This window comes from Aythya marila (assembly GCF_965140915.1).
Source record: "Aythya marila genome assembly, chromosome: 11".
In the NCBI taxonomy this organism is placed as follows: Eukaryota; Metazoa; Chordata; class Aves; order Anseriformes; family Anatidae; genus Aythya; species Aythya marila.
Window position 1 is genome coordinate 11,818,523 of NC_139052.1, and position 144,179 is coordinate 11,962,701.

At 40.7% G+C, this 144,179-nt stretch overlaps 6 protein-coding genes across 13 annotated transcripts in view; 2 read left to right on the forward strand and 4 right to left on the reverse strand.

The window, feature by feature from the left end:
- The first annotated feature begins 5,477 nt into the window (after positions 1–5,477).
- Positions 5,478–9,763, forward strand: RAMAC (RNA guanine-7 methyltransferase activating subunit). 4 transcript variants are annotated; one of them, XM_082769558.1, is made up of 4 exons: positions 5,566–5,706; positions 5,810–5,908; positions 6,752–6,916; positions 8,535–9,763. In XM_082769558.1, exons 3-4 carry the CDS (start codon positions 6,753–6,755, stop codon positions 8,722–8,724), a joined length of 354 nt encoding a protein of 117 aa, XP_082625684.1. In that variant the 5' UTR covers positions 5,566–5,706; positions 5,810–5,908; position 6,752; the 3' UTR covers positions 8,725–9,763. The 4 variants fall into 4 exon arrangements, with proteins under 4 accessions (XP_082625683.1, XP_082625682.1, XP_082625684.1 ...); XM_082769557.1 differs by lacking the exons at positions 5,566–5,706; positions 5,810–5,908 and adding an exon at positions 5,478–5,501; XM_082769556.1 differs by having other exon boundaries at positions 5,564–5,908.
- Positions 9,764–28,097: 18,334 nt separating this feature from the next.
- LOC309882388 (UPF0235 protein C15orf40 homolog) lies at positions 28,098–32,896 on the reverse strand. 2 transcript variants are annotated; one of them, XM_082769456.1, is made up of 4 exons: positions 32,789–32,896; positions 32,367–32,490; positions 31,021–31,148; positions 28,098–28,969 (listed from the first exon to the last, which is right to left on the reverse strand). In XM_082769456.1, exons 1-4 carry the CDS (start codon positions 32,879–32,881, stop codon positions 28,877–28,879), a joined length of 438 nt encoding a protein of 145 aa, XP_082625582.1. In that variant the 5' UTR covers positions 32,882–32,896; the 3' UTR covers positions 28,098–28,876. The 2 variants fall into 2 exon arrangements, with proteins under 2 accessions (XP_082625582.1, XP_082625583.1); XM_082769457.1 differs by lacking the exon at positions 32,789–32,896 and adding an exon at positions 32,558–32,749.
- A 23-nt stretch (positions 32,897–32,919) lies between these two features.
- On the reverse strand, positions 32,920–47,380 carry BTBD1 (BTB domain containing 1). Its single transcript, XM_082769447.1, has 8 exons — positions 46,892–47,380; positions 40,553–40,709; positions 39,880–39,985; positions 38,294–38,491; positions 37,828–38,020; positions 37,141–37,228; positions 34,091–34,237; positions 32,920–33,867 (listed from the first exon to the last, which is right to left on the reverse strand). Exons 1-8 carry the CDS (start codon positions 47,347–47,349, stop codon positions 33,709–33,711), a joined length of 1,506 nt encoding a protein of 501 aa, XP_082625573.1. The 5' UTR covers positions 47,350–47,380; the 3' UTR covers positions 32,920–33,708.
- Positions 47,381–55,706: 8,326 nt separating this feature from the next.
- TM6SF1 (transmembrane 6 superfamily member 1) lies at positions 55,707–76,598 on the forward strand. Of its 4 annotated transcripts, XM_082769450.1 has the most exons (11): positions 55,707–55,976; positions 58,000–58,103; positions 59,091–59,188; positions 60,168–60,271; positions 61,119–61,201; positions 62,582–62,703; positions 67,250–67,354; positions 69,567–69,659; positions 70,662–70,781; positions 71,812–71,882; positions 76,220–76,410. In XM_082769450.1, exons 1-10 carry the CDS (start codon positions 55,885–55,887, stop codon positions 71,860–71,862), a joined length of 972 nt encoding a protein of 323 aa, XP_082625576.1. In that variant the 5' UTR covers positions 55,707–55,884; the 3' UTR covers positions 71,863–71,882; positions 76,220–76,410. The 4 variants fall into 4 exon arrangements, with proteins under 4 accessions (XP_082625576.1, XP_082625575.1, XP_082625574.1 ...); XM_082769448.1 differs by lacking the exon at positions 71,812–71,882 and having other exon boundaries at positions 55,711–55,976; positions 76,220–76,598; XM_082769449.1 differs by lacking the exons at positions 69,567–69,659; positions 71,812–71,882 and having other exon boundaries at positions 55,709–55,976; positions 76,220–76,598.
- A 2,408-nt stretch (positions 76,599–79,006) lies between these two features.
- HDGFL3 (HDGF like 3) lies at positions 79,007–115,703 on the reverse strand. Its single transcript, XM_082769455.1, has 6 exons — positions 115,570–115,703; positions 93,336–93,412; positions 90,370–90,508; positions 88,896–89,054; positions 87,154–87,300; positions 79,007–79,171 (listed from the first exon to the last, which is right to left on the reverse strand). Exons 1-6 carry the CDS (start codon positions 115,651–115,653, stop codon positions 79,166–79,168), a joined length of 612 nt encoding a protein of 203 aa, XP_082625581.1. The 5' UTR covers positions 115,654–115,703; the 3' UTR covers positions 79,007–79,165.
- A 28,067-nt stretch (positions 115,704–143,770) lies between these two features.
- Positions 143,771–144,179, reverse strand: part of BNC1 (basonuclin zinc finger protein 1) — a gene marked incomplete at its 3' end in the record, with an annotated part of 18,371 nt that continues 17,962 nt past the window's right edge. Inside the window, exon 5 of the mRNA XM_082769446.1 lies at positions 143,771–144,179. This exon is cut by the window's right edge and continues 273 nt beyond it. Coding sequence (XP_082625572.1) covers positions 143,771–144,179 — 409 coding nt within the window.

A 144,179-nucleotide genomic window follows, 5' to 3' on the forward strand; every position in this document is an offset into this window, starting at 1 on the left:
TGATTTAAACACAACACAAATCATTACCAGATGTGTGTGTCAGGGCCCTGAGTACACTGACAGGCCTAAATTCCCCTGACCAGCCCGCCCCAGTGCCTCCCCCGTGCCCCTGCCCAGGGCCCAGCTCAGCCCTGAGCTCCGGTCCCCTCACAGCGGTGCTGCAGCACCCAGCTGGCCTTGGGTTTGTCTTGTCCCCACAAACATCTTTGTCCCTCTTGGCTGCTGGGGGGCTGTGGGATGGGCCCCTGCCACACTGGTCATGCCATTGTGCCCAGTTCCTGCTCCCTGTCCCTCACTGCCCCCTGGCAGTGAAGAGGAAATTCTCTTCACCCACCTTCCAAACAGCCAGGTGCTGCTAACTCGTATCCGATCTACTTGTTGGCATTTCACTGCAGCAGATTTAAATGTATCAGACTGGAGAGGAACACTAGAAATGAGCCCAAACTAAAAAGAAATAGCAAAATACAACAGAAAATTGAATATGAATACAATTCAGTCCTAGAAACTTCTGCAAGTACCTCCTTTACATTTTGCAAGTATCTTTACAATAGGCAAATCCATGGCAGCACTGATTCATACCTCCCCACTCACAGGATTGCTTGACATCTAAAAAGCGGCTGGGTTGGAGTTTAGACAGCCTGACGATTAGGATGAGCTTGATATCTTAACATTTGGCGATGCCATTTTCTGACTTTCAAACAACTCCACACGAGTGTGCTTTCAGCATCTGAATATTCCTCCCACCGTTCTCCATCCGCGTGGTACCTCCGTCTGGGAAAGAACATAACCTGTGCACCAGATGTGCTACACAAAACCCCCCTGCCTGCCCTTCAGCCGCAGCATGCGTGCCTCCACGGGGTCTAACCCACCTCCACCTCAAATGAGGAACATATGGAGCACCATGAATGGCAGGAACAAGACTTCGCTTTGAACTGCATTCCTCCTATCAAAGGGCCCTCTGTCTTGCCTTCTCCTCGTCCGTTCCTCTGGGTAATCATAAGGAAAGAACTGAGCGTTTGGAAAAGCCTCCTGGGGACAAATTCATTTCTAGTGTAACTCTGCTGAAGTTAATGGTGTTGCACCATGGATTAAAATGGCACCATAATATTAAAAAACAGAGACAGCATACTACTCTGTAATTACTGTCTAAGAGAGCGAAAATAATAAAAATGATTCATTCTTATAGACCCCAAAGGGCACAGCTGGCTTAGTCAGTTTAAAAGGTGAAGATAAAAGAAGGCAGCTAGAATGTAGTGATTTTTAATTTGTATATATATATATATATGTATAAATGACAGTCAGATAACACCACCTCTGCACTAATTTTAAGAACAACATGCTAGAAATATAATTTAATGTAACTGCAAGTTTTAAAAGACTGATAACAGAAATAGCTCTTAAGAAAATTAAAGGTCTCCTTTCATACTGCTTTAAATTAGGAACAAATTCCTTTTAATCAAGAGTTACGCTGTTGTAAGCTTAATGCAAAGGAATTGGGCCCCACAGCACCAAAATGGCTATTCTGTAACACAATCAAACACCAGGACTCGCATTTTACCATTCTTATAAAAAAAGGACAATGTTATTTTTTTAGGCAGTTAACATTTAAAGGTCATTGTTACAGGAAGAAAACATTTCTTGTATTAAGTTTAGTAAAGTTGGCAGAAACGGTGAAGTCTGTTCCTTCATGGACTTCGCTTTACAATACCATATGGAGGTGTGTGGAAGGCACTCTGAAGCTCAGTGACACTGCAATATAACTGCAAAGGCAAGGCAGAGATCTGATAGAATTACTGCAAGGGCTTCAGAGGCATTTGTCAGCAACAGCTGTTATATCTCAGTCTTTCTTGTTATTTAAGTGAGATTCATCTAGGCAATAATCCTTTCCAGCCACAGGAATAATACCCCATGATGAGACTTGATCTTCCAAGCACAGGAGGTTCCAGAGAAAGAGCACAACTCTGAATATTTCTAGAGATTGGCTAAGGAGCATCTCTGCTCACCTATTTCCCAGCACAAGGAATGATCCAGCAAATACCTGACCGTCATTGGTTACTCAGATGTCCCCTGGTGGTCTTACGGCCTCTTACACGCACAGAAACACAGCTTTCCTTTGATGTGTAATCAATAACAAGGCTGCCACACACACCCTTTGTACCTGCCTTTAGCCAGAACACAAAGTCTTGCTTTCTCTAACAGTGCCAGACATCACCATTTCCTAGAATGAATTATCCGGGGAAGTCAGTTTTTATTGTACAAACAAACCTGGCTTTCAGTTACACTGAGAAAATAAAGGGAAAAAAAAAAGGTGGTGGTGTGGAATTAGCTAACAGGAAATCACTGAACAGATTCAGCACACACGCACGCACACACACACACAAATTAAAAAAAATCAGAGTTTTGAATATAAATTTTCACTAAAATGTTACCTGATATAAGATATAGAATGTTGTTTAACAACAAACACGCAGAGAGATAAAACCAGCAGGATCTATAACAGTGTACAGAGGCTTCTCTTCCTATTTGTTTATAGACAAAAATTTCCTTGATCAGACAGGCCACAATTACAAGGGATGTTGGTTCCTTAGCTGATTTCTCCAGGTAGATATTAACATTGAATTAAAAGGGTTTCTCCTGTTTAAAGATATAGAAATGTTCAAAAATGTAGTTCTCCTTTTTTCCTGCTACCAAGATACAGGCTAACTTTTCATTAAAAATGCCACAGCTGTCAACCTCTACTGAGATAAAGCAATCAACCTAGTCATAAAGAAATGAAAATTTGTAAAAAATGTAAGACTTTAAACAAATAAAACTTTAATAATGTTTTCCTGTTCTCTTCTTGCTATGGGCTGGTTCTCCAGTACAAAAGACTTATTTCTTTTCCCCAAAAGTGACCATAATAACAAGGGCTAGGAATAAACTTTTAAATGAAAGCTGAATATAATGAAAACACGAGAGTCCCAATGCTGGGGATTTATGTAAAATGTCAATCACAAAGTCTTGTGACAGAACAGTAAGAGTTATCAACACTAAACAATTATAAAAAGAACTGCAATTTCCCATTGTTTCAGAGCAGACAAGAGTCTGCTAGTTTTAGTGTACATTTCTTTGTTCATCAGAAAGATTCACAGTACAAAAGCTCAAGTAATTTCCAATAGGCTGAAAGGAACATTTCTTAGTTTAAAAATTAGGAGATAAAGCTTCTTCTAACAGTACAACATTTAACATAATGAAATCGATAGAAAAAAACAAAACCTTTGAGGCTTTATCACACTACAGTAGACTTCAGAGATGCTGATTACAAGATTGTGTTTGTACTAAAACAACACATTAATTATCCAGAGAGGCTTGAAGTGAGGAGAAAGATTGCAAGAGTGGATTATCAAGCCCTCAGTCTTGACAACACTTGGAGCTAGACCTTTGAAGTACCTGGCCACCTATGTAGGTATGTGTGATGTGAAATTCTTAGTGGGTGTTGAGAGCCCTACTTGGTGCCAATATTCATTTTTGTGTGTCTTTATTCTTTTAAAAATCACCTGTCACTTTGTGTTTTTTTTCACATGCAGTTTGAACTTCAGTATTCTACAAGACATCTTAAGAAACTGCCCAGATCATGGTCTCCTTGATGTTATAACCTATAGCAGGCAAAAAGGCATGTCATGAAAAATACCCAAAGCACAAACATCTTAAGTTTATATATATATATATATATATATATATATATATATACACATATATATGTATGTATGAACTACTCTGATTTAGCCATTCCCTGCAAGTGTTCTCCTATGTGAAGTATGCTGATCAGAGCACCTTAGCAAAATTATAATTTCTGAAGTATGCTGCTCACGGTGTTTACAACCAGTGCATGCTTTCAAACCATTTATATATGCTTAGATTATGCGTGTATGGATGACTCAAGTCTATAATTAAAAGTTTAATATTAAAATAAGTTTTCTCTTTTAATGAAAAATGTAATCCGTGAAACAGCAGACTAGAATCTCAAAACCATATTACCATTGTATTAAGGATCATCATATTAATTTTATGCATGAAATCCTCTGTAGACACACCTGAAATTGCAATATCCAGTGGTCAAAATGAAACATGTCTGGGGAAGAAATAAAACCCCACTTATTTCTGCCCAGCTTAAAAGGGCAGTCAGTAGAACAGGGATTATATGGGGAAAACATAAGCTAAAATATATTATTTTTTAGCAGCAATGACAATTAATTTGGCTTAGAACTAGGCTAAGATATTTGCATTAGGCTGTTTGGATTGAGGTCATCATTTCTATTCCACAAGAGACAACACACTCCTGCTATAGGTCATGCAGGAGGGCAGACTGTAATTATTTCTGTTTATTTTAAACAAAGGGCACTTATTTTGGTCTAACAATTTTGGAGAATTGGATGCTGCTATCACTGTTGCTGGGGTATTTTCTTTAAAGCGACGTACTTGATTATCAGTATCTATGCTTTGCTAGTGCCTGTGAGCATAGTGGAGGCCCTGAGCTTATACAAAAAAAAATACAATAAAACCGTTGTTATCTTAAAGGGTCCTACAAAACGTCTTTTTTTTTTTTTTTTTTTTTTTTAATACAGAGCATGAGAGACAATGTGCTGTTTGAAAAATCTAAAAATTACTGGCTTAGGAAAAGTGGAAAATAGTCAGCAATGTAAAGACTTGTAACATCTACATCATGGAAACAGTGCCAGTAGGGGAACAGGGACACAAACACCATTTATTCTACAGGAAGGCCTGAAGGACTGGTGGCATTGAGAAAAGGGAGGCAACACAGCACCCCTGTACTGTAAACCCTTGGGGCAGCGAGCTGTTTATAAGCGCTGTGTTTATAAGCCATAAATCAGTAACAACACCCGGAGCCGCAGAGGTATGCGAGCGGAGCTGCAGTTCCTGCTTTGAGCCATTCACCTGCCCGGGACCTTGCTGAGGAAGGTTTTGAAGCCCACGTGTAACTTGGTGTGGGGAACGAAGCCTGCAGCACTGGGTGGGAGCACAAATACTCGGCTGGAGCCAGGTGCCAAAACACCGCATGAAGAATATAACTTTTATTGGGTTGCACGGAATTATTCAGCTGCCAACAAGGCTTCACTTAATCTTTCTTCACTTAGAAGTCAGTGCATCTCTGCACTTTTTAAGTCCTGACATACACTTATATGGCATTATCAACCCTCACAGGGCTATGTCTGTAGGCACCGGGTCGGTTTCACCGCCTTCAGTTGTCCCGACCCAAACTGCCTCCCTAAAACCTGCCAGGACAGGGCCACGCCAATCTCTACGCTATTTACATCAAGGCACTTTGCCCAAATCCCAATTTCGGGGAACCTGCCCTCCGCCCACCACTACGAGCCCTGAGGCCGGGGCTCCGTGAGGGGCCGGCGGCCCCGGGAGGGAGGCACCGCCCCGGCGGCGGCGGGAAGCGGCGGGGCCCGGCCCGGAAGAGGAGGGCTCGGGGCGGCGGCGGCTGGCGGCACAGGGTGAGGGGAGCGCGGCTGCGGGGGGAATGGTGCCGGGGAAGGGAAGGGAAAGGAAGGGAAAGGAGGCGAGACCAGGCCGGCCGCTCCTCTCAGCACGCTCCGGCGGAGCTGCAGCAGGGGGGAGGCGGCTCTGGCCCGGCAGGGAGGGAAGCGAAGCGAAGCCCGTCCCTTCTTCCAGGCTGCGTTGGGCCCTAGGCGAGGGAAGGTGACTGGCCCCCCTGTTACCAGCCCCAAAGGCTGTAGGAGCCCCTGAGATACGTTTTCGGTCTCAGGGTCCACAAAACTCCCATCTCCTTCCTTCCCTCCAGTTTGTAGATCTTCAAGGAGGCAGCAGAAGACCTCGATGTGGAAGTCGGAGACAAGGACCTTTAATGCTCTAGATCAGGCAGGGCCTGTTAAAACAGTAGGTGCGGAGCTTTTCTCAGCATCTCCTGTTAGGGCCAGACTGTCACTGATGGGCAGCGCTGGGTAGCACCAACTTCTGCAGGGCAAATTCATATATAGGCAGGTAAATAAGTAAACTAAGACCTTAAATACAACTCCCATTTGAGAAGTGTATTATGAGGCAACTTAAGATCATCTTGGGTGCTGTTCTTTCTTTGAATCAAATTATTAAAACAAAAATCATTGTAAATAAGTAATTATTTTGCTTTGCAGGCTATAATTATCTATTAGGCCTGCATTATATTCTGCTGTAGCAAACTTCTCAAGTTGATCGTAGTAATGTTCTTCCTGCAAGGAATGGATAAGGAGTGGCTTGGAAGTGCCTTCTGAAGAAATATTTTTTTTCTATAGCTAACCTTCAGAAACACCCCATTTCTTTCAACCAGAATTCATCACACTCAAAATTGATTCAAAAGCACTGCTGTGTAATAGCTGACTATATTAGCTGTTAATCTGAGTTGACCTTTTCCTGCATGCATGGAGTCCCTTAAAACCAATCCCAGAGTTTGGACAGATCAGTGTTTGCATATCCAGTATATATGTCCAAAGACCGGACGTGCAATTGGAATTGATCTCTGTAAGGCATGTCCTTCATTGGCTTAACTCTCCAGAACAGGCTATTTTGTTTGTATTTGCAGTCTTAGGTCATCAAGACAGGGAGCATCAAGTCGTCTGTGCTATTGTGCTCACTCGACAGTGTAACTTTTAATTGTCCTTTACTTGCCCTAAGTGGATGGTGGTAGTTATTACAGTAAGTCTCAATACATCATTAAAGCCTCTTCTATTGTGTTTATACAAATTTTCAGGATGACTTCGCTGGTAGACATGCCCCTGGATTATGAAAAGATGTTTGCTCATCGGTTCACATCAGATGATAAAGAATACCAAGAATACCTGAAACGCCCTGCAGATCTCCCTCCTATTGTTGAAGAATGGAGAAACAGATCTGGTGGCAACCAGAGAAGAGAACGGTACTGATGTCTATTTTTTTTAAATGTTGGTAGTTTCACAAATACATGATTAAACGATCACTTATTTATTTCAAAATAAAGTTAGGAATTTGTACTGTTAATAGAAGTATCCTTCATAGTTATGTATGTTTAAGGTGAAGAGTCTTATTTGAAAAGTAGTGAGCTTTTACATTTTCTCTCTACTGATATTGAAAGCTTTGATCTTTGTATAAAAGTATAAACTGAACTGCTTTCCTAAAAGGAATGAGCTGGAACCACTGAACCCATTGCCTTGGGGTTTGTTCCTGCTCAGTCAGGAACACTTTCCAGAGGGGAAAGATGGGAGTTCTGCAAAACAAAGTAGCCTATTTTCTGTTGGATAATAATCAGCAGGAAAATATGTGAAGGAACAGGCTAATAACGTGATTATCTGTCGCTAGCTGTCCAAAAAACTTTTCATTTGTAACTTAAGTATTTGTTGCACTGTTAGACTAGCCTGCATTTCTTTCATTAGAAATATCTGTAAAATCCATCATGTCTGCCTAGCGAGTGCAATATTAACCACCTACTGCAAAATATTTTGAATTATATTATTTTTCCAGAATGTAATTGTAGCTTTTTATTTAGCCCTGGACAGTAACATCTGACTTTCACATGACCGAAAAGGGACAATTACCACATGTAGCACATTTGGTAATACTAACGTCAGAGTTCATATTTAAGTAAACTCCTGTGTACCTAATAGTTATGAAGACTTCTAAGATAAATATCTAAATAAAATTTGTGCCTTATCTGAAGCAAAGGACATTATTCTAACTTTTTATTACTCTAGAAAGTTGTCATCAAGTTAAACCCCAAATCAGTTTATACAGATTTAAAAATAAATAAATAAAATTAACAGAGATGTACCTTAAATGTGTACAAAATTTTGTTCTTTGAACTGATGAACTGTTGCACCTACTCCTTGTTCACGAAACAGACTTAATGTAAATGTTGTCTATGCTGTATTTTACCACACCACTGAGATGTCCAAACAAAAATGACTGCCTGGCAGCTCAGGTGTCCATAACAATAGTGCTACAGCGGAACAGCCACAGTTTAGCCTGAACAATACCTAAATACCACTGATAAGGAGCTCCCTGAGTGTAGTTAAGTTATGGTATATACTCACACTCTGTCAGCTTGGGAATCAACAGGAGACTATGAAACAATTAGTAATATGTGCTAGGGTATGTGCAAATTCCAGGGGTATGCTGTTAGGTAACTGAATTGTATGTAAGCCTGCTTTGCCACAGCTTTCAACCATGAAGCTAGTAGACTGAACCTTGCTTCAGTACAGCTACAGATGAACCTTTTGGTTGTTTTTTTTCAGTATATGGTCCGTTAGAGTATTTAAAGTTCCAGCAGTGGCTCTGCTGCCTATAGAATGCTTTGTGCTGGGAAACACTGTCCTGCCACTGCTCAACAAATCACGTATTGAGTCGTAGTAAGAAATTAATTAATAATCTGAGGTGACTGTTGATATCTTTTTTATGACAAACAGATGAAAATGTAAGTGGTTAATTGTTACGTAACTGTTCATATACTCAGTTTTAAAAGTTTACAATTTGTGCGAATCCTTTCTTTCTTTTTATTGTAGGTTTCAAGATGGCAGATATTTTAGAGGGGACAGATACAACTGGCAAGGTGACCACAGATCTAATCAGAGGCCAGAAAGAGGTTGGGGTAACAACTACCAGCAGCACAGACAAGGACAATCTTACTCTTCCCACTATGGACAATATGGCTACAACTCCTACAACCCAGGCCCTCGTTACCATCCCTACTGATGGTACTTGTGGTTGGAAAGTCCAATAATACTATGTGATGAGTTAGATTTTTGACTTGTCTCCTGTTTTCTTATTTTTCACGGTTTACAGATAACTGAAGAATCCATATTCAAGTCCATTGTTGTTTATCTGTAGCAGGAACTGAAAAAGGGAATACCTTTTATTAATAATAAAAGCATATTCTACAATTTGTTTAGTCTGTAGATCTTAGATTAAATTTGTCTTATATTCTTTTGTCTGCACCACTGAGATCCTCCTCTCTGTTACATTTTAGAAAATGAGGCAGGTCAGGGGAAAATGGTTGTAGCTTGTCTGCAGCCTGTAGAAGCTTGTTACATTGTCTTAAGACGGTTCTTTTTTGAAAGTGACATGCTGTGTCTTTCTCTGGAGAGAATTTTCTAGTTTGACTTTTGATAGTGAGAAAATTTCAGATGCCTTAAAAAGGAGAAGAAAGATACTATTACAGAAATATTTTATGGGGTTGGTATTTATGAAAACTCAAAAGAAGAACTCTTTAGGTATTTGATAGAGGTGTGATATCTCAATATTTAATTTATTGGGATAAAACAACTGTAGGAAATAAGATCTTGCATATAAGATAAATTCCTGTCTGTTGAGTCAATGGGTTAAATTTATGTGCAGTATTCCTCTTAAAAACATGGTCTAACAATTGGAATAAGAGTTAAGTAGTTTAAATATGTATCTTCTTACTCTAGTAGTTCAGTGGTACTCAAGTTTTACCTGAGAAGTGATACTAGACTTAGATTAATTTGTAACATCTTAAAATAATTTTGGTATGTGCATAATGTATTTCGGATTTACATTTCAGTAAAGCTGTAAAACTGTGATGTCTGTTGTTAATTAGTTTGTACGAGATACTTTGTGGATGTTATAGAAGAAAGGAACCATAATCAATACTGTTTGTATCATACTTTGTTTTATGAGAAAATAGCATAAGCAGTGAACAGTGGGTTTTTTGGTTCATGGCATTTAAGTTCCACGTTTTCTTTAACTACTCACGCAATAAAAGTATTTCACGTTAAAAGATGTTTCTGAATATTTCTGAAATCTACTTTTGAAACATTCATCTAGGCTGACAGCTGCTCAAGAAGCAGTACTAACAGATAAGTGTTAATACTGGACAGCTGTTGGTTTAAATTAGATGAGTGGCCTACTCAGCTAAAATAAAGAGGATGAGACACTGTGATTAATTAGAAGTCTGGAGTGTTAATCCTCTAACTTACTTTTGACCATAATAGGGTCAAAGTTCTCTATTTCACCATTAATATGATAAGCTAATTTGTCTTAGGAGAGCAGTGCATTTCTTTCTACTTGACATCTTCAACTGTTGTACAGAAACACAGAACCATCCCTGCTGTTGTCTAAGTCATGACATTATGTGATAAGTTCAAATTACTGCATCTTCCTTTAAAAACAAAAAGTAAATATAGCAGTCAAAAACACTATCTCAGCTCAAGGTGCTTTTGAAAACTAAAGAGACTGCTTACTGTTGATCTTAAAAATGTCCCGTGTGCAGCTTCAGCGTGGAATCATTTAGCTTGGAAAAGACCTCTAAGATCATTAAATCCAACCATCACCTAGCACTACTGAGTCCACCACTAAACCACATCCCTAAGCACCATGTCCACACATCTCTAAAATACCTCCAGGGATGGCAACTCTGTGACTGCCCACTCCAGGGCAGCCTGTTCCAGTACCTAACCATCCTTTCTGTGAAGAAATTCATCCTGACATCTAATTTAAACCTCCTCTGGCAGAACTTGAGGCTGCTTCCTCTCATTTGTCACCTGAGAAAAGAGACCAACACCCACCATACCACAACCTCCTTTCAGGTATTTGTAGATGACAGTGAGGTCACCCTTCAGCCTTCTTCCAGACTAGAGCCCCAGTTCCATCAGCTGCTCCTCTTGTCTCATTTTCTAGCTCCTTTGCCAGCTTCATTGTTCTTTGCATTCCAGCAACTCAGTATTTTGTGGTGAGGGGCCCAAAACTGAACACAGTACTTGAGGTGTAGTCTCACCAGTGCCGAGTACAGAGTGCACAGTCTGTGAAGCAAAAGCTGTAGTGCTGAAAAGTGGCTCCACCTACCTGTTCTTTTGCTTTCCCCTTTTCAGACAATATTAAGAGCTTTGATATAATATTTAATATCCTACTCCCTGATGTACCTGCCTTGAATTCAGTTGTTTAACCTTAGAAATGTTACAGTGAAAGGTTCATTCTTCCTTGAGAAGTTCTACAGGATGAAATGCTCTTTTAACCCTTGATAATTAACCCCCATTAATACGGAAGAGCTGTTACACTAGGGAATATAAGCTTATCCAAAGTTACGCTCTGTGCACTATCAAAAACCTGCAAAGTGGTTTGGTGGAATTCCTTTTTAACACAGAATAGCATGCAAGGAGCCAGATAACCCAGACTCCTACCTCCAAGAAAGGAGCGCATCTCTTTCTGCAAAGAGCTTGATACTGCCTGCTATGCCAGGGAAGCCAGGCTGTGCCAGGATATTCTTCCTCCTTACCATCTGGAGTAGCATCTCAGGTTGAAATAAAACCTGGCAAAAGGAATGGGTTCTCTCATCTGTTGCTTATCCTCAAAAGCCCAATAACTATTTTAATTTTAGTGTCTTTCAGCTAATGAATGAAGAATCTACAACACTGTGGCCAAGCTGTAGCAGATAATATTATGGTGGCCTAAATGGACACTACAACTTTAGAATCACACATTGCACGGCCTCAGGTGTCATATTCTGAGTTTCTTGACCAAGTGATCAGGAGAGACACCAAGGCCAGTGCAGCTTCCTGGTTTCTGTCTTTCTTTACGTCCTTGACTCCTGTTATTGACCACTTGTCTCACCATTAAAACTCTCAATTCAACTTCAAGGGATTGTATGATTTACAAAACTTGTAATAATTATGGCAAGAATATATATATATTTTTTTTATGAATGCATTTCTAAGTAAATGCATATTTTGCACTAGACAAAAAGATAAACAAAATTTAATGTATATTGTCCCTGAAAGTTTCCATTTAAATGAACTTGTATCTATGATAAAGTCCAGTCTATTGCTTCTGTCAAGCTAAATAATACCAGTAAGTACTGTCTCCAATCACAGTTTTTGCATTATGGTGTGTTACAGATGATAAAACTGAAGCTACATTAATTTTAACATTTGCAACTTCAAACACTGCAGAAATTGTTTGCTTTAAGTATGATGGAGATTGCAGGGTAAACATTAAAATTCAGTGTCTGGAATCTGACTTTAAGAGAACTTTTCCCTCTGACATTTGTTCAGACATCATTATTAATGTGAATAAAACAAAAGATAAGTGTTATGTATTAAAAAATGACTGCCACGTTGCCAAGAGTTTAATAAATGCAGAAGTTTGACTTCAGCAGTCCTAAATCCCTTCCTGAACATGTAAAGCAATTTTGTGCAGACAGTTAATTCATGCTGAAGAATTATCACGCTAAATTACAGGTGCTGCAGCAAGAAACTTCCAAGAAAACTCAGTAGCTTTTGTAAAATTTCTTAACTAGAATTTTAAAAAATGCTAACCACTAAGCCACTAGCTACTTGAAGCCAAGAGAGTGCATAGAAAAATTCTTAGTATGATTTGTGAGATACAATTTTCCAAGTGTTCACTGCTATTCAACCTCTATTTTATCCTAACTCTTCAGCTGGGAATTGAGATGTGCCGACATGCTTCGAAAGGTTAGCTAGAAGCTGAAATACTTTCAAGAGGCTCTTTAAAAGATATTTCAGACAGTGAAGACAGTGTCGTATTTCTGATATACGTATAATTATCACTCAACTTCTAGAAAAAAATGTATTTCATCTCCTCCTGTTCAAATATATCTGAATGTATTTAAACTCCTACTATTAATTTGCTACTAAATATTCTCCTTAACCAAGAAACATGGTCACATTTACTTCTTATACTGAGATGCTGGAAGGAAAGTTCTTTTTATATCAAATTTAAGCTGACATTTCCTCTCCACTATCATTCCTATTCCTTACAATATCTCTGAATTACACAACTTTGGGTGAATTTTCTTACCTGATCCAACTGGTGCAGTCCCACCTCCTCTGGCTCTGACAAACAAGAGGGGTTAGGAATACGTGGCCCAGGAAGGGAAAAAAGGACTGCTCCTTACAGCAGCGGCGGGCTGCCTTCGGAGTGTTTTTATGAAACTGCACCTCCCTTATGTTTCATTTGCCAATCAGGAAAAGTTACTATAATTTGTCTCCCGTATGTTAGAGGAAAGCTACATAATCCCACTTACATTACGCACAGCACTAGTGTTCTCATGATCAGAAACTAAACAAGATTATGGGTCAGATCAGGTTTCCCTAAAAGTACCTAGGGAGTATGCAGCCCGATTCAAGACACACAGACACAAATCCTAGAGATCAAAACGGAGTCCAGTGGCTCCAGAACTGCCAGGATGGTAGATGGCAACTATAATATGGTGGTGCACAATGATCTTTCCTCTCAAGATGATTATTTTTACATTAGGCCCTGCAGGCTGTAATTTATTTTTGTTTACCATGGCCTATATTCTTCCTCAATAGGGCACGGGCTGCACTCAGTGGTTGTCAGTCCTCATTTGTTTATGTGAACAGCAATGCCAAAATGTTATCTCTCTGCAGCTCACCCCCTTATTTTCTAAGTACTGTTCTATTAAAATGCAAATTTATTACAGAAGAGTTGGCAATCACTACATTTTCCTGCAAGTCTAATAACACAGGACATCATTTGTATTGGTTACCTTCTCTGATATTTCCAGCAAGTGGGAATACAAATAAGTGTTATCTTTTTCCTAACACACTATTGCTTCTTTTTCTAGTAATATTTCAGCAGATGGATAATTTTTTTCCACAAGTATGGAGCAGTGTTTTTATTTATTTATTTATTTTTAATGATTACTTTCATATTCTGTAATTCAAAACTTGCTTCACTAACAAAAGATCTATTAATATCAACTATAAAAGCTGCTCCTGCTCATCATTTGAAGAAAACTTATCTATTCAAAAGATGAGTTAAAGTTCAGGAAGCGACTTAGCTATTTGTTATAGAACTACAAAAGCAAGCTTATTTGTGAAAAAAATCTAAAGGGAAAATCTTCCAACTGAAGATTCAAACAATTTTCAAAATGAAACTTGTTACACCTTAAAAGAATGACAATAAGTTTCTTCAAAGCTCTTTTACACGGTTAGAGAAGATGATTTGGTAGTTATATACCTACATAAATTAATAAATTAATACTATTTCTAGTACTGTTTAGATAAAGGTTAAAAAATATCTCTCTATAAGCATACACAAACACATAAGATGTTTTATATAGCTTTTGGCCACCCTGTGCCAAGCATTTAGCACAATCAGAGCTGATCAGAAAGTCCAAAGTCATGTCCGAAGTTCGTTTCTGAAGAAATGCTTGAAGACTTTATTTTCTATTGTAAAGACTTATTTCCTATTGAAAAGGCCTATTTGCTATTAAACATGTGATCAGTAGAAATAAGTTAATAGTGATAATTACCAAGTGCAACCAGCCCCAAGCTATTACATAATCATTTTACATAATAAAAAGAAAATTAAATTTTCCATGGCAAAAGCTTTCTTTTTTATATGCTTTAAGTTTTTCCCTTTTGTAGTCATCAAGTAACCTTGATGTATGAATCCCACTGAGCTCTCAAAACAAAGTATCTTTAAGAATAAGTTCTTATGTGCTGCAGTGTTTTTAATGGCACGAGCACTTGAATACAGCAAATGAAACCCTTGGAGTTTAGGTTTAGAGCAAGAGCTCTGCGTGGATACATGTTCTCTTCAGACCAGTATTACTCATGCAGATGCCACATGCTCACAACACCCACCCTGAAACAAATGGCTGCAGCATCAGACTTGGGGTACATACACCCTCCTCTAATCCACAGCTGCAGCTAAACTGCTGCAAGAACATAAAGGAGCTTAACCTTAAACTGCCACAGGGGCAAATCCTATTTCTCCAGTCCTGCAGCTCAGAGGATATTTCCATCAGCAGAACTATGCTTTTTTGTTGTCCTAAGGTAAGATGGGACTGGGGAAGGTACCTTGTACAGCCCAGGCAGAGACTAGAAGGAGCACTGCTGAGCTGAAGGAACAGTTGTTTCATGGCCATTTGCTCTTGTATACTGAACCCCTTAGGGGAAAATATGTTTTAAGATGTAATTATTGGTTATCAAATGACTTTAATGTCCCTCCACAGCCTGGGAAAAAGAAAAAAAAAAGAGAGAGAGAGAGAGAGAGAGAGAGAAATTCCTTCTTCCTCCAGACTCCAGGGATCTCCGCAGTCTACACCAAGCTGGCAGAATATGGACTCAGGAAGCAGTTAAGCAGCTGGCTCATTATACTGGCAGAGTTTTCAAGCCCTTAAGTAAGGTGGGTAGATCCAGGGAACGACAAACAATCAGCTATTGATGACTTATCCTGCAGTCTGCGTAAATCCCACTGAAGAGCCTTTCTGGACCTCACCAGCAGGATTTTAGTTTTTAAGAGACAAAATGGATTTAGTGCTAACTAATAAAAGATCAGCCTAATTCTACTTCCCTCCATACCTGCATTAGATATATTCTTATTATTGGCCTACATTTTTTTTTCTTTTTTTCTTTTTTTTTTCTCCAGTCCCATGCTCTTTTTACTCTTCCTCTTGTCATTCCACAGGCATCAGGCTATTCCATGTCAGAGATCCATTTTAGCAGTTCCTCTTATTCTTGAATGCTCTTAAAGACAAGACCTTCTAAAGCTACTGAGTGTAAAATTTGAAAAAGACAGCTTTGCCACAGTGCCAGTCATTCTAAAAGGAAGTTAAAAGGAAAGGGTATTTTCAAAGACAGAACCAGATGTGTTAATTCCCAGCTCAGCTACTACCACTTTTAATGCTTTTGTGTCTTGATTTCCCATCTGTAAAATAGTGGTTAAATCTGCCCTGTTTCCCTCCTGTCTGCTACATATTTCAGCTACAAGTCTCCTAGGCAGGGGCTGCTCCATTTAAAGTATAGTTATGGTGTACAACAATCTCAGCTGGGTCTGTATGTCCTGGTAAGAGGCACTGGGAATGGTCTGGTGGATGAATCGATCTATTTTCTGACCATTATTTAAAACAAAACAAAACAAAAACATGTGATAAACGCTATGCAGGCAGGGCCAATCTAAACACTGCCTTTATTTCTCCATGCAGTTACACAGCACGCTATTTACATGTGCACAGCTGGGATGCTGGGGCCAAGCAAGCTCTCAAAGCCAGACCTACACTAAAACGATTCTAACTCCTATGGGTGCAGTAGAAAAATGCTTAAAAAATATAAGCAGCATAAAGGCAGCATCATCATAGCTAATAGGTATGGATAGTCCCATTTGACAGTTAGTCCTGAATTCAACCAAGGTGAATTAGAAATGAGGGGGCAGTCTATGCAAACTTGATTCCACATCAATAACATTTGTGCTGGTTACTGTGTTGAATGTCCTATTCATTTACACCTAATTGATTTCAGAAACATTTTCTCTCTTGTACATGCACACCATAGAATCACAGTACGAGTAAAATTCTGACCTCATGGAAGTATTACAGCACTTTTTTTTTTTACTTTTTTTTTTTTTTAATCAAGCTGTTTTACACCTACAGCAAAGGAAGAGGAAAGAAAATACAGTGGGGAAAGAGGAGGAGTGGAAGTCTACTAAGATGAAAGAGGGAATGCACTGGTGCAGGCAAAGGAAGAGAAGTCTTCCTCCAAAAGAGTCTATTGAAAGGTCAAAGAGAGTGTTCTTAGCATCTGAGAAGATGAAATCATTTCATTGAAGGTAAAATGCAAGGCTGTTTAAAAGCCATTTGTGACTGATGAGAACTGGAAGACAAAGATGGCATCACAATCTCTTGGCAAGAAAATTCTTCCAGATGGCATCTCTTTCTCATTAATGCTCTGGGGGAGGATCCTAGACAGCCCAGCAGGTCCCGTCGTGACTTTGGATTCGAAGCCATCCACAAACTCAGCTGCTCTTTGGCTCAACTCCACTTCTGCTGCACATGCGTGTGGCACGCAGCAGTGCTACAGGACATTAGCTGATGAATGAAATTAACTGCCTATTTTTACCTCTTCAGATCACACCTCCCAACTGTGTTCTAAAAGGCAGAAACCTGCCCATAACCACGTCTCCCACTTTGTGGCTCAGAGAACTTTCTCAAGCTCTCCAAGTCTTCTACTACTAGTATAGTAACCTTAAGGATTGCTAGAAAACACAGATTTTTAACACAAAGAAAGTTGACCTGTTGAAGGTCAACTCATTTTTTGAATTCATGCCTCCCAAAGTGGGCATCAAGATGATCAAGATTTCTATGCTGAATTAAGACCAGACTGAATGCCTGCATCTTGGCTTCACTGGGCAAAATCAGAGCAAGGCTTTAAACAGGCTACACAAAGAGCAACGAAGTGTCAGCACTGCCTGGTTACTTACAGACTGGACCAAAGGCACCTTATTCAGAGTAAGCCAACTCACTTAAAACATTTGTGGTATGCTTATACATGAGGCTGTGGATGTGCTGCTTTGGTTTAAAGCAGACTTGTTACAAGTTACAAGCAAGATCAGATGAAATGGAAATAGGACACTAAGGAAAGAAAAAATGCAAAATGCAAAAATTTTGACTTAGACAACTAAAACAGTTCCACTCAACCCATGCAAACCTGCGGGCAGAGCAGTTCTTCAGGGGGGTACAGCAATCTACTAAGGGCTTTCCAGGCTCCTTGTCAGTAAGAGCCAGTCCCACACAAACAGCACATGCAGCCCTTACAGTTTTGTTTTTGTTCGTTTGTTTGTTTTTCCTTAAGGTATGCAACCCTTTCAAATTTGCACAGAGAAACATAAGCAAAAAAAAAACAAACAAACAAGCAAAAACAACAACTTTATTGTTGCCACAATCCAATGGGTTTAGGAATCAACATTATAGCCTTCAATGCGAGAGCTCTTTTTGTTGTGAAAAAGATTCATCAGTGGCCCCCTGCAGAACACCATGAAGCATGAACATGCTTCCCACTGCAGCTAGGCCTACCCAGACTGCCTGCCAGAAGCATTTTCAGGTTCTTATTTAGACAGGAGGAGCTCCAGTTGCACTGAAAACTGTCAAACTTTCCCTGATGAAAAGCTTTTGTCCCTATCATCAGCCTCTTTGTTGTCCCCAGCTGTCCCCCACAGAATATTTGTATTTTTTCCCCTCCAGTCTAATTGTAGATGAATTGAGGGACAGACTTCCATACTTCCCTCTGGAAATTCTCCTGTAAGCCTGTTGGAGCTCGTTACCTATGCCTTCTTTCTGAACTCTGGCTGAAGTACGTGACCTCTTCCTCCTCTACAGTGTTTGTCATCAGCTCTGAATTTGCTACCTTGGGTCAGATTCCTTGTGGAATGGTGTGGGGCAGTGACTTCTTGGTATTTTTGTCTGTGCCACACCCAGCCCATTCAGGGATCCCAGCTGAATTCAGGAGAATCCAGGACCCTTACAGGGCCAAGCACCTATGGAAATCTCTACTGAGCGAGCTCCCATACAATTGTTCATAAGAAACCCAAGGAGAGTTTAATATGGCAATCTCTCACTGTACAAGAGTGGCTCAGTTTCAACAACTGAAAGGAGGTTATTTAACAACAGAAAATGACCGTATGTACCAAAAAGTCATTTACACATCACTAGGATTTGTCTGGATTAACAGAGAGCAACGGACAATGCTACAGACCTCAAGCAAGCTAAGGGTCAACAGGCAGAATTTATTTGAATTCCTACAGATTAAGCTGCTAAATAAAACACATTCTTTCCTGTGAGCATAGCAGATATAAATATATAGGAGCAGTCAGTCCCTGACTGCACGCTGGGAACCTAAACAAATGTTATAACGCATGAAGGATCTTGTGCATGTAACATCTGCACCACGACTGGGTGGGGAGCGCCACGCTGGGCCCGTGCTGCTCCTGAGCCTGGCAGTGCCTCACTCGTCCCCATGACATTGCTGGCCCGCAGGCAGAGCTGCAGAGTGCACAACGTGGTAACGGGGCTGAGTATCCGCAGGCAGATGATAAACTGCAGCTTCCCATGCAGGGACAGCCAGGACTTCTATTTTAACCAGCAAAACACTGATCTGGAGATGGGATTTCATTAAATGCAGTAAATTGTTTACCTGGTTTCCACGCCTTACTCAGTTTCCATGTCAAATTAACACATCTCATCAGGTGAAGGCGAGCACGCCATCCTGAATACTGATCCAGGCCAGAATGCAATTCCAGTAAAAATTAGTTTAAGTCCTTTCCATTGGCCCTTTGTCAGCAAACTTCATGGTACACAAGACAAAGAGGAGGTAAAGGAATAAAAGAAAATCAAACACAATATACTTAACATATTGGGAACAATTAAAATGGGCTTTTTAATTAACCTTGGTAACCTTCTAGGAGCTTTCAAATTGGTATGGCTTTAAATGATAATGATTTCAACAGAAAGCATTTTTGTTTCTCTATGAAAGGTATTAGTAGGAAATTGAAAAGCTGCAGGAAAATTAAATTGCATTTTTCACATTTGTTATGAGCCTGCTCTAACTGTGCCACAGGAGAGGTATTTAATCATGCACCACTCCTTGCTTTTGGATGCTCTCTTCCTATTTGGATTGGAAGGACACGTATTAAAGGGTCATTAACCAAAGTCATGTACATCATCTCTCCCTCACAAATCAACACCATAAACACTGCAACAGCCACAGAGCCGCTGTATAATCAGGGCCCAATGCAGGCTTTGCGGCTCATACAAGACTAAGTGGACAGACTAAACTACCCCAAAGAAACCTTTTTCCCTCCCAAAGAAAGGGCAAAGGCCTCACAGCTGCTGGAAGACTTCTTAGAGCTATCTCATGTGCAAATGACGGAACCTGCATGTGCGACTCCGGTCCCACAAGTACCCTGGCAGCTGAAGTCTCAGTACAAGCAATCTCATTACCTGGTTTCTACATAGATGGTGCACTTACCCCTTGTATTAACACAAAGTTTTAAGCATGTGACAAGAGCTTTACACTCTGAACACATTATGAAAGAAGATGAGAGACAAATACCACATTGCACTGGCTTATACAAGTCACGATGGCGGTACTGAGCACAGCTGCACGGAACAAAGGGCTGTGTCACAGAATCATATCATGCAATGTTTTCACATCAGTACACTCCATAACATTTTTAAATAGAGTCATACCCCTGGCTGCACAAATTCATAAAGCAATGAGATGCCGTGGTGAGATGTATACAGAAGACTTCCCTTCTTCGTAGTTACATTCCTGTCTCTGTGCACTGAATGCAGTACCTCTGACTACTAAATGCAGTGAGATGCAGTGCACTTCCAAAAAGCACAGAAAATTAATTTTGAGGCTGAGTTGATTCCTGCTTAGTTTATCCCACATAAGCCTGTCTTTTATATGGCATACTTTGTCCTTAACACACAGGGGTTGATTTATGCCTCACCATTTTGGAAATTATTTCAGGATGGTCTTTTTGCCATAAAAGACGTGCACAGGAACACAGTGTCTGGCTTACTGAAGAAAACCGAGCAGCATTTCATCTCCTTCAAGGAGTCTCATGATCTACTTTCTTACTTTTGTCATTACTATTTAATGATATTATAATTACTATAAGCCTCTAGTGTTCAGAATAACCACAAAACAAATACAACCTTGATTATGCTCTTATTATTATTTGTATTACAGTGGCAATTAGAGACTTGAGCTTTACCCAAGGAAAAGAGGAACGTGCATCTCCAAGAACCTGCATCTAATCCACAATGAGAATTACAAATAAGAAAAGATTAGGGGAAAAGGACAAAACACAGAGGTTGCTATACCTAGATCACATGCTCATATTGTCTTGTTTTAGAGGCCTGACATTCTTCTTTAGAAAAGATTCTGTCTCTCATGAAACTGGACACAAAGATAATCAGCAGTCCTAGCCTCTAAAATTGGCTCACATCTTATTGTTTAGTACATGTTCCTTACAATGCTCAGATACATCTTGCTCTCCCCTGCTGCCAGTTCTAGGTTCACAACAGTCTCGATAGCTCATTGTCTGTTGCCACACCTGCTGTCAGTCATGCTTTTTTTGTTGCGACTAAGTCGTCACAGATTGATTTACCCTTTAAAACTGTGGGCTGTATTTATCCTCTAAAACAGGCATGTAGCAGAAGACCAAAGGCTCCTTTGTGGAGAAAGCTTTTCAATGTTGAAGATGTGTGTCACTTCTGCTTGACACTGTTCACAGGCAGTAAAGCAAAAGAAAACAAGTGCTTGATTCACCCTCTCACATACTACACTGTCGAATGAGCCAGTTAATCAGAAGACCTGATTTCACCATTCTTAAGTGATTTCACTTAAACCTTGACATGTCTTCCCCTTTCGGTATTTGCTCTCCTTCAACAGTGGAAATTAATACAGCAGAGTCATTAGGTCTAAAATTCAGACTTGATGATTGGTACGAATTTCTCTGAGTTCAAATTTCTCTTCCAATTAAGCCTTAACGCTTTCCTGACAGAGAAAAAGAATGGAGTGTCTCATCTGGAAGCAATTTTAAAGACAGTCCACAGTTATCATCCCCCTGCAGAGCAAACTTGCGCCTTAGCCACTAACCTGAATGAGCTCTTCTGGCACCAGCTCCTCCCACCGCAAGAGGCTGGAAGCTGGCTCACAGGGCTGCCAATTTAGCATGACGAAAACCTGTGGGAGCCTTCTCTTTACTTTGGAGGAAGCTCTGCAGATGAGGTAAGACCCCAGGAGTTGCAGTTGGCTGACTCTGGTGTCGTGGGGATGTGCCAGCCTCTCAGAGTCATTACAAATTGTTAGTCCCGACTTGCTGCGAAAGATAATAGTTCAGTCACCAAAAAGAAAAAAATACTGCCAGACTGTAGCTGCCTTTGTAGAACCAATTTACTTAAATGAGATGAAAAGGCAGAACAGATGAACTAGTTATAATCAGCACACAGACTTTTCCATCTAAATTTGTATTTTAACTCACAAATGTCTCTAAATAACAATAGCACCAGTATAGCACTCTTTCTATATTACACATGGGTATGGCCCTTGCATGGATCTATGATTTCAGAAGATGAATCTTTCCTTCCTGAAAAAAATCAGTTTGGCATTTAAGGGCTCACAATTCATACTAAAAGGGCCATAGAAAATAGCCTTTTCCCATCTAGATTCATAGATTGTAAGTAAGCAAATAACTGTGAAAGATGGGGCAAATTATGTTGCAAATTATTAGATTTACAGTCTTTGAAAACATGACAAGGAAGGTATTACTCTTGTGACAGTTTTTCCCCATTCTGACTTGAGTGCTAAACAGCAGAACAGATGCCATAAAACATCTGGAGCCCATCACATCGTTTATTCTGTGCATGCTTCTCCCCAGTAGAGCTTAGGACATGCTGCAAATACTTCCAACAAGCCAAAAAAAATTGCTATTAGTTCAATAAATTACCTTTAAATAATGTAAATTATTCTCTATTCTCCCCTCCCTACCACGTTTTCTCTTCTTTGTTTTCTGATTTGAGAAGTTTGCCCATTACTCAAACCCAGGAATCAAGCAAACAGGTACTGCTTCTTCAGAGTCTAATCAAGGTACCTCCCTATGGACACCTGGGGGACAAAGCCTAGAACAAAGCATGTAAATAGCTAAGATCTGAAAATGAACTAACAAAATTTGTTTATTTAAATTTGTAATCCCAGGCATGTAAAAGTTGAAGCACTTCACTACATTATTTCCCAGGTAAAAGACTGAGTAGGTCCACTGAATGAGCAGAAATCACATGCAGCTGAGAGACCAAAGGTTTTCTATATAAGGTTGTTAAACATTCTTCAGAAAACACATCTTTAATGGAACTTTTCTTAACAGCCTTGTGATATAAACAGTGGTGCAAGAAAAAAAAAGCATTTCTTGTAGAAGTTTATCTTCCAGAAGATTAAAGAAAAAATACTTTCAAATTCACGTGTGATGGCAACCCCAATAAAAGAAAGGCTTATAGCAAGCTCTGGCATTGCATGTTCCTCTGGTCTTGTTTCCCTAAGTGCACAACGTGTATACCTACACCTCCACAGACAGTTTTACTTATTTTTTGTAGATTTAGGGTTTATATAGGTTTATATACTTCATAGACTACTGAAAAAAAAATGTTTAATTAGATCTTATACCTTCTCTGCTTTCACACACCCAGACATTTGGAAGACTAGTCTTGCTACATATACACAACTTAATGACAGCTATTGTCAAATCAGTGTTTTCAGATGCTCTGATTTCACATTTATCCTTTCCCAGAAATATCACCTAGTGCTTCATTAAATAAAGACTTTTTTTTTTTTTTTTTTTTTTTTTTTTAATTCTAGCTGATAAGTGACAGCAATCACAGCAAAAAGAAGTCTGACAGTTTGAGAATATCGTTATGAGCTGATCACCTTTTAAAAATATTTGACCAAAAAGCTCTTGGGTCTGCTTTGGTAGCTGAACCTGAACTCAGTGAGGAAGTGACTGAGCAGAATCAGACGTCCTCATTAAGTAAAATTAGTCAAGTACAATTTGCCTGGCTGATCCCCTCTATGTATTAACCCTGATTTTCAGACATTGATGAGCTTAATCAGGATTTTCAAACAAAAAGAAAAAAAATAAAAAACACTCATGAACCTAGCAGGTTTATTGGGAACAGATTGCATTTTCACTGTCAAAAGGCACCAAAGAATCAGCCAAAATACTGAAGAAAATTCTCTGTTCATAAGCGCATCCTAATAGCTAATAGCAATCTTTCCTCATAGCACGAACATGACCTCAAATATGTGCTAGCTGATTGCTGTCAGATTTACTGAAGACAAAAGGAGACATTTTATTAAAGGGCAAATGCCAAGAGGCTACACAGAGCTGCTACAGGGCTTCACTAGAAGGGACAGGTTTGCCCTCTGATTGCAAAGATTACATTGCTAGGGCTTTTTCCCCTTCCACAACGAATATATCTCAAAGTGCTGTCAAGCCCAAGAAATGAAGAAAAAACAAAATACTGTAGCAGATAAGGAGATAAGTGTCAGCAACAATGCTGATGTAACAAATAAAGAGCAGAAACAACCCCAGAGAGGCTGGTCCTGCTTGAGGGCACTTAACCTGAAGCAGTGGCAGCAGAAGTGAACGTGAGAGGGCAGCAAGAGGGCATGTGGACTCAAGGGAAGGCAGGCAGCTGCTGGAGCAAGGCTGGTGATACTGCTACCAAGTTTACCCCACAGACCTTCTGAGCATCAGAAAAGAAGCAATAAACTTTGTACATGTTAAGACAATCTATTGGAAAGGGCATCAGAGAAAAAAAAAAAAAGAAAAAAAAAAAAGGTTCTGTAGAAATATCTCATTTTATACAGTTTATAAAATTTGACTTGCCAATGCCCCTTTCAGACAGATGGGCATTATAGAGGTCCTAACATGTTTTGAGGGTCCTGATGTTTTTTTCCCTTAAATTATGCCTTAATGCATCCTGCTTTGCAAGACACTGCAGCAACAACAGCTGGCCAAAGGAACAACGTGCTGCAGCCCTCCCAAGAGCACCGCACACATGCTGGGTAATGGGAAAAAGGCAGCTTAATGACAATTATCCCAGAATTACAATTTGTAACTCCAGTTGTTCTCTTAAGGCAGACTGCTTTATCTGAGCAGCACAACGTGAAACTTTGTGCTCATTTCAACACTCTTTTCTCCCTAAGTTCATGGTCAACTGTTTGCTTTACAGCATGTTTCAATAGTGACCAACTGTTACAGCAATACTCAATTCATTTCCTTTTCCCCGTGTTCTTTCAACTCAAAAACTCAAAATGTTATTTAAACAACATTCCAAAACCTGAGCCTCAAGCTGCAGTAAGATGGTATGGTAGACTACTCTGTCACTCTAGCTTTCCCAGCTCTTGAGACAATAAAAAAAACTAATAAATGCAGTATTTATAGAGGAAAGCAAAATTCTTCATGGCTTACTGACAATTACTTGAAAAGCTATACATAAAGGACTAGGAAGAAATGAATTCCAGTACCTTAGAGAAGCAGCAGACTCCTCCTTTCAGGCAAGTATTTCATTTCTTCAGCAGCTTTTTGACTGTTTATTGTGCCTTGGTTACATTAACAGCGCTTTAGAAAGGCTGCTGCACTCAGGGCAGAGAATAGTAACGGAGCTAAGCTTTACATGCAGGTACAGCACCATGTTCCCAGACGGAGCCAGGGGAGCACATTTTCACACTAGCTAATATGGCAGTGAATCACCCTCCCGAGATAAAGGCTAAAAACATTAGGAGGGGAATATAGCAGGCTGGAATTCAGGGTACAAAAAAAAAAAAGGGATTCAGCTGGTTCACGTTTACATATGCAAATAAACAGTATGAGAGGGGAAATACTGAGAGAGAGATGTGAAGTAATGAGGAGAAAGAGCAGGTGTATCTATCTTCCTGCAGGCTGAAGGAAGGAAGATATTAAACGGTGCCTTCTGGTAAATTGCCACTGCCAGTTATTGACAAAGTTGTCAATTATACGGGATTATTTAGACTGATGATACAGGAAGAAATGGGGATTTAGAAACACATGGGACTAAAAGCAGAGATGGGGCTGTGCTGCAGATGATAAATGGAGTGGACTGAAACAAAAAGAGCAAAGAGGCCAGTTTCAGAGGGTATAATTAAATATCCTTAATTAGCATATTAGAATGCTGCAATGAAACATATACCTACTTCCAAAGTTGGATTTTAGAAAATAAACATTAACTGAATGGAAGAAAGAGCAAGAATATTGTCTGCCATAAGACTGCTTGACATAGAATATATTCAGTTAACTTTTATTTTGCTAATGTTTAAATAACTCAATTATATAAAAAATGCACTGCCTGCCCACGTCTATAACCACTAAGATATTAAACCACCATTATACAGATCTTACTGAAATTGGTCAGACAATGCATTAGGAAAAGAGCACTGAGCTTGAGTAAATAGTAGGATTTCAAGTCACATTGCTAAAGAAAAAAAGATGTTCTTATGCACATAGAATAGTTAGATGGGGACCATCATGCTAAAGGAGCCACTGCTTTATTAAAAATATATGCTGCTGAAAAGTTAGGGAATATTTACTACCATAATTTCCTAAATAGAATGGAAGATATTTCATTGTGTTCACAAAGAGAGTTGATGGCAAGGAGCTAGGCCTAAATCACACTTTTGGCATTGATGTCTTGTTTGGTCATGTAAGCCACTTACCTTGCTGTGCCATACATCAGCAATACCTTCCTGCCTCCCAGGCACGTCACAAGAATAAATGTATCAATGACTATTATAGGTATATTATAGATATAATTGGGAGACCACATGAAACCATCAATACCCTTCTGAAACATTTTTGGTTACTGATATCAAACAAATTCTCTGTTTCCAGCACGTAAAGACTTCATTTGCCACACTGCTCACTCATCCACTGGGTGAATCTTGAGCAAGACAAAGCACTACTACCAGGATAACTGAATTTCCACTTCTCTGTTTCCATTGCCATCACTTTTTCACATCTGCACTGAGGTCTCAACTAGTTAATGCCTTGAGCAACAGAAATTAGGGCTTGAATCTAGGCCACCAATAATATTTTTGCTTCCTGAGAAGCAATGCTGAAAAATATAACTGCACTAACTCTTGGAAAAATACCTATGACAACTGAACAGGACAAACTGAAGTGAGTATCAAGTGCTGTATTACAAACCAGACAAAAGGAAAAGTACTTGGCTTGGCTAAGAACAAAATCAGCTTTATATACGGGCCCCAACACACTCACAAACGCGACAGGAAGCAGAAATGCAATAGGGAAGAGGGCACAGTGGCTGTCTACCCAAGGACTAATAACTTCCTAGCTGAATAGGACTCATCTTCTGATTGACAAGGATGATGAATGTGACTGTGCCTGGCTCAGATTACATAAAAATGGCAGCACAATACACTGACAGCACCCCATTTGTCTTCATACCTTTAGTGCTTCGGAAGAAAAGATGCAGAATGTTAGCTGAACTAGTCTGAGAAAGGTAAAATCTCTGAAGCAGAAGCTGGCAAAGAGATTAAGCAGAACACGTTGACAAGACACAGAGGGAACTGAAAGACTAAATTGGTCACTTTTGTAGACAATCATCACCAAAGACGAATGTACCTCAGAGACTGCACTTGCCTACCTACCTCCTACCTCAGTCAGGGTCTGAAGTCCTGGTAAAGTGTAATACGTTGTTTTAATATAGGATAAAATATCACACATGGTATCAGCTTCCTGGGAATTATTTATAATGCCTGTTGCAGCATCCATCTCATACAGCTTATTAAAGCAGGATTCCTCAATCTTTGGATTGCTGTTTCCCAGTCATAATAAACAGAAAGTTGGAGAATAGGATAAAAACAAACGAACAACAACAACAACATACCCAATAACCAACCAAACATGAACACTTATTTTTTCTTGTTCTGCCTTAATTCTTCTGCAGGACATGGTACCCCTCTGCTGGGCAAGAACAGATGTAACGCCAAGGAGCTACAAACCAGAACTGACAGACCGGTAAATGGAAACTGGCCCATATGGGCTGAAAGTGGTAAGGGAAGACGAGTGAGGCAATGTGTAGCTGGCCACAAGCCTGAGAACACAGGGAGTCACACAGGGAGTCCAGATACAAAACAAAGCAAATACCAGTCACAATTCAGACTTAGTTCCCTAAACGCTGTCCAAAATACAGCTTAACATTTTTGTAAAATCTGTGAAAATGAGTCACCTTGAAGTCTAAATAAAATTGTTGCAATATTTAGGATATCAGGAAGAAGAAAGAATTTGGTAAAATGAGATTTTTGATCATGAAAAAAGGATTTGTGAGCTATAAAATCTGCACCATGTGATGCTGGTAATGGAATTTAGCCCTAACTTTTGCATCCATAACTTTTTTTTTTCTTTTTTTTACTTTAGGCATTAAATATATATACGTATGTAAACATAAGTAATTGTAAAACATGACAATCATAGTAAAGATAAGAAATTCGGGCATTAGTAGTGACTGTACTAAGAAGTAAATTCCTACCAGAGACCTCTGAAGAATACTAAGAAGAAAAGTCAAATCTTCTTATTACCCGTGAGACTAGGAAATAGTTGCCCATTTTCTATGGGTTGGGATAGTAAACATTTTTAAACCAAGGAATGATCACAAAAAAAGTCATGTTTAAAAATAACATTCTAGTATGTGACATCAAGGAAACCATGTTTCTGTTAAAAATATAAACACAAAGCAAAGTTTGGTAATATTTTTTTGCCCCTTTTATTAAAAACAGTCATTACATTTGACATACATTTGGCACAGCTTCTATCATTGTATCTCTGATTTTCAGGCAACCAATTGCAGGCTATCACAAAGTGACACTAGGAACGCCATTGCTGAGTTTGGGGTCAGAGCTACAAACTTCAGATTTTGCTTCATTTATGCTGTTGATTCTGTTTTTAGTTGGTCTGTGTGATGATCAAGAACAGCATATTGCCTTCAAATACATTCATATTAGATGTACATATGTGAACATGGTGTAGAACTGTACCCTATACCCGCCACTAGATATTGAAGAGAACACTCTTCTAGGTTTTGCTGTCCAGAATGATTTATAATTTTGCACTACATTTCTTGTCACATTGTCCCAATGCCTTTGAAGCCTATCACTCCAAGCCTTTTGCTTGGTGAACCAAAGTTTGTTGCATTCAGAAACAATTTTCTTAAACAACTTTTTAGAGTCCATGAAAGATGACAAATCTTACTGACAGGAAACTCTCCAGAGGGGAAAAAGCCTGTGGTAGTAACAGAAGCTGATACAGAGCTTCAGTAAAGACAAGTTTTTCTAAGCAAACCTACACACACACACAAATGCTTCAACTATACAGCAGCTATATTAACACAGGGAGAGGGAGGACAGTGGAGATTATCTTCTCCTAGCCATTATCCAAATTCTAAAAAGGACTAGATTTACATAAAAAAAACCATCAGTCCATTTACCAAGACACATTACATTGTTCCATTTGCTGCTTGTGTTTTAGGTCACGTGGAAGCTTCTTTTTTCAGTTTTTCTAATATCTCATCTGGTGTCACCGATACCAAAATCTTCACCACTTTATCACGGGATTTACCACCCTGGTTCAGACACACAAAAAAATTATCTTGCAGAGAATCACCGCTACACACACATTGCCAAAAAGCTCATTGTGATGCCAATACATCAGGTATTGAAAAATTATACGGGTATTGTTGAAAAATAATTCTTAAGAGTATAGGTATGCAGAGTTAACAGCAGTAAGACGTGGTTCATCAGTGTCCTTTCTAGTTATTTTAAAAGTGGAAAGCAATGCCTCATCTATTCTGCTTTTAAAATTGGATAGAGCTCCCAGAGCATGCCCTGAATTTTTGCCCTTTTTATAGGCTAGAATAAAAAGTAAGGTATGTTTCCATAATTCAGCTGTATCATCTAGAAGAAAGACTGCAACTGCATTTGCGTTTTATTTTTTTAAAGGTTACTGTATATAGTTGATAGATGTAGACTTTTAAATCTTCCTTCAACACTGTTTCCCACAAACTATTAGTTACTCTTAAGCTGAATTCCCAAGTTGATAATAGCAACAAAATGAAAATAAATTGCATTGTATATAACCTGTAAAATACTCAGATTAGTATGGCAGTTATTTTAAATATTGTTGACTTGTTTTTGTATTACTGACAAAATTGCTATTTTACATAGGAACTGGCAAATTTGCAATTTCATTTCATTTTGCCTGAAGCTACAACTTTGCCCGTATTCAGTAAAAATGTGAGAAACAAATATGTTGTATTTTAATCTGCAGCCTGACAAAAATCTTTAAAGATCCAAAAGGACATCCTGAATAAGGAAAATGTCTTAACAGTGCTATACAGAAATATGGCATGAATTTTAAAATTAAAAATAGATTTTTGAAGCAGACTAGCCAGCTGATGATGAAAATCAAGCCCCTTGGGTAGAAATATTACCATATTTCCAAAACCCTGTTTTATACTGGATTGTTTCCCACTTAGATTAGTTTTCGTGGCGTTATCGCTTATCATAAAACAAGTAGCACATAAGAGAGAGCAAATAGTACAAAAATCACTCGGTGTGTACACCCAGCAGATCAGGATGGGAAATCCAAGTCACAGATAAAATACTGACTTTACCGCAGTGCTTCACTGAGAACAAACAGTGGTTTGTGAAAAACAACACTAGCATGCAATTATTTGGACATTGTAGGTCAGATCAACTGAGTCAAGAAGGTCAGGCAACACTGGCCCCTTTTATGCTCAACTCTGCTTAGCACTTAGGAGAATAAACTAGTTAAACCTAAACAGCTCTTTAAGACAGGAGAGTGTTATTGTAAAATGTTGATTGAATTAAGGAGTTTGCCCAGGAGTCAAGAAAACATGAACCAAGCCTTAGCATCTCTACCTTTCATCAAAGCAGTGCTCAATTCATTGATTGTATTCCATTTATAACCACTATCTTTTAACAGACTTTTACAGCTACATTGAAGAAGCACAGAAAAATAAAGAGCACAGTTTTTCATTGTGCTCTCATGCTTACAAACTGTAAATTAACATGGTTGGAAAGACTGACATATGAGTTCAATGAGTTAATAAAACAAATTATTTATTCAGTGCAATGAATAATACAGTTTCCACATGCCAAGTCAACACACACAAGTTCTATTAGTACAAAGAAACTGTTAAGGCCCAGATAGAATGGATGTGTTTACAGATGCTTTTACTTATATGCAACAGTTACTTTTCAGAAAATTTTTACTCAAATACAGAAGTACCTTCAAAAACCGAATGCAAAGTTATTAATAAAATGCACACTTTTCTGCAAAGCACAAATTATGTGTATTGAATTTGAAATGAAAACAGAAGTATATTTAAGGGTCACAGAAAACATGAACTTCATAAACTTTTGGAAATATATCATGATAAGAAGTACTCTGACTACGTACTCAAGCTGTGGTTCTTCTTGTGTTAGGTTTTTCCTCAATGAATCATTCTATTAACTCAAACACTTTTCAAGTGTCTTTTGGACTAAACTTGGAGAGTATCTCCAATGACTAACTCAGTGAATAACAATTCAAGATCTTGAATTTAAAGTGCAGTAAGAGAAGACTGAAATAAAGAAGAAAAAAAACAAGTACCTTTTCTAAAATAACTTCACTCTTCTTCACTTCTAGCACCTTAGAGAGGTAGCGACACAGCTCTGCATTTGCCTCCCCTTCTGACGGAGGCGCAGCAATAGCTACACCTACTGCCTCAGCTGTCACATCTAGAACAGATATTTTAAAGAGTTTATGCTCAGAATATTCAAAACGTCTTGTTATCATTTCCTAAAAATGAATGCTTATGCTTCCAAAAGCATTTCAGTTTACAACCAAATGACCTCCTAGATCAGGAGGTAACTCTTAGATCAGCAGGTAACTCAGTATTTTTATACTTCACTAATTCCCTTAAGTTAACTGTTAGCCAGTGCGAATAACAATAACCTTCCAGCACAAAGAACAGCAAAGCCTTTAGACCCGTATCATTGAACAGCTAATGAATTATTGGCTTTTACACTCTAGTAGTTGGAGCACTATGGTAATGTGCTCTGTATTGCCCATTCTGCTGCTGGTGTACTCCGGCTCTCCAGCTTGGCTCTGTGCAGCATAATACAAATCGTATTACCCCCAATATGCAAAAAAAAAAAAAAAAAGCATGACCAATAGGCTGGCCCCAAGATCTTTGCTATCATCACGTTTTCTCTGGCTCAAGCGGCAGCACATCTAAGTGTGCTAATCCGTGCTCAGATTTTACTGACCCCATGTAAAACTCAGCCAATAGATCAGTGTTTCTTGGATGTAACGACTGAAACGTGATATTTGCATTCGCTTCTTGTCTGCTCTAGCTTTTAGATTTATGTTTGCAAACAGTAACTATTGTGGCCTAAAACTGCTTTTAGTTTTAATCCCTGTTGAAACAGGGAGAGCTCAGCATCGCTCTTCTCAGAGGGGGAAGGCCCTCAGCAGGGAGTACGCCCCTGTGTCAGGCTCACACCTACCAATGTAAAAACCTGCTCTAGCTTGTCCAGAGTTGTAGCAAGGGAACAGATTTTGCACGCTCCATCTTTTACAGCAGGAGGAAACCTCCACAAGCCCTTGGGATCCAAGCAGCTGGCCTAAAACTGAAGCGCTGCGCCCGCGTGCTTGAAGGAAAGCCCACAGAACCACTCAGGCTGGACGAGCCCCTCAAGGCCAGCTGGGTCGCTGTCCCTCCTTTCACAAATAAAATAAAACCAGAGGTGTGTTGGGCATTCACAGCGTGAGCACGGGGGGGTGTGGGGGGGGGGGACGAGGGCTCCTCCGGACTGTTGCCGCGCCCCACAGCGGCAGGATGGCGGTTACAGGGTTACACGGTTACGGGGTTACATGGCCCCACACCGCCTGAGCCCACAGGGCCCCCCGGGTTCCCCCTGCCGAGCCCGCCCCGCTCCCCGCCCGCCGCCCACCTGTGACGGCGCTGCAGCGCGCGCCGGGCTTGGCGCGAACCGTCACCCTCACGCCGCCCTCAGCCGCCACCACCGGCCCCGCGGCCGCCGCCTGCCCCGCGGGCTCCTTCGCGGCTCCTCGGCTCTGAAAGAGAGAAACGCGCCGTCAGCACCGGCACCGGCCTGGCCCGGCCCCGCCGCCCTGCACGCACCTTCCCCGGCATGGCCCCGCCGCGCCGCCGTACCGCCGCCAGCAGCGGGCGGAAGGCGCTAGGGCCCCGCATGGCTCCGCGCTGCCCTTCCGCCAGCACTGCCCGGCCCCGCCCGCAGCTCCACAGGCGCCGCCCCCGGCCCCACAGGGCCTGGCCCCAATGGGAAATTTCTAGGAAAGTCCCAGGAAATAGGAAAAATGAGCTGGGGGTGGGTCTGTCCCCGCTTCTCACCCCAAAATCGTTCTCCAAGCAGTGCTCTCGTACACCCTCAGGGAGGGTACAGAGTTCTGCACGGGAAGAAGCGTAAAACGACACCGACTGCATCCCATTACCAGAGGCAGAATGAGTGGCACACACACGGCCCTGAGCTCATACTAATTCTTTAGTATTGGGTTATCCAGTCAAAATAGCATCATTACAAGTCCTGTACTCCCGTTTTCACATTATACATTTTCTTATAGGCACATATGTATATACAGTGGCTATGTCCATAACCGGTTCTGTGTTCCAAAACAGCCCTTCTAAATTAAGAGATTCGGGAAAGATCCATTTATTGCAGAGTTAGACTTCATCTTTCTTTGCTGCAGCTGCTGTCTGGAGTGTTAAGTCCATTAATTCTCCATGGCTCATCCAAAACGTCTAGATGATACTAATACGAATCCAGCTTTGCTGATGTACTTCCAAAACAAAATAATATACATACATAGCAGTAATTCGTGTCCTTAGGGTCATTCCAAGGTTATTTTGGAGAAGTGCAAGCTGGTAGTAGAGCAGCAGAGTTACTTTTTAGGACAAGTTGGGGAAAATGTACATGTGAAGCTCATAACTAGTACAGATTTTCCAGTTCAAGAAATGAATTCTACTAGGTGAGAAATAAAGGGTTCAAAATACAAAGCCATTAATCACAACATACTATTTAAAACAATCTTTTCAATATACAGAGTACTTATTCCACTTGATGCTTCATTAAGAGGAAAAGCTAAATTACATTCTGCTAACAATGACGCAGAGAAAATAGCTTTCCCGGTACCTCTCAAACAAGTTAGTTTTGTTTTAACACATTCATGTCATTTCACAGAATTGTCTTACTGTCACCAACAGTGAGCTAAAGTCCAATGATACACTGACACATCCAAGACGATTGTGTGAAATTATGTATAAAATATTATTTCTGGTATCTGTCCATCTTCTATTGATGTCCCATTGTTGTTACCCGGCGAACTATAAAAGACAAAGCACGTTTTGCTAGCAGTAGGAGATTCGTGGATCACCTTCTTCAATCCTTTTGTTCCATAGTGGGAATCAGGACCCTGAAAAACACCAGAAGACATTAGCAACTGAATGAAAATGTGCAGCAAGACCCATAAAATTTTGAAGTTCAAACACTATTTAATTATTTTAACAGTAAAACAAACAAACAAACAAACAAACAAAAATCTGTATTTATTTATACACTTTCCCATCAGAAATTAGACAAAAGACAAACCCTTGGATGAAAACAGCTTTTTCTTCTATACTGTTGAGCATTCTTACTTTTAATGTTGCACAAGCTGTGTAGCAAACTGTTGGCAGAATCTCTATAGGTTCTTTGAACATGACTCTGAATGTACTGGCAGTTCCATCGCAACTAAATCCAGTATCATTTTGTCCCAGTGTTTGATTCTTCTCATAATCAATTATCTGCATAAAGACATGAAAAACATATCTTTAGATTTATGAGCTTGAGAAAGATTCTTACTGTACACACATTGGAGTATTACAAGCGAAACACTTGCCTACTCCACCCAGTTTAATTGCAACAATAGTGCAGTTTCAGAATTGAGATAAGTGCAATTTCCTAACAATACTGTGAGGGCTGACCCTGCGGTGTGGTGAACCATGGCTTTTGCATTTTCGCACAGGCTGTCCAATCTGTGCACTAAACTCAGCCCACAGCACTGCTCCAACCAGGTTATAGCTTTGCCTGAGAGGAGATGAATAGCTCAAACCTTCAGCTTTTGACCTTAATAAACTACGTATGATCCTATACTTAGATTTGCTGATCTTTGTACACCTACACAGCCCCCATGAGGGAAGCACATGAGGCTGGACCCACATGCTTCACAGGCTGTGGATCATTTAGAAAACAAGTTTTTACAGATAATGTGAACAGTCAATGATATATTCTTAGAAGAAAACAAAAACTTGTGCTTCGATGTTTTATACAATTTATTTCTATTTCACATTCAGTATAAAAATTACACTCAGACCACATATTTCTTTTGCCTTCAGTTTTAGTGGCAAATAGGAATCTTTAGCTGAGATGTCAGAAATAGCACGTATCATACTTCTCATTTTGGATAGCAATTTCTGATCCACACTGCTAAACATCTCCTGCAGAAGTAGGATACCACAGCTTTAGAGGAACACAAATACTGCTCATGATTACTCCACTAACAACAATCCTAACAATTTTATTAAATTGCTATATAATGTTATTACTGCACCAATGAGAGCATACTTTGCCTCAAACAGGGCTTCAATTTTTTTTCCAGTCACAATCAAAAGAAATACTAACAATTCTAATGTTGAAGGCATATGCCCCTTTAACATAGTAATGTATATTGCAAATACATTGCTTACTATTTTAAGGTGAGTATAAAATATTTTTTTTTTTTTCCTGAAGCTCTGCTAGTATTGTATGCACTTTCAAAATGAAAGGTGCAGAGACAACTTAAATGGCTGCCTACAAGGACAAAATTTCGGGTTCATCAGGAACTGGAGATAGTTTCAGAGTAAAGAAAATCCATAGAGGATGGGTGGCCTTCATCTGAACCATGAAGGTGCATTAGCCTGTCAGTTTGGATCAGGAGTGTTTCTCAAGTGAGTCTCTTGATCATTCCTACTTAACATGCTTTGGTTTGCCTTGCAAGAACTAAATTCTTTTCAGATGAAATAAATCCAGCAAATATATTGAGGGACCACACAAAATGCTTTCATCTGCTAATAGGAATTTAGTGTAAGGGAATCAAACAAGAGTTAATGAAAAGTAAAAATCCCCCAGTAAGTATAGTGTGGTACTGATGACCTAGCAGCTAAATTTTTCGTTCTGAAGATCCACCTGAGTGCACTATACTACTCATTTACACAGATGTATAGTTTGAGAAAAACAAATTGATAAAGTTTCAAATCAAGGGATTTGCAAGTGAGTTTTTAAACTGAGGAATGTGGAAAAGCCAACAAATTCCTTCAAAATCTCAACCCAGATAAACTCTCTTTGGAACATCATAAAAGGAAAGATTTTTTTTCCCCCTGCAGAAGACAGGCACAAAATTCCTATACTTAAGTACACAATGGTCAGAGAACAGTAATCATCAAATGGGAAACAGAAGACAAATAAACTGCCCTTTAAATGGGATGCCAAGAAAAAAAAACTGGAACAGCATTTCCAACACATGCTAGAAGTCTACAAAATAAAATGGGGACATCTGTCCCCAAATGAAGTCACGGATTCTTTCCCAAAACATTCCACATACCTAGTAAATCAACGTGATATTGATTTAACGTGATGTTGATGAAGTAGCGGGTTATGAAATACACAGCACCGAGTAACTGTGTCAGCCACAGAATGTTAATACCTTGCTAGAAAGCTTAGAAACAAATCAAAACTAAACTCAATAAGAGAATTCAAATGGACCGAAATTCCATACTTAAAAAGGGAAAGATACAGTGATGGATCAATATTACTAGAAGACAATCCTAATCACACATGCTAACAGAGATCAGACAGGCTACAGGAGCAGGAAATACAATTTTAGTGGTGTCTTCAGTTACCCTCTCAGACTAGGCAAGTGTCATATCAGGACACGAAGCAGGGGTGACATTTTTAGATACTATCACTGACCATTTCATGAGATTGCTAACCAATTGCTCAGTAGGAAGAAACGCAACCCTTGATTTGGTACTGAGTGATTAGTAGGATCAGATTCACAATTTCATAATGGAAACACTATGTAACACTGTCTATAATATACTTAGAGTCAGCGTTCCTACATGAACAACAAAAGCAAATCCACCACAGCTGTGCTAAACATCAAAAAGAAAAATGGGGAAGTTTGTTCAAAAGAAGCTAAAATAAACAATTAAGAAAATCAAATCCTTTTACGTAGCATACTACTAAAAGACATCACACTCTTCAGTACAGTACTGGTACACATCACCTATTAGAAAAGCTTGAGAAAAGGGAAGAAAGCTGGCATGACTAAACTGCACAGGGCTATTACTGTAAACATAAAAAAGGGCATCCTTACAGGAATTCAAGGTTACACTGGACAAGTGTTAGGGAGTTACTAAACAGAGAGACCAACTCAGTCTCAGGAAAAGCCTGTTCTGAAAAGGATTGAAGGACAAGAGACTAGAGTGGATAGGAAGAAAAGTTTCGTATTGTACTTACTTTTCCCTAGTCATCTGCTTATGACACTGTTGGATATAAAATACAGCTTAGATTCCTGCCTATCAGACTGCTATCCTATTTAGATATACAGCAAACCTTTTGTATTAAGCACAGTTTCTGCATAAGCCTATTTCAACAGAATATACTGTACCTGGATATTGACTTGATAGTCTGTAGGTCCATGAATAGATCCATATAATCCAAATCCCACTATTGAAATTCTTCTGTTAACTGTGAATCTAGTAAAACACAAGCCAAGAAAGGAATTGAAACAACTGTGATGAGTGTGTTACCTTCTTCCCAGTCAAGGAAGAAAAAGAATCCCATCGAAGAGTGCAAAACCAAACTGAAAATGACATTGCATTAATATTTTTCAATAGTGTTTTCTATTTAGATTTCAGTAGTAAAAATAAATGTCTTTTTTTATTATTATTATTATTTTAATCAGTTTTATAGCATAAAGCTTTGTGAATCCACCAAATCGTATATAAATACATATATATAATATTAAGGATTTCTAAATGAAAAATGACCAGATTCTTGATCTGTTTTTATTTTAGAGATATTCAATATCCTTTGTAACTTAAAACTGGATATGTAGCGAATACCCCACCCCTCTAGAAAGTACCCAGGCCTTTTGAACTTTGTTCTTTGCTCCTTTATATTTCATCAGTGCAACAGCCTAAGTCACTTTATAAAAGGAAAAGATTAGATGTGCCCAAACGGTACCAGCTAGTCTGTTACTGTATCTTATGCCAAAAATTGGAAGTTGAATAATATGACTGCCTTTCTTCCCACACTTCTCTGTTTCCCCTTCAAATAGTTTCCAAAGCCATACCTAATCCGATCACTTGTTCCACTGTAGCCCCAGCGACTCTCCACTTGCTGGAACCTGTTAATGCTGCATTCTTTTCCTCTAAGGCAACATCTTGGTCGGTCAATGTAATCTACTTTTGGCTTAGGATTGACAGTAAAATGCAGAAAGAGATTTACTACTTCCCGATCTGACAAGATTCCAGACTGAGCAGGGCCTATGAAAAGAAAAAACTTCCAAGATAATTCTAAAACTTAATTCAACTGTCATATTTAAACCACGTGCATTAGCACACCAAGGATGGCAATAACATTTTCCAATGGCCAGACCATGTTCTGCAGGATATTTGCTTTCATTAAGACTGAATCACAATGTTTATTAGTACAGTATTAATAATAACAGGATAGAGTGTTAAGGATCTCAGCACTCACAGATGAGCAGTGCAGAACTATTGTGCAGAACTAGTAGGACAAAGAACCCCAGAACTCACCTGCTGCAAACTCTTCAATAGTCATTAATGGAAAACGAATTAAGGAAAGAGCTCTTCCAAGGACTTTCTGTTTGTTTCCAAATGTCACAGGCAGTTGTTGTCTTTGACATTCAGCTTCTGCCCAACGAACAACAGCTCCAAAGAGTCTACTTTCTCGAATACTAAGGGTATCTCTTTCTAGAACTGCACACAATGTGTCTGTTATGTGAAAAAATATTAACAGATTTGAATCAATATTAATCCAAAACAATTCTACACATTTTAAATAAGCTTAAAACATTAAACAAATAAACACTCAGAACTTTTATAATACCACAAAACGTGTCTTATGACTAGAGAAGTCTCCCAATAGTGTGCAGGTGTCCAAGCTAAAAAATAAATAAAATAAAATAAAATAAAAAATAAAAAAATAAAATAAAAATAAAAATAAAATAATACTTCCTCTTTCTGCCACGATGACAGCATATAAACTTTTTTCTTGATTCCTAAGAGTGTGGCTATAGACAATCTATATATTAATGGTCCTATATATAGGATATATAGGGGTGTGTGTGTGTGTATATATATATATGTATAATGTATGTACATATATGTATATATATATACTACATAAGCTATGTAGTGACAACCAATAAATACCCTAAAGAATTTCCATGGCTATGGCAAGATCAAAGCTGGCAGTGATCAAGTACAGTGCTGAATGTACAATACCACTCCAGTTATTCATGACAACACAGTCACGTTCTCAGCCGAGTATCCACCTGCCAATCTCAACCAACTGTAGACACAAGAAGCAGCAGTACACACAAAACCAGTTTAAACATACATGAAAGTGATCTTAAACATTGACGCATTTGCCTCCCACAAAGTTTTAAGGTGGAACACAGGATGTCAGGCAAGCTACTCTCACTTGCATTTTACAAAAGCAACTTCTCCTGTATTTCTAACATGTTCTGACATTTTAGGAAGAGCATATGCAAAAAGTCTCTACTGATTATTTAAGGTTTAGTTTGCTCAACTCTCAGTTTAGCATAGAACATGAGCTGTAAAAAAAAAAAAAAAAAAAAAAAAAAGTGTTTTTTCACATTCTGAATCTTCTGTCTTCAGAATTTTTTACATGCCCTGAATTTGAGCGAGGCGTGTTTGCTGTCATAGAAAAGTCACAAGTCAAAACAGATTGAGATTTATCGAGAGTAGATATTAATGTTCACAGTTTGGGTCTAAACTCACTGAACACAAGTTAACAATGACTTTACAATTTCTTTAAGCAGCTGGAATACCTTTCTTCAGTCTGAGTTTGGGATACAATCTAGCTGATCTGGAGTAAAATCGTAGACATATATAGTAACAATCAAGTTTAAGTAACCAAACATAACAACTGCTGGCTTTTGGTAAAGGAAAAAGTATAGAAAGCAGAATTACCAGGAGAATTCTAAGCTAGTTTATATTTAAAAAACAAAGAAAAAAAACATTCTACACATTGTACCTGATTTGTGCAACCCTGAAGAGAGAGAAGTATCACACAGCAATAAAACAGTATGATTCCCTTTGGAAGTCTAACACTTAGGACACAAGAAGGAACTTACCTATATCAATATCAGTAAAGCCTTCTGCACTTATTGCATCCATGGTACTTTTGTCTATTGTGTCGAGACACAGACTAGCAAGCTGAGGTTCGTCAAACAAACGAGCCTGAGAAAGTAAAGTAGTATAGCTTTGGTTACTGCGCTGTTGCAAGCATCAAGCTGCTAAACCCCTAATTCTAAGAAGCAAGTATTTTTTAACTCAATGTAAGTCTAAATTAAAATAGGCTGATTTGTCTAAGTATGCCCGGCGTTTATACCTTCTAGAGCACTTACATTCTCAAAGGAGAATATAATTGAGGAGAATGCACTGCATACAAGGTTTCCTTCATGCTTATAATTTTAGTTTTGAAAATATAACTTTAAAAAGTACATATCAAATCTACTATAGTGAACTATCTCATAAAGACAAACAAAAAAACAATTAGGATATTCACTGTAGAATACACAGGTCTCACCTGAAATGTCCCAGTACACTGTGTATTAAAAAAAATTCCTCTGCATTACCAATAAAAGCCAAGACAAGTCTGTAAAAATGCTAACAAAGCAATAAGGTATTTTCAGACATAAATTAAATGATGCGATGGCAGCCCCCCTGTGAAGTAATATTATTTGGTTATTCCCATCCAACTACCAATTTTCATGGTAAACCAAAACTAAACTTAAAATCACCTACCTGAGTAAGCAGCATAAAGGCATTATCTGCTCGGAGGTGCTTCGTCAGAAAATCCACACAATGTGCTTCCAGGGCTGGGACTGCATACTTCTTAGCTGTGTAAAGAGTAGTCATGACTGTTTCTGGACCGATTTGAACTTCATCTGAATAAAGAAACCTAGAAATCAATACACAGATAGATATAATAAAAACATATCTTGAAGTGCCGTCAAGCACAACATAATCTCTTTACATTTACAAAGCAGGTAAAAGATTTGCACTGCAAACATGTAACAGTTCACCATGTAGCATTTTTACAAATTAATAAACTAACTAAAGGGTTGAAGAAAGACTATTACATTAACCTAATGGCATACATTTGTTTTAAATACACATTACTCCCTAAGACTGATCTGGCTGTGCTAGTTATACATAGCTACCAAACTGTAAACAACAGCTGAGCTGCAGAATTGCTTAGCGTATTAATGCACGCTCTTTTGATTCACTACTAAAAGCTGTATTCCTAAGTATCAATACACAACCCTCTATGGGTGTATTACTGATTTTAATTTACTGAAAGTGCATACTAGCTTCTTCACAATAAGGAGAAGAGCGTCAAGGACTTCTACTGTGATAACATCTTGTGTGACAGTCACCATTCTCCAGCATTCAGAGGAGAGGAAAGGGAGTAATATTCTAACAGATGACCTTGACTCTATTCCTGCTGCAGACTGACATAGGAAAAAAAACCTGGCTTCTCTCCACTGCTTGAGGTTATATGATTGCTTGAGATTTCAGCATAAAGCAGTGAACCAAACCATAAAAGTCTCCACCAAAACCAGGAAAAAAAAAAATCTCTTTCCTGAGCAGCTGTTACTTGAAACCAGACAAGATAAGATTTATTTTGAGGTTCTGCATGGAAAAGATGACTTTTTTAAAAAAACACTTTTCTTTCAGATGACATTGAAGATAATCTTATCGTTATTTCACCAGGTTTTCAGATAATAATCAAGATTATTCTGTCATTTACAGAAATATATCTGTACTACACAAACACGTTCCCCCCCCCGCAACACACACAGCTGATTAAATATAATAAACCAGGGCACATTTGCAAATGCAGGAATTGTACAGGGAAGGACAAATCTTTTAAATTTCTTAGTATTTTTTGTTTGGACCTCCTGGAAATGAATGGCAAACAACACATTGAGAAGGAAGGCATGATTAGAAGGGTTTTTAACATAATAATAACAATCAGTTTGTATTTAACAGAAGAAACTTGTGAAAGGAACAGACTCAAACTTGCCTGCAACATTGGGAGACCTAAGTAATGGGAAGATGGAATAATAGTTTCAGATAAAATTATTCACTGTTTTTGTTTCTTGTAAGAAAACCCTAATTCTTAGTAATTGCTAACTCTTCAGTTGTATATCAGTATGAATGAATATTTATAACAACCTACAACTGAATTCACTGCCACTTACAGGTATGTGTTTATCATTACAATAATCTAATCCATTCAAATGGCCAACTTTCACATAATTTAGGAAATCTGAACAAGGCTCCAGATTAATCCTTTAAACTGAATTTACATCAAAGCTTTTTGAAAGGAGTTTATCTGAACGCTGAACTTGTCAGTACAAGTTTCATACAGCTCATGTAGAACTGATTTATGAAAGCCATAAACTATTAGTTGATGAAAATGATAGGCTTTTTTTGCCAGCCACAATCACTGACAAATGTAAGAAACTCAGATGTAGTAGGTACAGTTTTCAACATGCAGTTCTGTATACCAAATTGACAATTAGCTCATGAAAGCACAGAATAGCACATTATGATTTTGGTTTTAACATTTTTAAAAGTCCTTTTTAAAATGTCCTAAAATTCCTTGTATGATTTTAGAGAGCTTGGAGGCAAAGATGTCATAAGTGTCAAAAATTAAGAGGCTGTTAAAGAGTGCCATTACCACATACAGACACTACAAGGTTTTACTAAATCCTACCCCCCAAAAAAATAAAATAAAATTCACCAAGTTGTTTTTGGAACACAACCTTGATTTTATTTCGTAGATGTGTCCAACCTGTGGCCAACAAACAGACTGGTTCACTTCGTACACTTTATAAGAATCAGGGCGCAGTTCCAAACTGTACTTTTCTCTGATGCTTCTTTGCTCAGCTTTGTAGGTTTTTTTTCCCCCCCATATGATCAAAAATCAATTACATGGCCAAAATTTTTCATTCGTGTGACTTCTGTTAGCTGCAGGATGCTTTTTCATTCCATGAAGGACATACCTGAGGCTCTCTGCTACGATCCCTTCCCTGCTGCACGCCTGGACGTACATTAAGAGACACTCCCCAGCTGCGCGCATGTCAATGACAAAAGTGAGGGGACTTCCAACGGTTAAAGCTCTGGCAACTAAACGTTACCCAGCATCAAGTCCATCACCTAGACTTCATGATGCACCAGGGAAGGGTGTGAGGACGCATAGCAACAGGACATGTGATACAGTTACATACTTTTAAACTGAGTAAACTCCTGATAAGGAGTATCCAAGTATATTAAGAATGTCACATAGTCAGGTGTGTTTGCGCATTCAGTATTCCAAGTTTTTGATAACATCAGTATTCTCAAAGCCAACCCATAGTCTTTTGCAAGTACTAAAAAGTGTGAATTTGCAAAGCTGAAAGGTAGCTGTAAGCGCTACAAAAATCGTAATAAAGTGCGTTGTTCTAGGACGTTGTATAATCCTGTTTCCCTTTAGCATACGGACGGACGGTCATGATGCATTCACCTACTCATAAAAGAGGAACTCTAGGTGTGTCTTCTCTCTAAAAATCCCTCTGCTCCTGTGCCAGGAGCTCTGTCTCTGTGCTGCCTCTCCCACTTGTGGCACGCCTGAACTAGCACTCCTTTGTGTTCACACTACTGCTCTGCCTCCACTCAGCCCAGTGGGGCTCATGATCACTTCTCCTCCTCCCTCCTCTCAAGACTTACAGAAAATAACCTGCACTTTAGATACTGACCAGTTGTGCCGCCATCCAGGATGGCAGATGGCTGCATAGACCATTTTTAGTGACCCAAACAAAGAATTTTCCAAGTGACTACTTCAGCATTCATTTTGCCTAAGTATTCAAGTTTTACACGACTTCTTTACTCTCAGGTTAGCACTTCTTTATCCCCTAGTCCCAGCATCTTCCCAACAGCTGAAGTATTTTCACCACTCTAAAAAACACAGGAGTCTTCTTCCAGTTGGTCATGATTAACCCTCTATTTACTGCTTGCCAAAGTCCTCAGCAAAGACATTTGGAAAATGAACTGCTAAATTAGTGTCACGTTGTCACTTTCCTTTATACTATGACAAAGGACAAGTTAAATTATTTTAAAATGTATGTGAACGGAAACAAACAAAAATAATCTGACTACAAACCCAAATCTACACCACAGTACCCTAGTACGAGTCCACTTCAATGTCCTGGATCACTGCAATTCAATCTGTGCAGGTCAAACCATACAGGGGGAAAAAAAAAAAAGTTTATCAATTGTGAATTAGAGAAAGCAGATTCAAACTTTGGCACTCACATTACTTCACTTCTTAGGGATTTATCCGACAAATTACTGAAGCAGTCAGCTGCTTTAAAAAAAGCTTCTATGGCTCATGTTTGAAAACTCTTCAGGCAAAAGGAATACTGGGTGGCAAGCCAAAACACACATCAGTCATTTCTACGTCTTTGAGCTCAGCCAGTTATTTTCTATGAACGTTCTTGCTCCTTGCCCAGTCAGTTCTCAGTCTCCCTTTTTGCCATCTTTATAATCAAGATTTTAGCCAACAGACAAGAACTACCTAAATTTCTCAAGGGGAAGGAAAAAAAGAAAAGGAAACCCTAGAATTTATTACTGAAATTAAGCAGTACTATCAATTAAAGATACAGTTCATTATTTTTAAATAACTTAACTCAAAAAAAATCAGTATTTTAGAGGCTGATCATAAAATAGAAGCAATTGTAGCCATTTTAAAAGAGGATATGAATATATCCAAAAGAAAAATTGAAAGAGAGAGATGTCACATCAAATTTGTGACTATCTGGTGTTTAAAATGTTCACTATCTAGCTCCTTTTTTCTTCCCCATAAATCTAATTCAATCCACAATCTATTTCGTAACACAACACTAACACTGAGGAACATTTACATCACAGGACAGGGAGACACCACTCTATTTCATTGGATGTGGAATGAATTTAAGAGAATCTGAACTTTTTTCATCACAAACATCTCTGCCTTTGGCTTTACACTATAAGAAGCATTGGTCAATAGATCTTTAAGAAACATAACTACAGATAGAACAGAACAAAAGACATATGTAAACAAAACCAGAAATTAGCTGTGAAATGTTAAGTAATTAGCAAATTATCCCTAAAAGTTTTTGCATCAATTTGATGTTTCTTTTATCCTGATGTTCATTTGTTAGGAATATAAATGTCTCAATTCTATTCCTAGCTATTACACTTCAAACTGGTCTTTGCAAAGATTAAAGAAGTGCCCAATAAAATACAACCATCATTACCTGACCAATTTACTAATGACAGATAAGAGGCCAATAATGCAAGGTGCAAGTCATGAAAAAAACAAACAGGGTGTCTTATAGTTGAGGGACCTTAAATCTGTGTATAAGAGCATGGAAGAAGTCTGGTACTAGTCTGTACTAAAGAAATTCTCTTTAGATATGTTTCTAACAAGGTGTTGCAACTTATACCATTATAAGCTCGGTGTACACATATCAGGGTTTGATTCTGAAGAGGGAGCTTGAAGGGATGCTACCAGATCCAAGGAAGGCAGCAGGCGTGCAGGTTACCTACTCCTGACGTAGGGAGGTAGTGACAGAAAAATAACAATACAGGACTGTTTTGAGGCCTTGTAATTGGAACAAGTTCACTCTAAATACATATCTATAATATAGGAGAAAGTTCTAAAAAGCTGCCAACTATTTCATACATACATCAAACCTGACACACTTCAGTTCAGTCTGGTGATATTTAGACCAGATACAGGTATAATCAATTTACTTAAGCAAGTGCCCTGGCCCTTACGTACCAGCAGCTCTACAGACACAAGGTGGCTTTTGTTTGCTTTGCTTACTTCTACAATTTTCAAACACCACCCTTCTCACCCTCCTGCTTCTGCATTTGTATATTTAATCCAAACAAACTTCTCTCATCATAACCATTTTTCATTGCCTGGTGTTTTTTCTGTATCTGTATACAGACACACGTCTCATTCATTTGCTATTAACCTTTGTAACAATTTTTGCTTGAAAGACACTTCCCAGCATGCTACACAAGCACTTCACCTTACATTTTTACCACTCCCTGTTTGCTGAGAAACCAGAAAATACAGTTTATTTGCTAAAGAGCCACACAGAGAGTTGCTGCTGTGTACTTTTTATAGCAAAATCAGTTGCTGTAGCTCCCGTTTCCATGATTACTAAAAGGACTCCCTGATTCTTCTCAGCCTCCAAACAAAAAGAAATTGTTAAGATTTGGGCCCTTATTGCATAACAGAAAGCTCTAAAACACTACAAATTCCCTTCCAGGCAATGACACTTGTCTTCAAAATGTTCATTACAGATACCTGTTCAATACATTTTATAGATGTTATGCCTAGCAGAGGAGTTTCTTGTGAAAAAAATCTTAAGATTAAATAGATATTAGACATCAGTAGCCCATTTTGCATATGTTTTCCCCACCACTGCGCTCGTGGTCTCCCCTGGGTGGTTTGCGTGTAAGCTGTGAGCTAACTGCATGCTGCTGCGCTCTCCACCCAAAATATCTGAAATGTGTGCCTGCAATAGGCATTTCTCTGGTGAAGGGACACAGTTCGCTACCACTGCTGAAAAAGACGAGAGAACTGCAAGACGAGTAAGTTGTCAAAGTAAATTATCAAATGAAATTAAAAGCCCAGTACAGCCTCGGTTCCTTCTCAGCCATCAGTAGGTGGATGGGTGGTTGCGACACTCTGGGATTGCTGAACCACCAATTCCCATCACCTTCATTAAAAGACGAAACCAAAAAGCCAAATCAGCCCCTCCCCGTCCCATCCTGAGGGGCCACTGGACCCCAAACCAGGCTGGGAAGGGATGCGCAGGGAAGCGGCACGGAGCAGGACGCCGTGACCTTGGGTGCAGCCCCCGGCTGCCGGGCGGCCCCTCGGCACCTCGGGGGGGGGGACAAACGGGATGGGGCTCAGGGCACCGACCCCCGGCAGCGCACGAGGCTGAGGGGACGGAGCTGACAGGGGGGGAGCCGCCGTGTGGGGGCCACCCCCACCCCACACCTCACACCCCCACCGCCCACCCCCGTCCCGACCTGAGCAGCGCCAGGAAGGCGGCGGGCTCCACGTCGGGCAGCTCGATCTCGGCCGAGGTGGTGGCCATGCCGCCGTTGAACATCGCGTCGAAGACGGCGCTGCCGGCCGCCAGCACGAAGCGGTGGGCGGGGATGCGCTGCTGGCCGGGCCCGGGAGGAGCCCCCCCGCCGCCGCCGCCGCCCCCCGATCCGCCGCGGGGGCCGCCCTTGCCCACCACGAAGTGCACGTCGCTCAGCAGCTCGTTGGAGAAGAGGAAGGCGAAGCGCTCCCGCAGCGAGCCCTTGGTGGCCTGCCAGTTGTACAGCGGCTCCCGCTGCAGCACCGCGCCGCTCTCTGGGGAGGCGGTGGGAACGGTGGGGGCGGCGGAGGGGGCCGAAGCTGCGGCAGCGGCGGCACCGGGAGCGGCGGGAGGCGCCTCCCCGGGAGCCCCCGCACCGCCGCCACCGGCGGCCGCCATCGCCGCCCTGAGGGGGCCGCGCCGCGCCGGGCCGGGCGCTCAGGCAGCCCCGCCGCGCATGCGCCCCGCGCAGGCTCCCTGTGGGGCCGTGGGTATCCGCTGGCCGTGCGGGTGGCTGAGGGGAGCAGGGCACAGCCCGCCGGTTCCTTCTGGCACTTTGTCACTTCTGTCACTTTTTGTCACTTTTTGTCACTTGTCTGAGGGAGTGCGGTGTCCCCGCGTGCAGTGGGAATGCAGTTCCAGTGGGGAGAGCCGGCCTAGGCCGTAAAAAGGCAAAAGGCGGCTGTGCAGTCATGGAAATTTATTTCTGTGTGTGGCTGAGTAAAAGTTAACGGCTCTCCGGTTAAAGCTTGTGAAAGGCAAATTAATTTTTACAACACCTGATTCCTTATAATAAAACTCAACACATATATGGATGCCCCTTTAAACTATTTCTGAGATAACTTGAGAATATGAATGACTGTTGCTATGTGCACCTTAAAATTTTTACACAAAGTGGTCTATTTAAAGTGTGCCTTCATGTCTGACATTTTAAACTTCCGAGGAGGTTTCCAAAGCAAAACTTACTAATAGTGAATGTAGTAGACAGCACATTTTTTTCTCTCTAAATCAGCGGCCATCAAATTCAACATCCTTGGGCCAGGGACTGGTCGTCTGAGGTCACTAAGTTGGTGAATTAATTCGGCAAATACTGAAAAAAAAATGATCTATTTTATTTTATTTTTTACTTTACTACGTTAGTAGCTTCTGGAAAGGGAGGAAAAGGTTTGCGTTGTCACAGTCCTGTCAAACCGGGCACGGTCAGCTGGAAAGTAAGGCGGATCCTTTTGCCATCTGCTGGAGCTCTGCTGTAAATGCAGCACGATGTAAATCACGGAGCTGAGGGCTGTTTATCAGAGCTCCTGGCTTGTCAGCATTTATGGAAGCGTGTGGCTAAAAGAGGAATATAATATGTCACCGCTCTGCGTTTAGGTTTATAATTAGGACAAAACTGAGACCGAGCAAATGTGGTCTGTTTCGCAGAACAAATTTTAGAGAACCTTAAGCAAGATGGAAGCAATTTCAGCGGGGCAAAGGGCACAAGAAGATATAGTATACCAACCATAAAGCAGCAAGCAGCTTTGCACACAGGCTATATTTAAAAGTAAAGTCATGCTGCTGACTTGGGAGAACGAAGCTAGCACCTCTGCACTTTCCTGGTCCCAAGGTGGACAAAGGGAGGAAAGGGGGAGAAACCCAAATTTCCTCTGCTAGGTTAGGGACTGGAAGCTCAGGAAGCTGAGATGTACCGCAGCTTGCTGCTTTGCTGTCTCATACCATTTCCATTCTGGGGAACCCCAAAGGATCATCTTGAGAATCCATTCTAGGGGGAGTTTTTAAAAAATGAAAGGAATCACTTGTCACTCAAAACGGGCAAAGGAAAAAAAAAAAAAAAAAAAAAAGGAAAATGGTGACAACATGGACCATGGACAGAAAAAAAATATTTTCTGGGAGTATATATATATATATATATATATATTGTTATGGGATGATCTGGACATTAATGAGTTTCCTGCATTGTTGTCTTTCTCCTTTTACCTTTCTGTGATCACTGACAAGTTAGCTTGTCAACTGAGAGCCAACAGACACAACTGTCCTGCTTATACAGAACTGTGAAAATGCACACATGCTGTCATTAACACACCAGAGAATGTTAACAAGGCTGGAAGAGGGCTGAGGAAAAAAGGGGGAAAGGTAGGCCAATAAATTAAAAGAACAGTGGCTGGGGCAGACAGAATACGTAAGATCTTCAATCATAGAAAGAAAAAGCTATGCAAGAAAAAAAAAAAAAAAGGAAAAAAAAAAAAAAAAGAGAGAGAGAAAGACCCATGAAACAGCCTGAGAAAGAAAGTTGAGAGTGAAAATGAGGAAAAGAACAACAATAAAAATAGTATGAAAGAAATCCAGTGTCTAAAAACAAAAACAATAAACGAACATGAAAAGAGACAAAGGAAAGGAGAAATGTGACCTTGATACCCATCAGATTTGTTCAGCTAAAAGCTAAATGGACTAATTCAAACAGTTTTGGAAGTGAGAGCTAAGAGAATATTAAATAACAAATTTCCCTTGAAAAGTTTTTTTTTTTTTTTTTCTTTCCTTCATGTAGCCTATAAGCCTCAGACATTTGTTTCACCTTGTAATTTTCATGCTATTTTCCTTTAAAAAAATCATCTGGCTTTTCTTTGGCATTATCAGTAGGTAGATCATAGCCATTTTTAAATATGATGTCACAGGATTGTATTCACTGGTCCAAATCAGAAATAATGCACAATGCTTTTCCCCAAAGGGGTTACATATGAAAGTTGCTAAAATGCTGCCCCATTTTATTATTATTTTTTTTTTTTTTGCCTTCTTATTATGCTCTGTTTTTATCTAGGAAATATTGTATAAATTAATACAGAGAGAAAAAAAATAACATAAGCAGTTGCAAATTGGCCCAAGCAGAACTTTTTGTTTGATCTCATGTAACAGAATGGCTACAAATCAAGGGCTGCAGACAAAAGTTCAACAGTATTATATTATATACTGCGAAGGTTGTCTTGATCACTGGCCAGCAAAACAGAAGGTCAGGGAGTGTCCACGCTTTTGAGCAACACACTTCCAAGGTCTACGTAATGGCCTGAGATAGTTCAGGCTGTGTCTTTTTGCTATGGAAATTCATAGAGCTTCCTAAATTATGATCTTCCTTTACCCATCATCAGGAAAGTAGAAGAGAGACTGGATTTACATACACTGTAGAAGAACTGGAGAATCTGGTGATCAAACTGCAGGGATTTCTGAGATACTTGTGATGCCAGGGATGTCCCAGAGACACAGGAATGCCTGCCCAGAGGCCCTGTCCTTCCCTGCCAGTTAAACCCGGCCAGTTCTGTGAGAGCCATCAGCAGGGTTTGGGTTACAAAGCATATTGTTTTCGATCATTTGTTCCTGAGATTATTTAAATTCTCCTCCCTTTCCTTCGTTTCCCCACATGAACTCAGCTTTGTGTATGTTCTAAGTCCTTGTTATGATCTGAGTTTTTGAGCTGGCACATATTTTTACAGGGATTAGTAATTGTTCTCATAAGCAGCTCGCATCCCTTCTCTGCTTCATGAGGGAAGAGAATAATTCAGCGTAAATCATAGGTTTGTTTCTGATTAAACTTCCTGGTTGGGACCATTTGACAACTTTTCCTTTCTGTGCTCAGTTAGATTCTTAAAAGTTGTTACCATGCCAGTGCTGTGGATGCCACACATACATAGTTCCATTCCCATAACTGAATCACTATTAGCTTTAAAATTATTCAAATGTGTAAATTTGTAGCAACAATGCCTTCAAATAATAACAATGAAGTTATCTCTGGACCCATGCAAGCACAGAAAACAAAATCTGAGTCTTACATCTGAGGACCACTAAAGGTCAGGGAATTTTTTTCAATAATTCTTTTCCCTATCATTTCTCCAAGTACTTCTTTTATGTGAGCATTTAAATGTGCATTTTCTGCTGTGCTGCTTAGTTGTCCTGGAGCATTAAGGTTTTAATGTACCTTGTTTCCCCAGTTATATTGATATACTCCTCCAGTTTTTAGTGATAATACTCATAATTTCTACCTAATCTCTGTTAATATATTGTGATTGTTGCTTGTAGTGCATCATTGCTATAAACATTCCCGCTAATAAATATAGTCCTGGAAATATTTTCAGAATCTTAACTGAAAGATGTGTATAAACATCTGGCACAAGCTGGCACAAACATTACATGGAAATTTTGCAACACCCCAGCTGCGGAGACAGCTTTCATTCTGCACATCTTCATTCCACACATTTTCATTCTGCACATTTATACATTCCAAAGATACTCTACAAATAATATTCTTTACATCACTTATCTGAAAGTGATTTATGAAACCAATTAATTAAGCCTTAGAGGATTCTACTCACCACATATCTATTTTAAATAGCATTTCAAATACTGACATAGCTGGCTCTATGAAAACTATTATACTATGCCATATTTTTAAAATATGTACGTATGTTCTGTTACTGCATAGCTGGGGAAGCAAATGAGGGAAAAATCTCTTATTACTAGTTATTAGCAACATATCTTTATGATCGAACAGTGAATGTTTTGTGAACCTATTTACTTTTCAGTCACTGATAAGTACATGCAGTCTGTTAAGGCACAGTAGCATTTCAGACAGCACACACAGCTCCTCCACTTCTAACAAGGTGTTTAGTTAGCACTTTGATTTCCACATGATTAACAAGATTCTTACTGAGAAGCCACACTCTTGCCACTTGCAGTTTAAGTCAAATAGCACAAGTGACATACATACTCCTTTTACTGTAATGCCTATTAAATTTATTCTGAAATATCTCTTTCCCTCTTAAGATTATTCATTGGTTAGTAAACAGCCTATAGCACAGAACGCAGCTCTATTTTGGGGGTACTGATACTGAATTTTGCAAATGAAATAAACACTGATCACTAACTCCTTCTTGCTTGCTTCTGTACTAGTGTGATTGCTGCTGGAGAATCCCCCAAATCCTCAGCAGATCATTAGCACGTGCCCTCCTGATCCCCAGTGCGTACCATATGAACTACATTATATTGCCTCTGGTGCACCATGCACTCTGTGAGTTACAACAGAAATTCAGAAATAGAATAGGTTGGATTTAAGGAGGTTGCAGTTATATGTGATCTAAGCTGCTCTCTCAGCAAATGAACACATGGAACAAAAGTCCCAAACATGAAGCTTTTAATTCATCTTCTAATTCATCTTTCAATTCATCTTTCATTTCATTTTTTCAATCCATCTTTTTCTGGAGAATAGGCTACTGACTTCTGCCTTAAAAATGTAATTGCACTTACAGGAAGTATACTGTAAAGAATTTGTCAGCTTAGCTCAATAGAACTGAATGACACAAGTCGTTTTGTACCAGGATGGTATTTTGTAGCTGGCATCATAATGCAATGAAAGTTTGCTGCTTGGCAGAGCCATATGCGAACACATGAGCAATGCTTCCATGAGCTATAAATAGAGTCTCTTAATCCTTGCATTGATCTTCATGTGCTTGCTTAAGGTTCACCTACCTATATTTGTATAGATTATTTTCATTCCTTTGATTTAAAATAAAATCAGCTATGTCTCAATATAATGTTAAGCTCTACAATTTGTTCTGATTTAGGAGGCAGTTATTAAAGGTAAGAGCTGTTTCCCAGACTAAAAGTAGACACAAAGACCTAGTGGTCAGTTAGTCTCCTATTTTGAAGCTGACCATTAATAAATAAGCATATTTATGTCCTCCACAGTACTCTTTTGCTGGCACACTTACAAATGCCTTCTTAGTACTGACATCAAGACTGATCTACTGCCATTTAGTAGAGAGACTGAAGAGAAACATCTGTATTATAAATATAGACTATTGATCCAGCAATGGTCTAACAAAGAAGCTGACAAACACCAGCCCCAGTTTATGGCTTGTGAGTTGAGTCTCACCAGTCTGGTGGCCACACACGTGGCTCTGGTCTATTGCTGAGGACAGGATTACCAGCGAGGAATCCATCATGTGGCATAAGGCTGGTGATCTGAGAAAGAGTTGGGCTACCTATCTGAAAATGACCATTTGGACAAAAAACACGTAGTTTCTGACACAGGAATGTTATCGTGTGGTGAAGGATCATTGGTCTTGACACTGTGCTGCTGAAGAACTTGTCTTTCAGATGAAACACAAGACCAGAACCCTAGAAATCACATGGGACAATACATATGATTCTGTGACAACTTCTGCACGGGAAGGAGTCTATTTTTTCAAGTTTTTGTTAATCCATTTTGCTTTGCTATGCTTAGCTGCAGCTTAAGTGGGGTGTACTTGTTTTTCAATCTCAAACTGATATCTTATGTTGCTAAATAGTTGAATACTTGCATGAATTTCTACAAGCAGTGGCACACACATGCCTCATAAAGACGTTACCGTTTATAAAATTCAGGAAAAATAAAGAAAAAATGCTTTTCCAGCAACAAAAAAATGAATATAATTGATTATGTGACAGGAAGCTGAGAGGTTATGCTTATTCTGGTGACAGCAGCTTATCAGCACCACTTTCTAGTACACTGATTAGTAATTATGTTGTTAAAGACACCCTATACCTACCTTCATTTTTATATTGATCTTCTGGTACATGGGGTTTTACATACAGTTGAAATTCTTTTCCCTTCCTCCTCCACAAGAATACTTTAAGCTTTCAGGACATACATGTGTTGGAGGACTCCTGCTTTTAAACTGAAGGTTTAAGCTCAGTAAGATACTTTGCTCTTTGACTATATATATATTTTTTTTTGACATAAAGCCAAGTTTTGAACTCTTTGCTGTTGGGGAAGTTGGTCAGTGGTTATGGGCTGCACTAACTGAACAAGTCTCTAGAACTGGTGTCTGTTATACAAAATATCACACTACAATATACTCAGACTCAAAATCACATTTTTTTCCCCTTTGAAAAGCTAAAATTCAGGGTCTCACACCTGACCCTCTGCTTGATGGAAAGTTTTTAGACACTGCTGTTGGAGGAAAAGGTCAGTTTTGTGGCTTTGAGTTGCTAGAGCTCCAAGAGAAACAAGAATGCTGGAGATGTTATTTTCTTTATAAAGACTGAAACAGAAGCCAGGGTACTTTGGCACAGAGAAGCAAAGTTGGAATGAGAAGTATCTGTAGCTATTAGAAATAAAGATTTCTGTAGTGGAAAGGGCAGAATAGCAGACTTCACATGTTCAGTACAATTATGGATGGACTTGGGTGTTCCTCTGTCCAAAATGGAAAGGAATAATGGAGCTGGAAGGCTTGGTAGTGCTTTGTTCACAAGGTGAGAGATGAGAATGTAAGGAAAAGAACATGCCCTTTTGAACAAACACTTCAAACATGCCATATTTTAGGGGTCTTTTCTGCCAGCAGATGCTTATAATTTATTTTTTAATCAAAATTTGATAGATCTCAATACAATAGATTCAAGCAGTGAACCCTTCTACTGACGTTTATGTACCACAAAAAATATGCCCTGACAGTTCCTACTCAGAAGCTGAAAGAGGACTCAATAAACAATCATGGTGCGAATCAGCACTGGAATATGCTGACAGAGTGGTAAGGAAGAAGTTTCCCACATGGCATTTGGCTATATGGACGCAGGCACCAGGAGAAGTTTGAGACACGAATCTTGAGACTGCTCTGTGGCAGCTGCATACAAATGAGCAGCCTATACATTTGAAAGCTTGAGAAGTAAACCGGCTGTGCATTGAAAGGTAGGCATTTGGAGGTGATAAATTTAGCCCTGACTCATCCAATGGCAATTTTGACACTTGCTGTGGACTAGATTACTTTTAGGAGTTGCATCATGTTTTTACCAGATAGTTTGATTGAGCATGGTTTAACCTATTCGTATTCCTATGGCCAGATTCTAGACCTTTCTCAGCTGAAATAACTATGCAAGAATTAGTTTGTGTATAGTACGTAGGGTGTAGATATGTTCTGGGTCATCAAGTTCCTTTCTCTAAGAGGCAGTCATATCAGTTGATCTCTTGAACTTAAACTTACCAAATGACATCTTAAGACTTGACTTGACTTTTTTTTTTTTTTTTTTTTCTAAATCACTACTCTTGCCGTGAAAGATTTTGAAAACCCTGTAGTGTTTACAGCTAAAAATCAGTTTCCAAAAACTACCGTGGAAGTTTCTTCACGGCTTTGTCCTACAAATTAAATAGTTCTTTCCTCTCCCTGGTGCTAACTCCTCAAGTATTTACTGAGATGGTTTGTGTGCCAAGCTCCTCAGCCTGCTCCTGACGGACAGGTGCCGTCTCCCCAGCCGCCTCACTGCCCTCCTCCTCCTCCGTCCAGGGCGAGTTTTTTCCCCTTTGCGGTGCAGGACGCCCGTTTTCTCCTGCAAATGCCCGGTGTTTAAACGTTCACTGAACTATGGAAATAGCGGTTTTCCCTTCTGCCTGCCTCGCACGCAGACTCCCCCCACCTTTGTTTGCACGGAAAGTTGATGGCATTAACACTCCCGCACGGAACACGCTCGGAAGCCAGAAAACGCGCTGACGGCCTCATTCCTGTTCTTTCTCGTTACTTAAACGCGAAAAGATGAGTTCGGAATCCGAACTTTTCAAAGCTTTCCCCGGCCTCCCGGCTCCTCCCGGCCCCTCACCGCTCTGCCCCTTCCGACGGGGCTCCCTCAGCCGAGCCGGCAGCGCTGAGGGGACGGCGGCGACCGGGCTGAGGCTGAGGGTCAGGCCCGCCCGCCGCCGGGGGAACAACGGGCGGCTCTGGTTTCTGAGGCGGATTTAACCTTCCCCGAGCGGGGCGGGAGGGGGCGGCCCGCCTCGGGGCTCGGGCTGGCGATGGGGCGGGCGGCGAGCGGCGGGCAGAGCCCGGCGGGCCGCGGGAGCCTGGCCCTCGGCGGGGCGGGAGGCGCTGAGGCGGCGCGGACCATGCGCGGCGCTCGCTGAGGCAGCCTCCGGCCGCGGGGATGAGCGCCTCGGCGGCCACCGGCGTCTTCGTCCTCTCCCTCACCGCCATCCCCGTCACGTACCTCTTCAACTGCCTGGCGGCCAGCGGCAGGTGAGGCGGGCGAGGTCGGTGAGGGGGGAGGCTGCCGCCCGCGGGGAAGGCTGAGGGAGCCCGACGGGTATTTTTAGCGGCGGCGCTCGGAGAGGGCAGCGGCGGCCGCGGGGCCGAGGAGGGTCCGGGTCGGGCCGGCGGGAGGCGATGGAAGAGCTCGGGGTGAGGGCAGAGCGGCGGCGGGAGGGGAGCGATGCGAACGGGGGGACAGCGGCTCGGCCCCGCCTCGCCTCAGGCGGGCCCCGCGGCCATCACCTGAGGGAGCGATGCAGGAGCGAAGCCGCCCCGAGGAAACCCTCACGGCGCCCCGAGCCCCGAGGGCTGCTCCGGGGGCACTGCCTCAGCCCAGCCCCGGTTCAAAACGAGAGGAAGGACTCACCCGGCTCGCCAAACTTGAGAGCCGCACGCCTCAGGCAGCCCCCGGAGTCGTGCGGGGTTTGACTGAAAGAGACAGTTCTCCCCCCGAAAACACGGGAGCCCGGGATAAACCGCACGCCTAGGGAAGAAATGTCCTCCCTCGTGGGGAAAAATCACCAAAACAAACGCGAAAACCGACGTACTTAAGGGTCCGTGTGGTATTTTGTGGTCTCACAGCCCGGGGTGTTTTGCAACGTTATTGCTTAAAAATATATTGCTCGTGTTTCTAAGGCTTTGCCGCATCTGTGCCTTCCTCATTTTCCTTCACCAGGCCGGTAACTTTTTTCATTTGTTTGTTTGTTTGTTTCTCACTGCTAGAGAAATACTGGCTTACTTGACTCATTGCCAATATTTGTTTCAAATTGACAAACCGCAGTGAAAAGTCACTGCAATATCATCAGCGGCTGTAATGGCAACAAGAAACCCATCACCGGTAAAACAGGCTAGCAAAAGGTTCAAACCATGAGCTAAATCCATAGGCTAGCGCTGCTCATCGTGACTGAGCACGTATGTGTCTGTACCCCAAAACAGGGGATCTGACAAAGTTTTTCCAGTAATTTCAAATAAAGTTTCACTAAGGCTGAAATTGTCACTGTCCATATTATTTGATGGTACATAACTTGTTTTCTTGATACATAGACATAGAGAGGTACTCTGTAAAAAATCATGTGAAGTATTTTTTAGCTTGTGCTTCTGGAGTTTACCTAAGTTTTCCCTCCTTTATATATTTATTTATTTATTTTTCCCCTTGTGCACAAGCACAAAAGTGAAGACTGAGGAGTCTGTCTTACATAGAACTAGATACAATTTACACCCTTAGAGAAGTAAGCCAATTTCAAACATTTTCTTAACTCACATTTCTGTGGGGGAGGAGACAAATTTGCTTTGTGCCGAAGACTTTGGTGCTTTCCTGCACTACCTCTTTCACGCACTAGCATTAGAGCCGCAGCTTCAGAGAACAGGTCTCTGCAGAGCCCACCTGTGCTACTGCCAAAGTGCTGATTCTTAACCACCCCAAGCCACCCTGCCTTACAGGGCTCAAGGGACCTTTGGTAGCACTTCCAAAACTAGACATTAGATCCATTATAGGTGCTCCACCCTGCTACTCTGAGACCATGAGACTGATGTCCTTTATTTGCAAATATGTATTTTCGACAGTAGATAATTTATTGCTGAGGTGGGACTAAATGTCCCTAATGATCCCTTTTGGCCTTGAAATCTCTGCATTTGTGACTTTCACGTCTCATTGGCCCTTAAATTTTCCATCATCTTTGTTTATTTTTACAGATACCAGTATGAAAACTGATTTTAGTCAGACAAATCTAGACTCCTGGATATGTTGTTTATCTAGCTATTTATGTATTTTCTTTTTTTAGATGATCACATATAAAAAGGCACATTCTGCAAAACTACCAAATTAATACTATGACAGCCTATGCAATAGATTTTAAAAACAAGCCTTTTCAGTATTAGAAGTTACTTGAAGAGTACGTACATGTGAGAGTGGGCTTGTCATTTGAAGATAGCTAGTGAGGAAAATTGAAGAAGCACGTTTCTGTCTCTGCCTTTCATTTAAATCACCTTTCTTTTTTTAATGCTGTTACAGTTCCTGGTCAATTGTTGCAGTTGGATTTCTGGTTCTGGTTTTTATTGCTCTGTTGGCTCGTGTTCTTGTCAAAAGAAAACCACCAAAAGACCCACTGTTTTATGGTATGTCTTTGTAACATGGAAGCTAAATTAGAATGTATTAATTTTTGAAAAGGATGATGTATGATGGTTATTTCATATTGAACATTTACGGCATGGCTTCAGAAGCCATTCTATCCATACCTAAACTTACACTTTGCCTTAAAGGCGTACAGATATTCATTACTTTTTAAAAGGAAACCTTAAATTTAGATTACCTTATAGCAAAAACATAGAAGAAAAAAACAAAACAAAACAAAACACTGCAGTTGTGCCTCCAGCTGGCCCAAGTTGGAAATTTTACAATGTGGAACCACAGGCAAAGCAGTATACAAACTACCTGTATTTGCCCTCAGTCTTCCTCCTCCTTACATCTTATAAGCAGCTGTCCTGCAGTGTTCTGAGTTAGGCTGGGATCTCTCAATTCATGCAGAAGTCAAAGGAAATAGATAACATAAACCTAACACAGATAAATTTCCTGTCTCAAATGAGTGACTCACTACCTTGCCCAATAGGTCTCCCATGGACTGCAGTGGCTAATGCAGTTTGCATTGCTCACCTTCAAAAATGGCGAGTTACATTTTCCTCTCATCTTCCTTTTTTTTTTTTTTTTTTTTTTTTGTCCTTTCCCCTTTTCAGGAGATAGTTACATTCAAGGTTATGTACTTTATGTGATTAAGATTTTTGAAAGCCTACACAGTGCCTTCTTTACTTGCTGATTTTCCATGGAGATTAATGGAGGCTGTGCCTACAGCTCTACGGGATTTCACATTTCTATGAAAAGCTTCCTAAAAACTTCCTGATTCCTAACTAATAGTTAAAAAACATTAAGCTACATGAGAAAGTCATATTACATGTTAAACGTCAGTTAAATGGCCTCAAAGTAGATGCATCTAGTTCAATAGATCTCTGCTTAACTAAATTTGTCAGACTGTGAAGTGACTGCATGATTTCAAGTCTTTAAACACTTATGATTTTTAAAAAAATTTATTTTGCTTTATCTTATCACAGTTTATGCAGTATTTGCCTTTACCAGTGTAGTGAATCTAATAATTGGACTGGAACAGGATGGAATTATCGATGGATTCATGACCCATTACCTGAGAGAGGTAAACAATTGTTTGGCTTACATGTATAAATAAAATCTTCACTATGAATAACTTGTTGCAGTATTTGTCACAGAAAAATAGCCATTTACACATGCAACAGAACCTTCTTGAACTTGGTCACTGACCTGTTCAATTATTGTTATGGACAAAAGTTTTGTGGACTTGAAATCACTGATTCATTTGGAAGATGAGCATCCCTTTCAAGCTCCAACATTATGTAATTTAGTTGAAGTAATACTGTTCTGTATTAACATCTGTGGTAATTATGTGGACTGTACACATTTGCAAAAAATCCATAGTCAGCACTCAAAAGTGAATGAGTGTTGCTATTTCTAAGTGCTTTACCAAGAAGGAAACAAAATTGTTCCTTTATTGTTGCCTGATCACTTTAGTAAATATAATTACAGTAGAGTTAAAAAATGATGATGCCAGATATCTAGTCTGCAGAATCTGTTGGCTGCTGAATATCAACATCCACCAAAAATAGCTCAGTAGGAGCTTGATTTGAAAGTCACTGAAGTCATTGAAAACATTCCATGAACTTTAATGTGAAATGAGTTGGGCCCTACAAGGTTATATGTTGTCATGATCAACAAATTCTATCCCACTGATCTCTAGGTTGCTCAAAGTATCTTTGTTACTTGTTAAATATATCTTTATTTCATTGCTTCTATCATTAAAATACTGAAAAGTAATAGTTCCATAATATAGCAGAACAATGGCTGATAGTCATACTCAGGTGTTTTCCCTTCCATCTTGCACCCTGTTTTGCAAGTATAAAACTGATTTTATTATACCTGATCCTGTCTAAATTAGGTTTGTGCTTGGAGACATGTTTATTGATAGTTAAAAAATAGATTGACAAATCATCAGTTACTTTTCTCAGATTGTTTCCTGCTATTTTTTTTTTTTTTTTTTTTTTTTGTTATTCATTATTCTCTCTTATATCATTATGTTTTTATTTTTTTTTTTCCTGTAGGGTGAACCATATCTGAACACTGCTTATGGCCATGTGATCTGCTATTGGGATGGCTCAGCACACTATCTGATGTATCTGTTGATGGTTGCAGCTATTGCTTGGGAGTAAGTAATTTTGATTAATGTATCTTTTAATTTGCTTGCATTCTCATATAACCTATAATGGGGTTTCTTTCCTATGCAGTATTTAAATTTTCCTTTTAGGACCATTTTATGTTGTAGGCTAAAGCAACACTACTAAAATTTCTTTATTTTTAGGAATTGTACCCCCTCCAAGTTGCCCTTTCTCTCATCTGAGTAAGACCAACAAATCAATTGAACAGTAGTCTCTTTTCTTCACCCTGAGCATAGCTCTGCATGCTTTGTGTTAGTTAAAATGAAAACTTAAAGACGATGCATATTAAAACCATGTGATGCCCCCTTCTCCCATAACATATTTATGTTAGGATTATCATTATTTAGCGTTATGATGTTCTCTGTTTTAGAGAGAATCATACAGTTTGAAAGGCAGTGGCTCTTTCTACAAGTTCTTATCTTTTTTGCTGTTGAAGAAAGTCTGAGAAGATAAGTACTGAAAGTCCAGAGGCTAATGTATCCTCTGGTAATAGAAACACTACAGGAATCAAATTAATTATTAATTTTATAGTCTCGTACAATATATGACATGCAAAATCATGCACTCAGCCTTTCAGTGAGTGAAACATAGTGGCAAATAACTAAGGTTCATATGATAACCCTCTCAGACAGGAATGTAGAATTTTTCCAAGTCCTCACCTCCGAGTAATAATCCACTGTTGTCTTGTGATGCAGATTTTAAAATATTTGTTTACTAAGATACCACAGTGACAATCAGGAAAATATTTGAGGGTAATTTGGTGTAGTGGATTTTTAAAGAGTGCAATAATTTTATTATTATTTTTTATGTATGTATTTATTTATTTATTTTTAACAGACAAAGCTATAGATCCATTGGCCTCTACTGGCTGGGTTCCATTATCATGAGCATCATTGTCTTTATGCCTGGAAACATTGTGGGTAAGGACATGCTTTATATGACTGCATTTTTCCTGTGAAACATTCTCAAAAATCAGCAAAAGACTATCTAATTTTACAGCAGTATTGGTTCCTTTCTGCAATAAAGCAGAAGAGGAACTTTAGAATATCAGTAAACAGAGGCAAGATGTTTCAAAATTTAAATATGAGGAAGGAAAGACTGACACTAGGAAAAGAAATCCTTTTGATTTACATTCTCAAGATTAAAAAAAAAAAAAAAAAAAAAAAAAAAAGATTATTATATTTTGCTATGCCCATAAGGCTTTCATCCAAAGTAGGTTTAATTTGACCAATAAGACAATAACTGTCTCCTAGTAAAAATATAATCTTATTTTGTATGAAATTAGTAAATTGCTTACTAGTCTGTCCTTCAAGCAGCTTAAGAGGAATCTGAATCACCTTTAAAAGTGAAATCTGGAAGTTATTTTATTTTCAAAATAATTTAACACTCCCAGATTTCTATGATAAATCAGTGAATAGCTGTGCTTCCAGAGGCTGAGAATTGTAAATTAAGAATTTACATCATGTCTTTCTGATAGGTGGTCCTTTAGGAGTGACCACCCTGCCTATTTCCCAGCTCCAGTTAAAGATTTCCTCATTTAAGAAGCTTAAGTTGATGCAAAGTTGACCAGGATGCAACTGAAAATACATTCCTGCCTCCAAATCCTGCTGTCAACTTTAAAAAAGCTCAGTATGGTAGAGCTTTTCCTAACAGTTCATGGTGCAGTCTGGAACCAGTCCAGTGCCGTCTTTTGTTGAAACACATACACCACAGAGAAGACTGTCACAGTAAATCTGCAGGCTCTCTCTTCCTCTTTCCTGTGGGGAAGGCCAAGAAACTTGTTTTCAAGAGCACACCTTCTCTTTTCCTTTCTGACATAGGGAACAGCTAGTATAAAAGACACAGTTTTCCTGATTTACCCTGGCTGAGGTCTCTACTTATATTTTGTTCATAAGTATTAGTACAGGCCTGTAAGAGAAATCAGGACTTTGGAAAACAAATGCAATACCAGGTCTTAAAAAATATTAGACATTTTTTTTTTCCTCACTCCAAAATGCCATCTCTATTTGAAGCAGTGTAGAGTGACTGAGGTAGTTTCCAGGCCCCTCAAAGAACGCAGATTTCTGAACTGCCTCCCTGTCTGATAGTTTCTGTCTCATCTGGGACTAACACTAATGGGTACATGATTTTTAACAAGGATTATGTGTTGCTTTAGCAGCCATTTCTAACGTTTTATCATAATGTCAAACCTGAAGCAGCTATGATATTACACAGGATTATATATATATTTTTTTTGCTCCACTACAACACAACTTACAAATTTCTCATACATCTTATGATTTTATTATTATTATTAACAGGAAAATATGGAACAAAAGTGTGTCCTGCCTTTTTCTTAAGCCTACCATATATTTGCCTTCCTATATGGGCTGGGTTCCGAATTTATAACCAACCTTCGGCAACTCATGACACTCCAGTCAAGGTAAAATTGTTGTATTTAAGTGTTGGCTACTGTTTGGAAAACGAAAATATGCTTAATGTTCCTACTGAGTTTTATAGGTAAGAGTGGAATGCTTTGTAACTGTTCACTGTTATGACAATTGCTGCCAAGCTGTGTAGACACTGTAAAAATACCTGTGCTACAAGAACATTTCATTATGGTGGGATAAGGGAATAGCAGAAGTTTCGCATGTTTAGAGCAAAGGACTCATTTCTAGAACTAATCTTGTGGCCTTCTTCTATTTTTTTCCAACCTTAACTGATTGAAAAACTAACATATACCAGCTTCATAAAGCACCACACAACCCCTATAAAAGCTCTGCAGGAAAGTAGTAGTCATCTGTCTTCTACAGATGACTACAGATTTCATGTAGTTAAAACATTTCTTTTTCCGTATGCCACAATATTAGATTTTAGAGGTAAGACATTAGCAAATTGATAGGAAAATTGTTTATGCGTTTTTTACTTATTAAAAAAAATGTAAAAAAATTTACAAACTGCTTAAGCTATTTGCTTTGAATTTAGTAGCTGGGCTGAAATAAGATCAACTGAGCAAGCAAAAACAATGCAACAATGGATTAAGCACTGTTTTATATATATATTAAATATATATAAAAAGCACAATCCTGCATTACAAAGCACAGAACAGATATTTAACACTTTGTTGCCATAAGCAAGCTAGTTTACCGCCACAGCATAGCATGATCAATTAACAGTTTTGCATCGCAAGAGCTCCTGAGTCCCAGTCAGGTTTATTCCATAACTGAAAATAAAGACTCTGATGAAGGAGAGTTCCTATTCTAAAGCTAATAAGCAGCTAGCGTGCAAGGGGCATGTTCTATGGCATAGAATAACAGCAGACAATGCACTGAAAAATATTCCCAGAAATGCATGAAAGACAACATTCAGCCATCTATCCATTCATGACTCAGAAGTAGGAACAAGGTGCACAGATACTCGTACCTTCTGACGTTTGAAGACATGCTACAGAATCAGAGCTTTTAGAGTGAATCCCTGTTAAAAGTGAATGAGAGAAGATTTCAAATAGCAAACCCTTGTCTACCCTCCTGCATAGTATTTAGAAAACCACATCCCATCCGATAGAATTTTGAGCCAATTTATTTAAAATCATCAGTAATTAGAGGCCAGAAATACATCTGATAGTCATTAGGGTAGAGAGGTTAAGCATAGTTAGAGGTGGTGATGATGATTTTTGCTGTATGTATTAGTGAGAACATTCTTTGTATTGAGGATGGGTAAAGGTTTCAGTTTGTCTTGTATAGAAAACACCACAGGAACTGCTACTTTAGAAAATGTACTGCCTTTCTACTTTAGAAAATGGACTGCTTATTTGCTGAAATATAGCCATGTCTCCTGTGATCATGAGGAGTTAAGCCACTTAACTAGGTTTGATATTTTACTTTGTTATATATTCCAGAGAAATACAGTTTTTAAATTTTATTTCAAAAAGCGGGTGAATAAGAAGTTGGTGACCTGGAAGTTTAACATTACACTTTTAGGTAAATCCTTTCTTGTAAACCTAAACTTCCTTTCTATAGAAGGCCATAAAAAAAACTCTTGATCCCTTTCACTAGGGCCACCCAGCCTTGTTCAGTCATTTCTTTTTTAGAACTCATATTTTATCTTCACAGCTAATTTATGCTCTGTATCAAATGTTTGGAGCTGGGAATTTATACCTGGGTCCAATAACAGTAAAAGTTAGAATATCTTTAAACCATAACAGGACTACTAATGACTTTTATTTTTTAAATAAAACTCTTGAAATCCTAAATTAAATATTGTTTTCAGGAAACAATTGTGTGTAGTGCTGCTAATCAGTTTAAATGATCATTATAAATCCTGAAAATAGTTAGTCCTCTTTCGAAAGAAAATCTGCAATTAGCTGAAAACTTAATTTCTTTTAGCTATCTTTTATTTGGAGTCAGTATTAATAGACTTAGGAAGAAAATGTACTAATGCCTTTAAGCGTTGTAGAAAGAATACTTACATGAAAGCAACAGATGTAATGTATGTTATGTTGGCCAGAATAGTCATCGCTATAATGTTGTTATAAACTGTTTAGTTAAAAACAACAACAAAACTGACAGAGAGGAGATGATCAAGTTTTGGGTGTTTTCTGATAGAAGTGGATGCATAGGAAAGGAATGGAGTTATGTCCTCAGTTTGAATCAAAGCAAGCTGTGCTAGTGTTTTACAAAGCCCAGCAGATTTATCTACAAGTATTACAGCGCAAGAAACAGTTCAAGGTAATTTAAACTTCATTAAAAATATTAATATGCATAAATTCAGATTTGCACATGAATTCTGAAGGGACTGAATTCTATGGACAGCACACATGATTATCCCTGCTGCTTAAATCTGACCATGTAAGGAGCCTCTAAGAAGCTATGGAAAATAGCTTTTCCCTGGAAGTGAGAGAAAATGCTAAGTGTACCCACACACTTCCTTACTAAACAAAAGCAACAGCAGGATTGGCAAGATGTGTGCAGAGTTCAATGTTGCTTTTAATAAAGGGGAAACCTGTAGCAGGTTCTCTCTATTCAGCCACTGTACTTAGCACATAATTCATCTCAGCACTTACTGAAGTGACTTTGCCATGTAAAAAGGAGTGTAAGGCAAAATTACTATGCAGTTAAGGTCTGACAGTAAAGTCACAGTAAAGTGCCTATTGTCTTCCTAATTCTTGTTCTTTTTTTATTATTATTTTTAAAGCTTTGCATTTTCATTTTGTTTAGTGTACACAGAGAGAAAAAGGTGTAAGTTGCCAAAATGCCTTGGCAATTTCATAAACTAGTTCTACACAAATTTTGTTCCTACTATTACATTGGCTCTGTCTCTGATACAAAGTTATATTGTAGTTTTGTGGTCACAGTGAATATGTACATTCATTTAATATACCTTTTGACAGGAAGGACTGATGCATATATGTATATAGACATAAATGTGTGCTTCAAACTTGGACAAAGTGGAAAGAAAATATATCAACCCTCAGATTTTCTAATATCCTTATGTGGTTTATATCTGATAATGACTTGCAACTCAGTAGCCATGGAACTCTTTGTCTTTCATAGGAATATTAGAAAATATATGTAACTTGCAGGTAGTATTATAAACATTGCTACATTAATGCTTTAAATACTGTGAATTAACAGATTTTTCTGAAAAAATATATTTTAAAAAATAATTTTATGAAAAGGATTATCTCTGTATATAAAAGCCTTATTTTTATTAAACTACAATGCAGGTTGTACAGTTCTTATTCAGGAATTGTGCTTGCAAAGTGCTTCTCTTGCTTCAGTGACTTTATTGTGATCTTAAGTGCTTTTAACTGTGCCTCTACATCCTAATTATTGTTTTGTGCTTTTGGAGACAATCCACAAGTATATAACAGGAAGGAGATCAGTTTTTTCTTTTGCTGTGTGCATGCCAACACACGGCTAATAAAAAGGAAGAGGAAATGAGTAACACGTATAAATGGGGAAGTTCTCCCTCTGAACTACAGGAAGGTATTCTGATGTGCCTATAATTTTGCCTGTGAATACAGTGCTGAAAGTGTACCTAGAAATATTTCCATGGGTCTAGTAAGTTTTAGCATGTAGACAAAGCAATCACTTTGGTTCCTCTAAGCCATGCTCCCTGTTAGATATCTTCATGGCCTTTGTTACCCTACAGTCTGATCACCTCACATCTGCACACATGGTCCTGGAGGGAGATTCCTGTTCTGAAGAAAGGAGACAGAACAGATCAGACCCAGAAGTGCTTCGGTACCTGCCAGAGGAATCCATGGCACACAGCAATTAAAGAATGAATAGTTTTGTTCCACCCCCCCACCATGTGCTCTACAAACTCTCTTCATTCACTGTTTCTGCATTACACATTAGGATAAATTACTTGCCCACTGAAGTCAGCAGAGATCTGTTAGCCACAGACAAGTTTTTATTTTATCCCTGTTCCATTAATTTTAATAGTAGCACAGGCTGCTGAAAATTAGCATTCACTGTCAATAATGATGAGCCCTCATTTTAATGTCCCTCCAAAAAGTCCTTTTAAAGCATATTGGAAACAACTTCAAATGCTTGAGATAAATAAACCCACATTTCCAAAGCTTTTCTACAGACGGACATTCAGGAACATGAATTCATTTAAATTAACAATAGATGCAGCTTTAAAGGAAGTTAGTTATACCGCTTTGAAGCCTGGCATGATTTCAGAGTTAAAGTAGTGTTAAGTTGCTTTGAAAGTAGACTAATCTGTATTGAAATGGCTTTAGTTGGATCCATCCATTTCTAGAGTTTATTCAGACTAATTTTCCTGACTGCATACTATAAAGACCAAAGTCGTCTTTTTAGATGCAGAAATCTTTCAGTCCCCAAGGTCAGTGGGAAAAAGGTAACTGAAAACTGCTTCTATCATGACGTTTCACCACTTGAACCTTCTTGTAGTGACTAATCTGAGGTTAAACCATGTTATGCAGAACTGGGATGTACTAAACACATTCTGTATTGCAGGTAGTTCAGGAAGTTCAGAAGAAAGGACTCTTAAGACGACCAGTAGATTTAATGTTAGCTGCATACCTCATACTAGCAACGGGGTTTTGCATATTTAGGGGCATGGTAAGTTGAAGATAATTTAATATTCTTGCCTCTATTTTTCAGAGAAAATTTAAAATTTGTTTTCCTAAATAAGATATTGTAGCAACATTGTGGCAAAAAGATATGTTTAGTCAAGGGAAATCCTTTAATTTTCAGTGTTGGAATGGGCCTTTATATATATTTATGTATTCATATATTTATTCTGTGTATAGGACAAATTGATATTTAGAATAATTGTTGGTGCTTTGCTTTGTTTTTCTATACGTAAAGGCTGGCTTTCAGAAGAGACTTGGTACACAATTACAAGAGCAAATAGCACCCCTAGGGGCCTAAATATTGCTTTCATTGGTCAATTGTTGAACTTATGTCCAACTAAATTAAGTTTGCATTTGTGTTTTTCTAAACAGAGATACATAGTTAAAATTAGGAAAACAAACTAACTAACACTGCATGAGAGAAAGGAGAAGCTTTCCACCTGGAGAGGGGGAAAAAAACAAACACACAGGATTTGTTCATGTTACCTGAACAACACACATTGATTCTACTTAGCTAGAATGATTTTGTTCTTATGTTTGCTTTTTATGCACAGGTGTTTATATTAAAATTTCAGAGGAAATGAGTCATGAGTCAGTATTGAAAATGCTTGTTGAAGCAGATAAATCCAGTAGTAGGTAAATCTAGTCCCCTGTCAGCTGTAAAGCATTTTCTGTCTTAAGCAGAAGGGAAGCTGCATATCAACCAGTGATCAGAGCTCAGGTGTTTAGGTGTTTTACACAACTGTCTGCCTGTTTGATTTGTAGATTTGATCCAGTCTGGAATAATTCAAGTAACACATGATAATTATCCATAGCAATATTTTATTCACCTAATGCAGATTGCCTTATTCTAGTTCTGTTCCTCACATTACTCTCATCTTCTGCTGTTTCTCTAAGAACTAGCCTCGCAACAAAAATCTTTCTTTTTCCTTCTAACTTGTTGCAGTCCACTTAATTCCTTATAGATCACGCTACTTCAGAGTACTACTCATGCAGGTTAATCAGCTTTTTACCTGTTGTTTTGCTGTGGGAATCGTTATCTTATGCTCTGACATCTAACTTTTATTCTGCAGCCCCACTTCATTTCTCAGAGGAATTGTTTTGTGTTTTTTTTTTTTTTCTTTCTTTTTTTTTTTTTTTTCTTTCCCCTAAATGTGTGGTGATTTCCTTACGTATTTCCAGTACCGAAGCAGGAAATGTTTACTGGCCTTACTTCTACATGCAGAGAGAGATTCACTGAACGTCTCTGTGTAAGCTGCAGTAACCATGATTTTGTGAAAAGGCTAATGAAACACAATCTTTTATACTGCACCCAGATCTTCTTCTTGGATCCATATGTTTGAAAACAACAGGGAGGAATAGCCATTGCTGGTAAATCTTTGTATTTCCCCCTCAAAGTCATGCAGCACCTGAAATTGGGTTGTGCAAAGCAATGTTCAGCCCTGCTATTAAATGGGCATTGATGATGCCGTGCTACAAACACTGAGTGTGACAGCTGGTGATACAGACTGCTTACACATTTTGGAATAGTATTTTCATAGTAGTCCTTTAAACTCCTAATATAAAAAAGTAACTACTTTTGGAACTGGATCTTTTCATGTTTATTGGGAACTTTATTCTCTCTGTAGGAATATAAAATCCAATTATCTCTCCTCTGCTATCCCCTTTTAGAAGTCATTGTAATTGTTTTTAAAAAACACCTGTTTTTGGAATCTGCATCACTCTCCATTGCTACTTTTCCACAGTGCAACTCTTTTCTTGGACTACATCCATAGCTTGCTATCCTAAACTTAGGTGCTTAACCTGAAGTTCCCACTGTTTGAACAATTTTCCATTCAAAAGCTCATTTCCTGCTATCAAAGCCTGGTTATCAGGCCAAATCAATAGTAATTATAGTTTTTACTATTGCATAGCCAACTGACTGAAATCTTTTCCAGTCAGAATTTTTGAAGAAGGCTGTTTGCATTTCGTTGCAACCCCTCCAAGCAGCAACTGAAAGGAGGCTGCATTTCAGCCTTTTTGATTTTTTTTTTAAATTGGTGATCAAATGGATCACCTTTGCAATAGATTTTCACCAAGCCTCCTGTGTATCAGTGCTGCAGAACACTACTGAGTAGCTAGGGCAGGTAACAGGTATCAGGTTAGCTCATTTTAGAGAAAATTCTTTGTTCACGGGAAGTTTTAAAAATTCTTCTTAGATTGCTCTGGATTGCCCTGCTGAACTCTGCCGGCTATATATTCAACTTCACGAGCCTTATATAAAAGATCCTGCTGCCTATCCTAAGCTTCAGGTAAAGCATTGACTGTGGAGCGTAGAGTGTTATGAAGTGATTTGTTACCTGGCGCAAAGATGAAGCCATGGGTTGCCACAGATGACAACATCAATAAGGGAAGTATTTGTTCATGGCAAGTTAACCAGAATTCCATATTACCCACTAAACAGCCTTACAGGGTACCAACTCTTCATGGTGATAAGTTTAACTTTGATTCAAATCAGTTACCTAGAGTTACACATCCTAATTACTGAGGATTCTATTAATATATTCCATGAAATAGACCGCATACTTTTTAGAATAATTGCCTTTCCTTAGATGGGCAAAGCAGACTTTCAGTCTGGAATAACGGAGCAAGGGGTGCAGTAGAACTAGATTCCTTAAGCTCGCGTTGTGCTTCTGTCACCAGTGACACTCCTTGAGGTAGGATGCTTCTTACAAACCCTATTTACATAAATATTACAGAGAAGGGAATGTTTTCCTTTAGTTACGTAATATTTGCAAGGTTGCCATTCTTTTGCAACCCTGGCTACTGCATAGGGGCAGGGCCTGAAGAGATAAGAGGATTCACTAGTGGGACAATGACCTGTTCTTTCTGGAAAAGGGGGTGGCTTGGGTATATCTCATATTGCAAAACTGAAAGCACCATGGAGCTTGAGAAATGGACACCCATATTATATTGGATAATGAGTTAGGACAAGTCATACTTATTAGATTGGTCCCAAGATGGTAAGCAGTAGGAGGAAGGAAAATATGTCCTGGGACAAACAGAATTTGGAACAGGTAAAGAGGCAACAGCCATCAATACTAGTGGAGGCCTCGAGATAGCTAGATCCGGTGAACAGCATCCATGTGTGAAACTCTTCTCACAAAAAGCTTATAACTACAGAAAGGCCTGGGAATCATTGCTCCGAGGAGTTTAGTTGTGAATAATCTCAAATCTTCCGTCAGCAGCTGGCTAGTTTTTAAATGCATCTCCCTCATATTGCAAAGCAACTAATATTTGTGTTTAAAATGCAGATGCTGGCATACATGTTCTACTCTGTGCCATACTATGTGATTGCTCTGTATGGACTACTGGTACCTGGTTGTTCCTGGATGCCTGATTTAACCCTTATACATGCTGGAGGACTAGCTCAGGTATTTCTTCGTAAAATGTTTACTTTTGAATTACTGGTTAATAAGTAGAGAACTATGGAATGAGTAAGGGGACCAGAACTTGATCTTGCCATGCTGATTTTACACCATTGTAACACAGATCACCTTTTAGATCTGTGAAGAACTAATTTAAGGGAGTGGAGAATCAAACTTATTTTTTTTTTATCAGGCTGCATTCTTGCTCTAGTAGACTTTTCTCTTTCTGCAATATCTTTTCATTGGACTCATTTAAACCTTATTAAATGCCATTAATTCTTTAGCTGACACCATGAAGGAAGGCTGTTTCACAGCTGAATAGTGGACCACATAAAAGAGAAAAAAACAACAATGAACAACAAAACATAATGTTTCCATAATATGTGCTGGCCAGCTAGGTGATCTGGGAAAAACAAAACAAACAAACAAACACAAATGGAACAAGAATCTAACAGTCACACGACAGAGATATTATCAGTTGAGGATGGTGAGGTAACTCTGGGAACCTCCTGGTCCACAAGCCGCAGTAACATTAAGATATGCTCCTGTTGCCAAAGGCATATGCATGATCACACCTAACTCATTCTGTTCTGATTCTCTTGAACATTTCCAGTTAATTGCTAGATGGTGCTGATGGTTATAAGAACACTGACCAAAACAGCAACAAAAGTTGACAAGCACTAGTAAACTACCTCTCATGTCACACAGATAAACACTGAACAGTTGAGACTGTGACAAGAATTGATTTGTACTGTATGTAGGGTGTGAAATGTGCTGAGTATTCAGACAATGCAGAAAATACGCACATAATCCTGTAAGAATGATGAAAACATAGGGACACGGAATAAAGGCAGTTAAAGTATTGCTATTAGACAAACACAAACCACTACTTTGTTCCCTATGCATGAGATAGCATTCACAGATACTAACCATAATTCAGTTTAACTGTCCAGTAAAGATGGGGAGAGTTTATTTTCTATTTGTGAGCAATGATTACAGAGATTAACTTTTTTTTTTTTTTTTTTTAATTATAAAGGATCTTGAATCACCAAATTATATTGAAACAGAATCTGGCAAACATTACTGAAGAATTTTAGATGCTCAAAGGTATCATAAATGTTATACAACTGTGTTCGGCCCAAATCTAATCTAAAAAAAGCACAAGGTAGCTAAAGTGGGCAAGTCCGTGTCAGGAACCTCTCTCTACTGACAGATTACTCATGTTTCATGAATTCCCCAGGCAGTAAGGAAAGAAACTGCTCCTTCAAGGATTATTTAGCACTTCATGAAATAAACCAGAAGTCAAAGCATGCTGACTGTCACAACCATACAAGTTTACCAAAATCTCAGACCCCCCAGAGACTGGAGGTGTTTCAACAAGGTTGTTTATGAGAAACAAATGTTTCTCATAACATATGCTGACTTTTTTTATTTTTAAGTGGCACTTTATACTCAAAATTTCCCATTTTCATCTTTGAAGCTTATCCCAGGCACAAGCACAAATTCTGTAGGTTGACAAAAGCTAATTAAGTGAACTGTATATTGCACACTCCCCCTAATTAATTTTATCCCAATTCAAAGACATTTTGTATAGTTTTTGTGGTTTTGACTTTAATGTACTGCACAATGAACTTCAGTCATCCCACAACTGAGAATGATTTACTTGATTTGCCTTTGTGCAACTTAGGAAGAAAAACATGTGATAATGGTTTGAGGGCTCTTTTTAAAAGCTGTTTTGTTGTTGTTTTTATTTGGAGCATAAAACACATTTCCAGGTTTGTCTACTGTCAAAACAGTTGCAATTGGTAATTAAAATAAATGTAGTACTGAAACACATTTTGCTTTCTGCTATGCGTAAAGGTCCAGAAAAGGTAAACATCTAAAGATGAAAATGGAGCATTGACCCCTGGGAATAAACACTGCTCCTACAGATGGGGGATGTTGGGATTTTAGTTATTTTTATTTCAATCATTATGAAATACATACTTTTGTTTTGGCAAAAACAAGTCTGAAAATGGCATGTGATGCATCCAAACCCTTTACAGGTGCCTAGCCCTTCATACACAATAAGAAATATTCCGCTCTATTTATTGTTTCTAGAATTACACATAGCTCTCAGCTTGGATTATTTGGTTACTGACATTCAGACTCCAAGAACAGGTTGTGACTCTTCTCAGACTTTCTGAAGCTGCAGGAAGAGCTCTTTAAATGCCACATGACTGAAGTACCAGGAGCTTTGATTATAAGGAAGAGTTAAAGTAGCCTCTGTGAACTTGATAAAATTGGCATTCACCTATGCAAGTGAGCCACACGAGAAGTGATTAAGAGCCATGCCCCCGCTACCCACAATCACCTGTCTCACTAGCTCTCCATGGCCTTCTTCCCTATGCTGAGATGCAGAAACTTTTTCTTTACTCCTTCTCCACATAAGTGTTTTCCTTAATCCGGCAATTTTTGGTGGCTAGTTTCTGCAGTGCCTCTGATCTACAAAAGAACCTAAACCCAAGGAACTTACTTCTCTAGGTTACTGTCTTCCCACTCCATTTGATGTCTTTCCTTAGGCTCTTAAGACCTGGTCCAAACCCTTACAAAATCAGTTATGATTTTTTCTGATTTTAATCAGACAAAGAAGGCACAGAGTGAAGACTCCTAACCTTTTTTCCCAGGTTCTTCTTCTCTGACTGGAGGACTTTCTTGATTGCAGAGTAACAAATACTATGATTAGTCTACTAGCAAAAAATAATGTTAAAACAAAAATGCCAAACAAAGAAATCCCCACTATTTCATACAAACAAGAAACTTAATGAGTACTAGGTATATGCAAATTGCAGCTGTCAAGTTGAGCAGTGCCACATCCAGCACCAGGCACCTTCCCGTTGCTGTGGAATGGCCTCGTGAGCAGACTGGTCGAGGCTTTGAGGCCAGTGAAGGCTGTATGTTAATCAGATAAGGCTACCTGAGAAGTTAACCTGCTGCGTCTTATCTGGTTGATTCCTCAGCCAAGGTTTGGAGTTTTGTCAAAATTAACCACTTAAAGAGGGTTCAGTAACAGAAAGCTTAGTCACTGAGAGGCTCAGATCACAGCAAAGTAACAGAGCAGACTCAAGGTTGTTCCCACTTACTGAAATGCCAGCCTAGTGCACAATAGGCAGCACAGTGATATGGAATCACCACCAGCTCCTACCTTTCTAGAAATTAAGGATTTGGTAGGAGTCTGCCTGGCACTTGAAAGAACAGGATTAGGATATTGGTGAATGAGAGACCTGCTTTAAAACACACCCACCCTGCCCTCAAGGGGAACAAATAGAAAAACAACAAACAAAAAAAAAACCTAGAAGCTGACTACATTCATGGAAAGGAAATATGTTAAATTAAAAACACAACAGTTCTGTGAAGGCAGATCAAACTTCAATAAATACAAACTGATTTTAACAGACCTAAATATTCTCCCTGGTAATGAGAAGAAAAACATGTTATATAGAAAAACATGTCTAGTAAATAACAACTTCATTTTATGGTGCATCATTAGCTAGTGAGAATCTTCATAGGCTACAAATAGAATACACAATAACAGTCAAGTGTTTCTGCTTTTTCTTTTGATAGCTCACTAACATGCCACAATTCTTATAAGAGACAAAAAACACAAAATAAGGCTTAGATCTTCAAAGGCATCTAGGAGGCTTTGGAGTTCTGGGTTTCAGAAGCTCTCTCTTACAGCTCTTTATGACAAGGTTCTTGAACTTATTATGATGCATGGCTGGACACAGCTGCAGAGATAAACAGGAGAGCCTTGCAGCCCTCCACAAAGAAGCACGCAGCTCAGCATTTTGCGCACCCCAGAAGTTCTAAGACACCACAGGGAGGGTCTTAGCGCTTAGGTAAAAATTAGACAGCCCCAAACTTCCTACACAAAGCCTAGTGGTGGCAGCTGGGTATTTTCTTAGGAAACTGTTACCTTGTATAATGGGAGGTCTCTGCTCCTGAGTGCTGGCTGCTTGTGCTGTGTTCCCAAGGTAAGGAAAGGCAGCAGGTATCTGAGCAAGAGCACCCAGCTGCCAAAGGCAGTTCCCATCTGAGACAGGTGAGAACAAACGGGCTGCAAGAAGTGGCTGAATTATTCAGCTGATATAAAAAGGCTGCTGATAGTGTGCCCCTGAACATCTGTTTACTGTGTAATAGCTATTTACAGAAACTTGCTAAGTGGCACTCTGCTGAAGTGTGTTTGTGTTTGATTTCTTTGATTACCCTGTTTCCTGACTCTGCTTTGCTAGATCAGTGCTCCCTGTTAAGTGGAGGTGGTTATAATCTCCTGAAAACCAATTTCCTTTTCTGTTTTGAAGTATGGTCTCAGCCTAACCTTTTGCCAGAGGGGTGTGTATTAAAACACCTGCACTGTGTTTCACTTTCTAACTGTGAAGAGAATTGTGTTCTCTGTGAGTCCAAAATAGCTCGGGCTGAAGCCAGAACAGAGGGCGTGATTTGGCCATAGTGTACTCCTCTGTTACTGAAATGCTGGTGTCCCTTTCTCCTGCTCTGCTTAAGATCAAATTGATGTTTATCTTCTCAGATCTCCCCCACTGCAAACTAACTAAATAAATAAAATTGGACACATGATAGTTAATGTGAACGAGCTGTTGCTTGAAATAGCAGGTAACAGATGGAGACAAAAGACAGCAACTATCCTGACACTTCTATCTTTAAATGTTTGTTTATGCTAAAAATATGCTTCAGCTCAGCAAGCCTGCCTTTGCATATAACCTTCACCGTAAACGTAACCTGTACCTCAGAACCACCCCCAGCCCAAAGGCCAAATTTTACCAACATTTTCTGAAATCATCAGGAGTTCTGGGATTTGTATTTGTAAAACTGGGATTAAGAGTTAAACAAACAAACACCAAACCCAAAACAAACATAAAAGAAACTAACATAGCTTCCAAGTTTTTATTTTCTGACTTTATTTAGAGTCAGCGTCTGTCTGCTTACCGTTGATGCCAAACACAATGTTCCTAGGTAGGTGGGTGCAAGTCCTACCCCCCTTCTGGGCTGAGACTTAGCAGAGACCTCTACAGTGAGTAAGCTCCAGTGGCCATCTGCCTGGGGAAGGATCATGGGCCCTGTTGCATGAATAATCAGCCATAAGCCAAGGGTGAAACCCTACACCTGATGTAAAGATCAGTGCCACCATGCGCATAAAGTACTCCTCCTACCGTGACACTGACAGATCCATTTACGGCTCTTGTACCAAGATATGAATGACCTTAGTTCAGATTTTGTTTTTGTTTACTGCTGTGCTGTTTACTGCTGTATGAAAGAATTCAGGAATAAATGGGTTGGCTTGGAAAACGTCACTGGAGATGCATACTTGCATGCAGATTATGCTGTCTTTCCAAAATATACATCAACTTTACCTTTTTTTTAATATATACATTATATACACACCACAGGCTCAATTTTCCCATATTGGTGCTTCTCTTCATGCTCGAACTCCTTACATCTACAGAGTCCCTGAAGAAGCAAAACAGTTTTTTCTGGTATTGAACATAATGTATGGGATTCTTCCCCAGCTGTTGGCTTACAGGTGTGTCAACATGCCAGAGTTTTTTATGAAAACAAAACAAGAAGAAAAAACGGAATAGCACAACAGTTTTCGGCTCCTCTTTTTGGCTGTGTATATAATTGGGCTTGGAAGTAACTGAACTGCTCAGATGGAACCCAAATGATGTGTGTAAGATGTGTAAAATTGCACAATTGTGTAAAGATGCATGATCTGTTTTGTTTATCCTACTCAAAAAGGGAAAATAAAGACAACTGCCTTCAATATCACTTCTCAACATTCTGACTTAATGCTGTGGTGGGGTTGGTAGTTCCCATATAGTTCATGCATTTTTAAAGCAAGCTTCCTTGACATCTTCAGAAATCCTGCATGGAGTTAAATAATTACGATGTCAGTGTTTTGCCTCTACACACTATCAGTGTTAGCAATCCCTATGCAAAGCTACTGTACAACATGAAGGTCAAGATTTTGAAATGTCAAAAAGTAACGTACATAACTCTGTAACATGCACACGTTTTATTTGTCAAAAAGTATGTCTTGTGGGTCAGCCTCGTTAAAAATCCCAAGAAATCTTTTAAGAAGCAATCAACTGTTATGGTAAGACTCCATATGCAAATCATATAATTTTGTTAATACTTTAAAGGATTCACCTCTGCAAGGACTACTCATATGCTGGAAGTTAAGCATGTGCTTACCTGCATTTCTGCACTGGGCACGGAGTGCTCACTGCTGTGAACAATCAGGCCTGACAAAACAGCATGCGTTTCCCAAGAGGTTCTGCTGCTGTGCTTCTCTGTGCAGCTACTTTTGCTAATGGTGTTAGGTCACGAACAAGTAGCAGCATACACAGAGACCTCGCTTTGTGTGGTTTATGTTTCCATTTGCAATTACAACTATTTATACGACTTCTATGTGTATTTACACTAAAAGCAGTACACTTAGTGCCTTTCTTGCAGATGAAATTAGCTGATACATTTTAGCTGCAAACACTTTATTTTGGGACACTGAATTTTGGGTGTTTTGATTTAGAGAATTTCAATTTTCTTTTTAAATCTAATCAGTAACAAGAAAGCATCAGCTCATGCGCATGCATGTTGCACTCTATACAAGGGGACTGTCAGAGCAGCAAGAAATTCATGCTTTGATGCTCTCCAGCTCAACACTGAGGTGTAGCCACAGCAGTGCTCAGAGGAGAGAACCCATGGTGTTATATCTCCAGCCAAAGGGATAGGTCCAAAATAACCACAACACATCTCAGTCAATGGTTCTTGGTAAAAAAGAACTTAAGCAAGGGTTTCCTTCAAGCACCCTCCCTGGTGTGGACTCCTTCCACATATGTTAGAATTTGGGCCAGCTCCAACCCTGTACATCCTCCCAAGAAACCCCCCGAGCTATTGGGCTGTAACAGGACATGCTGTCTCACAGATATTTGAGCCTCCGATGTTACTTCTAATGTTTTTAAAGAAACTTTGAATACATTCAAGGTGAATTTAATAACCTCCTGTTATCCAGAAAAGGCAAAGTACAGAAAAAATAAAGATCTCACCTGCACTTGTATCTATTATGGTCAACTCATGTTAACAGAATGTTTTGCTTTAATACTTGACTTACATTAATACCTCACATTATTACACGTATGAAGCCAAATATGACGCTAACTTAGTTGCTTACAACCTCAAACCTTACTCCCAATACACATTCCAATAAATTTATTCTGTAAAAACAATACATTTTTTTGTTTTCTTTTTGTTTCATTTTATGTTTTTTTGTTGTGTTTTTTTTTTTTTTTTTTAGTTTTTTACAGTAAACTCGTCAACTACAAACCTTGAATACGCAAAAGATGTTCCAAGGACAAGCATAACAAGGATTGATAAAACCAGACTAAATATGTTTCCACAATAAAAGCTGGCATAAAAATAAATAAAAATCTCTATTATCACAATAGCAACAATAATGTACACAGAATAATGGATTTGGAATGCTTACTTACTAGTCTAGTTCTATTTCCAAAAGGAAAAAAAAGCCAGAATGACAGCATCCTTTTTTAAGCCTTTCATTAATTAAAATTGATGTTTTCTTTTGGTTTCCCATAGGGTTCTATATCACAGTAAGCTTAAAAATGGAAAGCATCCAAATGAATGATTTCAAATTGTGTTGGCATTGGAAAAAATCCTTGTATTAATCTAAAGAAACACAAAAAGACTTTCACTAACTTCACATATAGGAACTAAGTCAGATAGTGTACATTACATCATGATTTTGAGAAGTATTAAGAGTATAACTAGCTAGGTACTTCTAATAAGGAAAGGTATTTTATTACATTATTGAACTTTGTGGTGATCTCAACTGAAAAAGATTTTTTCTTTTATGTTGTAAACTCATCAAAAATCAAGAAAGTATGGATTACAGGGAAATTTAAAATTATGTTTGTAGGTGGAAGAGATTGTAGTATTGTATGAAAGGGACTCGTTTCTACTTGTTTTTTAAAAATGCTGATTTAGAATGATACAATTTGGAGTTACACCTTTTCTGTTTAGAAAAGGAATCTAAACATGTTCAAGTATGCGATATCTTCAAAAACCTCAGCCACTGGTAAAGGGCAACTTCATGCAACCAAATAATATGAAAATTGTAAAGTAACCCTTAGAAAAAAGGGTAAAATGTCATTTCTGCAAACACAACAGATAGGAATGTGAATAATGTGCATACAAACTGGGATGCTGCTGATGATACTAATGAACAGATGTGGTGACTCATATCAAATCCAAGAATATTAGACAACCAAACATGGAACCTTCTTGTGTTTTCCCTTAATATTCAGCAGTCATTATGTTGGTTAAGTCTGAAAGAGAAAAAGAAAAAAAAAAATCACATTTAATGTAAGAAAAAGCACACTGCAACAAACTTGAATATAATTAATGCCTTATTATTCTACTTCAAAGTCACAGGTACAAGCAGTTGCCTGGTCTGTTTAAACAGAACTTTTTTTCTAGAGAAAACTGCTTATGTTACATCAACTAAACATACCACTCCAAGATATTAAAAAGCACAGTTTAAGAGTAAACATTTAGAGCTCTATTCAACTAAGTAACTCAAGTCATGTATGTGAGTTGTTTTTTGGCTTCCTCAGTCACTTAATTGTAAATCTTGTAGGACACTTCACACGCACAACCGAATCTCTCATTTTCCCACTTGGCTAGATCACTGATATCGACAGGCTTCAAGCAAAAGCTCTGGCACTGAAGACCTTGTGATGAGAACACTCTTGTTCAAACAAACGAACACTTAACAAGCAAAAGGAAAGGTAAACAGTTTTCATAGCTAAGATGTCTGAACGTTACTTCTGAAAATGAAATAGTTTGGCTTGAGTTCACTGTAAGGTGATGACAGAAAAGGAAGAAGCTCCCCCTTTATGACCAAGTCAAGGTCAGCTCCTGCTTCCACTGACATCGATTAGAATGGGATCAGACTGTCCTCATGGCAAGTGTCTCCCAGTCTCAGTTTCTTCACATTAAACAGAGGCAGCCAGACACCTACAGGCGCATGGACCCACTACTTTTGCCGAACAATGTGAGGTCGCACAATGCCACGTGACTACCCAGCCCCGACCAAGATCTCCCTTCTCCTTTGTAAAGAACCCAGGATGTGAATGCTGGTCTGCCCACACCCTGACGGCTGGAAAAAAATACAACACACAAGCAGCATGAAGGCACTGGTAATGTATCTGGTGTCGTTCAAGAAACAAAGCCAACATCAAGGAATAAGGGGTGGAAGGGGGACAGGTTGAATCCACTGGGGGTGACGGAATTTTCATTTTACACGGGATCTGGAAGAAAATATGCAAAGAAGGCATCTTAACAGCCCTGCACAAGCAGTTTGCTGCCTAAGTTCTCTGGCCCTCATGCCTGCTGCATGTGATGCCACGACTAGAACAGGCCGCACTCCTCTGCCCAAGAGGATCAGTGCATACCAGCACCCACTTAGCAGCCTGGGGTCCCAATCTGGCTGCTGCACCTCTGAACTAAGGGCTCTGCTCAGTCTGGCTTTTCTGTCCTACAACAAGGGGGTTGCAAACTAGTGCAGCACAAAAAGTAATGGAAACCTGCACCTTCCGTGTGGGAGGTCCCGGTACATCCTGACTAACGACACATGATAAGGGGTTACTTATTAAAAAATGCTTATGCGTGTAATGATGTCTTACAAGAAACTGCCCGAGCCATGCCTCCCGTCAAGAAGTGCAGCGGTGGAGTTCATCCACAGCACCACGCTTCCACTGACCTCCTCTACCCTGTTTAAGAGTCGGTGAGATGAGTATTACAGATGCTTTGGAGACGTGGCTTGGAAGGGTTCACTGCCACTTCTGTTCCCCTCAGAGGGAGGTGCAGACACCCGTTAAGGCAACTATAAATGATTAAGCAATCGAGCCATGCCTTTGACTCCAGTTCTTAATGGCAGCTGCTAGGCAGCTCTGACAGGCAGGATGGGTGTTCAAACAGCCGGTCCCTGCAGCATCCCTCTCAGACCCCATAAGGAGAGCCATCCTTTCAGAGTATTAAAGCTTTGCACTTATTAACAACAAGGCCCCTCTGGGCTACTGCCAGCAGACTGGGTAAGCACCCTGCTCACGTGGCACACTGCGAATGCTAATAGCTGCACTACCCTGCCTCACAGATGTGTCTGTAGAGCCACAGCACAGCACAGGAGGGAGAACAAAGAGCCAGGTATGCAAATCATCCTCTAGCACTTCAGCAATTTGCAGGAGGCTCTTCCACCACAACACAGGTTTTGTCTTCCACACGTGCTCCCAGCTGTCGAAGAAGCCAGCAGAGCTCTGCTCCCCACACACACGCAGCCCCTGGGATGAGAACCTGGGCCTCTCGAGGCTGCTTCATCTGCCCGGGCAGCATGCACTGCCAGCTCCCTCATCGGCCGCTGAACAAGGATGCGGCGCAGCCGAGCAGTTTCCATGGTCTCCATGGTTTCGCTTCTCTTCAGAAGCAGATCACATCACATCATCTTTGTTTGAGCACACCACTCAGCTTTACTGTAAGGCAGGGTACAACGTGTGCTGCACTGGCCAGCGCTGCTGCACACAGAAGAAACAGCACAAAATCTGGGTGATGCAAGTGAAAGATTGCAGTCAGCCATAAAATGGAGCTTGGAGCTGTAACAGAAGGACTGGGAGTACAGAGAGCAGGGAATAAAGCTAAACCTCCGTATTGCCTTGTTTTTTCTGGCACTGAAAATTCCTTCCATGACAGTACCTGGCAACTCAGCCACCTTGTACTTTAGGTCTCGTTGGATGAGCAGAAGGATAATTATTTACTTGCTCTTTACAGTTGTTGTTATTCCATGCTGTTTTGAGATCAAAATGGTTACAGAATCCAATGTAGACAGAGATGCAAATAGTGTATTTCATCTATACCAGCTGCTTCAGACATTTATGTTCCCCCTGAATTACGTCTCATTGCCTTACTGAGCAGTGCTGTTCTGAGCTGCGTTAAGGCAGCAGACAACGCACCTCTTTATGCCAGTTGAGAGTATGTCACTAGGTAGTTTTTACACCAAAATTCTTATTGTGCATTTTTACAAATGTTTTTTTGGAGAGGTGAATTTTAATTTACCTAATTCCTGGAAAAAAAATCAGACAGAAACACATATTCTATTTTAGTTCTCTGGACGAATGCCAACATAATGCTTTTACGTAGAATAGAGCCCTAAATGCTATGCTTCTCATGTTGGTGAAACCCCAAAACTGTTATGCAGTCTAGCCAATGTAATTCTTGAGAAATAAAGAAGGAAAAGCTAAGGAACCAAACATCTCAAAACCGCATCAGAAACGAACCTGTATTTCTCTGGCCAGTATGGCTGTAACACTTTTCTTTTACAGCAGTAACTGCAATTGTTGCTACCCCACAAACATCACAACAAAAAATATGTCTTGGACACAGGCTGTTTTAAATATGTTCTCCCAATTGCAATAGTATCAGATGGCAGTAATCTTGGACCAGATTTTGATCCCCTTTTTCATGCTGGCAAGCAGTTGCCTCCACAAATAGATCCACTGACTCCCATGTTAACTGATTGTCAGTGTGAGTAAAAAGATCAGAGTCCTTTACTCTACTTCAATATCCTGGCTGTAACAGGACCAAAAAAATGTATTTAATTTCCAACAAATCCAGTACTTTTCTTAGACTCAGTAGTATCATTCACCTCCTGAAAGGCAACCATGTGCCCCCTCACACAAATGAAAGGCAGGCTCACACGAACAGAATGCCTCGCTTACCAAGCCAGTGTCTGGACTAGTAACTAAAATAACAAATACTGAAAGATAAACTTGCCCCATACCCTAAGTGCTGGCCTTAACATTCAAATACTTCCTTATAAGTTAGAGACTACAGTCAGCTTTCAAATGTCATTTTACGGGTATCCAGAGCATTGAAAGTAAAAAGCGATTTAGGTATTCAGTTACAACGTTTCAGAGTTATGCCAGCCAAGAACCAAACACACAAGTCACAAGAGATTTAAATGTGGAATGTAAATCTGCTGCCATGAATTCACTGATTTATGAGCTAATTCTGCACCATAGAAAGTAAACAATACAGAGCCATGAATACCTTTCCACAGGAGTATTCCGTTTATGTGGTATTTTGAGACAGGCAAGACAATTTAATATTTAACAGCAGAGGACTGCCATGGGGGGTCTGTGACTTGATTTGAGCAAGCTGTGGGATGGTACGTCTTAGTTAACATATTATTAGTTAATTAATATTAGATAATAAAACCCTGAGGTTCAGGCTTTATATCTTTTTAGCAAGGGAATCAGCTAAACAAAAGCAATGAGGGAAAGAAACTGAGAACCAGGTAGTGGTGGCATGATGCAATTTTAAGTTGTTTGAGTCTGAGGAAGCTCACGTCTTTTATGATGAGAGTATTTGCAGTACTCAAGAATGGTAGAGAAACTAAGATAAGAAAAGGTAAGAAAAAAAGCAGTTTTGTCAACCCCAGGGATAAAAAAAAATCATGAGCTGAGCCCTTGAAAAGTATGAAATTGGCTGAAAAAAATCATCATAGCTTTGGAAGTACTTTTATTTGCTCTGGGTTTTGAGTCTTTAGGAAGCCATCACTTCACATTTCTAAGCTTTCCTCTACCACCTGGAGGTTAGAAATTTCATTAAAAAAGTAGAGGTGAAGATGCTCCTGCAATCATTTGACTTCAGCAGTTAACCCTTCATGAAGATCCCCATAATGCTGAGGTTAAGAGCGTGATTAAAAGACAAGGTACCCTCTGACACGGAAAGGGGAGATGTGCCTTTAGCTTGCAATGTGGGGATTATAAAACATAACCACTACATCATTATTATTAAGAGAAAAACTCGTGTCTTTTAGCCAGCTGTGCCTGGTCAGGCACTGGGAGGTGCAGAGCAGCCCTGGGGAGCACTATGCGGGGTGCCTGAGCTCACAGCCATGGCCCCTCACAGCTTCCACCGTGAGGCCTCTTCCGAGTGGCCGGTCACAGCAGCAAAACCAGTACAGGAGGAGACACGCCTGTCCTTGAGATCTGGGCTCCGAGCTCTTGCTTTTCTTTCCTCTTTGCCTTCACAGCAGCTCTCAACGAGCAACCTTGAAACAAGCTCTCTTCTGGTGCCAGTCTCACGCAGCCCCCTGATGCCTTTGGGACCGGGGGCGCGGCCTGCACCCACAACCATCTCGGTGTGCTCTTGGCGCCATCTTATGGCCGAACGGCCCGAGCCCGCCCGGCCTCACAGCGCTGGGTGCGAGGGGGAAGCCCATTTTCTTCACACTGGGCATTATCCGTAGTGTGCTTTCCTCACAGCCTACACGATTTTAAAGACAGTTTTAAAGGATTTCACTTACGACCGTGTCCTCTATTTGACCTGGATGTGGTTCGGATTAGTGGGTGTGAACAACAAGGAGAGCACCCCAACTCCGAAGGCGTGCGTTGGCCTTTTCCACCTTCCTTTCCACCGGAGACAAGTCCGAGTGTGTGGGCCAGAGGAGCTCAGGGCCCCTGGCAGAACCAGAAAGCAACTAGCCATGAGCTACGTGACTGCCTGCCTGTGTAATGCAAACTGAAAAAAAAATCCTGATTCCTCTTTCCCCAAGTGCCTTGTGCCTGATGAAGGATACTTTCTAAACAGACACCTGGTCTGGCTTTGAGGACACGGAGACATGGAGTGTCTCCTCGTGGTCCTGAGAGAGAACTGCACTGCAAATGCAGAAGAGGTTTTACACGCGAAATGCTGAGTCTGCAGCAGAAATGGGCCCAAGGTAAAATATTTGGATCAGGATGTGAATTCCTGCAAACATGGCAGTACTTTGATCTTCAGTTGCCCTTAAAACCACCTCTTCTTGTACCTGCTACTAAAACTTCACCTTTCCCATAATATCAAAAGCATCAGAGATCTGGTTAAAGACTGGTCATTCATGCGTGATGTTGAGCCTGAACGCTGGGGTTGCAGAAGTCAGAGCAGAGTCAACTCCTCACGTGGGTACAATGTTTACTGTGAATATTTCTGCAGAGTTCGTGCTGGCAGGCAGGGCACAGAGACTGTTGACTGCATTTCAGCACAGGGGCTGTGAGATATCTGCAGTCCTGAAAACGCTGCAGAGCAGCATGGCATTTAGCACGCTGGGCTCCTAAACCAGCAGCTACAAGCATGTCACATACAGAAGAAAGAGCTATAAGAATATCACCAGCCACAGAGCCAACACTGTGGGACTTTTTAGCCACTTAATCTGTGACTGACCTAACTCAGTAAGCATTTGGTCCTTACAAGAACATGCCTGAAGTTCACAGACATCCCGTCATCGCTACAAACATGGGAAACAAAGCAGGCCCTCCTGAACCTCAGGGCACCTTCCTCAGGCCTCCTGCCACCTCAGACAGAGCTCATGGCCAGTTTTTTCATACCAATGAAAAAAAATCTCTGAGGATATTGAAGTGTCACAGGGTTAACTAACCAGAACATGCCTGTCCTGGTTTCAGTTAGGACAGAGTTAATTTTCTTCCTAGTAGCTGGTAGGGTGCTATGTTTTGGCTTAGGATGAGAAGAGTGCTGATAACATGCTGATGTTTTAATTGTTGCAGAGCAGTGCTTACACCAAGCCAAGGATGTTTCAGCTTCTCATTCTATCCTGCCAACGGGCAGGCTGGGGGTGCAGCAAGAGCTGGAAGGGGACAGACCCAGAGCAGCTGACCCAAACTAGCCAAAGGGGTATTCCATACCATCTGACGTCATGCTGAACAATATATAGGGGTGGCTAGCTGGGGGAGGAGGGCCGGACTGCTTGGGGTTAGGCTGGGCACCAGTCAGCAGATGGTGAGCAATTGCACTGTGCATCACTTGTTTCGTACACATTATTATTCCTAGTACTATTATCATCATTGTTATTATTATTATTTTTCTGTCTTAATAAACTCAACTCACAGGCTCCACTTTCCCGTTTCTCTCCCCCATCCCAGAGAGGGAGGGGGGAGGGTGGTGTTTAGCTGCCGGCTGGGTTAAACCACAACAATGACCAACACACACACTGTGCACTCACAACATACATCAGCCCCAAACTCTCAGGTTATGTGGGTGAGGTGTTGGGAAGGTGTAGCTGGGTGCAGTGGCTCCTTGCACCTGTCTGTGGCTCAGGCCAGCAGCTCCTTCGGAGTGAACGAGAGGGTCCAGGCCCCAGAAGCCACACACCAATGTCTTCATAACGCCAAGAGCCACAAAACAGACACTCAGTACCTCAGAGAGACAAGGGGACAGGAAGCTCTGGGGAAAGTCTTAAGCACGAGATGACAACAGCTCCCCAGAGGTTGTGTTTTGTGAGAAAGGGTTGAGGCTGAGCACGCAGCTGGGTGCTAAGGCACCTCGGCAATGTCAGATGAGAGCCTGTGCTGGCTGGCTCCCTCCTACACCTGGGAATTCATGTCACTCAGCAGCTCCTGTGACAGCCCAGCCCAGCTGCTGGCCACGTGGTAGGGCCCTGGCATGGGTACCAGAAAGGAACTGGTTCTGAGAGGAGCTGTAAGTGCTGGAGCACAGAGGCTTGTGTTGCTCTGAAGGCACAGAAATAGTACTGGTTGTTAAAGGAGGCTGACAGTTAACCAATTCCCATGCCAATACCCTGCTTAGCAGCCTTCCTTTCTGTTGCTGTGGTCACAAAATAATACTGACACAAGCACACGACTGACACAAACACACAGACTATCTGAAACTGCATACAATTATATATGCACTATCTATATGATCATATATATGTACTTTTATACCATTATATACAGCAAACCCTTTCCTTGGAAGACCCTATCCTAAGCCAGGATCTGCCCTAAAACCCAAAGTATACAGACTCTGTAAGGCACACAGGAAACCTCATGAACCTTAAAGAAATCAGTGGGATTTACACAGGTTTCAAACAAGTGTGAAAGGATAAGCAGGTTCCCACTGTTTAGTGAGCCAAAATGCATTGTGCAAACAGTCTGCTTCTGCTCTCACATCAGTTTTGTATCATTCCAGCTCATGGTTTTCAAAAGTTACTCTCAGCTGACATCCATGCAAGTGTTGGAACAAAACAGTGCTTGTAGTATCTTTCCTCATTCAGTCATTTCCCTAGAGCAAAATCTGTACCAGGGGAGAACATGGAACAGAAACCCCATGTTTCTGTTCTAGACACATTCTGAGCACTTAAACACAATATGGAAAGATCTGCATGTGGTATACACACTGCAGCACAATACCTTTCACCCCAACTTCAGAGCCCAGTGGTAGCAAAGTGCATGTGAAGTGAATTATATTAATGAAAGATTACCCCTTCACTGGTTTTCTGCAAATCTGAAGAAGTGTTTCTTGTGTCGTTGCCTGCGTCCCCAGCATCAGAGCTGCTCTTATTTTCTTCCTCTTTGCAGTCCTTATCATCTTCATCTCCAGGAGATTTCCGTGACTGCTTGGAGGATTTCTAAAATGATTGACAACAAAGTTATAAAGCAAAAACAAAGCTTCAGCCATAGAAAGACATTTTTGTAACATATCTGCAATGCTGCCTGATCATGTGCTTCATTGTTCAAGGTGAATACTGGGTAGGAAATGCAGGGTGAAAAGCATTTCTCAGATTAAGTAGCTGGAGCAAAAGCAGATATTCTGTGTTCAACACAGGCTGGCAGCACAGTTGACTGTAAGACAGACACAGTAATAGGAGGTGGGTATTAGTGTTGGGTCACCTGTAGGTTTTGCTAGTTAATGAAACAGATGGTGCCAGCTTGACAAAAGTTTTGATTAAACACAGAGATGTAAAATGAGAATAACATTAGCAGAACTGCTTTCCATAGTTTTTTTAGTGCTGTCAGCTTTAATATATTAACATTAAAGCCATGTGGAACCAATATATCTTTCCTGCTCCCTTTATGTTATGCAATTCTACAGTACAAAAGGATAAATTGTGGCATTAAGCCACCATTTTCCTAATCCTCTGTTTGCCCAGAGTCTTCTGGAAAGAAGATGGTAGACCAGACCTGAATTTCTAATGTAAAACACACAAAGAGGGTGAAATTACTTAAAACATTTTGTTCAGTAGATGAACCACAAAAACTCTTGCTCCCCCCCCCCTAAATTAAGCCTGGATTAGATTGTCTACTTGCTCCTTTTCATTTCATTTATTTTTCACTTTCAGAAGAATAACATGAATGTGAAGGAGTGTGACTGCCACACCTTCCACCATTTTTTAAGCAAAGGACAGACCTGGAGGTGTGCACAGAGCTGGAGAAGTGACTATAATGTCACTCCCTACCACCCAGGTGACAAGAGGAATGTATTTGATACCCAAATTGCCATGTACACAGGTGATTACGTTGACCAGCCATTATAAGGCAGTCTGAGACCCACTACTCTTAGCTTTCTTATCTATGTGGTTACTTAAATATTCACAGGGTAGGCAGACACTGTAATGTAAGTCTGTTATCTACTAATTAAGTACCCTACTCCCTGATTACAGAATTAGCTCTTTCTCTCTCCTGTTCTGTATCCTGTACTGAAGTGTTTTAAGCACAGCTACAGCAGGAGGAACTGAGCACATCTGACCCTACCCTACCATTTATTACGGCATCTTGGGCACTCACGCTGGGGATGGGAGAGGTAATCTTGAATTCTCGCAGACAGGGACCAACCCTGAACTCATGTCTCACAGGAGACACACTTCTAAAGCATTTTTATTGTTCTTTATGGGGAAATACCTATTTGAGCTTATCAAATTTCTCATTTTCTTGAAGATCTGAGAACCTTGAGGCTAACTTTGCATGGATTTTCTTTACAGATCTTCTGAACTCCTTCCCATTCTTATGCCTTCTCAAAGTGTGGGCACAAGAACAGGGCAGAGTATTTCAACTGCTGTCTCACCAAGGCTGTCTACACCATCAAGGGCCCGTTTGAACACCATCATTACAGTACTGGAATCAAAACACTAAAGAAGGAAGGACAGATAGCCACAAGGTACACAGTGACTTGGTTATTAATGGGTAACATATATATGGGTAACAATAGAAAAACTCAGAAGATAACCTTTGAAGTGTAGGATTTTTTTCGTTTTGAGCCTGCTTTTTCATTCTTTCTTTTGCCTTTTCCATCCTCTTCTACCCGATCACCTTCCTCCTCACTACTGGCATCTGCTGTATTTCCTCCTTCTCCCTCAGTTTCTGATGAGCTCTGTTGCTGAATTGCCTTTAAAGTAACAATAATGATAATAATAATAATATAAACAACAAAAATATCACTAAAAGCTACCGCTTAATTTTTGTTCTGTATTTACAGAGAAACACTGGGAATAGAGAGCTTGCACTTTAAACGTTCTAGACAGGAGGAGCCCCGGTTATTCTTACAATTACCAAGAGAAAGGGCTGTAAAGGTAATTTTCTCAGTCACCATGTGAAAACAGTTATCAGATGCAGATCCTGGGATAGTATGTTCTGAAGGACTTAAACAGATACAGAAGATCTGATAACAGAAGTGCATTTGCTAGAGAACCAAGGGTTGTTCAGTGGAGAGATCTGGCATGTAGCTTTTTGGGCAAAACTATGGAAACTTCTAGACTTTGGCTGCATTTAGGACAGACTTATTCAGGAGAAAAGATGGCTGTTACAAACTCCCTCAAAGGGCAAGACCTTTGTGTTAGGAAAAAGCAAACACTGACCAAAAGGCTGAGAGCTCTTTGACAGTTCATCTCCCACAGACTATTCACTAGATTTTTTTTTTAAATCCGCAAGTGTATGCAAAACATCTGTAGGGCTGAAAATGTAAAACAGGAACAGAGAGGGGCAGCAGCTTGTCTGCAGGTGGTCCGTATCTTTGGTTTGTAAGGTTTTGTGCTAATAATGTAATAGGTGTTCGCCGTCTTTTCGAGGTGATTTCTATCTTCAAAGGACCACACTTTTTTAATGAGCTAAGTTCTCTGGTTTTATACAGCCCACCGACTACATTGACTACTCTTCTCCCTCCCCAGCTGCACTCACTTTTTGCTCCTGATATCCAACAGGGAGAGCTGTTGTACAACAGCTATTATCTGGTAACAGCAGCCTAAACCTCCACCTTCTCACCCCTCACTACTTTGTCAGTGGCATTCTGTGTTATACATACCAATGTAAAAATCAAAAGTGCAGTGACCTTAAGGTCTGTGTAAAATACACTGAACTTGATATAAAAATAAACAACAGAAAGAAGAAGTCATGTTTATAGTGGAGTAAACAAAACCTTCCATTTTTAATTCAGTTAAATCTGCTGCAGAACTTTCCACTTCGCCACCCCAGAATATCACAGAAAGCAAAGGGCCCTGCAGTATGATTAAAGTTCAATTTGTCACCCAGCGCAGGACCACAGTTGTCTTTATACTATATGATTACACTCTAATCACCAGCTGAGAAACTTTCTAGCTCCACCAAAACCAGGACCTTCCATCATCACTCATACAATGTTTACATAGATAAGAAGTCTTCAAAGAAAATAAGAAAGATAAGGAGGAATAGAAGAGAAACTCATTTACCTGATATCCAGTAAACTTTACTCCAGGGTTGTTTTCTATTTCCCACAGGCCTTCATTAAATCCTTTTCGTTTGTTCGACTTCCCAAACTTATCTTTATATTCTTTATATGGGAAAAGGTCTTTGGGCCCCAGGAACGCACTGCATTTTAACAAAGGTAGCATTCAAAAAAAAGGATTCAAATTCCTTTTCTTCAAATTAAAAACATTAACAGTGCAAATGTTTTCCCTATTCTTCTGCTCATTCCATCATTGTGTTTTTCATTTTTATTTATTTATTTATTTATTTACCACTGGCTTTGAGTTACTGCTGTGAGTCTGATTTTATGGATTGGCTCGCCATTCCAATGTTTGATGTTGCAAAACCATGCTGTGTCTCTCTAGAAACAACTAAAACGAGTCTCATTTATTATATTAACTACTGCTGGGAACTGGCACTTGAACAGTTTATGAAAGGGATTATATGACGTAATTGCCTGCAACAGCAAGGGACCAAACTTCCAATCCTATGTGTTACAAATCCAGAAAGGCCTAAAAATAATACCATATGAAAAGCCAAAGCATTTAAGGAATGCCTAGAACCCATGAGCAAAAAACTTATCCCTTGTACCACTACACAGAAAAAGCAGGGGCACTCAGTATTATTTATACTGTAAGCCTGGGAGTGTCTTCCATGGATCAAGTCCCCCACATACTAGATTCTGTGCAAACACAATAAAAATGTTCTCTTTCCCAAAACTCTTATAATTTCATATAAGACAAGAAACAATGGGTGAGTATAGACAGATGAGTAATACAAGGAAACAATGAGACACACACGGTGCTTGTGGCCAAATTGGTTTTTAGACAGCACAGCAAAGGAGGGATTTTGTGCTCTGCTGCTGCATGTCAGCTACGCACTGCACCAACTAATTTCAAGCACAGGCACCACAATGCAGGGAAAAATAATAATAACAAAAAAGACCGGTCATTTATCCTCCTTTTACATAATTTACAGTAAAGTTCTACGTTCTTATGTAAAACTGAAGAAAGTATAATTTCCTTTTCACTGGCTATCTATATCTGGTGTGTTTACTGTTCTCTGTATCACAGTACTGGGATGCCTAATCATACGTTAAATTAAAAACAGTGAAGGCAAAAAAAACACAACACAACAATACTTCATTCCCACATGGAAGATTCCATGTCACCAATGGCCAGAGCTGAGCATGTCACATTGTCCCTCACTATAATCACCACCCTACTTTCCTGATGATCTCTGCAATTGAAGTTAACTCTGTGGTCTCTACTGTCACAGGATCTCAGAGCTCCACCTCTCTAAATGCATTTATTCTCGTAACATAATTGTGAGATAGGAAGTTGCCCGTTCTTGCACATGGGCTTCTGCAGGCACAGAGATCTGCCCAAGATCAACAAGAACAGTTCTAACACAAACAACAAAGGAAAACCTCATGAAATTTACCAGGACCTACCTTAATTTAGCTCAACAGTAAAGTATGGAAATGTTTCTACAGTCTTTTATGTATGGTAAACACTGAAAAAGCGTCCACTTCTTTGAAATACATTCATTGCCACTGGGAGAGTGTAACAGTTTCTACTACTCTGCTATAAAACTCATAAACTGCAATCTACAGTTCATTTTTAGCAGTTATGCTTCTTAAATTATTAAGGTAGTAAGTATGAAATGCTTTCCTGTGTCAGATGTTATAGTCAGATCACAGGCTAATAAAATCCAAAACAGAAGAGATTAGCAGTCTGTGATTCATTCATTTCAGAATAATAGTGGTCAGATTTCTTTTTCTCAAAATGTTTCTAAGAAAAATGTTTTCATTAAGAAAAAATGAAATTACATTTTGGTTTCTGATTTTGAGGCATCATAAGTTTATTTTAGCTTATCCTTATTCTTTTTAGACTATTACACGACGATGACAGTAGCAGTGGATCACAATATATCAAAATATCAGATTGTTTCATTACAGCAACAGTAGGAAAAATTTTAACTAGAAGAGAGACTATTTTGATCTTGATGAAGCAGAAGCTGTCCTTAAAGATTTTAAAAACGAAACATAATGCATGAGCTATGGGCCTTATTATACTGTGGAAAAACATTAAAATTCAAAAACAATAATTTGTGAATAAAACTTCAAACCTCTGAAACTGAATTTAAAATGTCATCAGAATTTCATTTTTTCATGTTTCCATTTCTTAAGGAATTCTAGAAAACATGTTGCCTGCAAGTGGGGAAGGAAAAGCTTTAAAATGTAAACATTTCACACAAAATTGAATGGAAATTGTGATAAAAAACAAAACAAAATTTAAAATTTAAAATAGACTAGAGGCTGGTTAAATTGTAATGTTGAAAGTCTGTACTTTGTAGCAATTACTATGAGACCTAACTTACCCTCTCTGTTCTAATCCCTTCTCTCCCTACGAGGTCAGCCAGCTCTGTTCTTCCATCACTTCTGAAAGCTCTATCCTACAATATCCCCAGCACAAATCTCAAAGGAATGCATACATTGCAAAGCTATGTGAGGCTTGCGTGAGACTCCGGGGTCTGCTTCCTTTCATTTTACCAACCACTAAGCGAGTTCTCACACAGGACAAGAACCCAAATGTGCCCAGATACAACAGAGACAGCCTGGTCTCCGCTATCATGTACACCCAAGTATAAAAGTTTTGTCCCTGCATCTCAGTTCACATGATCCTGTAACAAATTTATGGCAACACTTTACAAGAAACACAGAAACTGATTATTAATTATCCTTAGACCATGGTATAACATCCACACAGCAGCATCCATGCCTACTTTCAGGTTTCACTCTTGTATGTTAACACAAATAAGCCAGGCTCGTAGGACCTCTCTCTAGTCTCCCAGTGGCTTCAGGTAGGATTTGTTACAATAAAATCTGTGGAGATGACATCAGCTGAAGTGGAGGAAGACATTTCACAGATCGTGTTCATTCACTTACGTTTCATGAGTCCCAAAAAAGAAGATGGGGTATTTATTTGCTGGAGGCTTCACGGCTCCTTCAGGGAGTTCATCAATCTGTAAGACAGAAACGGACACAGGATTACTACAGATGTGGTGCCCCTCATCCCAGAATCCCTGCCAAGCCACTGGAGTGCTGGAACAGGTACCCTGCATCCCTGGGGGGAGCCCCATGTGCAGGGGTGGGAAAGGGAGACGGCTGCTGGTTTTCAGGCAGGCCGGTCAGCATACTTAGTATCAACAAATGTCAGCATATGACAGAAACACTTCAGGGAGACACCAGAAGACCAACGAGCAGACAAAAAGTTTTGTTGATTTCATTCCATGGCCATTATAACACATGAAGGCAATAAAATTGAGCCCGCTTAATTTAAGTGTTAAACTTGGATACTGCCTCATCAGAGGCACCGAAGCCCAGAGGGTAACGCTGTCTGTCTCACATGGCCACCTAAATAACTTCTGTAATAAATGGGGAACAGATGGCATCTTTGAGACTCCAGAGCAGGAAAACCAGACCAGCTCACACTGGTGCTTCCTGGTGGTCGTGGTGTTACCCAATGTAAAATGTGTAACGCACACCAGGAGGAGGGTCTGGCACTCTCCTTCCCCCGGCGTGTCCTAACAACTGCTTTAGGCCACCATTCCCCCGTGTGCTCCACCTCTTCTTTCAAGTTTTCTTCCTGTCCTCGTATTTCTCAAGATACAGATACACAGCAGCTAAGGGAGGAGTGGCAAGGATGCTCTCCTGAGAAACAGCAAGGAATTGGGACTGGGACAGTGCCCCCGGCTCAGCAGTGCTTGGACTCTGGACTTGTGCCTTTGAGCAAGGGCACTGATCACAAGGCCCAGGCAGGCCCAGGGCTCGGTCTTGTCCATACCCATTTCAGTCTTCTGTGACACAGTAACAGAGCCCAGGTGCCTGCTCACACCAACCAGAAACACAGAGCAGCTTTAAATAAGATCTGAATGCCTGCCTTACCAAAAATGGCACTTTGGAGCATACGTGGGCGTCTAAAACTAAGTGTCCAGGGAACTCTCTGACTAAGAAAAGAGAGCCTAACGAATCCAGACAGCTACAGGGCAACACCAGAGAGCAGGTGAATGGCTTGCTGCCTCTCAGGGAACTCGGTCTCAACATAAGCACATCGAATCCTGCCAAATGTCACTGGAATTGAAAGCTAGGTGCTGACATACCAGTGCTATAAGAAATCTGCTCTTCAGAGCAGCAAGGAGAGGCAACCTGCATGTTTTCACTCAGGAGGCCAGGCCCACATGTGCTTTCCTTCTCTCTTCCTGCCGAAGGACCCCAAACACTGAATTCTTGTTGATTAATAAACACCAGATTGTTTTCAAAGGATGTTCTCTTTCACTGTAAAGCATCTGCTGGCTATGTAGCTCTCAAAGGAGCATGAGCTCTGATACCAATTCGAGCCCTTTTGGACTTGCTGAAAGGACGCTAGTAGGGGACAGAGAAACCAGAGCAACGTTTGGAGCACCACAGGCTTCCTTTCTGCAAAAGGAATGGGTGCTATCTTTTAGGCCTAGGTGGAGTATTCTCAGAGTTATGCCTAAATCAGGGGCTGTACAAGCACTCCCAGACCATCCCCTGTCCCTTTCCTGAGGCACCACCCAGGAGCGCAGCAGCTGCCACCCAGCAGTGGGTGTTGGGGCCCTGTCACCGTGCTGGCACGGGCTGCAGGAGACGATCCATGCCTTGTGGGCGCAGCAGACACACACCTTTCATGTAACAAAGCCAATGAATTAATCAATAAAAGGAGAATTTATATGCATATAGCAGATACACACTGGTGGATGATGGAGGCTTGCATTTGGTTTTAGTTCAGCTGTGTGTAAGCAGGAACAGGAACAACACCACGGGCTGTTTGGGGTCCTCTTCATCACCAGGAGTATACAGGGGAAAGAGAGCCAAAGATATTTTTCCAGAACTCATTATTTTCTGACATTCGCTATTTGTTTTTAAGTAAGTGCCCATAATGTGATTATTGGCTCAGTAATTCACGGTTTAAATACAGGTATTAGACTGTAACGGTGAAAGAAAGTATGAAGGGGAAAACACTCCAGCTCACTTTACAAGCTGATAGCAAATCAGGGAGATAATGTGTCCCATTCTGCAACACAACATATGCTTGCTTAAAGCTGGAAGTATCTACATTTTGGACCAACAAAGGCTATGCTGGCAGTTTACCAAGTACTGGGGTAATACACCTCAACTGTCTGAATGCCATAGCTGTCTTCCCCTTCGTTATGACAAGGATGATGTCCAAAGAGAGACGAGATCCGAGAAAAATGTGGACTCCTGTGACTGAGACAAACAACGTCTGCTGGGACTAGACTGAGAATCTCATTTGGTTGCTTGAAATATGGAGCCAGCTCTGGGCTGCATTACAGAACAGCGCAGTCCAGTTACTGTCTCAGCCCTTTAAGAATTTCTCATGAAATAAAGCTAACAGCTGTAAATGATCAGTAATGCAGAGGAATGAAGACATGCTTAGCAGGGAATGCTGACCAGAAGGGAATGGGGATCTTAGATCGCACAACGTGCTGCTCTTCGAAGCGGTGAGGATCTTCTCCTAAGCAATGTCCCAAGCGCAGCTAAGCCCCATGTCATATTCCCAGCAATGCCAACCGCTAGCTAAGGAGCAGCACCAAACACAGTAAAGGTCAGCACAGGCATCTCTCATGCAGCTCACCTGCTCCCCATTTTGTGGCATATTTCTTTATTCATCCGAGTATCCCCCTTGACTATGTATCATTGCAGGAAAGCATAAAAAAGCTTTTCATAGCTTTTGAAAGTTGGCATAGAGGTACAAACACATGCAGTATAAATCTGCACTAAACAGCTCAAGGATGGGCTGATAATGCTCCCACTCTAACACCGCACTGTGCAGCTGAGGTCAAGACTTTCCTGCCTTTGCTGATTTTGCTGCGAGCTCCCCAGCTCTCAGGCTTATGTCTTTAGTATTATAATGAGGTCAAAATACGAAGCGACAGTGTTACAGCAATTCAAATCTGTGGCAAGAACCCTAGGGAATTTAGGGAAGAACGAGACCCTCTCTGCCATTAGGAAGGATCCCTTCTCTTTTTGCTTGTTCCACCAGAATCCCTGCATCAGAGACCAGGAGAAGCGAGCTTTGCACACCCCATCCATTCCCAGCAAAACCACTTTAGCCCTCCATGAACGCCGAGGCTCTAAGTGCTTATTTAGCTGCAGAACAACCCCAGCACTCCTTGATGATTGCTGCTGTTTTGTAGTAATGGAAAGCAAGCAGTACAAGCAACCATACTGCAGCCCCCTGCTGCTGTACTCGGTCACAAATTATTCCCATCCTACAATATGTTTTGGTTAAATATGCTGAAGATTTGGATCTGATATTTTTTCCCCATATCAGCAAGATCAAAGGCAGAGAGGGAGGGAGGGAGGGAGAGAAAGGGAGCGGGCGCGTGAGCACAAGAGCGAGGAAAGCATCACCGCTTCGAACCAGGAACAAAAGAGATAAGTGCACCCATACTAGGGCACAGTGTTGTAGTCACAGAAACCTCACTAATGACTAAAGCATCTGTCTATCGGAGAGCCAGACTGCTACTGCATTTTGCTCCTGGAAGGAAACAAACAGATTCTAAAGTGCCCGTTATAACCTGCAATCAAACAGGAGATTCATCCCCTCCTGAAGCAGAGCAGACAGTGGGCTGGAGCTTGCTGCCACAGAAATCAGGGAGAGCAGCGCATGGCGTGCAAATCTGATATGTGCATCAGCAACATCATGGGCAGCCGCTTCAATTATGGCTAAAATTAAAGCAGGTGGTTTCAGATTTCGAGTTTTATCCCCTTTACTCCCATTGCTGTCATCTGCTTAATGAATAACAATTGCTTTCTTTTTGCACAACCTCAGCAGAGCTGCACTTCCCAGCATTTGTTTGACAACCAAGCAGCAGAGCTTTAAAGACGTAACTGTGCTTTTTTTTTTTCTTTCTTTCTATTTTTTTTTTCTTTCAGTAAACAAATGCCAGGCTTCTAGGGTCAGGAATGCTGAACAGAAAATTCAGCCTGGACCTCTCAAACCAGAGCAGGGCTTTATCAAACGGTGTTGCTAGGGACTACCGATGGGGAAGCAAGAAATCTGCCTACTTACATTGCAGTTTACAGGCTAGCATGTAAAAAGCAGCATGAATATTTTGCTCGCAGTGCTGCTGAGCAATTGCTGACTTCTCAGGTAGTGTCTCCAACTGGTTCTCCCGGGCTGGATTTGGCAGCCCTGGTACTGCAGCCCCTTCCTCCCATAGCGGCTGTGCTGAGGCGAGGGAGCCTGCGGAGCGAGGGTGGGTCAGGCTGGGGCTGCAGATCTGTAGCCCTGCAAGGAAGGCAGCGCGGAGCTGCCCTCCGAGAACAACGGGGGCTCCCAGGAGCACAAATCATCCCCCTGCCTGCCTGTGGGATCAGGCAGCGTTTTCCAGGCAGGCGGAGGAGCTCCCTGGGAGGGCTGGTGCAGAAGCAGAGGAGGCTGCACTCCCTCCTGGGTGTTCTGCTCTGCAGAGCTCTACATTCCCTGCAAAATGGGAAACATGTCTCTCGGAGACACGCAGAGAGGAATGGCAGCCTAGTCTCTGTTTGTCTACGGCGAGCAGCTTTCTGCGGAGGTTTACGTTACCGCAGCAGTCACGACAAGGGCAGCGCTGCCCGCCGCAGCTGAAGGGCATCCCGGATGCGTCCATCTCCTTCCACTTGGAGGGACAGCAGGTGTCATGTTGTACGGCTGGCACACAACCTCCATGCTGTGGGTATGCTGCTGTTCAGAAGCAGCACTTCCAGGCTATCAGGGTGGCTTTTGGACCACAGCAGCTCCCAGACCTTGCTCCATTTTGCTCCACCACAATTCTACACTGACAAAACCCCACATATCGTGCAAAAATACCTATCAGCTTCACATGCACGGACAAGAAAGCTTTACTTCAGCATGCAGAGATGCTTATGTGGGCACTGAAACCACAAGAACAAGTCCTTTTATTTTGCAAAAGGAGGGAATTAAAACTGCAGTGCAGTAATCACTGATTGTTTTGACATACTGTAAATGCCTTTGATTGGCAAAAGCACACAGAAGCATTGCAGAGATCTGTATCTCCCCCTGAAATCCCTGGAGTCACTGCACAGCAGTCAAGCAAAGGCCTATAGTATTTTTTGCTGGAAAGTGGTTCAAGTTGCTTATTATTGCCCAACACATGCAAGCAGCTTGATCTTCTGCAGTTAGCTTATTAGCACAGCTCTAAATGGATAAAAGCAATACTCTTCAAAATACATTATTACAATAGGGTATTTTGCTTCTCTGTAACGTGTCATTTTTATTCACGTGGACTTAATACACTTTTTAATAGCTAGTGCTACTGGGAGTTAGCAGTATGGCAGCATCTTTCCTAAACCATTGTTTAAAATACAGCTCTGCAAAAATGTGAAATATTAATTTTTTTCCCCAGAGGATCCTAAAATGAAAAAAAAAATATCCAACCTTCTCCAACCTAAAAACTGTGACTCAAATTCCGTAGTACTTATATTTTACAACAATCCAACTAAAGCTGGTTGGAGACTGCAGAATTTCACTCTCATTTATCAGGACTACGAGATATTTGAAGCAGAGCACAACTCTTTCCCTGATGTACATCATACACGAGAACTCCTGGTGTGGAATGCTGGCATATGCACTTTTTCACCCATTAAAAAAGATAACTCTGTGAAGGGTGAGACTAGAAGCAGAATCCAACTTAATAAGGTAGAATTGCACAGCTACAAAAGTAAAAATTAAAAAAGTCTCTGGGCATGGAAGAGTGCCACCAGCAAAAACAAAAAGCAAAACAAGATTAAAAACAGCAGAGCATACTTTTGAGCACTGCTGAAAATGGCTGAAGGGTATCCTGCAGACAGCCAGAAATGACAATATAAAGACATCAATCCTTTTTTTCTGTGCATGCTCGGGACCTTGTCGAGATAGAAGACAATGAAGGGTTAGTTGGAGTCCAAACAATGCTGGCAGGCAATGTCTCACTAGGAAAGATCAGCAGTCCTGCAGCTGAGTTCAGCCCCTTTACATCCCTAATTAGCAGCATATTTTTTAAGACATAAAGTTGAAATACACTTTCTGCAGAGCTGCTTTCATCTTCAGTATGAAAATGGGGCCGAGGCTTAGTTCTGCATGACTAGTATCTATATGCATGACTTTGTAGATAACCAGCCTACTCATGTGATTCGAGCCCTCCGCCAGCGTGCATGGCTGGGACAGAAAGATGCCAGACGAGGGGACGGGGGAGCTGCCTCTGCCACTGGCCTCTGGGCTGCCCTTGGCCACATCACTGCACCTCCTTCACTCTCATTTTACAAATGGGGACGATGGTACAGTTCTTCCTATAAAGCAGATGAAGCCCAGAGATGAAAAGCTAGGCATTACTCCTAACAAACACTTTCAGCTTTGTTGGATGAAGATTTCAGGTTATCAAGCTGCAACCCTCCCAGTCAGTGACCACACACCAAAGTTGGACTGTTGCACAACTGCTCCATTTTCTCCAAATGAAATGTTTCCCTGCCACTTTCAGTGAAGCAATAGTGCTACTATTAGGATATGTTTTTTTTCCAGGCTGTAAGGATAGGATGTGATCACACTATTTTCAGTCAAACTCTCACCTGCAGTAACTTAGGAACACACCAGCTCATTTTGCCACATCAGACAAAAGAAGAAAGACCAGAGATATTAAGTTTCCTCATGTTTTGTGATAAACAAGCTGTCCATCCGAAGATGGACAGACCAGTAGCCCATATGCTGAGAGACAGCTTGCAATGCAAGCTTAACCGCAACACTAGACAACGGGGAATCCACATAAAGGCAAGCCAGAGAAAAATAATCTTCTTAAGTTTCATGGCTCACAAAATTACTTTTTTATTTGTGGATAGGTGGTGAGAGGTTGTTCCTTTTCAACAAATACTGCCAGCCCTGAGGCATTTTGTGTTTACTTCTTTAAGTAAATTATTCCTCAGGTATCAAAATACTGTTTGCAATGTACATCCACCTGAGCAAACCACAGTGAGCCCACTAACACCAAATTAAAGCATTTTCTGATGACAAAATTTGGTTATCCTTCTTTATCATCTTACTACAAATATTTTTGTCTTGAAATATTAAAGGTGTGCAAGAAATGCACATACAAAAATGTGTTTGGAAGACATACAGCAAATAAACACTGATTAAACAGTCAAGACATCAACACATGAGAAATTCTGGGGACTGCACATGCACAAACACCATATTTCTCTCTTGCCACTCTCTTCTTGTAAGAAGGGACACTAAAATCATGCCATTTCCTCCCCCCCAAAGTACCTGGATGAATCCTGCCACCTGTCATATCAGCTCTGTTAGAAAGAGTGGATGAATGGTACAAGAATGCGAGAGACTGTTGCATATTTTTGGGCCTTCCACATTTTACACTGGAATTTTACTCTTTCATTGATGGTTTTTGTTTTAAGGAAAAATGTTTTATCATGTGATAGGATGTTTTGGCCAGTCAACTTGATCAAAACCTTTTCAGTCGGGTGCAGCCTGCCTTGGGCACTGACATTTGGTCAAATCCACACAACCAGTTTTTATACTCAAGGCTCATCTGCTTCACATATCCGAAGATCCATTCTGTGCTGTTCAAGCTGTTATTAAAAGAAGTGTTGCTGGTTCTTATGCTCATATTGACACACTTAAAGCCAAAAGGTAAGCAAATTTCTGGAAGACTGCAATCTCCAGACTTGGCTGGCTTAATTTACCATTTCTCTTCCAATGCAATTTACTTCCCTAAAAAGTCAGTTAAAAAAACTGGAACGGCACAAAACTTCCAGGCTGAAGAACACCAAGAACTGCTCTGCAGGATTTGGAACAGCTTCCCACAAAGTACACAAACCTTGTTGACACAATAGCTTGCAGCTAGAATTGTTGTAAGGAAATCTGACTGATGGAGATTGCAGGGGCAAACCTTCAGTTTATGAAGGGTGGACACAAAGATCCAAGGTGCAGAAGGGAACGACCGCTTCACTTGCTGCTTCACTTGCTGCACCTAGAAGGCTCCTGCTAGGGAGGTTCCAAGGTTGACACTTTGGAGTGCTGCAACCATTAACCTGGGCCTTTGGGAACAGAAAAACCTCCTGCTTGTGTCCTCTGTGACCTGTTTTGTTAGCCTTACTTGCAGCTAAGGATTACATCAGGGGACCAAAATGCTCCTTACCACTGAACAAGTGCATTCAGACTGTGACTCCTCAGCAGCACAAAGGTCTAAATCCAGATTTTGGCGCTATGGGATGAGTAATAATCACCAAATATCATCAGCACCCAGGCCAATTATTTTGTTGTGACGCAAATCACATGTACAACAACATGTGCTCCGTCTAGGGAGAACGAGAAACCATGAAATCTAATTGCAGAGCCAATGAAATAGAGTGACTTGCAATAATTTTTCATTCAAAGTCAGGATTTCCTGTTTACTCCACTGACAAACTGCAAATTCGTACCTGCAGAAGAGCTCGGCATTTGTAGGAAGCCTTGGGTTGCTGTAAGCTGAACAACTGTCTGTGAATAATTGTTGTCATTACCCCCCAAGTCTTAGCCCCATCTATGGTGCAAGCCAACTGATGAAACTAGCAGCCTGTTTTGCTAACTAACATGCAACTTCTGCCTGGATCAGCTGGTTCACTGCAACAACAGTACTTTTTTTTTTGAAGAAGAAGAGATTCATGCAGTCACAGTGGTCTCTGTGCAGCAGTCAGGCCCAAACTTGGTATTTTTACTGGGCTTGCTTAGATTCTGCTGTCATTACAGTGTCAAATACCTTCTCTGCAAAGTCCCTCAGTCTAGGTTAAACTCTCAGGAATTTTAATCTGTCTGCCTAGAGAGAGTTAGGAATGAACTTTTCCAAGCCAAGTCATACTCCTTCCCACCTGCCTGTTTTTTCAGCTTCCAAAACCTCAGAATGACAGTTTTCATTTAGCCTTCATTTAGATTCAACCAAAAACATAATGTTGCTTATATTTACTTAGATACTCCCTAAAAAATTAACAACCTTGTTTATCAAAATGAACATTTTTCTCAAAACAAAACAAAACAATCCTCAAGCAGCAACCTACAGGAATGAAACTCTTTACATTAAAATATTTGAAGCATTCCGATATGTACATATGGACCTAGGAACTTAAATCCTAATTGCTAAGCCAGATTAGAAAAAAATCACTCAAACAAAAACATGACAGACAAAAAGACACACTTTTTTGGAGCTGTAAGTGGCATTAACCTCAGAGACAAGTGGGATATATCAGTATGGTAGTGACCAGACTTGTAGGGTGGCATGCCCATTATTATAAAAAATATGCTTACTTAACAATTTCACATCAGAAACCGTAAATGTAAGTTTTAAGCATGCAAGTGCTCTCTTTGATTTAGATTTTAATCTCTACTTATTAATTATGGGCTTGAATTTGCCTACATGTTTACATACTTGTAGGTTTAAGACTTACTTTGGAACATCCTCTCTTTCTATCCACTAAATTAACTTGAATTTGTGTATGAGGTATGTGTCAGTATTTTGTGTTACCTTTAAATAACTTGCCAGAATATGGTGTTTCCACGAACATGAGTTACCTACAAAAGCCAGTGACTCAGGAGCAGTTGTATTACAGAAGTTACAAAACTTACTCCAGAAATCTGCTTTCTTCCAAAAGCTTCTGATTTTCTCTTACTTTCCTTCTCCAAACACCACCAGGGCTTCTGGCCATTACTCTGTCTCATTTCTGTAACTGACTTTGAGGGGCAACCAGAGGATTAATTTTAAAGGAGCAGTGATTTTTAAAGGATACAGGCTGTCAGGGGCAAATTGCATGTGTGGAACGGTAATAGCTGTTTTCCCGCATACATTAATACTAAATTTTTAAAACACCCTTTACCTCCGTATCGGGAATAGCATCCATACTGAGCAAGGAATCTTAGCACTCTCCATTGGCAGCTCAGCAAAAAAAAGTCCATGTTTTACATCAGGTTACCATTTTGTTTTAGAAAGCAACTGTAAAGAAACAGCGTGTTGTTCTGACTCATCTTGCACAAATAACTAGGAAAAGGCAATTACACAGAGAACTTGGTTAAGGAGACACATATCTGGAACTGGGGAGGACATTAGGGAAGACTAAACACACAGATTTATCCTGGAATCCAGGTACTGTGTTTACATACACCTCATACGAATCAATGAAATCCAGTCATAAGGCTTTCAGGCCGGTATTCAACATTTTAATTTTAGTTATCACTTGCTTTTACTTCTTAAAGCACTAGTGGTGGCACATGACATGCCCAAATCATCTTTCACAGACAAAGAGTTTTAGCTCATGCTGCTCATGCTTTTAATCCTGAAGATCCCCAGCTCAATCTCACAGGAACCGCACATGATGGCAGCCCTTTTCAATAAAATCTGTCATGCAGACAGCACACTTTTGGCTGTAGAGATGACTCTGCCACCCCTGGTACTACACCAGGTCAAGCATATTGCTGACTTTTGACAAAGAAGTAAACTAACATCTTCATCTAGCAGCAAATGTTTTGAAAAAGTAAAAGCTTCTTGTTAAAAAATTGCTCCCCTTGCTCCCACATCTACTGAAGAAGCTGGCGTTCTTCTTAACATGTTGCCACTAAAATCTTGATTATTATGGGCTTCTAAAAACGTAACAGCTAGGAGCTGATCCTGGAAGCAGAGCTGGGCATGCAGTTGGCACCATAAACAAAGTCTTTGCCTTTGTGTGATCAGATCCCGTGCAGCACAATAGCACAGCAATTACACACAGGTGAATCCACTCATTTGTAAGGCAGGAGATGGCACAAAGCATCTTGCAGAAGACGAGGAGAAAGCACTCACAGCGTTATAATGCTGAAGAGCCCTGTCTGACAACTGCGTCTCCTCTAATCTGCGTTCATCTTTTAACATGGAATCCTTGCCGTTTTACCAGAAGCACCAATTCAAAAAAAACCTGCTCAGAAAACCAACCTGCTCCCTTAACAGCAATGAAAAGCTCCAAAGCAGCGTCTCTCAAACAAACACAGAGAAAACAAAACATTAATAGACAGGACAGGCTTATTACCGGTGATAAATCATCGCAGACATTAAAATTCTAGCCACGAGGCTTAATAACTTTATGCTACCTTCTTCTAAAGGCTGTGATATGAATACTGACTGTGACAAAGAAAAATAAAGTTTGCAGAAGAGGAAGATTTTGAAAAATAACTCCTGATAAAAAGCAGCAAAAGCGAGTACCTGAAAATGTGAACATATGTGAGTCACCTGATCCAGACACCATACGAAAAGAATTATCTGTTGAGTTCGCTGCACTGCTAATATCTTTCAAAAGCCCTGGTATTTGGAGAGGCACCGCGGTATGGAATGTCATCTTTTATTTTTTAACTTTTTTAAGATGAATGCCTGCCTTCTCCCTCAGGCTACGGTCCTACTTTGTGTTTCTACAGGCAGGGCACCACATATGTAGACGGTTTTACTGAAATCAAGGAATCTTTATGCAGTTAAACTCGTTCCCTTGCTTTGGGACATGGTCTTTAGAGAGCAAACTGATGGGAAAGGCATCGTCTTCCTTCCGCTCTGCTGTAAGAAGCAGGGCAGTAAGCCTCCAGCCCTGCAGCTAGATCTGCTCGGGCACAAAACACTCAGGACCCCCAGCAGGAGCCTGCGGGTGGGTAGGGGGACGCAGTGCTATCAGTACGGTGCTAACATCCCAGGGACCTCCACCTCACAAACACCTCCACAGTAATGGAATAACCCTGAAGGAGCGCTCCTCACCGCATCCCAGATAACTGTGCTTCAAGAAATCTTTGCAGAAATACAAATGTACGTTGGCTCAGATGGCAAGAAGGATATCTGGGCTGAAACCCAACGAGCAAGCTATTAGTTTAAGCAAACGATGACAAAAGACGCCACCACAGCATGGCACAGTGCCTGGCACGAGACGCCTTGCTTGGGTTGTATTCCTCGTCCGGATCTGCCTCACCTAACGCCTGCCGTGCTCTGGAAGAGGCACTGCAGGACAGGACGCCAGGAGCCTCTGCAAGCATTGAGCCCAAGGTACTCTCCTGTGCTCCTGTGAGTGTGTGGATAAACATGCAGTCACTCCGCTGAAACCAGCAACGGCAAAACGGATATGACAAATGACTCACAGAGCCCTAGGTCTGTGAGAAATACGAGCTGCGAGTAACCCAAAATTTAGCTTGCAAAAGGAAAAAGCTAACACATCTGGGAAAAAACGGATTGGCAACGTAAGAGGGAGAAAGCTGGAAGCAGCGATACTACAGGAAGCCAACGGTGGACCACAAGTCGCACTCGAACAGCCAATGTGCTGCAAAGGTCGAGGCAATGTGCAGAAATCCCCGCATGCAAACATACGTCCTGCCAGGGGGCTGGCAGACAGCCCTCACGTGGTGTGACTGCACCCAGGGAAACCGCTCGGCCCCGCGCGGGACCGTCGTGAGGGCTGCTCACCAGTTGCAGGAAGCTCGTGAAAATGCACACACGTTTACGTCAGCGCAGCACGAAACCAATCAATGGGGCTGGAGGGCTTGATTTACATACAGTGATTAATAATAAATGGTCTCCCAAGGAAGAAAGGCCACGCACAGGCAGCCTCGCCTCTGGAGGTGCAAAGCCCACCCCTCTGTGCCTGCTGGTCGGGGACCCCTCAGCCATTGCCCTCGGGTGGCCTCTGCATCAGCAGTGGGACCCGAAGGCAAAACCTCTCAAGAAGGGGAAGGATGCAAGGCTTCTTTTGGGGCAGAGCTCTGCCTTCTGGCATCATCTTCCACTGCTCTGTCAGGACAGCAAACCTGTGACATGTGCTAATTTAAATGCCACTTGATCGGGGCTTTCTTCCCTTCCTCCCCATGGAAGACACTGATATGTGCCATAGGAAAGACAAACTATAAGGGCCCGGCGGCGAAAGTTTTCCCAAAGGGATAGGTGGAGGAGGAGCTGAAGAGCTGCCTCCTGGTTACCGAACAATAGGTTAGGGACTTGGGCAACAGCCAGGGGCTGAAACCTGGATTCCTGGTTTGTCTGTTTTCCTCAGGCTAAGCAGACACCCGCTAAGGGAGACACCCTGTCCTCCGGAATACAGACGGGGTTGGCTCACAGCACCCCTTGCATGGAGGCTCAAACATTGTGCTATGTAAGATTCACAGTGCTGAGAGAAAATGGCAAAAAAAAAAGCTGCCTGAATCCAATGAGTTTCTATGCAGAATGCATAAGCACATCAGGGGAAGGACCGTAACCCCACGACTGTTCTTTGCAACCACGGCATTTGCTCCTCCATTTGCACTTTCCTGCTTCTCCCACCTAGATTGCATCTCCAGTCTACATGCTACAAATCTCTGTAAGGTCACTCCCTGAACTATTATCAAGTTTCAATATATACTTTATTTATACATTTTATAATCCAATTTGATATGGGATTGATTCCCAGACATGGTTTGCATTACTGTGCAGTTGTGCCTTGAGCTCTCCCAGACTTATAGTTTCTTCTACTCACTGCCTCTGCGTGGGTTTACTTCTGCCACATGTGGCTTCACAGGTAGGTGCTTTCCGAGCCTGACAAGTACAAAGTTATTGACTCTTAAGACTTACACGCTGTTTTCTAGCTGACATCAGTGACACCAGCGATCCTGCAAGGTCCCTACACAGTCTGGAATCTTTTCCCTCCTCCTTAGCCCTACTTACTCTGCTGGATGTAGGATGCTTTGTTAACTGATCGTCTTAAAGAAATTCTTTGGCATATGACATTCCTTGCTCTGTTTTTCCTCTTTTGTTACATGATGCCTTCTATTCAAACAGCCAAACTAGAGCTGGCAAACGGCCTCTCTAGGTTTTTTACACTTTGCTGCAAGGCAAAATAAACAGTTGTTTCCAGTTTGCATTTTCAGGGCTACAGATGTATGCTAATTATCCTTTCAGTCTGCTGACGGAAAACTGAAAGAGATTTAAATGTATTTTTCTAAGGCAGACACCAAACTCTCTGGACACCTGTCCCTTCTAACTCTGGGCTTTGTGCTTCTCAGAGCACAGTACAATCTCTCCTCCTTTTATGTTGACTCTAAAGACACTTTCAGATTTCAGCAGGGGTTTACAAAAGGCTGGGAGATGGGGATTAAACCTTGCTGAAATTCAAGAACTTTATGTCTTTTCAGAGCAGCAGTGATGTGCAAGGTACTACTTGGATTGACCTGGGACCATTTGAAGGATGGGGAACTTCAGAACAGGTCAACAGGAACAATATCATAACATGGGAAGTTCATTCTTTTGTTATGATGCTGTAGTATTTAATCAACTATCTTACCTTCCTTTTGTTTTCTGGAACAATAAAATGAGATAAAATGGAATAGCCAGGTCTTATATATTGTTTTGGTAAAAATATATATTATCAAGACTGTCTTGTCAAACAGTCCAAGTAGAAGAATGAAGAACTGGAAATGAAAGTGCAATTTATTTCCAATTTCTGTATCAGGTTTAGAACTGGCTGTTACACAGAAGAACGAAACAATCTCAGAAGTGCGAAGCCAGTAATGCAGCGACCTTCCCCAGAGGAGGAAGCAAGGATCCATTTCCTTCTTTAAGTTTTAAAAGCTTTACTTCATGATACTCACTTGTCTGCCAAATATTTCTTGGAATCTTTTAAATAACTGTTTATTCTATTTGTTCCTACTGTGCTTCGGCCAAACTACCGGGCCCTTCTCTGCTGATGCTGCCTCTACTGGAGTCCAGAATCAAGTGGTGTGCTGCCACAGCACCGTGTTACTCCTATGTTTGAAGCATCCCTCGTGTCCACCCCGGTGTGTACACACGCACAGAACAGCTACGTGCAGGCACACACGTACACGGATACCCGTGGTATCTAGAGGTACGAGTCACAGATGACATGGGCAGACTTGAAAAGCACCAAGGTACCTAAAGATAGAGCAAAGCACTGACGTTCAGCTAACTCCTGACACCTTTAGAAAGCTGGCTCCACATCCTCTTCCTGCCTGCTCCACACAGGCTACTTTCCAGTGTTTGTTGCTATATTTATCACTTGAATTACAGTATTACTGCGAGGCCTCGGGCAGACTCCTTCTCCTTATGCCTCCCAAGCATACAGTGGGAAGGTCTTAACTGCTCAGACAACACCACTGCAAACAGTTCATATGTGAAAGATCTCTACATTGTCATCACTTTTCCAGCGTTATCAGGAAATCATTTCATCTATCCTCAGATGACAATTGCAGATACTTACTGACAGCAATCACTTGCTTGTAACATTTTTATTACCCTAAATGCAGGAAAACTATCATCAATTCAATATTAGGATGGAGAAATCAGGAAATGAAGAGTTAAAACTGAAAACTCAGCCTTTGTTTTGCTGCCTATGCTTCACTCCAGCTGGGTCTCCTAACAGGTCCTTTAACACAATAACAAACAGAAGAGATCTGTCAATTAATACATGTAATGGAAGCTAACAGTAAGAACATGCAGATTAATTTGACAGGCTACAGATTTGACTGAAAGGGGCACCTTCCCTTCAGACAAAGCATGTATCTATGCAGTGATGTCCACGAGGTTACTTGATGAGATCTGTTTGGTAGCTTTGGAATGGCAAGAAAAACATCTAACACAAAGCCTGCACGGAACGGGTATGAAAATCTTTACATGCTTACTGCCTCAAAACTTCTGAGTCAACCGTCTTCCTTCTGGGTTGGCTTCATTTGGGCTTGTAAAACATGATGCTGCAGGAGAAAATATATTCCTCTATTGTCATTTACACAAAAAGAACAGACTTGCACATGTGGGGATAGTAATTTAAACTAATTAAAAAAGAGAGATTAAGAAAACTTATTTTAAAGAAGCTTTCCCAAATATTCCTGTCCGCGATATCATCAAACATAGAACACCTTGGCCCCAAAATGGTTCATTTGCCAAGCAACAGCAACTGGAAAGGTTTTAGTATAAGTTATGATTCAATTTTCTGTATAAAAACTCCATTTTAAGCTACAAACCTCAGATGAAATCTGTTTTCAAGTCACACTTACAGCAGAACACAAGAGCAGGGATAAAGAACATCAGCTGCTGAGGTTCCTCACCTTCCAAACAATAGGAGAATTCACACTTCACTCCTTGTTATTTTTGTTTTAGGAAATGAAGGAAACAGTACTCAATGAGCTGGTGAAGTCACTGGAAAGGCACTCACACCTTCTCTAAATATGACCAGATATTTGCAAATAAAAGTTTAAGCTCAAGTTATCTAAGCAACATGTTTCAACCTGGTGCAGAAGGCTTAGAGAGCAAAAAGCAATTCCATAAAGAACGCCCGGCCTTAAATGTCTCTTTTCAGATGCACCTCCACAGAATCCATGGGAGTGCTGCGTGAAGCAGCCAACAACCTCAGAATTAGTTCCTTGGTTATGACAGACCTTCGCAGCGATCAGCACATCATGTCTCATCTCTGAGACCTGCCTGAAAAATTGCTTGCAGATCTCTAAGGAGTGATGTATGAGTGAGGTACATAATTAAAGAGGGAGAGAGCAGGAAGAAGCTCAGAATTGGTAAAGGAGAAGTCACAGGAGACTCATATTTAGTAACACAGCAAAAGTGATGTCATAAAACAGAGCAACCAAAAGGGGAAAAAGGAGAAAAGCACATGGTGAAGGACTGGACAGGTCCCAAATGGCCAAGGAGAAAAACTCAAAAGATTGCAGACTGGGTTTTGGCAGAAAAACACAGAGAAAGATCTGTTGTCTATTTCTGATGGACCCTTTGAAGTTTTCTGGATCTAATCTGATTTTTGTCTGTCATTCTTTGCCAAAAAAGATAAACCCTGCCAGGGAAAACCTACCTTCCCTTATCCTTATACTAATAAGAAAACAAATGGTCTGTTTTAAATATCAAACACTTAAAATGTAGAGTCGAGTCTTTCTTCTATGATGTGTTTGAGAGTTTAATATTTCCAATCTGCCATACTTGCAATTATAACTGACCAAAGTTGGTCCTGGTTGTCAGAGCGCAGACCTTGGTCCTACGCTGAGAGCTTCACCAAAATCAACCCACAAAGCTTCATCCACTTCACTGACCTGGAGAATAAAGGTTTATTTACTAAAATGCCTGTGTGTTAAGTGTCCAAAATATATTTTTACAATTTTTTTTCTCACACTGAAAATCTTCTGGAATTCTGTCACTCTGTAGCAATAATTACTTTTAATATTCTTTAATACTGTACTGAACTGCAACACTATAGTATTACTAGCCTTATCTTTTTATGCTTTAGTCTACCAAAGTCTGTAAACATGAGCTTAGTTTTAAGCCCTTCCCTTGGATTATTTCAGCTCTTACACTAAGGTACCTAACTTTCACATCTTGCTGTAGGGGGGTGGCACAGTCAAGCTATACTGAAGACTCACTCAGCTAAAACTTATCATGCAATCATCCTTACATTTATGACGCCGAGCCTGCTGCAGACATTAGCTCCCGTTAAAATGGCAGCGTTTACTATGTATCACTACAAGCAATAAACTCAGAATTTCATACCCATATAAAACTCCAATATATTAAAGTGTCTCAAATGCCACTCTGTCATTGCTATCGGCAGATGCTTTGTAACAGTGATGTTCACACACAAGGACTGTCAGGTACCTAGCAAACCTGGCGTTCAGGTAGGTGTTAGTTCAAAGCAGAAATAAGGACACTGGACAAAAGGAACACAAGAGCAGGAGTCTGGAAAACAGGAAATTTATACTCACAAGACACTAAATGCACCTTCAAAGCAGCTGGCGTGACACTGTCACTTTAAAGGATGTGTTCTCCCAGCACGAAATGCTCTACCCAGCTTTAGACATCCATGTGTTTTCCATTAACATGCCCTGCTTTACCTGCTTGGATCTGTTTTGTATTGTCCCAAATCAACTTAAACATCCCCACACAAACTATCTGGGTTTACCCAAACCTAGTTCTTGTCTCCCCGTCTGCATGAGCCTAGATTTCTGTTCAACAATGGCATCAACCATTTACCTGGGCATGCTCTTATTTTATTGAGGTCATTCCAGATTTTTTCCTCCTCTCTCTACCGCTGCATTAACAGCTTCCTTCCTATTTTTAAATCAGTAGCTAATTTCAGCAACTAAGTGCTTATTGTTTTTTCAGGGTCGTTCATAAAGCAAACACCATTATTGATCCTTCTGAATCTACCACCAGTCTTCCCTTTTTATCTCATCTGAGTGACCATTCAAGGGGCTATTTCTCAATAAACCAGGACACCTATCCTAGATTAGCTGGGTATCTGAAGAAAGAGATCTTTCTGTCCATGTGTACTAACACAACTCCTATCGCGGTAGTAGCCAAGCAACTCCTAAGTGTTAGTGCTTTTGTTTCCACAACACCTTTTTAAAGGGAAAAGTGCTGTTACTTGTCCTATAAAAACAGGGAACTAAGACACAGAGGGATTTAGTGCTTCAAAGGCAAAGACCATTCACAAAATGTACAATGAATTGGATCTTTTTTTTCCTATATTTTTACCACAGCAGCCTTCCTTCTCTTTCTGCATGTACTCTGGATACACAATTGCTCATCAGTTGGACTACAGCAACTGATGACCCGGCCAGTTGGCATTTATTCCACATTTTTGATCAGGTGCACATAAACAAAAACCAACAGCTTGTTAAAGTAAACTGCTGCCAGTATTTTATCTGCTCTTACTATTAAGCTCCAATTCTTGGGGCCTAAACTCAAAATCTACTCACGGTCCTCCAGTTAAGCTAAAGGAAATTTTGGCTTTGCCCCAGAAAACACGATACCAAAATGCAAAGCAGCCCTCCCAGGTGGTGAGACCCAAGTGACATCTTTCACGTACGAAGTATCTAAAAGCATCTTTTGAAGACAGTGCATTTATTCACCAATTCTACTTTATCAGGCTATGTAAAGATAACATTTACTGGCCATTACCATTTTGGCTAAGTGTGGCAAATTCGATCCTTTTCAAATTAATGCTAGACTGACTCATAAAGAAACCTGAAATGCAGTTTGACTGCCATAACGCACCATCAATTATTAGATAAAATTTTTCACCGGTCCCTCTGTGTATCAATCATTGCTATCTGGCCACTTCCTTTAAGGTTTCTCTCTCTTCTCCCAGAGTGATGAAAATCAGCCTGGTTCTTGCTGATCATTAGACCAACCTAACTCCAAGCTAATGGTCTAGGACTAGAGATTGATCTAGGGCAGATCTTCTGCTGGATACAGGTGCAGTGTTGTGCCACGTTGGCCAGCTGGGCCCACGGGTGTTGTACCTACTGAAAGACGAGAGGAACTGAGGCAGATCTGCACTAAGGCAGCTGTGCTGCTTCTGAGATCTGAGCGAGATTTTCTGTATGACAGTGCCCGTGCACACGGAAACACGCGGTTGAATCAGAGCCAAGCCAGTAATGCCTGTGCACTTCATTACAGGGTAGGCAGTCCTCCTGCCCTGCTTTAACACTTCTCAGCTTTATTAAACACAGTTTAAGAAGCCTGTCCCTGCACAGCAAATTCCTGCCAAAGGTCCCAGACATGCAAAGCGCCATGTGGTAGGACAATAACATTGCTATTTAAATGTATTGTTAGTTGTATTATTAAGCTAGTATATTAGCATGAAACATGTCGACTTTCACATGAGGATACAAAGACCAAACGTGCTAATTGCATAATGAATGAAGAAGTAGGTAGCTAACACTCAAGGATTTGGAAACAAGCTAATCCCCTGGATAAAAGGCATTCAATTAATCAGAATATCAGACTTGACTCAACTCAAACAATTCTTTTCTCCTCACAGGTATAGCATAATGTTTTCTGGGAAACAAAATGAAGATCAGTGTCCTCACCACGTTTGTCTTTCAGTTAAGGAAGTGCAAATCAGGCAAAACCTGGCAACGAAGATGAGGTGAAGTCCTAGTAAAGACAGTACGAAGAGTATTTCTCACAAGAAAGGCAGCTTCAGGCAGACACCAGCCTGATCTAACACAAAGTTGTATGTAGCTGCTCCACGTGCTGCAGGAGCACGATGGAATTCTGCCTGTTGATGTTTAGGTGAACTAAAACCCAACACCAACACCCCCCAGCCTGCCTGCTCAATTCCTGCCTGATGGTTGACTCTGGGCTCTCAACAGTTTCTACCTCGGCTTGCTAAGTCATGTTAAAACTAGAGACTGCTTTGTCTTCTCTTGAACTTTACATCCTGTTAGTCTGCACAAAGGAAGTAAGTTCTGTTAATAGCACACCTATTTTTTCCTAATGAAGATGTACTCTCTTGGAGATTATTGTCATTCACAAACCTATTTAGACACCTAGTCAAAGGCTATGACCAGCTGCGTAGCATACAGTGATTTTTTTTTAAAAGGAAAAAGAAGTCATTAAAACAAAAGGGCTTGTTATGCTTCTAGGTAAACAAATGGGAGTTTTGCAGAGGCTCAAAAAGGAAAGAGATTAACATGCTTCCATGTAGTTATGGTCTCAACTGTTCCCATTAAAATTTTCACAGTAAATTAAACCATAACAGAGGTAAGAAAGAAGTCAATTTTCAGTGGATCATGCTATTCTGCTGACATAAATCGCCATTTTTAGGTATATATCCAGCAACCTGGATAATGATAGAATAACAAAACCACAACCCAGTGTTGATTAAGTTTGTCCTTTAGCATGCTAATTTTAGTCTGCTCTGCCAAAATAATTGAATGCATCACCTTATTTACATGCTTCTAGTTATTTAGAACCCTCTCACTGTTTCTTTACCAACCTTTGCTTAAGCCTGTGGTGTTGGCCTTCACTCCTTGCAGAGTATCTGCTGTTCAACACCACCGCTGGTGCTTCCTCAGCTACACTCAGAGAGCCTTTCCATTCGCTGCCCACCACTTACACTCATCTCCCCGGGCTCTCTCCTGAAGGGTAATGCTAGATCTCTGTCTATCTTGATCCTGCCCTTCTCTGTTTTCGTACACATTGCACACAACGCTCCATTACCTTCATGCTCTTACAGGTTAGGAACGCCAGCAACTTTCCTTGACTAGGACATCAAGCGCCATGGAATTGTCCCAGAAAGGTTGGAGAAGACAACAAATAGACTCCCACTGTTCGATGCCTACTAATGAGTTCACACAACGCGTGTTACGCAATGAGTTTACACAATGGTGACCAAAAAGGAGGGAAGGGACAGGCCCTGCAAGCGTGCCATGGTACCAGACCCCCCTGGAGAAAGCTCTGCTCCGCATTATTGAGGCTGCACCAAACGCGGATGTTTAAATACAATGGGGCGCATATGCGACTGCCAAATGCCCGCGATGCTCTTCCACCTCACTTCCATCACAGCGGCGTAAAATGAAAGATGACAAAGGGCTACGAGGGAAACTCAGCGAGGTGCGAGACAGCACCAAGACAGAGGCAGAGCCGGAGGCCCGGCGTGCGGCGGGGCAGCCGGGGGGCCGCAGGGCGCGATGCCGCCCTCCTCAGCCACCTGCCCGCCGCGGGCCGTGCCCCCCGAGCCCACCGCACCCCTCAGGGCGCCGCCAGCCCGGCCCAGGCCTCGGCCCCTTCCCCTCGCGTGTCCCCCGGACCCCGACCCAGGCCGGGCCCGAGGCCTCGGCCCCGTCCCCGCGCCAGGCCGGAGCCGGGCCCGGGGCGGCGGCGGGGGCCCCCCCCCCAGCCCCACGGGGGATCCGGGGGGCCGGGGCGAGGGAGGGCGTATAATAAACAGCATCGCTGTCACGCAGGCAGGGCTGCCGGCTCCCAAAGCCTCCTCCCCGCGATAACAATCCAGGTACAGCCCGCGCTCGCCCCCCTCCCTCCCTCCTTCCCTCTCTCTCTCTCTCCCTCCTCCTCCTCCTCCCTCCTCCTCCTCCTCCTCCTCCTCCCGGGGGGCCGGGGGAGAAATCTGCAGATCAAAGAAAAGATGCACAATAATAGCGGGGTGGGCTCGCATCGCGGCCCCCCCGCCCGCCGGGGGCCGGGGCCGGGGCCTCCGGCTGAGCCTCGCCGCGGCCCGGCCGCTGCCAGCCCCGCGGGAGGGCGAGGGGGGCGGCGGCGGCGGCGGGCCGGGGGTGGGGGACCGGGGGGGGGGGGTGTCGGTGCCGGGCTCCCCCCGCCGCGGTACTCACCCGGGCCGGCCAGTGCGGGTACCCCTTCATTTTGGCGAACACCAGGTCTCCAGCCTTGTATTCTCGGGGCCGCGGACGAGCCATCGGGAGCCGCCGCGGGAGCCTCCGTTCGTGTCCCCCCCCTCCCTCCCTCCCTCCCTCCCGCACCCCCCGCCCCGCACACGCCGCCCGGGGGCAGCCGGGCGAAGCCCCCGCGGGGTGCGATGCGCCCGGGCACGGGGCCGGGCCGCGGGCAATCCCCGATCCCTCTCCTCCTCCTCCTCCTCCTCCTCCTCCTCCACCTCCTCCTCCTCCTCCTCCGGCGGCAGCGGCGGCGGCGGCGGGAGGAGATGGGGTGTGTGTGTGTGTGTGTGTGTGTGTGTGAGTGTGTGAGTGTGAGCGCGAGTGTGTACGCGGGGGAGGAGGGGGAGGCCTTGGACACAACCCCAGCAGCCCCCGCTAGCAGGGAGCCGGCTGGCGGCGGGGCTCCTGGCCGGGCGGGGGCGGCCGGGGAGCCCTCACCCCGCGGCGGCGCTGCCCGCGGCCCCCCCCGTGCGGAGCCGCCTCACGCCGCCCGCTCCATCCCCGCCGCAGCCGCCGCGGCCCCGGGAAGATGGAGCCGCTGCCTCCGAATTATTCCTCGGGCAGCGACCGAAAACAGGATCTTCTTATCCCCTCCCGCCTCTCCCCCCCCCCCTCCTGCGCTTTCCCTTCCTGTTATTTTCTAGGTACACAGATCGGTTTCTGTGAAAAGAGGAGAGCAGAGAGCGGCTCCCGTCCCTCCCGGCCCTTCCTTCCCCAGCTGAAGCGTGACATGGTTCTTTATGCGCGCCTGACATGGAGGCCGGGCGAAGAGGAGGCGCCGGCTGCGCCCTGCGGCTTTCTGCAGCCGGGCCCCGCGTTCCCTCCGGCCTGCGGGGCCCCGACACCAAGGCCCAGACCCGGCCTGGGTTGGATCTTGGGGTGCCCCGGCCCCCCGAGCACACCCCGCCGCCAGGCTGCGGCTGCACCCGCTGCCACAGGACCCCTGGGCTCACCCCGGCCCTTTTCATGAGGCAGAACGCCCGCCAGTGCAGGCCCCAGAGCAAAGGCCTGGGTCCGGGGCATGTTGCTGGGTCTTACCAATGCCTGCACCCACACTCCCTCCACCATCAGCCCCTCCATGTCCATTAGCACCCTAAAACACATTAAAAAAAATAATCACAATAATAACAGTCCGCAGCACCAGGAAGACCTGGAGCTGCAAGCTCCTTAAATTCACAACAAGGGCTTGCCCACAGAGGATGTCAGGGGCTTGACTCGTGCCAGACGATGCCAATTTTTAAAAGCCTGTACCTCTGTGGAAGGAAACCATTGAGAACTCACAATTCCCAAACCCAGATACTGCTATTTTTACCATAATGCTACCAGTTAAGTTGTAATGTTCATAAATCAATTGTTATTGACATTTATTATACTGAAGTATTGTCTAGAGGAGCAAAAGATGAAAAAGTACCTGCAACCTAGGTCATAAGCAGAAAAGTATGGAAAGGTTTTTCCATAGGTTTGGCTGAGCTTGTAGCATGCAAGATGCCAGCTATCACCTTTGGGTTTTGGGAGATGGCTCTGTCTGGGTGCTTATCCACATCCCAAGGAAAGCACCTGGCAGCAGGTGGATGGAGGAGGAAGGAGTGGCTGAAAGCCACAGGGTCACATCTAGGGAAGGAAGTAAGTGGGCCACAACAAGCACTGCCAGCCAGTGGGGTTGGTAATGCAGAGAAAGGAGACAAGCAAACACCTCTTCTAGCACCTGTTTTGGGGCTGGAACAGGACCAAGAAGACTCTCACTGTTTATGGTGTCCCCATGACAGGACTGTGGTACCCAAACTCTGCTGTTGGCAGTGCATGAGTAAACAAAGTTCGTCACTTTGGGTCATAAAACAGGGTATAGGCTTCTCTGCTGGGGGAAGAACTGCTGTAAAATCATTAACTCAGGTATCAGTAGCAGACTAACAATGGAAAAAAAAATCCAAGAAGCTGCATAAACTCTCAGGTGATTAGGCTGCACTCTGCTCAGTAGTTATCTGTGCTTGAACTACCCAGATCAGTGACAGGGTTGCCAGAGCAGCCACCTTCAGTAGAGACATGTGGCCAAACAATTCACTTTCACTTTCACAACAGATAGGATTTCGCATCCTTTTAAATTCATACCTCCCTTCAGTTTAAAGTCTCTTCAGAACAAATAAAATACAAAATATCTGAGTACAGGAATTGTGGACTCTGATCTGAGTTTGTTTGGAATAATTCTGTGTATTGCATCTTACTTCTCATATTGTATTATCTTCCCAAACCACCTTTATCTCCAGAGTACTTACTTGAGAGGTGGATCTGATTTATTTTTCCTATTTACATTATTTGCTTTTCATTTACTGGTATTAATAGCTCTTTCTAGTAATTTATTTAATGATCTTAAATCAGAAAGGAGCAGAAAGTATGTCTACTTCTTCCACTGTATTGCAAATGTCAGAATAGCAGAATTCAAAGTGGCTAGATTCTGAACTGAATCATCTCATCAAAATGTTCATTTTTTTAAATTCTGTCTGTCTTAGCACTGCTGTCCGCAGAGGATGCAGTGAGTGAATAATATTTCTAGTCTGCAGCGAAGGTAATCACACAGTAGAGCTCTAAAGAAAACTCACCCCATAGACATGCAAGGTTGCAGCTCTCTTTTTCTCTTGTGTACAGGCTGCAGTGGGTAAAAGAGCTGCCAAGGTAAGAACTCTGCTCAGCTTTGGCCAGCTAAAAATTCCTAAATACACTTTGCAAACAGTCCCATCATCAAGCTGTGGTTAAGCTGCTGGGAAAGGATGGAAGAAGCAACAAGTTTCCCTGCTGATAAATTAAAAAGGAAATCAAATGCTCCACACATTAACAACACAGAAAACTACCTCAGTGCAAACAACAAAGGAATTTCTTAGTGTGAGTGCATAACCCTATCAGCCACTCAGTACAGCAGACAAAAGCAAAGACCTTCTGCACAGGAACAGTTCTGCTACTTCACCTGTACACCGTTCCTCCCCTGTTATGAAGGATAACAGGGTATCTACCTCTTCTGCACAGAAGTGGGAAAGAGGGTTTCTTCCAAACACTTCAAGAGCAGTTGCAGATCATAAATGTGAGTGGAGGGATGCTGGAGCTTGCTAATATATATAGGCTACATATGTATAAGCCAGGTCCTAAACCTACAGAAGTCAAGAGCTGGGCCTGCTTTAGGCCCAGACAAAGGAGCAGCAGGTCCCAGAGGCAGCAACACTGTGTCCTCACTGGGCAAGGGAGACCTGCAGCACGGATGTCTCCCTCCTCCCACCAAAGCTCCCCAGAGCGACGCAACCAAGTTTCCTCTCACTTCTCAGCCTGTCAGACAGGTGTTTCCTGAGCAAGGTGGTATATAAAAGTATGAACAGGGGAAGAGGGGGAAGGCTGAGGCCCAGCAGGACCTTGCAGAGAGGTGGCAGGGCCAGGAGTGTGGTCAGTCATGAAACCATGAGTCACCCTGGACAGATGGTGTCTGAGGTAACTATCTTGAAGCTACCGCTACACTGCTGAATTTTGCTTTCCCAGTAATTCCCAGGAAACAGTATTCTTGAGTATCCTATTGAGAAACTTGAAGCCAGTCCTGATTATTTCCCCTTGTTCATCTGAAGAAAATAGCCACATATCTGGCTGGAAATTTTCACAGAGAAAGAATACCACCGATTCAACAGAGTGGTCAAATCCATCAGTCAATCCTTAAGAAAGGCCTATGTGGACAAAAAAGGCTTAATTCCAAATGCACCCTTTGAAGTCATGAATACAGTTATAAACACACATAAATTTTGCAAGAAATATTCCATGATCATATACTTGTTGGACATTTGTATGCTATCCTGTCTATGGACCTTATTCACCTTGCTATCTCATGCTAGCCATTTTGTGACATGCTGCCTATATTGTGTATTATGTTACATATGTGTAATATGTTATTATTCGTATTATTATTTGTACACATTATAATTATATAAATACAATAATAATATTATATATTATTATTGATATTATTTATGTTTGCCTCTGAAATTCTGTCCCTGGCCAGCCTATAACTTTTGTTTTCTCCACCCAAATCCCTTCTAAGATCAGGCTATAAATGCTCTGCAGCATGGCCATTTGTATGATCAACTTTACTGTAAGACATTGAAAAAAATATTTATTTTGAATATTTCTTTTTTGACTTGTCTATCTATGGTTGATACAATTTTCTTTCCTTCTGCATTTCCTTTTCCTGTATGTAAAAATGTGTCAGTGATGATTACAATGATTAGTATTTTGCTTATGTATGTAGTAAGCTAGTGCTTATTTTATTTTAATATTTTAATAGGAAATCGTTCTGAGTCACAACTGAGCCATTCCCCCATGCAACACGTCTGAGAGCACCGTCTGCAGTCCCAGAACTACTTGAGGTCAGCAGAAAAATGCCATAATCTTATATGTCCATCCCAACATGCATAGAAAGGCACTTACCATGCTCATTAGGATATTCTTAATTACTGGAGATAAGAAGCTCACCAGGGGATCTCAAACCTTCTCTGTAATAAGCTTAGAAGGGAGAAGGGTGTGTATCTTATCTGGAGCTGGTTATATATATCCAGTTCCCTGAATCTTCTTATGTTATACACTGGAGCAATCTCCTAATCATATTAAATTAGACAATCTTCAAGGTGATTGCTTTAGATGCTACAGAGGTGTGAATGCATATCCTAGAGGCAAAAAAGATTGGAGTACTTCAGTTAAAATTAACTTCTTGTGTGGTTGGGAGCCTTCCATTATTACCTGGAAATGTTTGTACAGGTTGGAAATGTTATTAGCAAGTATGCATTGCTGTTGCTCCTTGTGCTCTATAGGTGTCTCAAATGAAGCTACAACAAACAAAAGATGCCTACAGTGAATGCTGCTTAACAATTTCCAATTCAAACTTTTGCTTTCAGTTACTTAGATATTTTTCAGAATTTAACCATTGAAATTTTCCATGATGATTGTGTGGCTAAAAATCAAATCTCTTCTGACAATGATGATAGAAGAAAACTGTAAAAATACCAAATTGCCAGTTACCTTTTGCTGTCCTATAAGTACCCATAGAAATGTAGCCAAGTTGCAAGATTCTGAAAAGCATTCATATGCACACAATAGAGGTTGATAAACAACTCTCAGATGTTCTGTCTGGACTAAACATGCTCTAGGCTATGGTGAATGTGATTCAGCTCATGAGTGGAGATGACTGTGGAAGCAATGCTCGTGAGAGGAAAAAAATGGCTGTTTCCATCCTAGTACCCAGACAGTGTATCAGAGGGGCATGACCAACTCTCCATGCTGAGAGAGAATTGGGAGAAGTTGGAAGGGGAGCAGGAGATAAAGCCTGGGAAAGGCATGAGAAAAGCAGAGAGGGATTAGGAGATGGACAAAAGCAGCCACATGTGGAAGAACACAAAGATTTCAGAATATCTTAGAATATATCAAACAAATCCACACATTACCTATCAAAATTCTGTGGCCCAATATGCCTCATTTGTTGCCTGTAACTTTTCCATACAGAGACTTCATTGAAAGGGTTGGAACAGGCACTGAGGCATTGGAACAGGCTGCCCAGGGAAGTAGTTGAGTCACCATCCCTGGAGGCATTCAGAAGACATGTAGCTGTGGTGCTTAGGGACATGGTTTAGTGGTGGACTTGGCAGTGCTACATTAACAGTTGGACTTCGTGACCTCAGAGGTCGTTTCCAACCAAAGTGATTCTGTGATTGCAATGATCTATTACTGTGCTGCCAGTTAACTCATCAGCTCAAATGGAAGCTTTGACACTGCACTCAAAGGTATCAGGCTCTCTATGACCTGCTTGAGTCAGGTAACCAGACTGAGCATTTCTATGAGGGTAGAAACAAACAAAAATCCATAATAAGATTATTAAAGATTGTATCACAAACCATCCAAGACAGCAGAATTAAAGTTGCACCAGCAGCTTGGGCCTGAGTATTTCCCAACATATAACTGCCTGCCTATGAAACTTTGCTGTTCTTTGGATTTTCTCTTGTGGCATGTGAGATCTTTTAGCAGCTGTTTGTTAACAAACACTCATCAAAATCTAGTACTTTCATTAATAGACAATAAACATAATTATCTGTGGTAAGAAGATTATCTTGTTGGACAGAAATTACACAGTTTTCTTTTTACTTTGCTGTTCCCATACTTTAAAGTGTTTGGTAGAGACATCATTCATTACAATGAAACTAATGACTTCTCATCTCCATTTAATATACTAATCTATAAAGTGTCTCCTAGAAAGGCTAGGTGACAAACTTGATCTCTAAAGCTATAAAGCCATAATACCTAGGAAAGAAAACCTGCAACAGACATTTCTCCTCCCAAGACATATTTTAAGTGTGTCACCTAAAGCCTTAGAAATTTATTTGGTGAGAAATATTGTTAGAGTTGGCATGAACAATAAATTTAGTGCCAGATTCATGACACTTACCCCATCATGGTTTTCCCTCATAAATACCAGAGGAGAACAGATTTCTCTCACATGCCCTCTTGTATTCATCAAAGTAGCTTTTGGAATGTGACTTAATGAGTAATTACATCTCAACATGGACAGCAGAACATATATATTTAAGGAGCTTTGTAACTTCACTTTTATGTCACCTGAATGACAGTACCAGAAGGTGAGGAGCAGAAAGAAATGATGTATCTTGCATGACAGCTCTTGAGATTGTCAGTGTTCTGTACCACAAAACCTGTCAGGAGCAGTAGTTTGATGTTGCGATTTACCTGTTGCTCTGGAATTTATTGTTCCAGAACCCAAGCTCTGAATTTCATAATACAGTGGGATGCATAGATGTTATCATGGGAAAAATAATGAATTAATTCAGTCAGGTGTTTCTTCCTGGATAGCCTGGCATCAACATGAGTTTAATAGAATCCAAAGTGCTACTGCAATGTCATCCCATCTCAGCTGAAATCATTATAAAATCCCTCAGCATTTTTCCTATGATGCCACATCTCAAACTTTTTTACATCATTATCCTCTGCTCCCACAGTCAATGTGACCATCCTCTTGGTGTCTCAAATCTATAAAATGTGTCTTATCCTCAGCTCCCTCCACATCCATGCAACTTAGGTTGCATTCAAATCTTACATTTCTTTTTCTGTGAGCAGTTTTCTTCTCTGTGAAGGCACTTTACTTCAAGTATCACTGCTACGTATTCTTTTTTTGGTCTCTTCCATCCTCATACCCTGTTTTTCCAGTCAATGCAAAGCAATGTTCTTTCTTACCGTGTTCTACACATTGGCTTCACTGGACCAAGCATCCTGCTGCTTCTTTCTCACCTTTCCACCCTCATTCTGCACCTCTTGGATGCTACTAGTGCTCAAGGGGGCCTGGGAGTAAGAACTAGAAAATCACTTGATTGAAGGTATCGAGGGCAGTCTGCAGAGGCTGAGTGGCTATGGTGATGCTTAGAGTGAAGACCATGTTGGCTATCTTCAGTGACAGGTGCCAGGATGAAAATGGAGGGCTTGGGGCAGTTTATATGGATGTCACTGCACCTGATGGGCTGCAGGGGAAAGAATTAAGTCATCACTGGCCAGACAGAAAATGTGGCATGTTATTTTCTTTCGTTTTCTGATTCCCAACAAAGAAGAACTCAGGTCCTTGGACAACCACTCCTTTCCTCTCCAGGGAGTGAAGGGAAGCTGGAAGGGAGGGACTGAAGCTGCCAAACCTACCACCACACTTGGTCTGAAACGCTCTCTCTTCAGCCTTCTGGTGTACTCTGAAAGATCAGCACACCACCCTGAGCAACACAAGAACTGGTTCCAGCTGGCTCCCCTGCGAACTCCTTAAAAGCACATTTCTTCACACATTCCACATACCCACTACCTCCAGATCATGTTTCTTGCAGTGGCCTGCAAGACTGCCCCTTCCTACTTACATCTTGTCATGTGGCAGCCACATGTTGATTGTTTCCCCGTTAGCCATGCCAAAGTTAATATCCTGCTCACCTATTTGTCTCTCAGAGCTCTCCAGCCTGTGCTCTCTGCTTGGGACATGTCCCTCATATGCTGCTTCTCAAAAAACACTACCTCATTTCTTTTTAATCCCTCTCCCAGAACTCCATCCCTCTTGGACACTCAGGACAGCTGATTAGGTCTCCCACATCTCTAATGAGGGAGGGTTGGTGTAGGAATGTAAAGAACCTGGAACTGAAGTGGCATATAGGATAATAAGAAGAGGTCGTGGATAGGATGTGGGGGAGGAAGGGAAGTTAGCATGCTTAATGACAATTAAGATTCTAACGTGTAATTAGCATGACTTTGCCCAGCACTTCAGTGATCCCTTTGTTGTATAATGTATTCCTTTCCCCATAGTCTGACTTTGTTTTCCTCAACACTGCCCTCTTCAAAGAAGGCACAGTTTTCTTCTTCTGAGTTTGGAAAGTTATGTGTTTATAAATAATAAATAGAATAATAATAAATCAAGCTACTGTGCTTGCTAGCAAACAGCCAATATGCACTAGGTCTCTTTGAAGTCAAAGGGGCTGTTTCTGCTACTGCTTATGCCACTTTCTCTACTTTGGATACAGAGAAGTTGTTCCCGGTTCATATCACTGAGAAATGACTTGCTAAAATGTAAAATCTTAATAAATTCCAAACACAATAGAAATACTACTAAATGATAAATACTCATCCTAACAGATTTATATATAAAATATTATAAGACAAGAAAATCATTTGCTTCTAGAGAAGCGACAATATTTCTCTATACCACATAATGCCTTGGTAAGGAAATGGCTTGCTTCTGGCCACTTGTTTATTTTCTTTAGCTTTCACTTTTGTTTACATGGACGCTATGTTATCGAACATAAATACTGGTTCAAACCTCCCCACTGTAGTTCAGAGAACTCCAATGTTTCAGAATAAACAGAAAAATGATACCCATCTTCACTGAGTAGCAGCAAGGGGCTTAGTATATTGCTGGAAGACAAGCATAAAATATTTAGGCTGGTTAGTATTAAGAAAGTCAAAGAGAATATTATGAGATGAAGCAGCCAAACAGAATTGGCAATGATAGTCTCATAATGGAAAGGTATTTATAGGGTGTTGCTCCCATTGGACAGGATGCTCCTGTCTTACTCAGGCAAACCTCCCACTGAAACTTTCAAAGGGCATATTGCCTGCCTAGAGATGAGCAGGGACTTGAGGACTGACTGATATCCAAATCTTCTGCCCATTCATGTAATGTGTTAACTGGTTGCATTGCACGGTCTTGCACTTGCAGTTCTGCAACTTCACGGGGTCTGAGTGCTTCCCATACCAGGCAGATGCTGCTCCTAGGAAGGTCAAAGTCAGTCTTTGTTGCCCACAGAGGAGAAAAAGTTCAATCATTCACAGTTGCTTTTTGTCATCCCGTGATCAACAGTGAATTTCTGGAGCTAACAGAGGAACAGTAGAAAGAAGTAGAAAGAATTGGTACCTCTGGTTAGGCACCACAGCCCTTTAGTTCAAACTGTGCTGCTCTGCAAGCCTCAGTTTAAGCAGAGAGCTTACCTCTCTTTAGGTCTAGCTCTGGATGTATGTGGTATTTTAGACCTTGACACAGGAGAAAATCCACTCTACCATACACCTGTATGAAGAGTAAGTCTCAGGCAGCAATGGTATGAGATGGCAATGGGCTTCAATTTGCTCCTTTGTCCGCTACCAGCCTCCCAGGATGGTTCTTACTTCACACTGGTAGCATAGGGAACTCATAGTACAGAGACCCCAGAACGCAGCATGGAAGGATTCAAGCTACTGTGAAGTGCTTACCTGGATAACAATAACATCCACATAACATTAATGGTAACGCGGGATGTGAACAATCAAGATGCAGGTCGGTAATATGAACCAGTAACAGCAGGTTATTGTATAATTGAAAACCATCAGCTGTTTTGTGTCTAGTACTGGCCATTATATAGACTTGGTGCACACTGTTTGCTTGTTTGCTTCAGAAATGGGACTCTAAATGAACAGGCAAAAGGTGATTCCTTTTTGTGTTCAGTTCCCAAAGTCATTAAAGTGACAATGGGTACACAAATTAAAGTAAGGACTTCATTTCTCAGCAAATACATAGTTTATAATAATAGCAATTTAATAATAATTGGCTTTGTAACAAAGGTCACTAGGCCAGATGCTCTCGGTGTAACTTTGCTGACACCAATATAAGGAATAATTTGGCCAGGGTGTACCCAGCCCTCTGTTGCACAAGGCAACAAAAGGAAGCATGCTCACACAAACCTGCAAGTGTAAAACTGCATGGTTCTGCCCATTTACAGACTATTATTGAAAAGCTAGATTAAATTTATACTAAATGTTACTTCAACTATATATAGATATATAATGTAAAATTCTATTCAGTGGAATACATGCACATGAAGCTGATATAAACCTTCACACCCCCAAAATGTTACCTATACATTCCTTTATTTCATTGTGTATGAACTCATTCTCTCTCTGACACACATGCATGTGTGTGAACACACACACATGACAATGAACCTACCTGGTCTTACTGATCCTGAGAATCCCTGAGGGGCTGGGTGGAGGTCTAAATAGCCATGTCATGCCATTGTGCTGCCATATGTTTGTCTTTTCTACACTAACATTTGCCAGGAAATCTATCATTGTCAATACAGCACCGTCCTGTGACATGAGAATAAAATGTTTATGTGCAGTCTCTGTCAGCGTTTTTTAGAGATGGAAGTATCAGTGGGAACAAGGGTACTGCTGCACCCTCTTTTTAACTACCTTGATTTTTTGGCCACAGCTGTGATCCTTTTTGATCCACAGTGTCTTTTTTCTGTCAGTAACCACTCTGGTTTGGATTATTTCTGTCTTTTTTTTTTTTTTTTTTCTTTCTCTGAGTGAAGTGCCCCACAAGCTCCTTTATTTGAAGATTTTGCTTCAAACGCTTAAAAAATAGGGCTCTGAGCACCTAAATGCTTGTCTCCAGATTCATGGGATGTAGTTCATTCATGTCAAAGGCTGCTGCCCCACTATGCAGCATGCTCAGCTCCAGTCTCCCACTGAATGGACAGTACTATCGGGAGCTGCTGCTGCAGTAATGAGCAGAAGCCAAGTCAGAACATGCACAGTTGTTATTACTGTAATCGATGGGAATCTGGGTTATGCTGTGAAACTCCTAAGGCCTGGAGCTTTATTTCTGCTGTCTATCCATATAGTGACTGAATCACTCTGATGTCCTACATAAAGCTCAAAAAAATAAATGACTGAACAAAGTTTATGTTGTAGTTGAGACACCTCCATATGAAAAAAAATCTAAGGGTTCTCACTTGAAAAGTCTGAAGATCTTATCTCTTGATGTTGTGTCACCATACATCTGAATATGCCCATGCAATGTCAACAACTGAATCTCTGCTGGATTCAATGGAGTCTTCCCTTTCTGGGCTAACATCTCTTCTGGGGATGGATTTGATTTTAAAATGTTAATTTATTCCATCTTTAAGGTTGATTAGTCCCAAGACTGAGCTTATTTTTCTGGTTAGTCTGAAATCTTCATCTAGGAGAAGGTGTCAATATGGTGACAAAACTAGTTTCACTTCTAATCTGTAAAACCTACAGAAATCACACAACTCATTTCTATATTGTTGCACACACATATGCACTCTTGACACATGGCGTTTGCTATTTGGATAGAAAGCTTTTTTTTTTTTTTTACATTTTGGTGGGTTTTGCACTAGAAGTCAGGGAGGCCCAGCCAGGGGCTCCTGCACTATATAAAAGGATACCGCAGGGCTGCTTTAGTGTAAAAGTAAAAACAGATGACACCATGAAAAAAGGGCCACTTGCTTGCCAAAACGTCTACAATTTCAAAATTCATCTATACATTTTTTTCATATTAATTTTTGTGATTATTTATAACATAAAAATGCTTTTAAACTGGCTTTCAAAGCAGACTTTCCAAAAACAGTCTTGCTTTCCATTGTACTTCTAATCAGTTTATTTCTAGTGCAAAAGGAAAATGATGTCTTTCTCTAAAATTAGCTTGTTTACAGAAATACATGTACTAGGACTACTGCTTTCCTTACAATGCTAATGCTGTGCACGACAGGTAAAAATAGTAATAAAAACAATGCACATTTTAAAGGATTCAGTGGGCTACCTTTTCTTTCCAGCTGCAACCTCAGTTGCTTCATCAGGGTTGAGAGCAAGTAAATTTTTGTCCAGTACGTGAGCCTCTGTGAAACAATGCAGTCAATTTGCAGCTTTGTAACTTCCATCCTAAACTGGCCATGTTTATTATTATCATTATCATTATTATTTATTTATTTATTTATTTATTTATTGTGAATGTTTCTTGTTGTTTGTATTAAAACCTGTTCAGATTTTTTTTCAGTTTAGGTCACTAGACCTTTTAGAATATTTTTTGGATGACATGGAAGGCAAGCGCTCAGTATGTCTTACTTGTATTCATGCTTCTCCTTCTACTTTAAAATAGCCACCAGAGTGCTTAAGTAACATAAAATGTCAATGCAGATAAGCAATACAAAGCTAAGCTCACACAGTGTCTGGGTATGTTGTGGTGGAATGCATGGAATTATCAGAAATTCTCTCCTTGCTCTGCACATGTCTAGCACCTAGGGCAGCAGAGCCCATATCTTTGGGAAGTGTTTGTCAAAACCTAGGTACATACAGGTTATGTACATACATTACAGCCTACATCTGAGAAATGAACAACAATGCAGGCCCAATATCATAGCAAAGGCTATCACAATGTTAATTTTATTTATGATCAGCCATAAATAATGTAACTTGAGTGATGTATTTGTTCTTGCATGTCAGGGAGGCCAATCAGTGTAAGTGTGACCATGTACTTAAGGTCATATATTCTGTATATTTTAAATGTTCCAATTGCCATTTATTCTATTTATCACAAAAATTATGCTCTTACTGTAGATCAAGGAAAAGTTAATTTGATAGGAAGAAGGTATCAGAGGATCCTCTGTCCCTTAAACATCACTGAAATGGTAGGTCAATGGGCTCTTTGTGTGAGGCAAAGATTAAAAAACAGGTGGTTTCTTCAAAAAATCAGAAGCCAAGCAGCCCAGGAATTTCTAAGCTATATCTAGGAGAAGTGTGAGAAGCGGTTTGTCAAAGTAAAAGAAACAGATCCAAATAAGAATATGTGGAAGATGAAAACTCGCTGAGAAGGAATTTTGAACAAGCGGTTATACATATAGGCTGGGCTCTGGGGAGAGGTGCTGGGTGAAAAAGCTTTAGGCCGCAATCATCTGATTTCTTCTTTAATCAGAAAATCTGTGACTGTATATTCTGTTAAATAAAGAGAAATGTGTGAACTGAACATGTCCAAAAGAGTTCAGTGTGGGCTATTTGGATCAGTAGGAGCAGGAATGTGTTTGTATGAAAATTAACTGGAAGAAACATTAGCAGACAGAGCCATAAAAATACTGTAAAACCAGGATTTCTAAAATGCGCTTTGGTCTGAGGATAAACCAAGAAAGTTTTGGCAAATTCTTCTAAGAAAAATGTGAAGTCCACTGGGAAGCTTATATTAAAAGTTAACACCCCAGCCCCTCCAAGAAGTCTGTCAGCCTGTCACTCACACTGAGGACTTTACTACCATTCCTCAGACACATGGCCACCAGCTACACTCTGCTTAGCTCTGTGCAGGGAAAGCTGCTCTTACAAATGGTTGGGGAGACAGCCCTAAAATGTGTTCTACTACATATATAGAAGTATTATATGGCTGGTGGAGATGCTCTGAGCAAAATCAAAAACTCAAAGTCAGGTAGGAATCTTGTCATTAACTAATTAACTTTGCATGAGAGCCATTTTATGGCATAATTTACTTCAAAATGCATTGATTGTAGTGTTTATAACTGTGCTATCCTTGATAAGACTGACAGATCAAAGATGCTTCTAGACTGTGGCAGTTTATTTATTTATTTGCTTTGTGAGCTTTCATCCTATTGTCAAGAGACAAACCTGGAACTCTTCAGAATTATGGCCAGACACTTGCTGAATCTTGGGCATTTTAAGGGTTTGCTGTTTCTGGTGCTGTCCCAGAGCAAAACTGGTTTCCTTTTCAGAACCGGGATACCAATGCCCCTAACAGCTAACACATTTTGCTACCTGCTGGGAAAAACTATTGGGTCAAGTCCTGCTTTAGCTTTACACAAGCTGCTCTGGGATGGGAAGCTGGCAGTGTACTGTTAGGTGTACCAGTGCTTCCAGAAGCACCGCCACTATTAATAAAATAGAATATCAACAAGGAGGCTTCTGCAAGACAGACCAGCACAGGGATGGTGGCTTCAACACTTTACTAGTCATTTGTTGATGTAATTAATGGTGCTGAAGCTACTTAGCACATGTTGGTGCTACTACCATGGGGTAGTTGCCAGAACGATGTGTTCAGCCGGGCTCTCTTCTCCCTGGGGTGCCCTGCATTAGCCAAACTTACGTCTCTCTGCATGTTGGCCTGCGCCATGGACACAGTGCTGTTTGCCAAGACACTGCTGGGTGAGATGGACTGCTTTTGCCCAGAGGCAGTACAAAAGTGCTGCCATTGTTGTACTCATGTACAGATCCAAATTAGATCTTTCATTTTCTTTAAAGAGAGACATTCAACTCTCACAGAAAGGCCAGAGGGAAGGCCATATGGAGAATATTTATGCTGCCATTAATGTAGCCTTTCCCAGGCCTCTGACCTTTCCCACCAGGAGGGTTTTTCAAACTTTGTTCTAATTGTTAATACAAATCTGTGTTTCCCTGAAGTACTGAACATTTTCCAGCAGAGGTCTCTGCCTACTAATAATAAAGGTTTGGCCTGACTGCTTAGACGCAGCAGGGGTCAAAAATCCTTATACATCAGTTAGGCTTTGTCCCTTGGCAGGATTAAGTAACAAAACCAAGACTTTGTGAATGTGAGTGCCTAGCTTTGAAATCATCATCTGTTTCACAGAGTGGTGATGCCCGTCTATTACATACACCGAGATTCTCGAGAAAGGTTTCCTTTATGTAAGATATTTAAAGTAAGTCTACTGAGGTTTATATAGCAGATGTAGCCTATCCACCCAAAACATGTTTCAAAGAATTTAAGAATTAAGAGCCCCTCGTTGTTAAGTACATCAGAGAATTATTGAACTGTAAATATCACACGTCTTCTGGATCCAAAACAAACAAGCCCATTCCAAGGGAAGGAAAGAAACTCCTTTCTTCCCAGAGCGTAATGTGGTGTAGATCTCTAGCTTGAGATCTAACTACAATCAATTGCAACTGCTCCAAGAGACATTTAGCTTTCAAGCTATAATCTTTTTGCTTTTCATCCATCTCTAATACAAGTTTAGAGATAATTCTCTGGTTATGAGAAAATGATTCATTTTTATGCCTACATATCTTTAATTTTATTTTCTAATTTACTTCACTGAGTGAGATGAACTGATAAAATGCAAGGTGTTAACAATAGGGATTAAACTTTTCTACCTTTAGGTCTGGTTTCAGATCACTCTGTGCACCATCCTAATTCACCAAGAAACTTCAAGAAGTCTCAAAGAAAGACTCTTTTGAAGCTCAAACAATATAACTGGGGTGGGGCAAGTTCCCTTCCCTCACCTCAGGAAAGAGCTTCACCCTCCTCTGTGCCAAGCCGTTTGCTGGTAATACTGCTAATGGTTGTTCATCTTGAAACCTCCTATCCAGACATTGTTTTTTAAACTGTGACGTTAGAGGTGCATGTTCCCTTCACATCCAGCTTTCCAAAAATCACATTTCCATATTACAAACTAAAGTAAGGCCAGCAACCAGGGCAACACATCTGTGTTGCCACCAGCAGCTTCTGTAGAGAAGACCAGCAGACAGAATCACTGGAGTATTTGCAAGCCCATAACACAAGAGCCACAGCTTCCCTTAGCACAGAAAAGCAACTTATTCAGAGTGACACCAATGTAACCATACTGGAGTTAAGGTGGTGTTTTATGGACGTGATCACCAGCCAGATTCCAAGAGCACCATAATTTGTTCAGTTTTGCTTCAGTCTCTCCTATTTGTGCATAGCTAGCTGAAGGTGTTTGTACTGAATGCATAGACTGATACCATGCTCACTTGCTCAGTGTCCTCTGCTATAGCAAGCCCTTTGAGACAAAGTGAAGGAGAGGAACTGCCTGTGATTTAGCACAAGGAATTTTAATCAAACAGCAAAAAGTTCCACCGTGTTTCAAAACTAAATGTTCTAGTCAAATCAATGACTGCACCTGTCTTCTGCTTATAATTCACTACAAGACACAAGTCCCTTGGTACTCTCATAGATATTCTTGCAGTCCTTTGAAAATCTCACTTCCACCTCAGTAGTTCTTTGATTTGCAAACTGTGGGTACAATTTGATTCATGATTCACTCCCCCTTTCCCAGCAAATACCTTCATTCTACCCAAAGCTGATCCTTATTCTCTCAGTATTGTCTCTGATAAAGATTGTATATTGACTTTTTGGGGAACTCACCGCAAACTGATCTTTCCCGATCCCTTGTATTTAGCTGAAAAACTGTGGTATGATTATGATAACAGGGAGATGAGAGGCAGACCTGACTAACCTCTGGATATCAGGGTTCAATTACAGCTCCAGTGCTTTGCAGTTAGATGCTTTCGTCCCACAGAACTGCTGCAAGTCTGGATGACATTGGAGATATAACTCCCTCCTCTTTCTACTTTGCCAAGTAAATCACTGAAACACTGAAAAGCACAAACAATCTTATAGCTGACAGATTCTGGAAAAGGCTGCAGGGCAGTCAGGATTGCCTGGGAAAAAGAAAAGGATTTAATTTGGAAGTAATAACAATATCAAGATTACTTTTAAGGAGACTGTCCCTCCCTTTCTCTAAAGACAAAGTCAGCTATGCTCTCCTTTATCCCAAGAATGATAAAGACTGTTTTGTTAACACCTCTGAAGCTCTGCAGCTACCACACAAGTGCCACTATGATGTGGAACAGTACATACAAGGAATGACCATATTCCTCCTTCTAACTGTTTTTCTTTCTTAGCTTTCCTTAAATGTTCTGTGTTGTCCCAAAATGTTTCCATGAGCCCAGATCTTGAGATCACGAAAACTCGGAAAGTTTACACTAGGAAGAAATCAAATGTATGGCGAGGAAATGAACTTAGGATATCAATTAAAATGAAAGGGCCATGAACCCAGCAGATAACGATGAATAACAGATTCAAAAAAGAGGGTTTGCAGGTCCTTTTTCCTGGCACATGTGCCTTGTAGAAAAATTCTAGTAGAGCTGCTCAGAACCTTACCACACATCTTCCCCTAACATTTGTCCTTCTGCTTTATATATGCTGTATCGAAACTTTCAAAGGTGTCCTTTTATTGAGAAAGCTCATAATTGGCTTGGAATAAAATGAATTAATTTCCCCCTACATTTTGACCTCAACAGAGATGTACATTTATTATGTGAGAGCATAATCTGGGATTAAGAGAAAACAGAAGCAAAGTGCACAAATTATACAGGATTCTCAGTTTTAAACTTGGAATGCGGTACAAACTTTAACATAGAACAAGAAAACAACAGAGAACAAGTGTTCAACAACAGAAGAACATCACTGAACAATGTAGAGAAAGGATGAAATCATGAAATCACAATTCTTCAGTCACAGTTTTTAGAGCCATGAACATCTTAGCAATATTTCAATACCTGCAAGAGAAGAGAATTTGTATGTATTCCACCTATCAAATATTCAGCATAATCTTGCCAAAACTTAGCTGTTTTACACAACTAAGTGCTATTAATTCAGTTACCTGCAGGTGTGAATTCAAGGCTTTCAATGGAGTAGACACTATAATTTCACCATCAATTGTCCTTTCCATGCTTAATAAAGTTGTACAGAAAGTATTCATTTTTTAAAATATACTTCTGCTGTATAGTGTTACCGAAAGGCAGTACTTTAAAATGAGAGCCACCCTTTCAGGGCAAAAGGCCTAAGGAGTTATGTAAGAAGGCTGTGATTTAACAATGTGATTAATCTTTTCTTATACCACAGTTCACATAACAAGGACCTCATAATACAGTACTTGAGAATGGATCCCTGGTATCAGGAAGCATTTGCAACATCGGGCCTGTTGTTCACGCAATAAGCAACAGATGAAAAAACCCATACATTAACAACACTTGGAATTATAATGTATTGTGTTTCAGGGTGGATGGATGGAAGAACACAACGCTGAATAGTTGAGTGTTTCCAAACTCCATTTACTGTAACATGCCAGTAACATTAATTTCTCTGTGCTTGGGTCCTTTCCCTCACATTTCTAATTCTCTTTCAGCACTAGATTCTGTATGAATTCTCAGGACTGAGGAAGAAAAACAACACACATTTGCTTTTTTCTTTTCATTTACCAAATCATATTTCTGAATTTTTTTTGCATTGGTGGAAAGAAACCACATTGGTGCCAGGTTGGAAAAGTGGGATGAAAAAAGTCAATTGCTGTGCAATGCAGAAAACAAACAAACAAACAAACAAACACACTGAAAACACCTATACTGTTTTGACACATTTTAAGCCATGCAGCTTGTAATGAAAATAACACTGGGTGCATGCCCCTAGATGCCTTAAGACACTAGTCTTAACCAGGATAGATGCAGGGTCATGCACCCGGATCCAGGAACTTGGAATATCCTCCAGCTTAGACATAGCTTCTATAAAACACATACCTGTCTGGAATATCCAGCTACCCCTACTTATTTCTTCCATACAGTAACCTTCTTCTGCTAATACAGCAGCATACAATTATTTTAAACAAGCAGGAAAAGAACAAACAATGCATTGAAATTCTACCTGTGGCCCAGCCTCAGCCCCGTGACTTTAGGGAGGCTGCAAGGCCAAAACGCTGGGGAAGGAGCTCTCTCCTTCCACTGTATGCTTCACTTTAAAGTATTTTCTGTACACAGAATTAAACATTTTTATCTTTATTTGAAATGCCCTGAGACTCTCCTTTGATGTTATGTCAGGAAAGAGGTACACTCTTTGCTGTTCACAGAATTTGTGCAATTTTGGGATATTTTCAAAGGTGCAGTATTAGTTTTCCGCTTGCATCCATGTTGAAGTTTCTTTTTTGGAAAGCAGAAATACACCTGAGAGTGAACTGTGATTTAATATAAAGACAGAAATTGCAAATACAAAAGGAGAAACTGAATGATACCTTCAAAAGCATCAGTGCTGTCCTAACTGAAACCAGGACAGAGGTATTCCAGATTTCAAGAGCAGGGCGTCAAGTAGGGTGATATTTCTGGTCTGCTCTGCTCAGCCACGTTCTGCAGAGACTTCTGGGATAGATTGCGCTCACTTTGGCTTGCAGGATTCTTTGTGGTATTTATATTAGGCAGTGCAAAAGTTGTTGATGTAATGTCATGATGGTGGTCTCCCCTAACACAACATGTAATTAATGTGATGAAAAACACAGCTTTTCAAAGAAACTTTGGCATGCTTTTATAGAAGGGTATGCAGACTTCTTGAGTTTGCAGTACATATCTGAATGCAAATACGCATGCTTGATTTCCCCTGAGTGTTGTGTGAGCTGTTATTATTACTGACCTGGAAATTATTCTCCTTTCCCTGTTTGACTATTGTTTTTGTCTGGGTTATATGCATCCCTGAAACCAGATGTGCAACACTTGATATATTTCCATTACTTAACATTATCATGTATATTTATTATCTCAAAGCTGTACAATTTGAAGCAGTAACACTTGGTTTTCGCTGCATATTTCACAGTTGTGGTCTGCTACAATGACCAACAGACCTCCCAAGACAAAATATTGTAAGGAATTGTATTGTAAAGAATCTACGGCAGCTTAGGCACCACCTGGCATATCACTGCTACGGCACTGCTCTTGAATCAAGAGAAAAGACTAAAGAAGAGAAAAGAAAGTTCAGATTTTATTTTTCTCAAGTGTGCCTGTGCAGACTTTACAAAGGTGTCCACCATGTGGTGGAACCAGAATCACCTCCAGTTGTTAGCAATAAGGCAGCTGATGGGGCCAGTTCTGATTCCATCCAGAAGAGAGCAGCAGCATATCCCCGTGCTGAACGTGTCCTCGCGGAACAGACTCAGAAAATGACCCCAAATAATCACCCACTCCCTGCAGTAATAGCCTGACATGTAAAACAAAGTAAATGCCAGTTTAATGACAAGCTGATTTCTTTCAGTCACACAGAGGAGGGTAATACAAAGGGGGTGGGAGCTGACATCAAACATTGGCTGCTGCTCTTCAGCTCTGAGAACAGAGTAATTCACTTTTTATTGCCTTTTTGCTTTAAACAAAAAGACCGGTGATGTAGGAAATGATTGCTTATGAATAGCGAAGATTTTTTATAAACAAGGAATTAAAGCGAGGGAGTATAATATCATCCAAAATACTACCTTTGCAATAATCTCCTGTAAGAACACAGAAGGGATTTTATGGAGCTGAATTCTTACATAGCCTATGATATCACCACGTGCATCCAAGCCTTTATTAGCTCAGTTACCCTCACAGTTTCCCTGGGAGGTCACTACTCTGACTGAGGCACAAAATGCCTTTGTAGATCTGCACCAAATTGCTGAAAATCAAACAGAAAGTTTGAGTTGTGGCTGGAGCTTTCCTGCAGGTCTCCTGAGCTCCCAAGCAGCTCAGTTACCTGTAGATAGCCCTTCCCCTCCTCGCTGTGAGGAACACATCCTCAGAGCATATGTACCAGGCTCACTTTATGTTTGCTCAAAGGGCACTGTCAAGGGAGCAGAGAGTGCGTAATGCAGTGCTGGCAGCTCAGTGCAAGAGGAGGCTTTTTTTTTTTTTTTTTTTTTTTCCTGTACAGCTGAGCTGCATGGTCAGAGCACGGGGAAAACTCACATCTCTTTACCATGAAGAGTGTTGCAAAGATATGGCTGAGAAACTGAGACGGCTTTCCATCTGTCCCCTTACAAGAACTCTCTTCTGACATGAGAAAGTACAGGAAAAAGGAGGGAGAAAAGTCTTGCTCTTAAATGCAACAAGGAGAAGAGTAGGAACATAGAAAACGAACTGGAGAATACAGAAGTTTTCCCTTTCATCTTCAACATGCAGATCTTTCTCCATTCTTGCTTCATCTCCTGCACTATCAGGACCTGCTCCCTGGTGGTGGCTGTTCATGCTCCGCATACTTTCCAGTGTGGGTTCTCCTCCATCCGGTTATTGCTTCCTTGGACAAAGATCTCTCCTTCTGCCACAAATAATACTTGAGAAGAAATCCCTTGTAAAATATTCTCTCTCTGTGAATGGAGATAACACACACAGCTACGCAGATGGCACCCTCATCATCATGTGCTCTGTGCACTCCTTCAGCCTGTGGGACCACTGCTGGGATTATTCTCCATGTCACACCCCCTACTTTCAATCCCAGCTGCTGCTCTTCTTCATTCTCCTTTGTGCTAGATAAGGCTGAGAAAAAGCTAAAGGAGCCTGCAGATTTTTGTCAAACTCTGCAGCAGTGAGAGAAACCCCAGAAAGGAAGGAGCTGAAGAAATAGCTGAGGGGTAAGGATGGGTGCAGCAGAAGTTTGAGCTACTGCACCCCTTGTATACAGGGGGTAAAGATGTGTTTTTTTTTTTTTTTTTTTTTTTGTTTTGTTTTGTTTTGTTTTGTTTTTTTGCTAAAGCAGGGGGGCGCTGAGCACTGGGGGAGTAAGCTAACTAGAGGATTTCACTCAAAAAGTTTTTCCTGCATACACCTAGGAAGGCGGAGAGACTCGTAGTTTATAGGACATTAGTGAAAGTTAGAAGCTCTGCACAGTGACTTTCTGAAGAAAGGCAAGTCCTCCTGTTGTAGATATTATTAACAAGAACTTCATTACTCTGCACATGGCAGTATTAAGCCAGTTGTTAGTTTGGAGCACGCTTTAGTCAGGCTATTCACAGCCGGAGAAGCCTGCATATACCTCTCACTTGCACATGGCCTCTCAGTGCTCAGGAATCCAATGTAAGGTTTATATCATCCCACACAGAGGTGCAGATGTCTGCTTCCCAGAGCAGCAATAATGTGTCTCCTCGCTAGTAAGTTATGTTGTTTTCCTAGTGTCTCCTCTGAAGTCACTCTGGCTGCTCCTGACTCTTCCACATCTCTGTGTGCCATGCACTCACACAGTTTGTTCTCTTTCAGAATTTTTGGCTGGAGACTATTTGAATGTGTTAAGATACATCTGTCCGGATTTTGAACTTGCCTAAACTGGCAGAGCTCACCCAGAGTTAGTGTTTTGCATTTACAAAGATCTGTCTCATGCTATCTTACCAGTGGGGATAATACTTTTTGTAAGACTGTTTTTACATTGGTCATGCAGAAATACAGCTTCAAACTAGTCATTTATAGGGGAGATGAGGGCACAGAAACTAGTAAAACTTATTTGGTCTTTCAAAGCATTATATTTTGACCTGCTTCAATAAGCTAACAATTACAAACTAGTATAAGCAGCCAACAGGAGCCTACTTACACACGTAACTTACAGTCCTTGTTGAGACCTGACTCTGGTTTTATATGCCCTGCTCTACTGAATTCACAGAAATTATTCCCAACTTGTATTACCATAAATGAGAGCGGAATTAGGTTTAACATGAATATGCAGCCCTATGCATATGCAATTATATATTGATATATGTGTGCATAATTTATCTATGCATAGAGCACATACATATATTGTCGTTCTTATCAGCAGATTCAGATAAGATAAATATTTTTCTAGAAATGGGCTTGTATAATAACTATAATTAAAAATAATAATTTTGAAATTAAAATAAGAACTCAGGTTGGAATCTGTCTGATTAGTTTTACTACAGTGTAAGTTGCTCATTACAGACCTTAAAAATCACACTGCTTGCAACTCATGGGTCCTCTTTTTAAAAATAAAAAAAAATATGGAAGCCAATACTGACCCATTTCATTTTATTACTGTGACTTAATTGATGTTAGGACTAGCTGCTCCCGAATCTTGAATGGGTACAGAGAGGAGGTGAAAAAAATCTAGAATGGTTCAGTTCATTCTTGACAATCATCTTACTGGTAGCTGGGTTTATGGCTTTAGGTTTGAATGAAAAGGGCAGGCTGGGCTCCAGGACTTGAGAGAAATACTAGTCTACAGTAAGAGATGTGCAGACAGGGAATGAGTAAGAAGTGTGTTATAAATCTTAAGAACTTACAGTATGATTCAGCCTCAAAATGTCAACAAGGAAGCTTAAAAAGTATTAAATTCATCTCTCACTGATATCATCATATGATGGGAAAGCCTTGGGCTTTTTCTAGGACAGGGTAGCCCTAGGACCTCTTCTTCAAGCAGCATATCAACATGTTTTCCCCAAAAGCGGTAACAGTTCTGCAGCCCTACCACACCCTGACAGTTTCTCAGATCTATGAATATCTGCTGCTAAGCGTACAGTCTTCAAGGATTGCCTATAAAGCTACCTACATTTGTAAACTTCCAAAGAGTGAAAGAATGGTATGGGTGGGAACTATCAATAACAGCAATAAGCAACAGCATTACAGAAATCCTTACACTGAATGAGCAGAAACTATAAAACAAGAAGATTAGTGATCAAAGATTTATAAGATTAAAGCAAAGAATCGGCTCACACTTGAGAAGACGTGTCTGGATTGGCCTTAATTTAAGGTGCAAAAAAAAGGTTCAAAAGTTGTAGAAGGATGCCAATATATGATATTCCTTACAATTCAAACTAATGAGAGTTTTGCTAGAGCCTTTGGCAAGCACAAGTATTTGTGGCAACACACGCATCTGCAGGCAATAATGGCATGTAATTCACAGTCAGCTTTACCAGCTTAGGAGTGTAGTTACAGAAACACAATACAAATGGCCACAAGAGCTTCTATGAAGCTCTAAACTAGTTCAGAACTGAACAGAGTACTCACCAGAGATGGATCATCACTTTGCGACATTACCTTTTCCTGTATCTGTTTATTGAACACACATGAAAGCTGAAGGGTGCTCACGGGGAGCCGAGCTGACAGGGTGAGAGCTTAAGAGGGTGATGTTTCAACAATACATTTGCAAGTTAGCAACTTTGCGTAATCCAAGGAGTGCCAAAAGGCATGGGGGGCCGGGGTTAGGGGGCTGAAGGAAATTAAAAGCTTGTCTACTGTCAGAAACATGCTTATGAGGAAATACCACTATCCAGCAAAGCCTTCAAAATGCTTTCCAAGCGATTCAAAGCTGAAATGATCACTTTACACACACTTTATATATAAAGAGGTAAGGCTTGAGGTTGCCTTCCTCTCCCCTAAAATCGGGGGAGCTGGCAGTAACTGCTGCTCTGAACAAAACCTAGAGCCTGGCTTTCTCTACAAGAACTCTTTGATCCAGCCTCCCTTCTCTCATTGCATTGTCGTCTCCTTCCCAATCCAGATTCAAACTCTCATTTCAGTTTTGAAATAAAACCTCACTTGCGGGCTGAATGGAACCCTTATGGGCTGTATCTCAAACTCGAAAGGTGTTTTTATTTTAGCTGCATTTCTATAACCTATGCTAGCTGATTAATCAGAAGCTGCTTGTCAACCCTTTTCGAGGAGGGCCTGGCACTCAATTTAAAAATCCCTGGACTAAGTCCAGGTAGTTTAGCTGTTTTTAGGCTTCCCTATTCAGTGCAGGGAATCAGACAGGTATTTTCAGAACTTGTTTCTCCACTCCACTGGTTTTACAGTGTATAACTTTACTAAAGATTCATTAGAAACAATAACCTCTGGTTTTGCCACAGCTCTTTTCAGAATACTTTGAAACCTGGAGGTATAAAAACCAGCTCCCTTATACTCTGTTGGAAACGGATTTTTGCAAATACTGCTGTAAGTACTATCACACTTATTCTTTCCAGAGCTATATAGGCTTGCTACTAACAACTATTCAAAATACCTGTATTCTGAGAAATCGGGTGCTCAGATGTACAGAGTGGCTACCACGCAGTGTGCATCTGTGCCTTCTCCTTTGGAGTCACAGAAAGATGACAGGATCTAGTTTTTGAGGCTCTCGTTTTCTACAGAAAAAAAATAAATAATAATAATAAAAAAAGAGAGCAACATACATGGGTAGCAAAGGTTGGCATGTCCAGGCCCAGTTCAAACCTATTGTTAAGATTTGATCCTCCAACTGTACGTACTTGCAGCACCACAGATGAAAACACCTCTGGAACTGAGCCTCAGTCAGTGGAAGCTGCCACAGCTTTCCAGAGCAACTCTGAAAAGCTCAAAAATAATGGTACTACTATTCTGAAGTGAGGTTACTCCCTTCAACATCTGTGGTGAATATGTGATACAGGCTGCTATAAGCATCACACATATTTAAAACTAACAGGAGATGTTAAGGCTTGGTCCAGCCACGCTGCGGTCATTAGGAGGAGGGAGCTACACAAATGCTTCATGAGATACATATGCTGTTCTAGGGGTACCAAGGGCTTACTCTGTTCTAAATCTTCTATCCTGTTCACATTTTCGAGAAATAAAATTAAAAAAAAAACAAAAAAACAAAAAACATACAAACAAACAAACAAAAAAATCTTTCCAAAACATGAAGTAAAATAGAGCCCCAAATATTTATCTTAACATAGTTCTTAATGATATTTACCTTCTCTTTGGTTGATAACACTTAAACTAATGTCTCCCCTTGCCTACAGCTCAAAAGAAAAAAAAATTGAAATATCTGGCAACATGTATTATATCATTACTACTGGCTCATTACAATAATGACACTTCCTTACTATGGAATAAGTTAGTACCACTGTCAAAACAGTGTTCTCCACAGCGGGAATGTGTTTCCACAATCATCATTTTTTAAATAAAAATGAAAAATAATGATTTTTTTTTTCAAGTTACAAAAGCCTATTTTTCTGAATCAACCAGAGGCATTATTATTTGCTTTTATTAACACATACAAAATTGTTAGGATATACAAATGTGTTTCCTTTTTGGACACAGTGAAAGCTATATTAATGGGCATTACAGCATTAGTTTACATCACACTGTTTCAAAAAAACACCGTTTATGATTAAACAAATAGGTTTATATATATTTACATTTATAAAAAGAGCTTGAAATAGCTGTATAACAAATCATTGATTTACACTATCAAAAGGCTGGGAGCAATTGTGTCTCCTACGATTGTGCCCTTAGCTTTCAATCCACGATCGCCACTAATACAAGGTCTCATTTAAAACAAACAAAACCCAAAACACTGACCCTCCTGCCAAAACACACACACACACAAAAAAAAACAAACCCAAAGCAATGGGACAGCTTTCCCCAGGATAATAATTTCAAGCACAAATGGATTATTTTAAATATCACATAAACCTACTGTAAATTAAAAAAATAGAAGATTACTTTACACAATGCATGGAAACCATTTCTACTGAGCACAAACATTTACAACTGTGTCATGTTTTTTCCTTGCATAACCCATACTCACACACAAACCAGTTTTCAAAAGAATTAGTGAAATATTCAGTCCACTTTTGTTTTCTTTATACAATATGAAATGGTTACAATACCATAGTATATTTTAGAATAAGTTAAACATCAAGACATATGGCAATAGCATTGTACTAGTTGTTCTACATACATACTAAATCCAGAAATTCAGTCTATTTTTATTCAGTCACAAAAATGAATAAGGACTAAGATCCAGTTATACTGGAAAACTAGACTAGTTCTAGAAACCACAAATACTGTAAGCACTTTGGTATAATATGTACAGGTTGTGCTGTCAATATCATGCTTGCATACTACAAGTGATTGAGCCATTTCAACTGGTGAATTAAAAAAAATTATTGTAAGACTTGCTTTAGTATTTCTTCTTCTGTTTGGGAATTATTCAGTCAAAGAAGATGCACCACAAGAACATACACAGCATTTGTATGATGTGACTACAAATTAAATATTGAAGAGGGTTTTTTTTTTTTTTTTAAAAATACAATGCAAGACCAGTCTTCTTAAGTGCATAGAACATAATGCAGAATACTGTTAATTACAGGGACAAGTACAAGGATATTAAACATTTTAACAGATATTGAACAATGTTCTCATAAAAAGAGATGTGAATAAGAATAAGCATTCTACCCATTACAAAGATCAACTTGTGTTTTCCACCACCAGTAAGAGAAACAATACCTTTCATGATACATCAGTTATCTACTGCATCCATTTTATTTTTGTCTCTCAAAGGCTTAGAATTGCACCTTCAAACTCTTAAAAACAGTTTAGATTTCTTTTTTTTTTCCCCCCATTTTAAGCAAAATGTTTTCTCTTCCTGAAAGAGGAAACTCAAAAAGTGCATTTTAAATTATTTTTCCCCTATTTCACAGATACATTTGCTGCAGTTCAGAAATTTTTCTTACCTGCTTTCTGTCACTGCAATCTATCAGAATCTCTCAGAGTTAATCAGGCAACCCTGCCAAGTTAAATAGCCTCTCCTTTTGCAAAACAACTGGTATTATATCTTAAAAAAGGCAAAATATTGCAAACTGGATTCAAGTGAAATGCCAACTTGAAGAGTAAGGACAACAGGATTTCAGAAGATTTGGACTGTATTAAGTCTTCCAAAATTTGCATTTTATCTTTTAGATTCCAGGATACAGTAAACTGCAAATACCATGTTCAATTAATACTGCAAGTCAGCTTCAGACTAAGGTCTCAGGAATGAAATGGTAGCCCCAAAACTCTCAACCCAACCAGAGGAAACAATGGAACTGTTACTCATTTCTTACACAACACAACAACTCATTTTACATGTAAACAAAAAGGATGACGGTTCTCGTTTGAAGCTCCTACTGTGGCAAATAATACTTCACAGGTATCAGAAATACTTTAGTCAGTGACTCCATATCTTCCCCATTTCAAAACTGCTTTCTTTTCCTTGCAGAAGCGCAACTACTTTACATCAAACTAAACAATTGCACAAAATCTATAGTACCAAGCTTTGCTAAATGAAATTGCCGGAGAGCACACAAGGAAGAAAAGAATTTGACCGTGGTTGTCGAGTGGGCTAGAAGTCAAATGAGTTTAAACAAAACTATTTTTAACACATTCCTTAATTGAAATGATTAATTCCTAGCAGAAACAAATTCAGATCAGCACGATCTTACTGTAGGCTAGTTGGTGACCCAGCCAGACTTTTGTGCAGATTAGGGTTTTGACTGTGCCTGTTCCGACTGCGAACAGATGAAAACATTGTGTTGCAACCTGGGACTTTACATTTGTGGAGTTGGCGGAGATGCACAGTTTTGTAATGAGCCCTGAAAGTTCCCTTATTACTGTATGTTTTTTGACATATATGACAAGTTATTGGCAAACTGGAAGGTAAATTTATAAAGTTCTGGTTAGCTTTCTCAATTAAAGTACAGTCTTGGTAGAGTTCATCATTAGGCATTAGGCTGGGTCCTTCACAGCTTTCATCACTATCATCCAAGGGCATGGTGCACACTTCACTTCCTCCGTCAGAATCCCAAGAAGAATGAGCACTGCTCTCAGATTTAATGCTGGAAGTAGTG

What these genes read in the sequence shown, in the direction of transcription:
- RAMAC (XM_082769557.1), top strand. Translation starts at nt 6,753, where the DNA reads ATGACTTCGCTGGTAGACATGCCCCTGGATTATGAAAAGATGTTTGCT. An exon ending in GGCAACCAGAGAAGAGAACG is followed by an intron (nt 6,917 to 8,534) that starts GTACTGATGTCT and finishes TTTTTATTGTAG; the next exon opens with GTTTCAAGATGGCAGATATT.
- BTBD1 (XM_082769447.1), bottom strand. Translation starts at nt 47,349, where the DNA reads ATGGCGGCCGCCGGTGGCGGCGGTGCGGGGGCTCCCGGGGAGGCGCCT. An exon ending in CTTTACTGATATTGATATAG is followed by an intron (nt 38,492 to 39,879) that starts GTAAGTTCCTTC and finishes TTCACATAACAG; the next exon opens with ACACATTGTGTGCAGTTCTA. An exon ending in GGAACAAGTGATCGGATTAG is followed by an intron (nt 37,229 to 37,827) that starts GTATGGCTTTGG and finishes GTGTTTTACTAG; the next exon opens with ATTCACAGTTAACAGAAGAA.
- HDGFL3 (XM_082769455.1), bottom strand. Translation starts at nt 115,653, where the DNA reads ATGGCTCGTCCGCGGCCCCGAGAATACAAGGCTGGAGACCTGGTGTTC. An exon ending in ACCCGCACTGGCCGGCCCGG is followed by an intron (nt 93,413 to 115,569) that starts GTGAGTACCGCG and finishes TCTGTCTTACAG; the next exon opens with ATTGATGAACTCCCTGAAGG. An exon ending in TAAAGTTTACTGGATATCAG is followed by an intron (nt 89,055 to 90,369) that starts GTAAATGAGTTT and finishes GTTACTTTAAAG; the next exon opens with GCAATTCAGCAACAGAGCTC.
- LOC309882388 (XM_082769456.1), bottom strand. Translation starts at nt 32,881, where the DNA reads ATGCAGTCGGTGTCGTTTTACGCTTCTTCCCGTGCAGAACTCTGTACC. An exon ending in GCTTGGAGAACGATTTTGGG is followed by an intron (nt 32,491 to 32,788) that starts GTGAGAAGCGGG and finishes TCTCTCTTTCAG; the next exon opens with AGCCGAGGAGCCGCGAAGGA. An exon ending in GTGAAGTTATTTTAGAAAAG is followed by an intron (nt 28,970 to 31,020) that starts GTACTTGTTTTT and finishes TGTCTGAACCAG; the next exon opens with GGTGGTAAATCCCGTGATAA.
- TM6SF1 (XM_082769448.1), top strand. Translation starts at nt 55,885, where the DNA reads ATGAGCGCCTCGGCGGCCACCGGCGTCTTCGTCCTCTCCCTCACCGCC. An exon ending in CTCATGACACTCCAGTCAAG is followed by an intron (nt 62,704 to 67,249) that starts GTAAAATTGTTG and finishes TCTGTATTGCAG; the next exon opens with GTAGTTCAGGAAGTTCAGAA. An exon ending in CTGCCTATCCTAAGCTTCAG is followed by an intron (nt 69,660 to 70,661) that starts GTAAAGCATTGA and finishes TTTAAAATGCAG; the next exon opens with ATGCTGGCATACATGTTCTA.